This window comes from Xenopus tropicalis, chromosome 2 (assembly GCF_000004195.4).
Source record: "Xenopus tropicalis strain Nigerian chromosome 2, UCB_Xtro_10.0, whole genome shotgun sequence".
NCBI classification, from domain to species: Eukaryota; Metazoa; Chordata; class Amphibia; order Anura; family Pipidae; genus Xenopus; species Xenopus tropicalis.
In genome coordinates, this window is record NC_030678.2 from 1,729,375 (window position 1) to 1,838,385 (window position 109,011).

At 53.7% G+C, this 109,011-nt stretch overlaps 4 protein-coding genes and 2 long non-coding RNA genes across 6 annotated transcripts in view; 3 read left to right on the forward strand and 3 right to left on the reverse strand.

Moving 5' to 3' along the window:
* The window catches only part of vtcn1 (V-set domain containing T cell activation inhibitor 1), a 10,409-nt gene extending 3,094 nt beyond the window's left edge, over window positions 1-7,315 (reverse strand). Inside the window, exons 1-2 of the mRNA NM_001008188.1 lie at window positions 7,199-7,315; window positions 962-1,026 (exon numbers count right to left, since the gene is read on the reverse strand). Of these exons, the coding sequence (NP_001008189.1) occupies window positions 962-1,026; window positions 7,199-7,230 (97 nt within the window). The 5' untranslated portion in view covers window positions 7,231-7,315. The remainder of the gene's footprint in view (window positions 1-961; window positions 1,027-7,198) is intronic.
* Window positions 7,316-24,622: 17,307 nt separating this feature from the next.
* LOC101735289 (V-set domain-containing T-cell activation inhibitor 1) lies at window positions 24,623-39,735 on the reverse strand. The gene is made up of 6 exons (XM_031896343.1): window positions 39,649-39,735; window positions 33,010-33,071; window positions 31,807-32,154; window positions 29,062-29,322; window positions 26,948-27,110; window positions 24,623-25,559 (listed from the first exon to the last, which is right to left on the reverse strand). Exons 1-5 carry the CDS (start codon window positions 39,717-39,719, stop codon window positions 26,974-26,976), a joined length of 879 nt encoding a protein of 292 aa, XP_031752203.1. The 5' UTR covers window positions 39,720-39,735; the 3' UTR covers window positions 24,623-25,559; window positions 26,948-26,973.
* Window positions 39,736-47,505: 7,770 nt separating this feature from the next.
* LOC116408659 lies at window positions 47,506-49,466 on the forward strand. The gene is made up of 3 exons (XR_004221126.1): window positions 47,506-47,772; window positions 47,940-48,042; window positions 48,857-49,466. It is a non-coding gene; the product is annotated as an uncharacterized LOC116408659 (long non-coding RNA).
* An 8,952-nt stretch (window positions 49,467-58,418) lies between these two features.
* On the forward strand, window positions 58,419-85,887 carry fstl1 (follistatin like 1). The gene is given in 11 exon segments (NM_001045756.1): window positions 58,419-58,444; window positions 58,536-58,586; window positions 78,464-78,568; window positions 78,654-78,783; window positions 80,143-80,175; window positions 80,404-80,534; window positions 81,660-81,775; window positions 81,881-81,993; window positions 83,673-83,783; window positions 84,076-84,137; window positions 84,354-85,887. Coding segments are annotated over 11 exon segments (900 nt in total). The 5' UTR covers window positions 58,419-58,441; the 3' UTR covers window positions 84,399-85,887.
* On the reverse strand, window positions 82,116-83,150 carry LOC116408736. The gene is made up of 3 exons (XR_004221188.1): window positions 82,514-83,150; window positions 82,322-82,477; window positions 82,116-82,265 (listed from the first exon to the last, which is right to left on the reverse strand). It is a non-coding gene; the product is annotated as an uncharacterized LOC116408736 (long non-coding RNA).
* A 14,267-nt stretch (window positions 85,888-100,154) lies between the features above and the next one.
* On the forward strand, window positions 100,155-107,202 carry lrrc58 (leucine rich repeat containing 58). The gene is given in 4 exon segments (NM_001171538.1): window positions 100,155-100,621; window positions 103,688-103,816; window positions 103,899-104,176; window positions 106,291-107,202. Coding segments are annotated over 4 exon segments (1,053 nt in total). The 5' UTR covers window positions 100,155-100,169; the 3' UTR covers window positions 106,485-107,202.
* Window positions 107,203-109,011: the final 1,809 nt, after the last annotated feature.

A 109,011-nucleotide genomic window follows, 5' to 3' on the forward strand; every position in this document is an offset into this window, starting at 1 on the left:
AGAGAGTATAGAGTTTGGGGGGGCAAAGTGGAATAGATTATGGGGTTTGGGGGGGAATAGGAGAGAGTATGGAGTTTGGGGGGCAAAGTGGAAAAATTATGGAGTTTGGGGGAGAATAGGAAAGATTATGGAGGTTGGGGGGCAAAGTGGAATAGATTATGGGGTTTGGGGGGGAATAGGAAAGATTATGGAGTTTGGGGGGGCAAAGTGGAATAGATTATGGGGTTTGGGGGGGAATAGGAGAGAGTATAGAGTTTGGGAGGCAAAGTGGAATAGATTATTGGGTTTGGGGGGGCAAAGTGGAATAGATTATTGGGTTTGGGGGAGAATAGGAGAGAGTATAGAGTTTGGGAGGCAAAGTGGAATAGATTATTGGGTTTGGGGGAGAATAGGAAAGATTATGGAGTTTGGGGGGGCAAAGTGGAATAGATTATGGGGTTTGGGGGGGAATAGGAGAGAGTATGGAGTTTGGGGGGCAAAGTGGAATAGATTATGGGGTTTGGGGGGGAATAGGAGAGAGTATAGAGTTTGGGAGGCAAAGTGGAATAGATTATTGGGTTTGGGGGGGAATAGGAGAGAGTATGGAGTTTGGGGGGGCAAAGTGGAATAGATTATTGGGTTTGGGGGAGAATAGGAGAGAGTATAGAGTTTGGGAGGCAAAGTGGAATAGATTATTGGGTTTGGGGGAGAATAGGAAAGATTATGGAGTTTGGGGGGGCAAAGTGGAATAGATTATGGGGTTTGGGGGGGAATAGGAGAGAGTATGGAGGTTGGGGGGCAAAGTGGAATAGATTATGGGGTTTGGGGGGGAATAGGAGAGAGTATGGAGGTTGGGGGGCAAAGTGGAATAGATTATTGGGTTTGGGGGAGAATAGGAGAGAGTATGGCCCACTTCATTCAATACAAAGTGCCATCTGTGCCACACGGCTACAGGGTTTCCTCCCCTCCCGACTGCACCCACCTGCGATGCCAATGCCAATAATGAGAGCGATTAGCAGCACCAGGATAACGATGATGGCGATCATGCTGAAATGGAGAGCAGAGTTAGTGCCCAGTTACTGGGATGGAGCTGGAAGTGGGAAGAGAAACTGATCATTAGAATCGCTGGGTTGGCACAAAGCCTGTGCCCAATGGACCAGAGTAACCAGTTTGTGCCCAGTAGGCATTACAGATAGGGGTACATCGGCTCCTTGGGCATTGGGTGAGACGCTCTGTGTGCCCATTCCTTGCACTTGGCACCTTCAGTGATTAGTGAGGTCCAGTGACATAAATACAGCGTATGGCAAGGACTACTTACACTTTAATTTGAAGCTGTTGGGTAAGTTCTGGTTCCCTACAAGCCATAAATATTCTGCACATACCAAAGGCCCAAATGTCACCCCCGTGCCCCATAGAAACAGTGCCAGTAACCATGGGGGGGAATAGATTATGGGGTTTGGGGGGGAATAGGAGAGAGTATGGAGGTTGAGGGGCAAAGTGGAATAGATTATTGGGTTTGGGGGGGAATAGGAGAGAGTATGGAGGTTGAGGGGCAAAGTGGAATAGATTATGGGGTTTGGGGGGGAATAGGAGAGAGTATGGAGGTCGGGGGGTGGAATGGGACTGATTATAAAGCCAGTGTCCTGGGTTTCTGAAACTGACCAACTGCACAGAAGTATTACAGTAACATCCTGGCCAGACATGAACCCCAACTGTGTCCCGTCCCCCCTCTATACCCTGCAGTTATTAAATAGGTGCCCACTGGTGCCAATATGCAGTAATGATGCCAATTAGGCCAATTAATAATTATGAAATTACTGGTTAATGATTAAGCAGAGGCTGTACCGCCTGGGGGAGGGGGCAACTGGCCAGACTCGCACCCACCCCACCTACAGGGACTCGGTGCCCACCTACAGGGACTCAGTGCCCACCAACAGGGAGTCAGTGCCCACCAACAGGGAGTCAGTGCCCACCTACAGGGACTCGGTGCCCACCTACAGGGACTCAGTGCCCACCTACAGGGACTCAGTGCCCACCTACAGGGACTTGATGCCCACCTACAGGGAGTCAGTGCCCACCTACAGGGACTCAGTGCCCACCTACAGGGACTCGATGCCCACCTACAGGGAGTCAGTGCCCACCTACAGGGACTCAATGCCCACCTACAGGGACTCAGTGCCCACCTACAGGGACTCGGTGCCCACCTACAGGGAGTCAGTGCCCACCTACAGGGACTCAGTGCCCACCTACAGGGACTCAGTGCCCACCTACAGGGACTCAGTGCCCACCTACAGGGACTCGGTGCCCACCTACAGGGACTCAGTGCCCACCTACAGGGACTTGATGCCCACCTACAGGGAGTCAGTGCCCACCTACAGGGACTCAGTGCCCACCTACAGGGACTCAGTGCCCACCTACAGGGACTCAGTGCCCACCTACAGGGACTCGATGCCCACCTACAGGGAGTCAGTGCCCACCTACAGGGACTCGGTGCCCACCTACAGGGACTCAGTGCCCACCTACAGGGACTCGGTGCCCACCTACAGGGAGTCAGTGCCCACCTACAGGGACTCGGTGCCCACCTACAGGGACTCAGTGCCCACCAACAGGGAGTCGGTGCCCACCTACAGGGAGTCAGTGCCCACCTACAAGGAGTCAGTGCCCACCTACAGGGACTCGGTGCCCACCTACAGGGACTCTGTGCCCACCTACAGGGAGTCGGTGCCCACCTACAGGGAGTCGGTGCCCACCTACAGGGAGTCCGTGCCCACCTACAGGGAGTCCGTGCCCACCTACAGGGAGTCAGTGCCCGCCTACAGGGACTCGGTGCCCACCTACAGGGAGTCAGTGCCCACCTACAGGGAGACAGTGCCCATCTACAGGGACTCGGTGCCCACCTACAGGGAGTCAGTGCCCACCTACAGGGAATCGGTGCCCACCTACAGGGAGACAGTGCCCACCTGCAGGGACTCGTGCCCACCTACAGGGAGTCAGTGCCCACCTACAGGGAGTCAGTGCCCACCTACAGGAACTCGGTGCCCACCTACAGGGAGACAGTGCCCATCTACAGGGACTCGGTGCCCACCTACAGGGAGTCAGTGCCCACCTACAGGGAGTCAGTGCCCACCTACAGGGAGTCAGTGCCCACCTACAGGGACTCAGTGCCCACCAACAGGGAGTCAGTGCCCACCTACAGGGAGTCAGTACCCACCTACAGGGAGTCAGTGCCCACCTACAGGGAGTCAGTGCCCACGTACAGGGACTCGGTGCCCACCTACAGGGAGTCAGTGCCCACCTACAGGGACTCAGTGCCCACCAACAGGGAGTCAGTGCCCACCTACAGGGAGTCAGTACCCACCTACAGGGAGTCAGTGCCCACATACAGGGACTCGGTGCCCACCTACAGGGAGTCAGTGCCCACCTACAGGGAGTCGGTGCCCACCTACAGGGAGTCAGTGCCCACCTACAGGGACTCAGTGCCCACCTACAGGGACTCAGTGCCCACCTACAGGGAGTCAGTGCCCACCTACAGGGAGTCAGTGCCCACCTACAGGGACTCAGTGCCCACCTACAGGGACTCAGTGCCCACCAACAGGGAGTCAGTGCCCACCTACAGGGAGTCAGTACCCACCTACAGGGAGTCAGTGCCCACATACAGGGACTCGGTGCCCACCTACAGGGAGTCAGTGCCCACCTACAGGGAGTCAGTGCCCACCTACAGGGACTCGGTGCCCACCTACAGGGAGTCAGTGCCCACCTACAGAGACTCGGTGCCCACCTACAGGGACTCGGTGCCCACCTACAGGGAGTCAGTGCCCACCTACAGGGAGTCAGTGCCCACCTACAGGGACTCAGTGCTCACCTACAGGGAGTCAGTGCCCACCTACAGGGAGTCAGTGCCCACCTACAGGGAGTCAGTGCCCACCTACAGGGACTCAGTGCCCACCTACAGGGAGTCAGTGCCCACCTACAGGGAGTCAGTGCCCACCTACAGGGAGTCAGTGCCCACCTACAGGGACTCAGTGCCCACCTACAGGGACTCAGGGCCCACCTACAGGGAGTCAGTGCCCACCTACAGGGAGTCAGTACCCACGTACAGGGAGTCAGTGCCCACCTACAGGGACTCAGTGCCCACCTACAAGGAGTCAGTGCCCACCTACAGGGACTCAGTGCTCACCTACAGGGAGTCAGTGCCCACCTACAGGGAGTCAGTGCCCACCTACAAGGAGTCAGTGCCCACCTACAGGGACTCAGTGCTCACCTACAGGGAGTCAGTGCCCACCTACAGGGAGTCAGTGCCCACATACAGGGAGCCAGTGCCCACCTACAGGGACTCAGTGCCCACCTACAGGGAGTCAGTGCCCACCTACAGGGAGTCAGTGCCCACATACAGGGAGTCAGTGCCCACCTACAGGGAGTCAGTGCCCACATACAGGGAGTCAGTGCCCACCTACAGGGAGTCAGTGCCCACATACAGGGAGCCAGTGCCCACCTACAGGGAGTCAGTGCCCACATACAGGGAGTCAGTGCCCACCTACAGGGAGTCAGTGCCCACATACAGGGAGCCAGTGCCCACCTACAGGGACTCGGTGCCCACCTACAGGGAGTCAGTGCCCACCTACAGGGAGTCAGTGCCCACCTACAGGGACTCAGTGCCCACCTACAGGGGGTCAGTGCCCACCTACAGGGACTCAGTGCTCACCTACAGGGAGTCAGTGCCCACCTACAGGGAGTCGGTGCCCACCTACAGGGAGTCAGTGCCCACCTACAGGGACTCAGTGCCCACCTACAGGGAGTCAGTGCCCACATACAGGGAGCCAGTGCCCACCTACAGGGACTCAGTGCCCGCCTACAAGGAGTCAGTACCCACCTACAGGGAGTCAGTGCCCGCCTACAGGGACTCAGTGCCCACCTACAGGGACTCAGTGCCCACCAACAGGGACTCAGTGCCCACCTACAGGGACTCAGTGCCCACCTACAGGGAGTCAGTGCCCACCTACAGGGACTCAGTGCCCACCAACAGGGACTCAGTGCCCACCTACAGGGACTCAGTGCCCACCAACAGGGACTCAGTGCCCACCTACAGGGACTCAGTGCCCGCCTACAAGGAGTCAGTACCCGCCTACAGGGAGTCAGTACCCGCCTACAGGGACTCGGTGCCCACCTACAGGGACTCAGTGCCCACCTACAGGGACTCAGTGCCCACCTACAGTCGGTGCCAGAGAGAAGGTCCCAGTGCCTATGGGGGGGTTCCGCTAAATGTCTAGCTGGGGGGCAAGTTGCTGGGTCACATGACTGGTATATAAGTAAATTCCACAGCAGTGACGGGGCCACGGGGCCCAACTCTTCCCACAGAACCAGAATTTCTGGCTTTCCCAGTAGCTGTGAATTGTCCCAGTCACCCATTGGGCCCCATTGTACCGAGGCGCCAGGGGGGGGCCCAGGGTTTTATAGACATTTTATAACTTCTCCTCCTCCCATAAAAGGTTTCAGTGATCTGTCACTTTCTATTTATTCCCCCTGTCGCCCTGAGCCCGGCCCTTAGTTACCGTGTTTGTCTCTGTAAATACCAACCTCGCTCCTTCCTTCCAACAATGGGTTCTAATGTAAACAGCCATTGTGATTGGGCGAGGGGCCCGGGGCCCGACTCAGTGGGACCTTAATATAACTCAGAGGGGAGGGGCCAAGGGATTGGGTCTCTCTTTGTATTGGGTGAAATAGAGGCTTTGGGAAATCAGTAGGTGGGGGGGCTATAAGCACAGATATACCCTGCACCCCACAGATATACCCAGCACCCCACAGTTATACCCAGCACCCCACAGATATACCCAGAGCCCCACAGATATACCCTGCACCCCACAGATATACCCAGCACCCCACAGATATACCCTGCACCCCACAGATATACCCAGCACCCCACGGATATACCCAGCACCCCACAGATATACCCACCATGGTACAGATATACCCAGCACCCCACAGATATACCCACCATGGTACAGATATATCCAGCACCCCACAAATATACCCACCATGGTACAGATATACCCAGCACCCCACAGATATACCCTGCACCCCACAGATATACCCAGCACCCCACGGATATACCCAGCACCCCACAGATATACCCAGCACCCCACAGATATACCCAGCACCCCACGGATATACCCAGCACCCCACAGATATACCCAGCACCCCACAGATATACCCAGCACCCCACAGATATACCCACCATGGTACAGATATATCCAGCACCCCACAAATATACCCACCATGGTACAGATATACCCAGCACCCCACAGATATACCCTGCACCCCACAGATATACCCAGCACCCCACGGATATACCCAGCACCCCACAGATATACCCAGCACCCCACAGATATACCCACCATGGTACAGATATATCCAGCACCCCACAAATATACCCACCATGGTACAGATATACCCAGCACCCCACAGATATACCCAGCACCCCACAGATATACCCAGCACCCCACAGATATACCCACCATGGTACAGATATACCCAGCACCCCACAGATATATCCAGCACCCCACAGTTATACCCAGCACCCCACAGATATACTCAGCACCCCACAGATATACCCAGCACCCCACAGATATATCCAGCACCCCACAGTTATACCCAGCACCCCACAGATATACCCAGCACCCCACAGATATACCCAGCACCCCACAGATATACCCAGCACCCCACAGATATACCCAGCACCCCACAGTTATACCCAGCACCCCACAGATATACCCAGCACCCCACAGTTATACCCAGCACCCCACAGTTATACCCAGCACCCCACAGATATACCCAGCACCCACAGTTATACCCAGCACCCACAGATATACCCAGCACCCCACAGTTATACCCAGCACCCCACAGATATACCCAGCACCCCACAGATATACCCAGCACCCCACAGTTATACCCAGCACCCCACAGTTATACCCAGCACCCCACAGATATACCAGCACCCCACAGTTATACCCAGCACCCCACAGTTATACCCAGCACCCCACAGTTATACCCAGCACCCCACAGATATACCCAGCACCCCACAGTTATACCCAGCACCCCACAGATATACCCAGCACCCCACAGTTATACCCAGCACCCCACAGATATACCCAGCACCCCACAGTTATACCCCATGCACTATATACAGTTGCCCCCATTCCCCCCACTGCCCCCCGGTACTCACATGCGGAAGATCACCTTGCCAATACCCGCCATGTTGCCCACTGGCCCTGGCACCCAGACGGGGGGCTCAGTTTGGGCTCTGGGGTCCCCTCATGTGCTGGTTACACTGTAACGTTCTCCCTGCCCCGAGCTCTAATACTGGGAGTGTCGTGTGAGCCCGAGATATGAGCAACCTGCCCAACCTGAACCCTCCCAGGGGTGGGACATCTGGGCTACTGCCCCTGGGGCAACCGGCACAGCTGGCTCTGTATCCAATACCTACTGCTGGGGGGGCCCTCCTGGGTGCAGGGGGTCAGTGAGTAATGCAGGGGGGTCAGTGAGTAACGCAGGGGGTCAGTGAGTAACGCAGGGGGGTCAGTGAGTAACGCAGGGGGTCAGTGAGTAACGCAGGGGGTCAGTGAGTAACGCAGGGGGGTCAGTGAGTAATGCAGGGGGGTCAGTGAGTAATGCAGGGGGTCAGTGAGTAATGCAGGGGGGTCAGTGAGTAATGCAGGGGGTCAGTGAGTAATGCAGGGGGGTCAGTGAGTAATGCAGGGGGTCAGTGAGTAACGCAGGGGGGTCAGTGAGTAATGCAGGGGGTCAGTGAGTAATGCAGGGGGGTCAGTGAGTAATGCAGGGGGTCAGTGAGTAATGCAGGGGGGTCAGTGAGTAATGCAGGGGGGTCAGTGAGTAATGCAGGGGGGTCAGTGAGTAACGCAGGGGGGTCAGTGAGTAACGCAGGGGGTCAGTGAGTAATGCAGGGGGGTCAGTGAGTAATGCAGGGGGTCAGTGAGTAACGCAGGGGGGTCAGTGAGTAATGCAGGGGGGTCAGTGAGTAATGCAGGGGGTCAGTGAGTAACGCAGGGGTCAGTGAGTAATGCAGGGGGGTCAGTGAGTAATGCAGGGGGGTCAGTGAGTAATGCAGGGGGGTCAGTGAGTAATGCAGGGGGTCAGTGAGTAACGCAGGGGGTCAGTGAGTAATGCAGGGGGGTCAGTGAGTAATGCAGGGGGGTCAGTGAGTAATGCAGGGGGGTCAGTGAGTAATGCAGGGGGTCAGTGAGTAATACAGGGGGGTCAGTGAGTAACGCAGGGGGGTCAGTGAGTAATGCAGGGGGTCAGTGAGTAATGCAGGGGGGTCAGTGAGTAATGCAGGGGGGTCAGTGAGTAATGCAGGGGGGTCAGTGAGTAATGCAGGGGGTCAGTGAGTAATACGGGGGGGTCAGTGAGTAATGCGGGGGGGGGGCAAGTGAGTAATGCTGGGGGGTCAGTGAGTAATGCAGGGGGGTCAGTGAGTAATGCAGGGGGGTCAGTGAGTAATGCAGGGGGTCAGTGAGTAATGCAGGGGGTCAGTGAGTAATGCAGGGGGTCAGTGAGTAATGCAGGGGGGTCAGTGAGTAATGCAGGGGGTCAGTGAGTAATGCAGGGGGTCAGTGAGTAACGCAGGGGGTCAGTGAGTAATGCAGGGGGGTCAGTGAGTAATGCAGGGGGTCAGTGAGTAACGCAGGGGGTCAGTGAGTAACGCAGGGGGTCAGTGAGTAACGCAGGGGGTCAGTGAGTAATGCAGGGGGGTCAGTGAGTAATGCAGGGGGGTCAGTGAGTAATACGGGGGGGTCAGTGAGTAATGCGGGGGGGGGCAAGTGAGTAATGCAGGGGGGTCAGTGAGTAATGCAGGGGGGTCAGTGAGTAATGCAGGGGGGTCAGTGAGTAATGCAGGGGGGTCAGTGAGTAATACGGGGGGGTCAGTGAGTAATGCGGGGGGGGGCAAGTGAGTAATGCAGGGGGGTCAGTGAGTAATGCAGGGGGTCAGTGAGTAATACGGGGGGGTCAGTGAGTAATGCGGGGGGGGGTCAGTGAGTAATGCAGGGGGGTCAGTGAGTAATGCAGGGGGTCAGTGAGTAATGCAGGGGGGGGGTCAGTGAGTAATGCAGGGGGTCAGTGAGTAATGCAGGGGGTCAGTGAGTAACGCAGGGGGTCAGTGAGTAATGCAGGGGGGTCAGTGAGTAATGCAGGGGGGTCAGTGAGTAATGCAGGGGGTCAGTGAGTAATACGGGGGGGGTCAGTGAGTAATGCGGGGGGGGGCAAGTGAGTAATGCTGGGGGGTCAGTGAGTAATGCAGGGGGGTCAGTGAGTAATGCAGGGGGGTCAGTGAGTAATGCAGGGGGTCAGTGAGTAATGCAGGGGGTCAGTGAGTAACGCAGGGGGTCAGTGAGTAATGCAGGGGGGTCAGTGAGTAATGCAGGGGATCAGTGAGTAACGCAGGGGGTCAGTGAGTAACGCAGGGGGTCAGTGAGTAACGCAGGGGGTCAGTGAGTAATGCAGGGGGGTCAGTGAGTAACGCAGGGGGTCAGTGAGTAACGCAGGGGGTCAGTGAGTAACGCAGGGGGTCAGTGAGTAATGCAGGGGGGTCAGTGAGTAATGCAGGGGGGTCAGTGAGTAATGCAGGGGGGTCAGTGAGTAATGCAGGGGGTCAGTGAGTAATGCAGGGGGGTCAGTGAGTAATGCAGGGGGGTCAGTGAGTAATGCAGGGGGGTCAGTGAGTAATGCAGGGGGGTCAGTGAGTAATGCAGGGGGTCAGTGAGTAATGCAGGGGGTCAGTGAGTAATGCAGGGGGGGGTCAGTGAGTAATGCAGGGGGTCAGTGAGTAATGCAGGGGGGTCAGTGAGTAATGCAGGGGGTCAGTGAGTAATGCAGGGGTCAGTGAGTAACGCAGGGGGTCAGTGAGTAACGCAGGGGGTCAGTGAGTAACGCAGGGGGGTCAGTGAGTAATGCAGGGGGTCAGTGAGTAATGCAGGGGGGGTCAGTGAGTAATGCAGGGGGTCAGTGAGTAATGCAGGGGGGTCAGTGAGTAATGCAGGGGGTCAGTGAGTAATGCAGGGGGGTCAGTGAGTATGCAGGGGGTCAGTGAGTAATGCAGGGGGGTCAGTGAGTAATGCAGGGGGGTCAGTGAGTAATGCAGGGGGGTCAGTGAGTAATGCAGGAGGTCAGTGAGTAATGCAGGGGGGTCAGTGAGTAATGCAGGGGGTCAGTGAGTAATGCAGGGGGTCAGTGAGTAATGCAGGGGGGTCAGTGAGTAATGCAGGGGGTCAGTGAGTAATGCAGGGGGTCAGTGAGTAATGCAGGGGGGGGTTCAGTGAGTAATGCAGGGGGGTCAGTGAGTAATGCAGGGGGTCAGTGAGTAACGCAGGGGGTCAGTGAGTAATGCAGGGGGGTCAGTGAGTAATGCAGGGGGTCAGTGAGTAATGCAGGGGGGGTCAGTGAGTAATGCAGGGGGTCAGTGAGTAATGCAGGGGGGTCAGTGAGTAATGCAGGGGGGTCAGTGAGTAATGCAGGGGGTCAGTGAGTAATGCAGGGGGGTCAGTGAGTAATGCAGGGGGGTCAGTGAGTAATGCAGGGGGGTCAGTGAGTAATGCAGGGGGGTCAGTGAGTAATGCAGGGGGTCAGTGAGTAATGCAGGGGGTGAGTGAGTAATGCAGGGGGGGGTCAGTGAGTAATGCAGGGGGTCAGTGAGTAATGCAGGGGGGTCAGTGAGTAATGCAGGGGGTCAGTGAGTAACGCAGGGGGTCAGTGAGTAACGCAGGGGGGTCAGTGAGTAATGCAGGGGGTCAGTGAGTAATGCAGGGGGGGTCAGTGAGTAATGCAGGGGGGTCAGTGAGTAATGCAGGGGGTCAGTGAGTAATGCAGGGGGGGTCAGTGAGTAATGCAGGGGGTCAGTGAGTAATGCAGGGGGGTCAGTGAGTAATGCAGGGGGGTCAGTGAGTAATGCAGGGGGGTCAGTGAGTAATGCAGGAGGTCAGTGAGTAATGCAGGGGGGTCAGTGAGTAATGCAAGGGGGGTCAGTGAGTAATGGCAGGGGGTCAGTGAGTAATGCAGGGGGTCAGTGAGTAATGCAGGGGGTCAGTGAGTAATGCAGGGGGTCAGTGAGTAATGCAGGGGGGGTCAGTGAGTAATGCAGGGGGGGTCAGTGAGTAATGCAGGGGGGTCAGTGAGTAACGCAGGGGGTCAGTGAGTAATGCAGGGGGTCAGTGAGTAATGCAGGGGGTCAGTGAGTAATGCAGGGGGGTCAGTGAGTAATGCAGGGGGGTCAGTGAGTAATGCAGGGGGGTCAGTGAGTAATGCAGGGGGTCAGTGAGTAATGCAGGGGGGTCAGTGAGTAATGCAGGGGGTCAGTGAGTAATGCAGGGGTCAGTGAGTAATGCGGGGGGGTTCAAGTGAGTAATGCAGGGGGTCAGTGAGTAATGCAGGGGGGTCAGTGAGTAATGCAGGGGGGTCAGTGAGTAATGCAGGGGGTCAGTGAGTAATGCAGGGGGTCAGTGAGTAATGCAGGGGGGTCAGTGAGTAATGCAGGGGGGTCAGTGAGTAATGCAGGGGGTCAGTGAGTAATGCAGGGGGTCAGTGAGTAATACAGGGGGGTCAGTGAGTAATGCAGGGGGGTCAGTGAGTAACGCAGGGGTCAGTGAGTAATGCAGGGGGGTCAGTGAGTAACGCAGGGGGTCAGTGAGTAATGCAGGGGGGTCAGTGAGTAATGCAGGGGGGTCAGTGAGTAATGCAGGGGGTCAGTGAGTAATGCAGGGGGTCAGTGAGTAATGCAGGGGGGTCAGTGAGTAACGCAGGGGGTCAGTGAGTAATGCAGGGGGGTCAGTGAGTAATGCAGGGGGTCAGTGAGTAATGCAGGGGGGGTCAGTGAGTAATACAGGGGGTGTCAGTGAGTAATGCAGGGGGGTCAGTGAGTAATGCAGGGGGTCAGTGAGTAATACAGGGGGGGGCAGTGAGTAATGCAGGGGGTCAGTGAGTAATGCAGGGGGGTCAGTGAGTAATGCAGGGGGGGTCAGTGAGTAATGCAGGGGGGTCAGTGAGTAATGCAGGGGGGTCAGTGAGTAATGCAGGGGGTCAGTGAGTAATGCAGGGGGGGTCAGTGAGTAATGCAGGGGGGTCAGTGAGTAATGCAGGGGGGTCAGTGAGTAATGCAGGGGGGTCAGTGAGTAATGCAGGGGGGTCAGTGAGTAATGCAGGGGGGTCAGTGAGTAATGCAGGGGGGTCAGTGAGTAATGCAGGGGGGCAGTGAGTAATGCAGGGGGGTCAGTGAGTAATGCAGGGGGGTCAGTGAGTAATGCAGGGGGGTCAGTGAGTAATGCAGGGGGGTCAGTGAGTAATGCAGGGGGGTCAGTGAGTAATGCAGGGGGGTCAGTGAGTAATGCAGGGGGTCAGTGAGTAACGCAGGGGGTCAGTGAGTAACGCAGGGGGGTCAGTGAGTAATGCAGGGGGGTCAGTGAGTAATGCAGGGGGGTCAGTGAGTAATGCAGGGGGGTCAGTGAGTAATGCAGGGGGGTCAGTGAGTAATGCAGGGGGGTCAGTGAGTAATGCAGGGGGTCAGTGAGTAATGCAGGGGGGTCAGTGAGTAATGCAGGGGGGTCAGTGAGTAATGCAGGGGGTTCAGTGAGTAATGCAGGGGGTCAGTGAGTAACGCAGGGGGTCAGTGAGTAACGCAGGGGGGTCAGTGAGTAACGCAGGGGGGTCAGTGAGTAACGCAGGGGGGTCAGTGAGTAATGCAGGGGGGTCAGTGAGTAATGCAGGGGGGGTCAGTGAGTAATGCAGGGGGGTCAGTGAGTAATGCAGGGGGTCAGTGAGTAATGCAGGGGGGTCAGTGAGTAATGCAGGGGGGTCAGTGAGTAATGCAGGGGGGTCAGTGAGTAATGCAGGGGGGTCAGTGAGTAATGCAGGGGGTCAGTGAGTAATGCAGGGGCCCCTCCTGGCTGCCTATGGTTACAATAGTTGGGGCCCATAAGTGCAAGGACATGGTTCCATTATAAAGTGGCTGAGGGGGGGGGGGGCTGTCAGGTGTATCTAGGGGAGCCAATAGGGCTTCTCCCCAAACCTCCCCCTAACTGGCTTGTGGGCTGAGTAACCCCTGAAGGGGCAGCCCTGCGGCTGGGGAACCCCTGGGGTACGGTGAGTAAATGTGACTGTGACACGAGGGGACAAGGAAAGGGGCAGAGGGTGGGGTCTCCCCTGTAATGGGGCCCCTGGGCTGTAATTGTGGGGTCTCCCCTTTAATGGGGCCCCTGGGCTGTAATTGTGGGGTCTCCCCTGTAATGGGGCCCCTGGGCTGTAATTGTGGGGTCTCCCCTGTAATGGGGCCCCTGGGCTGTAATTGTGGGGTCTCCCCTGTAATGGGGCCCCTGGGCTGTAATTGTGGGGTCTCCCCTGTAATGGGGCCCCTGGGCTGTAATTGTGGGGTCTCCCCTGTAATGGGGCCCCTGGGCTGTAATTGTGGGGTCTCCCCTGTAATGGGGCCCCTGGGCTGTAATTGTGGGGTCTCCCCTGTAATGGGGCCCCTGGGCTGTAATTGTGGGGTCTCCCCTGTAATGGGGCCCCTGGGCTGTAATTGTGGGGTCTCCCCTGTAATGGGGCCCCTGGGCTGTAATTGTGGGGTCTCCCCTGTAATGGGGCCCCTGGGCTGTAATTGTGGGGTCTCCCCTGTAATGGGGCCCCTGGGCTGTAATTGTGGGGTCTCCCCTGTAATGGGGCCCCTGGGCTGTAATTGTGGGGCCCCTGGGCTGTAATTGTAGGGTCTCCCCTGTAATGGGGCCCCTGGGCTGTAATTGTAGGGTCTCCCCTGTAATGGGGCCCCTGGGCTGTAATTGTGGGGTCTCCCCAGGAATGGGGCCCCTGGGCTGTAATTGTGGGGTCTCCCCTGTAATGGGGCCCCTGGGCTGTAATTGTGGGGTCTCCCCTGTAATGGGGCCCCTGGGCTGTAATTGTGGGGCCCCTGGGCTGTAATTGTAGGGTCTCCCCTGTAATGGGGCCCCTGGGCTGTAATTGTAGGGTCTCCCCTGTAATGGGGCCCCTGGGCTGTAATTGTGGGGTCTCCCCAGGAATGGGGCCCCTGGGCTGTAATTGTGGGGTCTCCCCTGTAATGGGGCCCCTGGGCTGTAATTGTGGGGTCTCCCCTGTAATGGGGCCCCTGGGCTGTAATTGTGGGGTCTCCCCTGTAATGGGGCCCCTGGGCTGTAATTGTGGGGCCCCTGGGCTGTAATTGTGGGGTCTCCCCTGTAATGGGGCCCCTGGGCTGTAATTGTGGGGTCCCTGGGCTGTAATTGTGGGGCCCCTGGGCTATAATTGTGGGGCCCCTGGCTGGGATCCTGCTGAGTTCCTTGCCCTGGGGCTGCTCTGATCCGTGGGGCCCTCGGGCTGCTGGGTAATTGCTGGAACAGTTGCCCAACAGGTTCTACAGGTACCAGGCCCAGTAATTACTGTTACATCTGCCCGAGCCCTTCCCCTCTGTTCCCTTCAGGCTCTCCCAAGTGCCAGCCTACTGCCAACACATTCCCAAGTGCCAGCCTACTGCCAACACATTCCCAAGTGCCAGCCTACTGCCAACACATTCCCAAGTGCCAGCCTAGTGCCAACACATTCCCAAGTGCCAGCCTAGTGCCAACACATTCCCAAGTGCCAGCCTGGTGCCAACACATTCCCAAGTGCCAGCCTAGTGCCAACACATTCCCAAGTGCCAGCCTAGTGCCAACACATTCCCAAGTGCCAGCCTGGTGCCAACACATTCCCAAGTGCCAGCCTAGTGCCAACACATTCCCAAGTGCCAGCCTAGTGCCAACACATTCCCAAGTGCCAGCCTAGTGCCAACACATTCCCAAGTGCCAGCCTAGTGCCAACACATTCCCAAGTGCCAGCCTGGTGCCAACACATTCCCAAGTGCCAGCCTAGTGCCAACACATTCCCAAGTGCCAGCCTAGTGCCAACACATTCCCAAGTGCCAGCCTGGTGCCAACACATTCCCAAGTGCCAGCCTAGTGCCAACACATTCCCAAGTGCCAGCCTAGTGCCAACACATTCCCAAGTGCCAGCCTAGTGCCAACACATTCCCAAGTGCCAGCCTAGTGCCAACACATTCCCAAGTGCCAGCCTGGTGCCAACACATTCCCTGCTGCCAGCCTAGTGCCAACACATTCCCAAGTGCCAGCCTAGTGCCAACACATTCCCAAGTGCCAGCCTGGTGCCAACACATTCCCTGCTGCCAGCCTAGTGCCAACACATTCCCAGCTGCCAGCCTGGTGCCAACACATTCCCAAGTGCCAGCCTAGTGCCAACACATTCCCAGCTGCCAGCCTAGTGCCAACACATTCCCAAGTGCCAGCCTACCCTAGTGCCAACACATTCCCTGCTGCCAGCCTAGTGCCAACACATTCCCAGCTGCCAGCCTAGTGCCAACACATTCCCAAGTGCCAGCCTAGTGCCAACACATTCCCAAGTGCCAGCCTGGTGCCAACACATTCCCAAGTGCCAGCCTAGTGCCAACACATTCCCAGCTGCCAGCCTGGTGCCAACACATTCCCAAGTGCCAGCCTAGTGCCAACACATTCCCAGCTGCCAGCCTTGTGCCAACACATTCCCAAGTGCCAGCCTAGTGCCAACACATTCCCAGCTGCCAGCCTAGTGCCAACACATTCCCAGCTGCCAGCCTGGTGCCAACACATTCCCAAGTGCCAGCCTAGTGCCAACACATTCCCAGCTGCCAGCCTAGTGCCAACACATTCCCAAGTGCCAGCCTAGTGCCAACACATTCCCAGCTGCCAGCCTAGTGCCAACACATTCCCAAGTGCCAGCCTGGTGCCAACACATTCCCAAGTGCCAGCCTAGTGCCAACACATTCCCAGCTGCCAGCCTGGTGCCAACACATTCCCAAGTGCCAGCCTAGTGCCAACACATTCCCAGCTGCCAGCCTAGTGCCAACACATTCCCAAGTGCCAGCCTACTGCCAACACATTCCCAAGTGCCAGCCTAGTGCCAACACATTCCCAAGTGCCAGCCTAGTGCCAACACATTCCCAAGTGCCAGCCTGGTGCCAACACATTCCCAAGTGCCAGCCTAGTGCCAACACATTCCCAGCTGCCAGCCTAGTGCCAACACATTCCCAAGTGCCAGCCTAGTGCCAACACATTCCCAAGTGCCAGCCTGGTGCCAACACATTCCCTGCTGCCAGCCTAGTGCCAACACATTCCCAAGTGCCAGCCTAGTGCCAACACATTCCCAAGTGCCAGCCTGGTGCCAACACATTCCCAAGTGCCAGCCTGGTGCCAACACATTCCCAAGTGCCAGCCTAGTGCCAACACATTCCCAGCTGCCAGCCTGGTGCCAACACATTCCCAAGTGCCAGCCTGGTGCCAACACATTCCCAGCTGCCAGCCTAGTGCCAACACATTCCCAAGTGCCAGCCTGGTGCCAACACATTCCCAAGTGCCAGCCTAGTGCCAACACATTCCCAGCTGCCAGCCTAGTGCCAACACATTCCCTGCTGCCAGCCTAGTGCCAACACATTCCCAAGTGCCAGCCTAGTGCCAACACATTCCCAAGTGCCAGCCTGGTGCCAACACATTCCCAAGTGCCAGCCTAGTGCCAACACATTCCCAGCTGCCAGCCTGGTGCCAACACATTCCCAAGTGCCAGCCTAGTGCCAACACATTCCCAGCTGCCAGCCTAGTGCCAACACATTCCCAAGTGCCAGCCTACCCTAGGGCCAACACATTCCCTGCTGCCAGCCTAGTGCCAACACATTCCCAGCTGCCAGCCTAGTGCCAACACATTCCCAAGTGCCAGCCTAGTGCCAACACATTCCCAAGTGCCAGCCTGGTGCCAACACATTCCCAAGTGCCAGCCTAGTGCCAACACATTCCCAGCTGCCAGCCTGGTGCCCAACACATTCCCAAGTGCCAGCCTAGTGCCAACACATTCCCAGCTGCCAGCCTAGTGCCAACACATTCCCAAGTGCCAGCCTAGTGCCAACACATTCCCAGCTGCCAGCCTAGTGCCAACACATTCCCAGCTGCCAGCCTGGTGCCAACACATTCCCAAGTGCCAGCCTAGTGCCAACACATTCCCAGCTGCCAGCCTGGTGCCAACACATTCCCAAGTGCCAGCCTAGTGCCAACACATTCCCAGCTGCCAGCCTAGTGCCAACACATTCCCAAGTGCCAGCCTGGTGCCAACACATTCCCAAGTGCCAGCCTAGTGCCAACACATTCCCAGCTGCCAGCCTGGTGCCAACACATTCCCAAGTGCCAGCCTAGTGCCAACACATTCCCAGCTGCCAGCCTAGTGCCAACACATTCCCAAGTGCCAGCCTACTGCCAACACATTCCCAAGTGCCAGCCTAGTGCCAACACATTCCCAAGTGCCAGCCTAGTGCCAACACATTCCCAAGTGCCAGCCTGGTGCCAACACATTCCCAAGTGCCAGCCTAGTGCCAACACATTCCCAGCTACCAGCCTAGTGCCAACACATTCCCAAGTGCCAGCCTAGTGCCAACACATTCCCAAGTGCCAGCCTGGTGCCAACACATTCCCTGCTGCCAGCCTAGTGCCAACACATTCCCAAGTGCCAGCCTAGTGCCAACACATTCCCAAGTGCCAGCCTGGTGCCAACACATTCCCAAGTGCCAGCCTGGTGCCAACACATTCCCAAGTGCCAGCCTAGTGCCAACACATTCCCAGCTGCCAGCCTGGGTGCCAACACATTCCCAAGTGCCAGCCTAGTGCCAACACATTCCCAGCTGCCAGCCTAGTGCCAACACATTCCCAAGTGCCAGCCTACCCTAGTGCCAACACATTCCCTGCTGCCAGCCTAGTGCCAACACATTCCCAGCTGCCAGCCTAGTGCCAACACATTCCCAAGTGCCAGCCTAGTGCCAACACATTCCCAAGTGCCAGCCTGGTGCCAACACATTCCCAAGTGCCAGCCTAGTGCCAACACATTCCCAGCTGCCAGCCTGGTGCCAACACATTCCCAAGTGCCAGCCTAGTGCCAACACATTCCCAGCTGCCAGCCTAGTGCCAACACATTCCCAAGTGCCAGCCTAGTGCCAACACATTCCCAGCTGCCAGCCTAGTGCCAACACATTCCCAGCTGCCAGCCTGGTGCCAACACATTCCCAAGTGCCAGCCTAGTGCCAACACATTCCCAGCTGCCAGCCTGGTGCCAACACATTCCCAAGTGCCAGCCTACCCTAGTGCCAACACATTCCCTGCTGCCAGCCTAGTGCCAACACATTCCCTGCTGCCAACTGAGGCTTCTAACTGCCCAGGAACTTGATGGAATGGCGACTGCTCTGAAGCAGCTCAGTGATTGGGCAGTAAGTGGGAGACTCACCCCACGGGGCCCATTGAGAGAGAGACATTCCCAGAGCCAGTCAGGCCTGATGGGGGGCCCCCGGTTACTGTAACGCTCATTACTGATAGGGAGAGGCGGAAACGTTAGGCTGCAGTTCAGTATATACAGTGGGGCATTTCTAGCCCTATTCATTGTTAGTGTTTAGTTCTCCTTTAAAGGCTTGGGAATCCTGACACCTTGTGGCCAACTGCAGAACTGCCTGGGAAACACTTTGACCTGGAAAGGCCAAGCCCTCCCTGAGCCAAACCTTTACCCTACGACATGACTAAGGCTCCTGTTATTAAAGGGGAACTAAAGTCTAAAATAGAAAATCATTAGAAATGCTGTATTGTGTATCCTGAACATAAACATAAACATTATGAACTTACTGCCCAAGCCCAGGGGCTGAGAAGCCTAATTAAACTAATGATTTATGCTTTCAAAGATGTCCACAGGGGGCCGCCATCTTGTTACTTTGTTATACCATCTTTTCAAGATTTAGGGCTTGCACATGCTCAGTGGGCTCTGGGCGGCTGTTGGGAGGCGGAGCTTAGGGAACATAGTAAATTATCAAAACAGCACGTCAGGTAATATCTGCCATAGAAGCTGATTAATAATAAGAATCACAATATGCAGCCTGCACTGGTTCCTGTGTTGCCCTGTAATGTAATGTGGGGTTTAGAGTTTTTGTTTAATGAAACATTTCCCCGCCCCCCAGGGCCAGCGGCTACATTACTATGCACAGTATTCCCCCAATGAGAATCCCAGCTGATGTGAGTAAATCCGGCTCCCTGTTCTCTGTTCCTGCAATTGGAGTTGGGAGCAATAAGCACAGTTTCCCAGCACTGAACAAGTCTGTCCCTTTATCCCCATGTCTGATTCCTGTGCCATATAATGACGGGAAAATGCCATCATTATCTCTATATGTAAGGTACCAGCAAGGGGCCGGACACAGGGAATCAGCATTCTCATTGGTCACTTCTTCTGCATTTATAATGAAGTTTTTGGCAGTAGAATTCTCATTGGGGAATTTCCTTGCATCTATAATTATGTTTTTGGCAGCTTCTATAGCAACACTAGGGGGCGCCGTGGGGCAGTATCATGGCTGGTTTAAGCATTTGGATGATTAAAGGGGATATAAACCCAGTCACAGAGCTGTGCCGCCGGTGAATGAGCCGAATAACCAGACGCGGATTCTTCTCATAGCGAATCACAGCCGTTACCTGAGCCCAACAGGAAGTTTGTGTTTGTGTAAAAGGGTTTAAAGGGGAAGTTCAACTGTAAATAGACTTTTAAAGGTGATCTAAGCCAAAAATGAATTGCTGTGAACTTACTAGGGCTCCTCCCTGAACTTTTCCAATTTACATGAATTATCGATTTTTAGTGGCTTCTGCGATATTGGCAGTTTTAGGCTACTATTATCTAATATCAGGCATTTGGGCTTTTGATGTGTTTATAACAAGGAATAAAGGACAACACTCCCATTACAGATACAGAATTTGGTGCAGGTCCAACCCCCCCCCCCGGGGCAACTCGCCCGGACAGAATATATAGAGGAAATCTCTAGACTGCAGTCAATATGCCCCGGTGAGACTGGCACTGCCCATTCCAGCACAACATCAGACTCTCTATTTTATATATATATATATATTTATTTTATGTTTATGTACAGTATATATATATACCCTGCCCCTCAGATAGGTAACGGAAGGAAAATACAGTAATGGTACCGTAAGGAACATGGGGCACAGACAGGTGGGCACAGGCAGGTGGGGCACAGGCAGGTGGGGCACAGGCAGGTGGGCACAGGCAGGTGGGCACAGGCAGGTGGAGCACAGGCAGGTGGGCACAGGCAGGTGGAGCACAGGCAGGTGGGGCACAGGCAGGTGGAGCACAGGCAGGTGGGCACAGGCAGGTGGGCACAGGCAGGTGGGCACAGGCAGGTGGGCACAGGCAGGTGGGCACAGGCAGGTGGGGCACAGGCAGGTGGGGCACAGGCAGGTGGGCACAGGCAGGTGGAGCACAGGCAGGTGGAGCACAGGCAGGTGGGGCACAGGCAGGTGGAGCACAGGCAGGTGGGGCACAGGCAGGTGGGCACAGGCAGGGCAGATATTTAGCTGCCACTCCCAGTAGATAGATAAGGAGATGGGGTTTATAATAAGAATGATAAGGTTTCCATACTGTATATAGAAATAACTGTAGAGAAGACTCAGAGCAGAGTAATATCCATGAGCTGAATAAACAGACCCCTGCCATGGTGATCAGTGCCATCAGGGCAGGTACAGGTGGTACTTGGGCAGATGCCCACAGAGACACCTCATTCTACAGTGACACCTACCTGCCGGCTCTGCACAGATCCTTCCTTGCTATATATTTGTAGTAAATAAGCCCTTACTTACTTACGGTGGCCTGTTGGGGTCACATATTAATATTTTCCTGAGGTCCCAGTGGGCCTATGAGTAGAACCAGGTACATTTGCTGGTTCAGATGAGAATACAGGTCCATTCCCATTGCATTCGGCCCATGCAGGTCACAGGACTTGTATAATAGGAATTGCCCCCTGGGGGGGGGGGGCAGGTAATTCTTCTGTAATCTCAGTCCAGTGGGTTTGAGTTTCCGGTAATGAACCCGGCGCTGGGGCAAATATGGGGGGAGATTCCCAGAAAGGAGAGAAGGAGGCAGAGAAAGAGCCGCAGGGAACATTAAGGAGAGAGGGGCCCTGGGGCCCAGACTGTGACTGGCAGAGAGAGAGTCTGGGCTGAAGAGCTAACACCCATAAATTGTAAATGGTCCCAGCGGCAATCAGTGTCTCCCATGGTGGCAGGATAAGCGGTACTGGTACTGGTACTGGGCCCAGGCTGAGCCAGAGGAGTTTCCCAGGGAACCTGAAACAAACACAGAACCATCAGCAGTTTGGTACCAGGCCCAGATGTGGGCAAGTGCCGTCTGTCTGATTAACCCCTGATTCCTATGTGATTAACCCCCTCTGCTACAGGGACTGGGTGTGACTGAACTTGGGCATGGAATGACTGCCTGGCAAAGGGAGTAGGTGGCACCTCTTAATACTTCTACCCCTTGTGCCCAGGTACCCACAGTAACATTCCCACGGGTACTCTGTCTGGGTTATGGGGTTCCCTACCAAGAGAGGGGGAATGGGTGATACATTGGAGGTGGGGAGGAAAGGGGATCTCACCATCAGCATAGGAAGGGGTTCCTTACTGTAAGGGCAGTCAGGTTATGGGGTTCCCTACCAAGAGAGGGGGAATGAGTGATACATTGGAGGTGGGGAGGAAAGGGGATCTCACCATCAGCATAGGAAGGGGTTCCTTACTGTAAGGGCAGTCAGGTTATGGGGTTCCCTACCCAGAGAGGGGGAATGAGTGATACATTGGGGGTGGGGAGGAAAGGAGATCTCACCATCACTGGGCTGTAATTGTGGGGTCTCCCCTGTAATGGGGCCCCTGGGCTGTAATTGTGGGGTCTCCCCTGTAATGGGGCCCCTGGACTGTAATTGTGGGGTCTCCCCTGTAATGGGGCCCCTGGGCTGTAATTGTGGGGTCTCCCCTGTAATGGGGCCCCTGGGCTGTAATTGTGGGGTCTCCTCTGTAATGGGGCCCCTGGGCTGTAATTGTGGGGTTTCCCCAGGAATGGGGCCCCTGGGCTGTAATTGTGGGGTCTCCCATGTAATGGGGCCCCTGGACTGTAATTGTGGGGTCTCCCCTGTAATGGGGCCCCTGGGCTGTAATTGTGGGGTCTCCCCTGTAATGGGGCCCCTGGGCTGTAATTGTGGGGTCTCCCCTGTAATGGGGCCCCTGGGCTGTAATTGTGGGGCCCCTGGCTGGGATCCTGCTGAGTTCCTTGCCCTGGGGCTGCTCTGATCCGTGGGGCCCTCGGGCTGCTGGGTAATTGCTGCAACTCAGTTGCCCAACAGGTTCCTCAGGTACCAGGCCCAGTAATTACTGTTACATCTGCCCGAGCCCTTCCCCTCTGTTCCCTCCAGCCTCTCACCCATTCCCAAGTGCCAGCCTGGTGCCAACACATTCCCAAGTGCCAGCCTGGTGCCAACACATTCCCAAGTGCCAGCCTAGTGCCAACACATTCCCAAGTGCCAGCCTAGTGCCAACACATTCCCAAGTGCCAGCCTAGTGCCAACACATTCCCAAGTGCCAGCCTACTGCCAACACATTCCCAAGTGCCAGCCTAGTGCCAACACATTCCCAAGTGCCAGCCTAGTGCCAACACATTCCCAAGTGCCAGCCTAGTGCCAACACATTCCCAAGTGCCAGCCTAGTGCCAACACATTCCCAAGTGCCAGCCTACTGCCAACACATTCCCAAGTGCCAGCCTACTGCCAACACATTCCCAAGTGCCAGCCTGGTGCCAACACATTCCCAAGTGCCAGCCTGGTGCCAACACATTCCCAAGTGCCAGCCTAGTGCCAACACATTCCCAAGTGCCAGCCTACTGCCAACACATTCCCAAGTGCCAGCCTGGTGCCAACACATTCCCAGGTGCCAGCCTAGTGCCAACACATTCCCAAGTGCCAGCCTAGTGCCAACACATTCCCAAGTGCCAGCCTACTGCCAACACATTCCCAAGTGCCAGCCTGGTGCCAACACATTCCCAAGTGCCAGCCTAGTGCCAACACATTCCCTGCTGCCAACTGAGGCTTCTAACTGCCCAGGAACTTGATGGAATGGCGACTGCTCTGAAGCAGCTCAGTGATTGGGCAGTAAGTGGGAGACTCACCCCACGGGGCCCATTCAGTGAGAGACATTCCCAGAGCCAGTCAGACCTGATGGGGGGCCCCCGGTTACTGTAACGCTCATTACTGATAGGGAGAGGCGGAAACGTTAGGCTGCAGTTCAGTATATACAATATGGCATTTCTACCCTATTCATTGTTAGTGTTTAGTTCTCCTTTAAAGGCTTGGGAATCCTGACACCTTGTGGCCAACTGCAGAACTGCCTGGGAAACACTCTGACCTGGAAAGGCCAAGCCCTCCCTGAGCCAAACCTTTACCCTATGACATGACTAAGGCTCCTGTTATTAAAGGGGAACTAAAGTCTAAAATAGAAAATCATTAGAAATGCTGTATTGTGTATACTAAACATAAACATAAACATTATGAACTTACTGCCCACGCCCAGGGGCTGAGAAGCCTAATTACAGTAATGATTTATGCTTTCAAAGTTGCCCACAGGGGGCCGCCATCTTGTTACTTTGTTATACCATCTTCTATAAGATCTGGCTCCTGCACATGCTCAGTGGGCTCTGGGCTGCTGTTGGGAGGCGGAGCTTAGGGAACATAGTAAATTATCAAAACAACAGCACAAAGCCAGCGGCTGCATTACTATGCACAGTATTCCCCCAATGAGAATCCCAGCTGATGTGAGTAAATCCGGCTCCCTGTTCTCTGTTCCTGCAATTGGAGTTGGGAGCAATAAGCACAGTTTCCCAGCACTGAACAAGTCTGTCCCTTTATCCCCATGTCTGATTCCTGTGCCATATAATGACGGGAAAATGCCATCATTATCTCTATATGTAAGGTACCAGCAAGGGGCCTGACACAGGGAATCAGCATTCTCATTGGTCACTTCATTTATAATGAAGTTTTTGGTCAGTAGAATTCTCATTGGGGAATTTTCTTGCATCTATAATTATGTTTTTGGCAGCTTCTATAGCAACACTAGGGGGCGCCGTGGGGCAGCATCATGGCTGGTTTAAGCATTTGGATGATTAAAGGGGATATAAACCCAGTCACAGAGCTGTTCCAGCGCCCGGCTGTGCCGCCGGTGAATGAGCCGAATAACCAGACGCGGATTCTTCTCATAGCGAATCACAGCCGTTACCTGAGCCCAACAGGAAGTTTGTGTTTGTGTAAAAGGGTTTAAAGGGGAAGTTCAACTGTAAATAGACTTTTAAAGGTGATCTAAGCCAAAAATGAATTGCTGTGAACTTACTAGGGCTCCTCCCTGAACTTTTCCAATTTACATGAATTATCGATTTTTAGTGGCTTCTGCGATATTGGCAGTTTAAGGCTACTATTATCTAATATCAGGCATTTGGGCTTTTGATGTGTTTATAACAAGGAATAAAGGACAACACTCCCATTACAGATACAGAATTTGGTGCAGGTCCAACCCCCCCCCCCGGGGCAACTCGCCCGGACAGAATATATAGAGGAAATCTCTAGACTGCAGTCAATATGCCCCGGTGAGACTGGCACTGCCCATTCCAGCACAACATCAGACTCTCTATTTTATATATATATATATTTATTTATTTTATGTTTATGTACAGTATATATATATACCCTGCCCCTCAGATAGGTAACGGAAGGAAAATACAGTAATGGTACCGTAAGGAACATGGGGCACAGACAGGTGGGCACAGGCAGGTGGGGCACAGGCAGGTGGGGCACAGGCAGGTGGGCACAGGCAGGGCAGATATTTAGCTGCCACTCCCAGTAGATAGATAAGGAGATGGGGTTTATAATAAGAATGATAAGGTTTCCATACTGTATATAGAAATAACTGTAGAGAAGACTCAGAGCAGAGTAATATCCATGAGCTGAATAAACAGACCCCTGCCATGGTGATCAGTGCCATCAGGGCAGGTACAGGTGGTACTTGGGCAGATGCCCACAGAGACACCTCATTCTACAGTGACACCTACCTGCCGGCTCTGCACAGATCCTTCCTTGCTATATATTTGTAGTAAATAAGCCCTTACTTACTTACGGTGGCCTGTTGGGGTCACATATTAATATTTTCCTGAGGTCCCAGTGGGCCTATGAGTAGAACCAGGTACATTTGCTGGTTCAGATGAGAATACAGGTCCATTCCCATTGCATTCGGCCCATGCAGGTCACAGGACTTGTATAATAGGAATTGCCCCCTGGGGGGGGGGGGGGCAGGTAATTCTTCTGTAATCTCAGTCCAGTGGGTTTGAGTTCCGGTAATGAACCCGGCGCTGGGGCAAATATGGGGGGAGATTCCCAGAAAGGAGAGAAGGAGGCAGAGAAAGAGCCGCAGGGAACATTAAGGAGAGAGGGGCCCTGGGGCCCAGACTGTGACTGGCAGAGAGAGAGTCTGGGCTGAAGAGCTAACACCCATAAATTGTAAATGGTCCCAGCGGCAATCAGTGTCTCCCATGGTGGCAGGATAAGCGGTACTGGTACTGGTACTGGGCCCAGGCTGAGCCAGAGGAGTTTCCCAGGGAACCTGAAACAAACACAGAACCATCAGCAGTTTGGTACCAGGCCCAGATGTGGGCAAGTGCCGTCTGTCTGATTAACCCCTGATTCCTATGTGATTAACCCCCTCTGCTACAGGGACTGGGTGTGACTGAACTTGGGCATGGAATGGCTGCCTGGCAAAGGGAGTAGGTGGCACCTCTTAATACTTCTACCCCTTGTGCCCAGGTACCCACAGTAACATTCCCACGGGTACTCTGTCTGGGTTATGGGGTTCCCTACCAAGAGAGGGGGAATGGGTGATACATTGGAGGTGGGGAGGAAAGGGGATCTCACCATCAGCATAGGAAGGGGTTCCTTACTGTAAGGGCAGTCAGGTTATGGGGTTCCCTACCAAGAGAGGGGGAATGAGTGATACATTGGAGGTGGGGAGGAAAGGGGATCTCACCATCAGCATAGGAAGGGGTTCCTTACTGTAAGGGCAGTCAGGTTATGGGGTTCCCTACCCAGAGAGGGGGAATGAGTGATACATTGGGGGTGGGGAGGAAAGGAGATCTCACCATCAGCATAGGAAGGGGTTCCTTACTGTAAGGGCAGTCAGGTTATGGGGTTCCCTACCCAGAGAGGGGGAATGAGTGATACATTGGGGGTGGGGAGGAAAGGGGATCTCACCATCAGTATAGGAAGGGGTTCCTTACTGTAAGGGCAGTCAGGTTATGGGGTTCCCTACCCAGAGAGGGGGAATGGGTGATACATTGGGGGTGGGGAGGAAAGGGGATCTCACCATCAGCATAGGAAGGGGTTCCTTACTGTAAGGGCAGTCAGGTTATGGGGTTCCCTACCCAGAGAGGGGGAATGAGTGATACATTGGGGGTGGGGAGGAAAGGGGATCTCACCATCAGCATAGGAAGGGGTTCCTTACTGTAAGGGCAGTCAGGTTATGGGGTTCCCTACCAAGAGAGGGGGAATGAGTGATACATTGGGGGTGGGGAGGAAAGGAGATCTCACCATCAGCATAGGAAGGGGTTCCTTACTGTAAGGGCAGTCAGGTTATGGGGTTCCCTACCCAGAGAGGGGGAATGAGTGATACATTGGGGGTGGGGAGGAAAGGGGATCTCACCATCAGTATAGGAAGGGGTTCCTTACTGTAAGGGCAGTCAGGTTATGGGGTTCCCTACCCAGAGAGGGGGAATGAGTGATACATTGGGGGGGGGGGGGAGGAAAGGGGATCTCACCATCAGCATAGGAAGGGGTTCCTTACTGTAAGGGCAGTCAGGTTATGGGGTTCCCTACCAAGAGAGGGGGAATGAGTGATACATTGGGGGTGGGGAGGAAAGGGGATCTCACCATCAGCATAGGAAGGGGTTCCTTACTGTAAGGGCAGTCAGGGTATGGGGATGGTTAATCTGCACTTACCCAGCCAAGGGTGGCACTTGCCCTGGTTACCTAGCGGCTGTGAGACCCCACACACACAGGAGGAGGGCACAGAGACAAACTAGAGGTGCTGAGCATGAAGCCCCAGAGCACGGAGGGTCGGGAATTAAAACCTGCAGTGAGCTCTCAGTTCGGATGCCGGTACCTGTAGGATACAAGTTACACGGGGGCAGAACAGTCAGTGCCTGGGGCTAAGCAAACAGGGCAGATAGGGGGGCAAATTAGAGATGAGTTTTACCCGGCTGGGGAGGTTCCCAGTCTCTCCCATAAAATACAAAAACAGAAATCCTGTACTGTATATACTGTACCCACTGTACTTACTGTACTTACTGTACCCACTGTACTTACTGTACTTACTGTACCAGAGGTGCAGCCCCCCCCTATAACAGGAACGACCCAGGGTTTTACATTTGCCCCCAGCAGCCCCCCATCTTAGATCTTGTTAGGCCGTCTCTTTAGTGTCAGTGGCACTGCACATGCTCAGTAGGTTCTGGGCTGCTGGGGAGGAGCTAAGCTTAGGGGGCGGGAAATCATCAAGCAGGAAGTGAGGTCACAACTGCTACAGGGCTGATTATGAATGAATTCTGATGCAGACTGCACTGGTTTCTATGCTATTTATCTGCCCCACTGGGCCCCAGATTTGTGTAATAATATTTATATGCAATACAGATAGGGGCTCACATACACTGCAATAAATATATATAGAAATATACGGATATTAAGCGCCATGAGATACAGGGGAAAGGGGTTCCTCACCCACAGAGCTTACTATCTAAGTTCTACAATATATATTTTAACTGCCTGCTCATACGGAGCATTGATCTCTGCCCCCATAATGGCGCATGGGGCAGTGGGACAAATAATCAGGGGACTGGGCAAGTAGCAGCCATTTGGGCTCCTTGGCTTGTGATATGAGCCGGCTCATTGGGTGGGAGGCCGGGACACTGGGGGAGCCGCTGCCCCTAACAACTTGCCCCCCTAGGGCTGGAGCTTTGTGCCACCTTTCTTATTTACTATTATATCGGCCTTTGGGTAGGGGGCGGGCAAATGGGCGGAGTGGGTGAGAAAATGGGCGGAGTCTGGGTGGGTCTGGCCTTATAAGGGGTAATCCGTGAAAAGAACTCAATTGCATTTACTGCCCCAGGGCAGAATGCCCCCCCCTAGGTTCTAGAAGTTTCTGGAGAGACCAATGTAGCCTTATAATAATAATAACTCTCTTAAACAGGATGGGCCTTCCCTATATGGAAGAGACCTGCGGAGCCCCAGTGGCCCTGCAGGTGCCCCCGCTGACTGCGCCCTCCCCAGGGGCCCCCCTAACCCCCCTCGCAGGGCCCCTCACCCAACGTCCTCCCCCGAACGCATCAGGGGCAGGGGTAGCACCGGCAAGGGTCGGGTCTGGGCCGCAGGGGCCAATTTTTCCCGGTGTCCCAGTTGCCCAGTCTGACCCTGCTGGTTTATCCCAACTCCTTTAGAGACTGGGCAGGGTAAATGCACTGGGTCAGCTCGGCACCACTATGGGGGCAGTCAGGATAGATACCCCAGTCCTCAGGTTGATACCCCTAGCGTGAGAGTCCTACAGCCGACTGTGGAACAGGGTGAGATACTGCCTGCCTCCTATGTCTTACCCATGGCCCTAAGCTGGGGCAACAGTGCCTGTATGGGAGGTACTTCCAGCTACTTTCCTTGGTGGAGCCGAGACTGCTCTTGCTTCTTTCCCTCTCTGTCTCACTCTCCTAGAGACTGCTCCACAAGAGTAACTGTCTAACTGGTCCTCGTTCACAGGGTCCCTGTCCCTGACTTCACTAGAGTAGGTAATGACTCTGGGGCAATAAGCCTTTACTGGGGCCTTGTCCTGCTCCCAGGCTCACTGACCTGTTCCTGAGACACAGAGGCAGCCAAAGAGGAGGCCACGCCCTCCGGCTAAACACTATATTGGGGTGCAAGGGGTGTGGTCAACTAAATAAACCATTAAGGCATAAGTGTAAATGATAAACTAGAGAAATAAGGGAGAAGGAGGGGTTAAAGCCATAGGGGCAGATTAACCCTATGCGTCCCTACAATATATAAATATAATAATGATGTTTCCCATCACTCACCGATGATAATGGCTCTCGCCGTCGCCACCGCCAGGCCGGTCCGTATCTCACAGCGGTACCAGATGTTCTGTTGGGCCTCACGCAGCTCTGTGCTCACATTCACCATACGGCCGTGTGTGGGTTGGTAACTGGTGTTGGTAAAGTCCTGGAGGGGGGGCCCGAAGGAAGCCCCCCAGGAGACCCTGGGTAACGGGTACCAGTTGGGAGACTCACACCGTAGGCGCTCACTTGGGATTTGGGTGACAGTCACGTCACTGTATCCTGTTTGGGAGAGAGGAATCTCATTGGTGTTTATGTACAATATATGGGGCAATGGGGTTTGGGGGGCGAGGGACCCCGAGCAGGAAGATTTGTAATAGAAATAACGTGTAATTGTGTATAGTGGCCACCAGGTGGCGCTTGTTTTGGTAGGTGATCTGTTCGTCTTTGATACTAGGGGGAGGGATTCCCAGGGGGGACATAGCAGTCACTTGGCTAGTGCGGCATTACATGACATTGGGGTTAAATTTGTAAACCCAGCCATGATGCTGCCCCACTGCGCCCCCTAGTGTTGCTGTAGGAGCTGCCAAAAACATAATTATAGATGCAAGAAAATTCACCAATGAGAATTCTACTCATTATAAATGCAGGAGAAGTGACCAATGAGAATGCTGATTCCCTGTGTCAGGCCCCTTGCTGGTACCTTACATATAGAGATAATGATGGCATTTTCCCGTCATTATATGGCACAGGAATCAGACATGGGGATAAAGGGACAGACTTGTTCAGTGCTGGGAAACTGTGCTTATTGCTCCCAACTCCAATTGCAGGAACAGAGAACAGGGAGCCGGATTTACTCACATCAGCTGGGATTCTCATTGGGGGATTTCTTGCATTTTAATGGGGGAAAGTTTCATTATTCTGGGATTTGTACTCCAGCAACAACATTCCATGGATACAAAGGACAAGTTAGGGCATTCAAGGACTAATGGGGCCAATCTCTGCCCACCAATGCCTTATAGTCGCCCTGGCAGCTGCATTAAGATCTCTTTTACCCACGTATACCCTGTATATTACCCACGTATACCCTGTATATTACCCACGTATACCCTGTATATTACCCACGTATACCCTGTATATTACCCACGTATACCCTGTATATTACCCACGTATACCCTGTATATTACCCACGTATACCCTGTATATTACCCACGTATACCCTGTATATTACCCACGTATACCCTGTATATCACTCACGTATACCCTGTATATTACCCACGTATACCCTGTATATTACCCACGTATACCCTGTATATCACTCACGTATACCCTGTATATTACCCACGTATACCCTGTACATTACCCACGTATACCCTGTACATTACTCACGTATACCCTGTACATTACCCACGTATACCCTGTATATTACCCACGTATACCCTGTATATTACCCACGTATACCCTGTATATCACTCACGTATACCCTGTATATCACTCACGTATACCCTGTATATTACCCACGTATACCCTGTATATTACTCACGTATACCCTGTACATTACCCACGTATACCCTGTACATTACCCACGTATACCCTGTATATTACCCACGTATACCCTGTATATTACCCACGTATACCCTGTATATTACCCACGTATACCCTGTATATTACCCACGTATACCCTGTATATTACCCACGTATACCCTGTATATTACCCACTTATACCCTGTATATTACCCACGTATACCCTTTATATCACTCACGTATACCCTGTATATTACCCACGTATACCCTGTATATTACCCACGTATACCCTGTATATCACTCACGTATACCCTGTACATTACCCACGTATACCCTGTACATTACCCACGTATACCCTGTATATTACTCACGTATACCCTGTACATTACCCACGTATACCCTGTATATTACCCACGTATACCCTGTATATTACCCACGTATACCCTGTATATCACTCACGTATACCCTGTATATCACTCACGTATACCCTGTATATTACCCACGTATACCCTGTATATCACTCACGTATACCCTGTATATTACCCACGTATACCCTGTATATTACCCACGTATACCCTGTATATCACTCACGTATACCCTGTATATTACCCACGTATACCCTGTACATTACCCACGTATACCCTGTATATTACTCACGTATACCCTGTACATTACCCACGTATACCCTGTATATTACCCACGTATACCCTGTATATTACCCACGTATACCCTGTATATCACTCACGTATACCCTGTATATCACTCACGTATACCCTGTATATTACCCACGTATACCCTGTATATTACCCACGTATACCCTGTATATCACTCACGTATACCCTGTACATTACCCACGTATACCCTGTACATTACCCACGTATACCCTGTATATTACTCACGTATACCCTGTACATTACCCACGTATACCCTGTATATTACCCACGTATACCCTGTATATCACTCACGTATACCCTGTATATTACCCACGTATACCCTGTACATTACCCACGTATACCCTGTATATTACTCACGTATACCCTGTACATTACCCACGTATACCCTGTATATTACTCACGTATACCCTGTATATTACCCACGTATACCCTGTATATTACCCACGTATACCCTGTATATTACCCACGTATACCCTGTATATTACATGACATAGAGCATACACCTGGCTATAGAGATAAGGATGGATCTCCCCCTGACACTGCTCTCTCACTCACTGAGTGCACTCACCTCCCACCTTGAGTATCAGTGTGCCCATCCCGTTGCCCCTGGAGTTGGAGATGATGCACCTATAGGTGCCGCTGTCAGACAGTTGCGCCTGGCTGAGCTTTAGGGAGGCATTACCTGCCCTCACCTGGCTGAGGAAGAGGGAGGTGCGGCCCCTGAAGGCTGGGTCCTGATTGGTCAGGTCATTGTTCCCATTCTGGTACCTATGCACCACCCCAGTCGCGCCCACCTTCTCCCACACAATCTCATAGTCCTGCGATTCTTCATGGGTAAAACTGCAGCTCAGTATCACGTCCTCCATCATCTTCATCACTACGTAGCGCCCAGTGGTGACGCTGATTGGCTCTATATCTGCAATAAGGGCATTTAGTTTCAATTAACTTTTGCTTTTCTGAGACAGTTTGCAATTGGTCTTCCTTTTTTATTATTTGTGGGGTTTTTTGTTCAGCGGCTCTCCAGTTTAGAATTTCCACAGATATCTGGTTGCTAAGGTCTTTTTTTATCCTAGCAACCAGGCTGTGATTTGAGTGAGAGAGACAGGAATATGAATAGGGGGGGGGGGGGCTGAATAGAAAGATAAGGAATAAAGAGTAACAATAACAATAAAACTGGAGCCTCACAGAGCAATAGGGTTTGGCTGCCGGGGTCAGTGACCCCCATTTGAAAGCTGCAAAGAGTCAGAACAGGGAGGCAAATAATTAAAAAACTATAAGAAATAAATAATGAAGACCAACTGAAAACTGAAGGAGCCCCCCCCCCTTGAAACAAGAGTTGTGCCTGACACCAAACTTGCCCTTGACAAACATGTGAGAAGAGTCTGGGAATCCCCATGCCCACCCCCTGCACCCATGCCCACCCCCTGCACCCATGCCCACCCCCTGCACCTATGCCCACCCCTTCCCCCATGCCCACCCCCTGCACCCATGCCCACCCCCTGCACCTATGCCCACCCCTTCCCCCGTGCCCACCCCCTGCACCCATGCCCACCCCCTGCACCCATGCCCACCCCCTGCCCCTATGCCCACCCCTTCCCCCGTGCCCACCCCCTGCACCCAAGGGCACAGGGAAGCCATGCTGCTGATTGGCACAGGGGTCTGAGGGGAGACAGGAGGGCTCCTATGGAAGAAGGGATTGGCAAGGTTTATATGGGCATAGTGACCCGTTACTGGTAATGCCCCCCCCCCCCCGGCTGTGGCACTTACGTACCTGCATTTTCTGTTAAAGCCACAGACAGAGCCGTCACCAATATAATCACCAGCGCGGCTGATCTGGAACCAACAGGAGAAATTATTATTATTACCAAGTATTTATACAGTATATACAGCCCCATACAGAGGGGAATGTGCTTGTACCGATTCCATACAGAGAAAGAACCCTGCTCAAGAGCTTGCAATCTAAATCCATTGACAAACAGCAGGACCTCAGTACTGACCCAGAAGCTGCCAATTAACTACTGTAAATTTCCAGCCAACCAGAAGCCACAAGTTCTGCCAATCAGTCTGGGAAACCACGAGGGACATGGGGGGGCCTTAATGTGCCAATTAGACAATTCCCCTAAACGTAGAGCGGAACCCGCAGACTTGAGCTTTACATTAAAGGAAGATCAGCAGATTGAGGAGAGAGATTATATCGCTGATACAGTGAGAGATGCCAACATGTGGCCTATTGAGTACAGCAAAGATGGGAAAACAAGTTGAAATGAAGTTGGAGAAGCTCCGCCCTACATAGAGGGAGCAAAGCATGATGGGATTGATGGGAGATAATAAGGAAGTCCATGGCACCCCTGTGCCCCATTACTCATCTATACCCCTTACTCTGCCCCTCCTGGGGTAATAAATGTTCTTTTTCTTCCCTTCGTTCCCTTGTAAAAACAAACCAATTAAATAACTGGCCACTCCCTTCTGCCCGGGGCAATAAAGGGCAGCTCTGCGGTTGGTCAGGGAAGGGTTTTACTTTTTCTGCACTTTAGACCCTAAGGTTCCTAGTAACATAGTAACCCTTAACTGCCCCCCCCCTTATATATTTATATATAGTGACCCCCCCTTAACTGCCCCCCCCTTATATATTTATATATAGTGACCCCCCCTTAACTGCCCCCCCCCCCAGTGTAACCAATCCCAACTGGGCCAGCCTTTCCCCATAACTGAGCCCATTCCCTTTATCAGCTTAGTTCGCTCTTCCCTGTACTTTCTCTATTTCATTACTGCCCCCCCTTATATATTTATATATAGTGACCCCCCCCTTAACTGCCCCCCCCCCCCCCCAGTGTAACCAATCCCAACTGGGCCAGCCTTTCCCCATAACTGAGCCCATTCCCTTTATCAGCTTAGTCGCTCTTCCCTGTACTTTCTCTATTTCATTACTGCCCCCCCTTATATATTTATATATAGTGACCCCCCCCTTAACTGCCCCCCCCCCCCCCCAGTGTAACCAATCCCAACTGGGCCAGCCTTTCCCCATAACTGAGCCCATTCCCTTTATCAGCTTAGTCGCTCTTCCCTGTACTTTCTCTATTTCATTACTGCCCCCCCTTATATATTTATATATAGTGACCCCCCCCCTTAACTGCCCCCCCCCCCCCCAGTGTAACCAATCCCAACTGGGCCAGCCTTTCCCCATAACTGAGCCCATTCCCTTTATCAGCTTAGTCGCTCTTCCCTGTACTTTCTCTATTTCATTACTGCCCCCCCTTATATATTTATATATAGTGACCCCCCTTAACTGCCCCCCCCCCCCCCCCCCCAGTGTAACCAATCCCAACTGGGCCAGCCTTTCCCCATAACTGAGCCCATTCCCTTTATCAGCTTAGTCGCTCTTCCCTGTACTTTCTCTATTTCATTACTGCCCCCCCCTTATATATTTATATATAGTGCCCCCCCCTTAACTGCCCCCCCCCCAGTGTAACCAATCCCAACTGGGCCAGCCTTTCCCCATAACTGAGCCCATTCCCTTTATCAGCTTAGTCGCTCTTCCCTGTACTTTCTCTATTTCATTACTGCCCCCCCCTTATATATTTATATATAGTGACCCCCCTTAACTGCCCCCCCCCCCCCAGTGTAACCAATCCAACTGGGCCAGCCTTTCCCCATAACTGAGCCCATTCCCTTTATCAGCTTAGTCGCTCTTCCCTGTACTTTCTCTATTTCATTACTGCCCCCCCCTTATATATTTATATATAGTGACCCCCCCTTAACTGCCCCCCCCCCAGTGTAACCAATCCCAACTGGGCCAGCCTTTCCCCATAACTGAGCCCATTCCCTTTATCAGCTTAGTCGCTCTTCCCTGTACTTTCTCTATTTCATTACTGCCCCCCCCTTATATATTTATATATAGTGACCCCCCCCCTTAACTGCCCCCCCCCCCAGTGTAACCAATCCCAACTGGGCCAGCCTTTCCCCATAACTGAGCCCATTCCCTTTATCAGCTTAGTCGCTCTTCCCTGTACTTTCTCTATTTCATTACTGCCCCCCCTTATATATTTATATATAGTGACCCCCCCCTTAACTGCCCCTTCCCCAGTGTAACCAATCCCAACTGGGCCAGCCTTTCCCCATAACTGAGCCCATTCCCTTTATCAGCTTAGTCGCTCTTCCCTGTACTTTCTCTATTTCATTACTGCCCCCCCCTTATATATTTATATATAGTGACCCCCCCTTAACTGCCCCCCCCCCAGTGTAACCAATCCCAACTGGGCCAGCCTTTCCCCATAACTGAGCCCATTCCCTTTATCAGCTTAGTCGCTCTTCCCTGTACTTTCTCTATTTCATTACTGCCCCCCCTTATATATTTATATATAGTGACCCCCCCTTAACTGCCCCTTCCCCAGTGTAACCAATCCCAACTGGGCCAGCCTTTCCCCATAACTGAGCCCATTCCCTTTATCAGCTTAGTCGCTCTTCCCTGTACTTTCTCTATTTCATTACTGCCCCCCCCCTTATATATTTATATATAGTGACCCCCCCCCTTAACTGCCCCCCCCCCAGTGTAACCAATCCCAACTGGGCCAGCCTTTCCCCATAACTGAGCCCATTCCCTTTATCAGCTTAGTCGCTCTTCCCTGTACTTTCTCTATTTCATTACTGCCCCCCCCTTATATATTTATATATAGTGACCCCCCCTTAACTGCCCCCCCCCCCCAGTGTAACCAATCCCAACTGGGCCAGCCTTTCCCCATAACTGAGCCCATTCCCTTTATCAGCTTAGTCGCTCTTCCCTGTACTTTCTCTATTTCATTACTGCCCCCCCTTATATATTTATATATAGTGACCCCCCCCTTAACTGCCCCCCCCCCCCCCCCCCCAGTGTAACCAATCCCAACTGGGCCAGCCTTTCCCCATAACTGAGCCCATTCCCTTTATCAGCTTAGTCGCTCTTCCCTGTACTTTCTCTATTTCATTACTGCCCCCCTTATATATTTATATATAGTGACCCCCCCCCTTAACTGCCCCCTCCCCCAGTGTAACCAATCCCAACTGGGCCAGCCTTTCCCCATAACTGAGCCCATTCCCTTTATCAGCTTAGTCGCTCTTCCCTGTACTTTCTCTATTTCATTACTGCCCCCCCTTATATATTTATATATAGTGACCCCCCCTTAACTGCCCCTTCCCCAGTGTAACCAATCCCAACTGGGCCAGCCTTTCCCCATAACTGAGCCCATTCCCTTTATCAGCTTAGTCGCTCTTCCCTGTACTTTCTCTATTTCATTACTGCCCCCCCTTATATATTTATATATAGTGACCCCCCCTTAACTGCCCCCCCCCCCCCCCCCAGTGTAACCAATCCCAACTGGGCCAGCCTTTCCCCATAACTGAGCCCATTCCCTTTATCAGCTTAGTCGCTCTTCCCTGTACTTTCTCTATTTCATTACTGCCCCCCCCCTTATATATTTATATATAGTGCCCCCCCTTAACTGCCCCCCCCCCCAGTGTAACCAATCCCAACTGGGCCAGCCTTTCCCCATAACTGAGCCCATTCCCTTTATCAGCTTAGTCGCTCTTCCCTGTACTTTCTCTATTTCATTACTGCCCCCCCCTTATATATTTATATATAGTGACCCCCCCTTAACTGCCCCCCCCCCCCCAGTGTAACCAATCCCAACTGGGCCAGCCTTTCCCCATAACTGAGCCCATTGCCTTTATAAGCTTAGTCGCTCTTCCCTGTACTTTCTCTATTTCATTACTGCCCCCCTTATATATTTATATATAGTGACCCCCCCCTTAACTGCCCCCCCCCCCCCCCCCAGTGTAACCAATCCCAACTGGGCCAGCCTTTCCCCATAACTGAGCCCATTCCCTTTATCAGCTTAGTCGCTCTTCCCTGTACTTTCTCTATTTCATTACTGCCCCCCCTTATATATTTATATATAGTGACCCCCCCTTAACTGCCCCTTCCCCAGTGTAACCAATCCCAACTGGGCCAGCCTTTCCCCATAACTGAGCCCATTCCCTTTATCAGCTTAGTCGCTCTTCCCTGTACTTTCTCTATTTCATTACTGCCCCCCCCTTATATATTTATATATAGTGACCCCCCCCTTAACTGCCCCCCCCCCCCCCCCCAGTGTAACCAATCCCAACTGGGCCAGCCTTTCCCCATAACTGAGCCCATTCCCTTTATCAGCTTAGTCGCTCTTCCCTGTACTTTCTCTATTTCATTACTGCCCCCCCCCCTTATATATTTATATATAGTGCCCCCCCTTAACTGCCCCCCCCCCCAGTGTAACCAATCCCAACTGGGCCAGCCTTTCCCCATAACTGAGCCCATTCCCTTTATCAGCTTAGTCGCTCTTCCCTGTACTTTCTCTATTTCATTACTGCCCCCCTTATATATTTATATATAGTGACCCCCCCTTAACTGCCCCCCCCCCCCAGTGTAACCAATCCCAACTGGGCCAGCCTTTCCCCATAACTGAGGCCCATTCCCTTTATCAGCTTAGTCGCTCTTCCCTGTACTTTCTCTATTTCATTACTGCCCCCCCTTATATATTTTTATATAGTGACCCCCCCTTAACTGCCCCCCCCCCCCAGTGTAACCAATCCCAACTGGGCCAGCCTTTCCCCATAACTGAGCCCATTCCCTTTATCAGCTTAGTCGCTCTTCCCTGTACTTTCTCTATTTCATTACTGCCCCCCCTTATATATTTATATATAGTGACCCCCCCTTAACTGCCCTTCCCCAGTGTAACCAATCCCAACTGGGCCAGCCTTTCCCCATAACTGAGCCCATTCCCTTTATCAGCTTAGTCGCTCTTCCCTGTACTTTCTCTATTTCATTACTGTCCCCCCTTATATATTTATATATAGTGCCCCCCCCCTTAACTGCCCCTTCCCCAGTGTAACCAATCCCAACTGGGCCAGCCTTTCCCCATAACTGAGCCCATTCCCTTTATCAGCTTAGTCGCTCTTCCCTGTACTTTCTCTATTTCATTACTGTCCCCCCTTATATATTTATATATAGTGCCCCCCCCCTTAACTGCCCCTTCCCCAGTGTAACCAATCCCAACTGGGCCAGCCTTTCCCCATAACTGAGCCCATTCCCTTTATCAGCTTAGTCGCTCTTCCCTGTACTTTCTCTATTTCATTACTGTCCCCCCTTATATATTTATATATAGTGCCCCCCCCCTTAACTGCCCCTTCCCCAGTGTAACCAATCCCAACTGGGCCAGCCTTTCCCCATAACTGAGCCCATTCCCTTTATCAGCTTAGTCGCTCTTCCCTGTACTTTCTCTATTTCATTACTGCCCCCCCTTATATATTTATATATAGTGACCCCCCCCCCTTAACTCCCCCCCCCCCCCAGTGTAACCAATCCCAACTGGGCCAGCCTTTCCCCATAACTGAGCCCATTCCCTTTATCAGCTTAGTCGCTCTTCCCTGTACTTTCTCTATTTCATTACAGTAAGTACAGGGGTACAGTAAGTACAGGGGGGTACAGTAAGTACAGGGGTACAGTAAGTACAGGGGGGTACAGTAAGTACAGGGGGTACAGTAAGTACAGTCGGTACAGGGGGTACAGTAAGTACAGGGGGTACAATAAGTACAGGGGGTACAGGGGTACAGTAAATACAGGGGGTACAGTAATTATAGTCAGTACAGGGGTACAGTAAGTACAGGTGTACGGTAAGTACAGGGGGTACAGAAAGTACAGGGGGTACAGTAAGTACAGGGGGTACAGAAAGTATACTCAGTACAGGGGTACTGTCAGTACAGGGGGTACAGTAAGTACAGGGGGTACAGAAAGTATACTCAGTACAGGGGTACAGTCAGTACAGGGGGTACAGTAATTATAGTCAGTACAGGGGTACAGTAAGTACAGGTGTACGGTAAGTACAGTGGGTACAGAAAGTACAGGGGGTACAGTAAGTACAGGGGGTACAGAAAGTATAGTCAGTACAGGGGGTACAGTAAGAACAGGGGGTACAGAAAGTATAGTCAGTACAGGGGGTACAGTAAGAACAGGGGTACAGTAAGTACAGGGGGTACAGAAAGTATAGTCAGTACAGGGGTACAGTACGTACAGGGGGGTACAGTAAGTACAGGGGGTACAGTAAGTACAGGGGGTACAGTAAGTACAGGGGTAACTGGGCATCCCCTTCTCACAGACTGGAAATTATTGGGGTTCAAATCTTATTTATTTCTCTCTTTAAAATGTTACTTTACTGTTACACCAATAAGAGACAGAGGGAGAGAGGGAGACACTCAGTTTGCCAGGAGGGAAGTGGGTAACACTGACTTTGGGGGTGCGGGGGGGGGGGGAATCTGTGCCCTCAGCCTCTAAGGAATCACCCCAAACCCCAAAACCCTTACAGGCTGCCCTGGCACCGGGCACATACCCGCCGGGGGTACTTACAGGAGAGAGATCACACACGGTCTCTGAGAGAGAATGCTGATTTGTGAGCGTCGCTCAATGAGTGCCTGCATCTTGCCAAGTGCCTCCCGAGGCAAAGTGACACAGGGACCAGGAAGCAGCTGCACCAATTAACCCCAAGCTTTACTTTCACTTTGGGGCAATAAACACACCTGGCAGCTGAGCTCATTGTTCCCCTGATCTGCAATTGGTTCAGCCCCTCCTCCCCCCCCCCCCCCCCCCCCCCACTGTATATAACTGGATGTTTCCCTCTGTATTATAACTATGATTATACAGTTTATATGTTGTGTCTGAATGGAAAGTTAAGTCTTAAAGAGACAGTGCGCCCTTATTAATATCAATGAACAGGACTGGCACTGAACATACTTAAGGGGGTTATGTAATAAAGGCCAATCAGTAAAGGAGCAGTAACCCATAGCAACCAATCAGCAGGTAGAATTTACTGGTCACCAAGCAAACATTTGCTTTGGGTTGCTATGGGTTACTGCTAGTGGGAAATAAAGTGCCTTTTATCACATATGGGGGTCATTGCCCATGTTTCATAAATGTGGATTTTTTTATTTCCTGCAACAGGACTGAAAATAAAAACAACTCGTTAGTGAATGAATAACAATTATTATTATTATTATTTATATTGGCCCCTGTGTGCCCCCTGCCGTCACTGTATCTATGGGCTTTGTGCATTGAGCCGGGCCCCGGTGTCACTGCCCCTGAACTGCCCCTTGGCTCCGGCGGCCACTCACTGTCCCTCTGTCACTTCCTGTCAGTTTGTCACTCACCTGGGGGCTCAGCCCCCCCTCACTGTTATATCTGTGTCACCGGAGCGACAATGGCACCTGTGGGTCTCCTCCTGGGCATCCTCTCAGGTACTGTACCCAGAATACTCATGTATTATAAGGGATAATGTGCCCCCTACTGTAAATGATAAGGATATTAGCAGTCACTGAGGGGTTCTGTGCCCATATAAAGGCACAAGGCTGCAGGCTGAGTTATACAGGGAACTCTGAGTATCACTCATGTATTATAAGGGGTAATGTACCCCCTACTGTAAATGATAAGGATATTAGCAGTCACTGAGGGGTTCTGTGCCCCCCATATAAAGGCACAAGGCTGCAGGCTGAGTTATACAGGGAACTCTGAGTATCACTCATGTATTATAAGGGATAATGTACCCCCTACTGTAAATGATAAGGATATTAGCAGTCACTGAGGGGTTCTGTGCCCCCCATATAAAGGCACAAGGCTGCAGGCTGAGTTATACAGGGAACTCTGAGTATCACTCATGTATTATAAGGGATAATGTACCCCCTACTGTAAATGATAAGGATATTAGCAGTCACTGAGGGGTTCTGTGCCCATATAAAGGCACAAGGCTGCAGGCTGAGTTATACAGGGAACTCTGAGTATCACTCATGTATTATAAGGGATAATGTACCCCCTACTGTAAATGATAAGGATATTAGCAGTCACTGAGGGGTTCTGTGCCCATATAAAGGCATATAAAGGAGTTATACAGGGAACTCTGAGTATTACAGTTGCACAAACACCTCTGTATCTCGGTACAAAAACCCACAAGAACAATAAAATGAAGAGAGCAGGAAATACAGGAGGTCGTTGGGTTTCCGGGGCCTGTGAGTGAGTGCTGGTTGTTGCACAGGTACCTGCGCCCGAGGCTGAAATGACATGTGACTTTCCCATTGGCTGTAAGGTTTAGGTATCGTTTATCATAAACAAAAACATATGTGACATATAAATAATATATATGAAACCCCTTTATGTGAAAAGCAAATCTGTATACGGGGGGTTTGGGTGCTTCTCATGGTACCAGGAGCCTTAGCAACAAAGCTTTTAAAGGCCTTTGAGTTAAACCTTTAGTATGGTATAGAGTGTCCTATTCTGAGACAATTTGCAGTTGGTCATTTTGTTATCTGTAGTTTTAGTTATTTCACTTTATGTTCAGCAGCTCTGTAGTTTGGAATTTCAGCAGCTATCTGGTTGCTAGGGTTCAAATGACCTTAGTAACCAGGGAGTGGTTTAAATGAGAGACTGGCATATGAAAAGGGGAGGGGCCTAAATAGAAAGAAAAGGTATAGAATGTACCAATAACAATAAAATTGTAGCCTCACAGAGCAATAGGGTTTGGCTGCCGGGGTCAGCGACCCCCTTCTAAAACCTGGAAAGAGTCAGAAGAAGAAGGTGAATATTTAAAAACATATACATATACTAGAAAGGGAATTTGAGAACAAACTTCATGTTGGGTTAGTCACTGAATGAAATCTGATTGGCTGTTGTTGGCTCCGCCCACTTTTTCTAACCTTGGACCCACAGTTATATAGTAAAAACCACTGAGCAAAGTTTGGGGACCCTGGTTTTAATAGTGTCTGAATGGCAGCAACTTAAATTTCTCCACTGCCAGTCAACAAGTGACGTCTGATTGGCGGTTGGTGGCCCCACCCACTTTTCAAAACTAAAACTGCAGTCCCCTAGTGACCAAGTGTAAAGAATTTGGGGCCCCCGGTGTTATTACTGTGAGACTGGCAGCAGGTTGGGTTTCCCCCAAGTCAATAGGTAAAATCTGATTGGCTGTTGGTGGCTCCGCCCACTTTTTCTAACCTTGAACTACAGTTACCTGGTGCCTAACCCTGCAAAGTTTGGGGCCCCGGTGTTATTACTGTGAGACTGGCAGCAGGTTGGATTTCTGCCAAGTCAGTAGGTAAAATCTGATTGGCTGTTCACAGCTCCGCCCACTTTTGGGCATCCAGCAATCATCATATTTTCATTCAGGCTGAGCCAATGACTGTGTGATTCAAGTTTGGGGGGTGTGGCCTCAAAGCTGTAAGTGCGGCAGCAGTTTCATTAAAGTCAATGGGTAAAATTTGATTGGCTGTTGTTGGCCCCTCCCACTTTGGGGGTCATCCAATAAATGTTGCTTTTTCATTTGGGGTGACCCCAGGATTATGTTATTCAAGTTTGGGGGGTGCAGCTTCAAAGCTGTAAGTGTGGGAGCAGTTTTAGAATCTTCCCTGTCACAGTCAATGGGAAAATTGAGGGGTTCGGAGCGGCGCCACAAAAAGATGGGGGGCGGGATCCCTTAGATACACAAAGGCACCCTGCTCCGCTATAGGGCGAGGAAGTGTGGGGAGTCTGGGGGTTGTACCCCTAAACCTGTAGGGGGGTATCCCTTAGATACACACAGGCACCCTGCTCCGCTATAGGGCGAGGAAGTGTGGGGAGTCTGGGTGCTGTACCCCTAAACCTGTAGGGGGAGGAGCGTTTAGATACACTCAGGCACCCTGCTCCCCTATAGGGCGAGGAAGTGTGGGGAGTCTGGGGGTTGTACCCCTAAACCTGTAGGGGGAGGAGCGTTTAGATACACACAGGCACCCTGCTCCCCTATAGGGCGAGGAAGTGTGGGGAGTCTGGGTGCTGTACCCCTAAACCTGTAGGGGGAGGGGCATTTAGATACACACAGGCACCCTGCTCCCCTATAGGGCGAGGAAGTGTGGGGAGTCTGGGTGCTGTACCCCTAAACCTGTAGGGGGAGATCGCTTAGATACACACAGGCACCCTGCTCCCCTATAGGGCGAGGAAGTGTGGGGAGTCTGGGGGTTGTACCCCTAAACCTGTAGGGGGAGGAGCGTTTACATACACACAGGCACCCTGCTCCCCTATAGGGCGAGGAAGTGTGGGGAGTCTGGGTGCTGTACCCCTAAACCTGTAGGGGGAGGAGCGTTTAGACAATGGGGGGCGCTAACAATAAGAAGAATCAGGGGAAGTCGGGGGACAGTCTGTCGGGGTTCAACCAACATAATAATTGAAAAGTTGCTTCGGATTGGCCATTCTCTAACATACTAATAGTTAATTTAAAGTTGAACCCCCACTTTTAAAGCAGTTTTCTCTGCTGTTGGTTTCGACTCCATACCCCCCCTAGTGGCAGAAGGGAGGATTCATTACTATAAATGGTGAGTTTGGTAAGAAAATAAATATTAATATAAGGAAATAAACCCTGCAGCCCAGTAATGTCAGTGGGTTACAGCATTAACACTGTCTTTAAAGGGCAAGTATAATAGTTACAGGGGGACCTGAGGCATGTGGGGCGTTGGTGCAGCCCCGGAACCTGCATTTATTATCATTATCCGCTCTCTGGGCCCAGGGAACCCCACAGCGACAGCAGGAAATACATTCACCTTCCAGTATTTACACTCTGGGACCGATCTACTAAACAGCGGGAAGGGGGGACAATTGCTTTTTATTTGCAAGTTTATTTGGTATAAAATGTCTGTTTCTCAGCAACTTTTCAGTTGGTCTTTGTTTTTATAGTAATTATTTGCCTTTCTCTTCTGCCTCTTTCCAACATTCAAATGGGGGGCAATGACTTTGGAAACCAAACGTGAGTCAGAGACCACTGCCCATTGCCCCCCAAGAGGGGAAATAACCCCTAACTGCTCCCATAATGGCCTAAGGGAATATTAAATGGTGGGAAATAGATCAGTAAATTATGTGACTGTTATTTTGGCAACTTTTGTACCTCTGTGAGCTGATTGGTTACTCTGTGAATCCCACAGGGGCAGTTGCAGTTGGGGTGGTGCAGGAGCCCCCAAGCCTCTCCCTGTCGGTGGGTGAGACGGCGCTCATGGCCTGTACCATACAAGGTGCCCCCAGTAACTGGATCCAATTTATTTACTGGAAACTGAATGGTTCTGATGCCCCATTGCAGAATGACTCCAGGATCAGCATCACTCGGGGCCCCGGGGGCCACACCAGCTCCCTCCTCATCCTCTCAGTGAGGCCCAAGGACAGTGGGACGTATGTGTGTGAGGCGCTGGGATTGGCCCAAGGGAAACAAGTGTTATACTCAGGGACTGGGACCCCCCTGCTTATCAGCAATGGTGAGACCCCTTACTTATCCACTAAACATATTATTATTATTATTATTTATTTATAAAGCGCCAACATACCCCGCAGCGCTGTACAAAAGGTGGGTTACATACATTGGGCATACAGAGTAACATATAAAGCAATCAGTTACCGATACAAGAGGTGAAGGGAGCCCTGCCCAAAAGAGCTTACACTCTACAAGGAGTAACATATAAAGCAATCAGTAACCGATACAGGAGGGGAAGGGAGCCCTGCCCAAAAGAGCTTACACTCTACAAGGAGTAACATATAAAGCAATCAGTAACCGATACAGGAGGGAAAGAGAGCCCTGCCCAAAAGAGCTTACACTCTACAAGGAGTAACATATAAAGCAATCAATAACCGATACAGGAGGGGAAGAGAGCCCTGCCCCAAAGAGCTTACACTCTACAAGGAGTAACATATAAAGCAATCAATAACCGATACAGGAGGGGAAGAGAGCCCTGCCCCAAAGAGCTTACACTCTACAAGGAGTAACATATAAAGCAATCAGTAACCGATACAGGAGGGGAAGGGAGCCCTGCCCAAAAGAGCTTACACTCTACAAGGAGTAACATATAAAGCAATCAATAACCGATACAGGAGGGGAAGAGAGCCCTGTCCCAAAGAGCTTACACTCTACAAGGAGTAACATATAAAGCAATCAGTAACCGATACAGGAGGAGAAGGGAGCCCTGCCCAAAAGAGCTTACACTCTACAAGGAGTAACATATAAAGCAATCAGTAACCGATACAGGAGGGGAAGAGAGCCCTGCCCAAAGGAGCTTACACTCTAGGAAAAAGGGTTGAGACACAAGGTGTGGGATAGAAGAAACCATAGAAGGGGCAGTTGGGCTCGGCCGGCCAATGACACACAAGGAGATTAACCCATTCCTAGCGGCAATTTGCATTCTCCCCAGTAGGGGAGCCTTTGAGATCAGTCGCCACTAGAGGAGATTAAACATAGGGCGACTTGTCTCCTCGTCTGTCATTGGATAAAGCCGCCTTAGATGGGCCGTGACCCAGGAAAACAATGGTTCTACCCTGAGAGTTATGTGGGGAGGGGAGTGAGTTCTGTTACCCCCAAGGGGCAGATCTCCGGCACATCCAGGGTTGGACTAGGGGGTAAAGGGCTACCACCAGTGCTACCACCTCAGGGGCCCTACACCCCCACCGGTATTTTCCCAGTGTGCCGGCAGCCCAGTCCGACTCTGGACACATCAGGGGTATATACAGTAAGGGCTGATGAGTTAAGCAGCACTGCACCCCCACCCAAAAGACCTGCAGACCAAGAGTAACTGGATTCTTGGGTAATGGCGATGTAGGGACCCATAGGGTTAAGAGCCCCTATGGCTTTAAAGGAGACATATACTGTAGGGTAAACCAAAACCCCCTAACCCTGTAGGCAATTATGAATAATACCCGGTGCTGGTTTCCCTTTGGGCTAAACATTAACCCTATCTGTAACAATGGCCCCTTTATTGGAGCTCCCTATAGATCCTCTCAGGTCCCTGTCTGGGTTTCACATGAGGGGTGGGCGTGTCCTAACGGTCCCTGCCAGAAGCACAGTAGGAGGGGGAGAGCCAATCACAAATGAGGGGTGGGCGTGGCCTAACGGTCCCTGCCAGAAGCACAGTAGGAGGGGGAGAGCCAATCACAAATGAGGGGTGGGCGTGGCCTAACGGTCCCTGCCAGAAGCACAGTAGGAGGGGGAGAGCCAATCACAAATGAGGGGTGGGCGTGGCCTAACGGTCCCTGCCAGAAGCACAGTAGGAGGGGGAGAGCCAATCACAAATGAGGGGTGGGCGTGGCCTAACGGTCCCTGCCAGAAGCACAGTAGGAGGGGGAGAGCCAATCACAAATGAGGGGTGGGTGTGGCCTAACGGTCCCTGCCAGAAGCACAGTAGGAGGGGGAGAGCCAATCACAAATGAGGGGTGGGTGTGGCCTAACGGTCCCTGCCAGAAGCACAGTCCCCTTTAAATCCCTACAGGTTCAGTTCCCTTAGTTGCTGGGCCGACGGGGATGTACCCAAGTAAGTTAATTTGCATATGGATGCTATTGGCTAGCAAGTAGGGTGACGAGTAGGGGGAGTGTCAGCCTGTATTGCCCCCTACGTGTGGGACTCTATGATGTACAGCCCCTTCCTCCTTGTCTTTGGGGAACCTGTAGTGGGGAAATCACTTATTAGTCAAGATGTGCCCCCCAATCCCTATATAATCCATATCAGCTACAGAAATCCATAACTACTGGGACCCCCTGGGCAAACAGGACAGGGAGGAGCAGCCACTGGGGCAGGGAAAGTCGTAGAGGGCAGTTACATTTGTGAAAATGGCAAATACCCAGCAGCTTTACAGAGGCAGCTTTACAGAGGCAGCTTTACAGAGGCAGCTTTACAGAGGCAACTTTACAGAGGCAGATTTACAGAGGCAGCTTTACAGAGGCAGCTTTACAGAGGCAGCTTTACAGAGGCAACTTTACAGAGGCAGATTTACAGAGGCAGCTTTACAGGGCAGCTTTACAGAGGCAGCTTTAGGCTTACAGAGGCAGCTTTACAGAGGCAGCTTTACAGAGGCAGCTTTACAGAGGCAGATTTACAGAGGCAGCTTTACAGAGGCAGCTTTACAGAGGCAGCTTTACAGAGGCAGATTTACAGAGGCAGCTTTACAGAGGCAGATTTACAGAGGCAGCTTTACAGAGGCAGATTTACAGAGGCAGATTTACAGAGGCAGCTTTACAGAGGCAGCTTTACAGAGGCAGATTTACAGAGGCAGATTTACAGAGGCAGCTTTACAGAGGCAGCTTTACAGAGGCAGATTTACAGAGGCAGCTTTACAGAGGCAGGAACAAGTCTCCTACAGCTTTTATACCTGAGACTCAGGTACAAACATAGGAACAGGCTTTGCACTAACAGTTTGTGTGTTTATTCCCAGTGGCCCCTGTATTGCACCTAAGGGAGGAGCCCGGGGGGCAACTGGTGTGTGAGGCCCAGAGGTTTTACCCCCCGGAGCTGAACATTTCCTGGAACTTCTCAGCAGGGGCAAATCCAGCCCAAGAGACCCGGAATGAGACCCTGAAGGAGAACCCGGATGGAACCTACACCAAGACTTCCATTGTGACTATTACTGAGGGGCTGTGGGGCACCGAGGTGATCTGCCAAGTGCATCACATGACTCTCCCCAGGCCCCTCCCACTGCGCCTGTATCTCCCCAGTAAGTAAGGGAGGTGCCCCGCCAAGTGCAACACATGACTCTCCCCAGGCCCCTCCCACTGCCAAGTAAAACATAAGTCACTCTCAAGGCCCCTCCCACAGCGCCTGGATCTCCCCAGTAGGTACAGGAAGAAGCCATGTTTGTAGTAATGTCAGTTCTCCCCACAGGCCCCAGGGTGCAGCTGTACCATTGGTTGTTCCCAGTTCGGGTGATTCTGGCTGCCGCTCTGATCATCGGCTTCTGTGTCGCTCACTTTGCCTGTAGATAGAGGTAAGTTTCCCTGTGGCCCCACGAAATGACACTGGGTCCTGGTACCGACCCCATGGCATTAAAGGGGAACTAAACCCTGCGGCACAGCGCGGCTCAACCAAACGTTACTCAGTTGTTGCCGGACTACAAATCCCAGAATAATGTAACATATAATGAAGGGTGAGGCATGCTGGGAGCTGTAGTCCAGCAACATCAGGGTTGGATTCTTAAAGCAATATTGCCCAATAAAACTTTCCCCCAATGAGAATCCCAGCTGATGTGAGTAAATCCGGCTCCCTGTTCTCTGTTCCTGCAATTGGAGTTGGGAGCAATAAGCACAGTTTCCCAGCACTGAACAAGTCTGTCCCTTTATCCCCATGTCTGATTCCTGTGCCATATAATGACGGGAAAATGCCATCATTATCTCTATATGTAAGGTACCAGCAAGGGGCCTGACACAGGGAATCAGCATTCTCATTGGTCACTTCTTCTGCATTTATAATGAAGTTTTTGGTCAGTAGAATTCTCATTGGGGAATTTCCTTGCATCTATAATTATGGTTTTCGGCAACTTCTATAGCAACACTAGGGGGCGCCGTGGGGCAGTATCATGGCTGGGTTTATATCCCCTTTAAGCTGCAGTAGCAGAGACCAAACCAATAGGCCCTAGTGCAGGGGTGCCCAGCACCCCAATGTATTGTATAGTGCTTGTTTGTATTTTGACACTATATGGTAAAAGTGTATTTAGGCCGACAGTGGGCTCTGTATGGGGGGGACTCTGTATGGGGGGGGCTCTGTATGGGTGGGACTCTCACCCACTGTTCCCTGTGTTCCAGGTCTCTGTCCCTCTGTGTTTCCTGCCCCGTCTGATGCCCCCGGGGTCCCTCTGCTTAGCAAGATACCTGCACTTACCCCTGCACCCCAACAGCTCCTCACAGGGTGGGCATCTCTGTACCCAGTACTTACCCCCTGCACCCTGACAGCTCCTCACAGGGTGGGCATCTCTGTACCCAGTACTTACCCCCTGCACCCTGACAGCTCCTCACAGGGTGGGCATCTCTGTACCCAGTACTTACCCCCTGCACCCTGACAGCTCCTCACAGGGTGGGCATCTCTGTGCCCAGTACTTACCCCCTGCACCCTGACAGCTCCTCACAGGGTGGGCATCTCTGTGCCCAGTACTTACCCCCTGCACCCTGACAGCTCCTCACAGGGTGGGCATCTCTGTACCCAGTACTTACCCCCTGCACCCTGACAGCTCCTCACAGGGTGGGCATCTCTGTACCCAGTACTTACCCCCTGCACCCTGACAGCTCCTCACAGGGTGGGCATCTCTGTACCCAGTACTTACCCCCTGCACCCTGACAGCTCCTCACAGGGTGGGCATCTCTGTACCCAGTACTTACCCCCTGCACCCTGACAGCTCCTCACAGGGTGGGCATCTCTGTGCCCCAGTACTTACCCCCTGCACCCCAACAGCTCCTGACAGGGTGGGCATCTCTGTGCCCAGTACTTACCCCCTGCACCCTGACAGCTCCTCACAGGGTGGGCATCTCTGTACCCAGTACTTACCCCCTGCACCCTGACAGCTCCTCACAGGGTGGGCATCTCTGTACCCAGTACTTACCCCCTGCACCCTGACAGCTCCTCACAGGGTGGGCATCTCTGTACCCAGTACTTACCCCCTGCACCCCAACAGCTCCTCACAGGGTGGGCATCTCTGTACCCAGTACTTACCCCCTGCACCCCGACAGCTCCTCACAGGGTGGGCATCTCTGTACCCAGTACTTACATAGTAACATAGTAACATAGTAACATAGTAAGTTGGGTTGAAAAAAGACATACGTCCATCAAGTTCAACTTACCCCCTGCACCCCAACAGCTCCTGACAGGGTGGGCATCTCTGTACCCAGTACTTACCCCCTGCACCCCAACAGCTCCTGACAGGGTGGGCATCTCTGTACCCAGTACTTACCCCCTGCACCCCAACAGCTCCTGACAGGGTGGGCATCTCTGTACCCAGTACTTACCCCCTGCACCCCGACAGCTCCTCACAGGGTGGGCATCTCTGTACCCAGTACTTACCCCCTGCACCCCAACAGCTCCTCACAGGGTGGGCATCTCTGTACCCAGTACTTACCCCCTGCACCCTGACAGCTCCTCACAGGGTGGGCATCTCTGTACCCAGTACTTACCCCCTGCACCCCAACAGCTCCTGACAGGGTGGGCATCTCTGTACCCAGTACTTACCCCCTGCACCCTGACAGCTCCTCACAGGGTGGGCATCTCTGTGCCCAGTACTTACCCCCTGCACCCTGACAGCTCCTCACAGGGTGGGCATCTCTGTACCCAGTACTTACCCCCTGCACCCTGACAGCTCCTCACAGGGTGGGCATCTCTGTACCCAGTACTTACCCCCTGCACCCTGACAGCTCCTCACAGGGTGGGCATCTCTGTACCCAGTACTTACCCCCTGCACCCCAACAGCTCCTGACAGGGTGGGCATCTCTGTACCCAGTACTTACCCCCTGCACCCTGACAGCTCCTCACAGGGTGGGCATCTCTGTACCCAGTACTTACCCCCTGCACCCTGACAGCTCCTCACAGGGTGGGCATCTCTGTGCCCAGTACTTACCCCCTGTTGTTCTGTACAATAAACAAGTCACTTGGCACAGAACTGTGTATTGGCATTTGTTCTCATAGCAACGGTAACTACGGCCATGGTGTTGGATGGTATTTGTGGCAGTGTGTATATGGCAAATAGCATTGGGGATACATATGGGCCTTGTGGCACCCTGTAGGGAATGAGCTGTGACCTTTGTGACCTGCCTGGCAAGGATTGGACCCAGTTGTGCCCGGTACCTTCTGCACCACAGAATCTCTGTATATGTTCTATTAGGGGAGTGGCAAACATGTCATTTAGTTGCCTGCAATTAATCCTTGTAACCATGGGCAACAAGATGCCCCTTGTTTCCTTCCCACTGGCTAAAATGCAAATCGCAGGAGGGGAAACACTCGCTGGGGAATCAGCCATGAAGAACCAATTCTCACCCTGTGTTACAGGTCTCTGCCCCCCTGTGTTCCATGCCCCCTATAATACCCCAGTGTCCGATCTCCCCCCAGTACTTACCCAGGTACAGAGCTCTGATTCTCTGTACTTCCTGCTCCTGGGCTGCTCTCTTTCCCATGGTCAGGCAGGAACCTCCCCCTGGGTAAGTGAATCCAATCTCCCCCCAGTACTTACCCAGGTACAGAGCTCTGATTCTCTGTACTTCCTGCTCCTGGGCTGCTCTCTTTCCCATGGTCAGGCAGGAACCTCCCCCCCTGGGTAAGTGAATCCAATCTCCCCCCAGTACTTACCCAGGTACAGAGCTCTGATTCTCTGTACTTCCTGCTCCTGGGCTGCTCTCTTTCCCATGGTCAGGCAGGAACCTCTCCCCTGGGTAAGTGAATCCAATCTCCCCCCAGTACTTACCCAGGTACAGAGCTCTGATTCTCTGTACTTCCTGCTCCTGGGCTGCTCTCTTTCCCATGGTCAGGCAGGAACCTCCCCCTGGGTAAGTGAATCCAATCTCCCCCCAGTACTTACCCAGGTACAGAGCTCTGATTCTCTGTACTTCCTGCTCCTGGGCTGCTCTCTTTCCCATGGTCAGACAGGAACCCCCCCCCCCCCTGGGTAAGTGAATCCAATCTCCCCCCAGTACTTACCCAGGTACAGAGCTCTGATTCTCTGTACTTCCTGCTCCTGGGCTGCTCTCTTTCCCATGGTCAGGCAGGAACCTCTCCCCTGGGTAAGTGAATCCAATCTCCCCCCAGTACTTACCCAGGTACAGAGCTCTGATTCTCTGTACTTCCTGCTCCTGGGCTGCTCTCTTTCCCATGGTCAGGCAGGAACCTCCCCCTGGGTAAGTGAATCCAATCTCCCCCCAGTACTTACCCAGGTACATAGCTCTGATTCTCTGTACTTCCTGCTCCTGGGCTGCTCTCTTTCCCATGGTCAGACAGGAACCTCCCCCTGGGTAAGTGAATCCAATCTCCCCCCAGTACTTACCCAGGTACAGAGCTCTGATTCTCTGTACTTCCTGCTCCTGGGCTGCTCTCTTTCCCATGGTCAGGCAGGAACCTCCCCCTGGGTAAGTGAATCCAATCTCCCCCCAGTACTTACCCAGGTACAGAGCTCTGATTCTCTATACTTCCTGCTCCTGGGCTGCTCTCTTTCCCATGGTCAGGCAGGAACCTCCCCCTGGGTAAGTGAATCCAATCTCCCCCCAGTACTTACCCAGGTACAGAGCTCTGATTCTCTATACTTCCTGCTCCTGGGCTGCTCTCTTTCCCATGGTCAGACAGGAACCCCCCCCCCCCCCCCCCCGGGTAAGTGAATCCAATCTCCCCCCAGGCTGTGGGGCAGTTTTAATCTGCCCCTCTTTGCTGCACCCAGGGATACTGTGGAAACGTTGGTGCAGACACAATAAAGTGCTTGGGATTTGTTGCTGTGAGGGATGGGGGGGGGACAGGTAAGTTACAGTAAGTGCCCAGTACATGAGGGAAGGGCTTTGTATCTTATGGTGCTAGGGAACTTATTTTTCATACACAGCTGACTTCCTGCTGGTTTTGTCATTACTAAATGTAGCCATGATGCCGGCATGTTCGAAGCCCCCCGACCTCCACAAATTGTACCAAGGAGGGGGGGACCTACTGTACTTACTGTACCCTTTGCCTTCCCAACACTGTAATATACAGGCATTTGCCCCCCCCCCATAATGATAACACAACAGAGCCCATTGTCCTGCCCCCCCTGCGTCACATTCCCCCAACTGCACACAGGGGTGGGGGCCCCAAACTGAGGTCTTTATTGATTTCATGTGTTTTACCCCCCCCCCGGCGTCCGTGTTCCTCTGAGTCAGACCTGGACCGGCCCTGATTGTAATTTGGGGTCCTGCCAACAAATACACAGACGCTTCCCTCTCCCCAGACAGGAGGGGCGGGGGGCACAGTAACCCTCTCATGCCCGGACACTGGGGAAAGGGTATCTTGCTTTGTAACCCACAGAAACTTGAGCTTTAACCTTAGAATATAGAACCCGGAATATTCCTGGGGCAACACAATGGGCACAGGGGGGCAGTACCAACTGGCAGGGAACAGGGGTATTGAGAGAATGGGGGAAACACAGAATGGAATCAGAAATGAAATGGACAGATCTCTCCCCAGTACTGGGCGCAGTGACCTGCAGGGCGGCGCTATAGAGCTGTGTGATAGGAGTGGATTCCAGTGGCCCCTGTAAGTCATGTGAGGCTCTCAGTGGCCCCTGTACTTTCTGTCAGACACTTAGGGGCCACAGCGATTAGTGTGATGCCCTTGGGGGGGGTCACTCTAGTTATGGGGTGCCCATAGGGGGGGATATGGGCCCTGTGAGGCTTTAGACCCAATAACAAAGTCACATTTAGATGCCAAAGAATCACAGTTGATTCAAATGCCCAAATGTTGTAAATACTGCCCCTTCCTTACAATGGCCGCCGGCAGGTTTGGGGCCACATTGGTCAGAGTTTCACCGGTTTTACCCTTTGTGAAGCCCCCCAGCAGGGTCGGGCAGCAAGTGGCTGGGGGCACCAGTTGGCCACCATTGTGCTCCCATGGATACAGGGATGGATATCAGTTACAGGGAGAGGGGGGAAATGGCTGGGGCAGTTAGGGCAGTTGGGGCAGAAGACATAAAAGTAAAGAGAGGACTGATTTGCTGATGCACCGCCATGTTGGCATCACCAAGGGGCAATAGTGGGGGGAAAGGGCACCTAAGTATATGGGCATAGGTGTCTTAGAGCTACCGGTGTAGGAAAGGTAGTGCCATTGGGCACCATGAATAGCAATACAGGTACCGGGGTGGTTGGCTGAGGATTATGGGTAATGCCACCTTTAGTAACTGGGGGAGATGCAATGTTCCTGCGTTGAACTGGGTGCTCTGTGGCACGTGCCCTTGGCTGTAGCAGGGTGCCCCTGTCTGTATTTATAGTGCCCACGGGGGGGCTACAGCTTTAATAATAACAGCATTGAGGGGCAGTGAGCGACTCCAGCACAATGACTGGGTGGGGGTCCGAGTGAGGTCATTGCACAAATACACAAACACACACCCTCACCATTGTACCCAGACTGCCCCCGCCAGGGACTGGGCTATGTCACTGTATGGACTAGTTCCCCTTTAAACGCAGCCCCAGTGCTGGGCTAGTGGGGGCCCCTGGGGGCGACTCCGCATTCCTTCGCCCCCATTACATCAGTCCCCCCGGCACAGACAGATGTGCAATTGGCAGCTGGACGTGTTTATTGGCGCATTACTCGCAGTACAATCTCAATCCCCCAAGCTGATTGGTTCTCCCTGCTGTGTCCCCGCTAAGGGCCCCGCCCTGCGGCTCCAACGGGGGACATGTAAGTGCAAAGCTGAGTGGCTGAAATAGAGGCTGCTAATGAAATAGGCTCCGCAGGGGCGGGGTGCAAGTCACATGATGAACAGGAAGTGATCTCTTATTGGACTGCCCCGGAGAGGAAGTGAAAGAGGGCCCCTGAGGAGTAGAAAGCGCTACTAGAAATACTGCAGAGCCATTAATGCTACTGGCTGGTACATCAATTTGCAGTTGGTCTTCCTTTTGTAGGTTTTGGGTTCTTTTAAAGTTTTGTTTTCCATTTTGGATTTAAAAAAAAAACCCTGTGGTTGCTATGCTCAGGCCCCATAGCAACCAGTCATTCATTTGTATGTTAGTAGAACAAAAATAATACACTTGGCCATACATCAATCTGCTTGATGGTTTCTGGGAGCACTGACCCTAGCAACCAGGGAACAGTTGCTACAAGGGTTATAGTATGTTCTAAAGTTGGGGCACTGGGGCAGGTAATAAACTGACTGACTAGTGTTACAGTGTCAGCGAGAAAGTGCCCACCCACGGGGTATGTGTTACACCCACAGGGCAAATCAGCAGCGTCACTATCCCATGCCCCCCCCCACCAAAATACCTTTGGGGTCCTCTATAAATACGTCACTGGTGCAAATGGCTAGGGGTATAACTGGGGCTAGGGGTATAACTGGGGCTAGGGGTATAACTGGGGCTAGGGGTATAACTGGGGCTAGGGGGTATAACTGGGGCTAGGGGTATAACTGGGGCTAGGGGTATAACTGGGCTAGGGGGTATAACTGGGGCTAGGGGGTATAACTGGGGCTAGGGGGTATAACTGGGGCTAGGGGTATAACTGGGGCTAGGGGTATAACTGGGGCTAGGGGTATAACTGGGGGCTAGGGTATAACTGGGGCTAGGGGTATAACTGGGGCTAGGGGTATAACTGGGGCTAGGGGTATAACTGGGGCTAGGGGTATAACTGGGGCTAGGGGTATAACTGGAGCTAGGGGGTATAACTGGAGCTAGGGGTATAACTGGGGCTAGGGGTATAACTGGGGCAGGGGGTATAACTGGGGCTAGGGGGTATAACTGGGGCTAGGGGTATAACTGGGGCTAGGGGTATAACTGGGCCTAGGGGTATAACTGGGGCTAGGGGGTATAACTGGGGCTAGGGGGTATAACTGGGCCTAGGGGGTATAACTGGGCTAGGGGTATAACTGGGGCTAGGGGTATAACTGGGGCTAGGGTATAACTGGGGCTAGGGGGTATAACTGGGGCTAGGGGTATAACTGGGGCTAGGGGGTATAACTGGGGCTAGGGGTATAACTGGGGCTAGGGGTATAACTGGGGCTAGGGGTATAACTGGGGCTAGGGGTTATAACTGGGGCTAGGGGTATAACTGGGGCTAGGGGTATAACTGGGGCTAGGGGTATAACTGGGGCTAGGGGTATAACTGGGGCTAGGGGTATAACTGGGGCTAGGGGTATAACTGGGGCTAGGGGTATAACTGGGGCTAGGGGGTATAACTGGGGCTAGGGGTATAACTGGGGCTAGGGGTATAACTGGGGGCAGGGGGTATAACTGGGGCTAGGGGTATAACTGGGGCTAGGGGTATAACTGGGGCTAGGGGGTATAACTGGGGCTAGGGGGTATAACTGGGGCTAGGGGTATAACTGGGGCTAGGGGTCTAGGGGTATAACTGGGGCTAGGGGGTATAACTGGGGCTAGGGGTATAACTGGGCCTAGGGGTATAACTGGGGCTAGGGGGTATAACTGGGGCTAGGGGTATAACTGGGGCTAGGGGTATAACTGGGGTGGGAAGAGTTGCCCCTGAGTCTCAGTTTGTCACTTTTGCAAGGAAACCAGAGGGGCAACTGTCGGAGCCCAAGGGCCACAAGTGATTGGGACAAAAGGAAGGGGGAGGGGTTATATGCAAATACATAAGGGGAAGCAGGAGAGAGGGGCAGATAGATGTAGGGGAGCAGGAGAGAGGGGCAGATAGATGTAGGGGAACAGGAGAGAGGGGCAGATAGATGTAGGAGAGAGGGGCAGATAGTTGCAGGGGAACAGGAGAGAGGGGCAGATAGCTGTAGGGGAGCAGGAGAGAGGGGCAGATAGCTGTAGGGGAACAGGAGAGAGGGGCAGATAGATGTAGGGGAGCAGGAGAGAGGGGCAGATAGATGTAGGAGAGAGGGGCAGATAGTTGCAGGGGAACAGGAGAGAGGGCAGATAGCTGTAGGGGAGCAGGAGAGAGGGGCAGATAGCTGTAGGGGAACAGGAGAGAGGGGCAGATAGATGTAGGGGAGCAGGAGAGAGGGGCAGATAGATGTAGGAGAGAGGGGCAGATAGTTGCAGGGGAACAGGAGAGAGGGGCAGATAGCTGTAGGGGAGCAGGAGAGAGGGGCAGATAGCTGTAGGGGAACAGGAGAGAGGGGCAGATAGCTGTAGGGGAGCAGGAGAGAGGGGCAGATAGCTGTAGGGGAACAGGAGAGAGGGGCAGATAGATGTAGGGGAGCAGGAGAGAGGGGCAGATAGCTGTAGGGGAACAGGAGAGAGGGGCAGATAGATGTAGGGGAGCAGGAGAGAGGGGCAGATAGCTGTAGGGGAACAGGAGAGAGGGGCAGATAGCTGTAGGGGAGCAGGAGAGAGGGGCAGATAGCTGTAGGGGAACAGGAGAGAGGGGCAGATAGATGTAGGGGAACAGGAGAGAGGGGCAGATAGCTGTAGGGGAACAGGAGAGAGGGGCAGATAGCTGTAGGGGAGCAGGAGAGAGGGGCAGATAGCTGAAGGGGAGCAGGAGAGAGGGGCAGATAGCTGTAGGGGAACAGGAGAGAGGGGCAGATAGCTGTAGGGGAACAGGAGAGAGGGGCAGATAGCTGTAGGGGAACAGGAGAGAGGGGCAGATAGCTGTAGGGGAACAGGAGAGAGGGGCAGATAGCTGTAGGGGAACAGGAGAGAGGGGCAGATAGATGTAGGAGAGAGGGGCAGATAGTTGCAGGGGAACAGGAGAGAAGGGCAGATAGATGTAGGAGAGAGGGGCAGATAGTTGCAGGGGAACAGGAGAGAGGGGCAGATAGTTGCAGGGGAACAGGAGAGAGGGGCAGATAGATGTAGGGGAACAGGAGAGAGGGGCAGATAGTTGTAGGGGAGCAGGAGAGAGGGGCAGATAGATGTAGGGGAACAGGAGAGAGGGGCAGATAGTTGTAGGGGAGCAGGAGGGAGGGGCAGATAGATGTAGGGGAACAGGAGAGAGGGGCAGATAGTTGCAGGGGAACAGGAGAGAGGGGCAGATAGTTGTAGGGGAGCAGGAGAGAGGGGCAGATAGATGTAGGGGAACAGGAGAGAGGGGCAGATAGTTGTAGGGGAGCAGGAGGGAGGGGCAGATAGATGTAGGGGAACAGGAGAGAGGGGCAGATAGTTGTAGGGGAGCAGGAGAGAGGGGCAGATAGATGTAGGGGAACAGGAGAGAGGGGCAGATAGTTGCAGGGGAACAGGAGAGAGGGGCAGATAGCTGTAGGGGAACAGGAGAGAGGGGCAGATAGATGTAGGAGAGAGGGGCAGATAGTTGCAGGGGAACAGGAGAGAGGGGCAGATAGTTGTAGGGGAGCAGGAGAGAGGGGCAGATAGATGTAGGAGAGAGGGGCAAATAGTTGTAGGGGAGCAGGAGAGAGGGGCAGATAGATGTAGGAGAGAGGGGCAAATAGTTGTAGGGGAGCAGGAGAGAGGGGCAGATAGATGTAGCAGAGAGGGGCAGATAGTTGTAGGGGAGCAGGAGAGGGGGGCAGATAGATGTAGCAGAGAGGGGCAGATAGTTGTAGGGGAGCAGGATACGGGGGCAGATAGATGTTGGAGAGAGGGGGCAAATAGTTGCCGATCGGGGGGCAGGGACAGAGTGGGGGGAGGCGGGAGAGGAGGGAGGGGAGGGAGGGGACGGGGGGGGGCAGGGGGAGGGACGGAGGAATTTAGGATCCAGTTTCAGCACCAGATCTCGGGGAGAATAGAATCAGAAGGGAAAGGGAAGAGATCGGATCTACTGACACTATGGTGAGTCCGGAGCCCCTTCTGCCGTCTGTACCCCCTTGTGCCCCCCTGAGCCGCCGGCCCCCCAGCACTAACGGTCTGTTCTTCCCCCCAGCACCTGAGCTGCCTCCCCCTACTGGCCCTGCTGGCCCTCTGCTCCGCTCTGGTAAGTACTGGGGGGACTGGGATGGAACTGGGGGGGCTGGGATGGAACTGGGGGGACTGGGATGGAACTGGGGGGACTGGGATGGAACTGGGGGGGCGCTGAATTGGACTATTTACTTGCTGGGATGTACTGGTATTGCCCCCCCCTTCCCTGGCTCTGCATTCCTTACAGTTAACCCCTCTCTGCCCTGGGGCTGTGCTGCGCGATATACTGGCATTTAACCCCCTCTCCTGTACATGCAGGATCTCGGTCCATGTTTTAACCGCTTCCCTTCCCGGTATAAAGCCTAATGCAGAATCATTATGGGTTCTGTATCAACAGAATCTTCCAGTTCTGGTTACTGTGCCCCCTGTGGGCCCCCCAGTACTGTGCCCCAGGATACAGGCCCCCCAGTAATTTGCCCCAGGATACAGGCCCCCCAGTACTGTGCCCCAGGATACAGGCCCCCCAGTACTGTGCCCCAGGATACAAGGCCCCCAGTACTGTGCCCCAGGATACAGGCCCCCAGTAATGTGCCCCAGGATACAGGCCCCCCAGTAATTTGCCCCAGGATACAGGCCCCCCAGTACTGTGCCCCAGGATACAAGGCCCCCCAGTACTGTGCCCCAGGATACAGGCCCCCTAGTAATGTGCTCCCTGTGGGCCCCCCAGTAATGTGCCCCCTGTGGCCCCCCCAGTAATGTGCCCCAGGATACAGGCCCGCCAGTAATGTGCCCCCTGTGGCCCCCCCAGTAATGTGCCCCAGGATACAGGCCCCCTAGTAATATGCCCCCTGTGGGCCCCCCAGTAATGTGCCCCAGCATACAGGCCCTCCAGTAATGTGCCCCCTGTGGGCCCCCCAGTAATGTGCCCCCTGTGGGCCCCCCAGTAATGTGCCCCCTGTGGGCCCCCCAGTAATGTGCCCCAGGATACAGGCCCTGAATCTGTCTGTTACCCTCCAATCCTGGCACCATGCCCACCCTGTACCACTTCTGTCTGTAGCCACAACCCCTCTGGGTATTGCCCATGGGGCAGTTTGGGGGGGGCAGAATGGGGGGCAGCAGACCATTAATCTCTCTGAACAGAGACAGGAATGTTATTGTCATGTTGGCCCCAGAAACTCTCAGATCTGCCCCTGCCCCCTATACACTGGCCCCACAGCTGCCCCAGGTCTGGGGGCCCCATTATGTCTGTATAGTAGGAGACAGAGGGCGGGGGGGAGGGATGGCTGGGGTTCCCCCCATCCGGATGGCACTAGGCCTGGTTATGTGGTTCAGCAGACACAACATTTGGCTTGGCCCCCAACATCAGGAGGGCCCCCAACATCAGGAGGGCCCCCAACATCAGGAGGGCCCCCAACATCAGGAGGGCTCCCAACATCAGAGGGCCCCCAACATCAGGAGGGCCCCATGCAGGAAAAAATGGAACATCAGGAATTCCCAGTCTGTGGCCCCCAGTTGGCTAAACCAGCAGGGGGGGCTGCCTTCATATTTGGGCGTGAGGTGGCCAATGTGGCAACTAACGGATTAAATAGGAGGTAATAGCAAGCCTGGGTGCTATTGGTTGTTACTGGGGGCCCTACTGCCACCCGGGGGGGGGCTGGTTATTGCATGGCTGGGGTACACACAGTGTTTAATATTTAATCAGATGCCCCGGGCCCCCCATGGGTGCAGTCCCACTGCCTTATAGTCTCAGCCTGGGGGTGATAGTGGGACTCCTGAGCCAGATGTGGCCCACTAAATGCCTGATTAACCCTTCGGCTGCAGGATGGGGCCCCAGGACCCTGTCTTGGAATTGCGGCCTGAGCTCTGAGACCCCCCAGGCGCTTGTTAAGGCAGTGAGATCATTACACAGACACAAAGGGGGGGTTACAGTTTGGAAAGTGGCTGTAAGAAAACATACAATCCAGACCCACAGTTTCCTTAAGTGCCACCCCCCCCCTTCCTGGAATGAGCCGAGCCGGTAGGAATTAACTCATGAAGTCCTGGCCTATTCGGCTTCTCTAATTATTTACAGGATTTATACGAATTTCGGGACATGTCCCCCCCCCCCCAAATATTTACTCTTTGCCTTTAGTATTGGGCTGATTTATTCTTTGTCCCCCAAATAGTTAATTCAGTTATAGGCTCTTGTAGGAGGTCTGTGGTTTAGTTAATGGTTTGTTGTGTCTGGGGGTCTTACCTGTTGCCTTTAACAACCCCAGTAATGTTACAGTATTGTTTAGATGCCATGTTTTGGGGTGAAATGTGCAGCCTTGTGCCTTTATATGGGGGGCACAGAACCCCTCAGTGACTGCTAATATCCTTATCATTTACAGTAGGGGGTACATTATCCCTTATAATACATGAGTGATACTCAGAGTTCCCTGTATAACTCAGCCTGCAGCCTTGTGCCTTTATATGGGGGGCACAGAACCCCTCAGTGACTGCTAATATCCTTATCATTTACAGTAGGGGGTACATTATCCCTTATAATACATGAGTGATACTCAGAGTTCCCTGTATAACTCAGCCTGCAGCCTTGTGCCTTTATATGGGGGGCACAGAACCCCTCAGTGACTGCTAATATCCTTATCATTTACAGTAGGGGGTACATTATCCCTTATAATACATGAGTGATACTCAGAGTTCCCTGTATAACTCAGCCTGCAGCCTTGTGCCTTTATATGGGGGGCACAGAACCCCTCAGTGACTGCTAATATCCTTATCATTTACAGTAGGGGGTACATTATCCCGTATAATACATGAGTGATACAGTAATGGAATAACAGGGTAATGCTGATACCAGTAGTGCAATGCAGCAATAACAGTTGTTAGATTGCAAGCTCTGCAGCCCAGGGCTGTACCATTTACTGTAATGAAGCCTTGTGCTAAAAGGGTGTTTCTGGGTTTTTGGCCGCACAAAGATCTCTATTCCCAGGGCGACTGGGGGTTCAGACCATTTCAGGGCTCCTCCCAGTGAGTCACTATCTGGCCGGGCAGTTGGTGGGTGCGGTAGGGATGTAACACCCTGTAGATGTCATTCCTGGGGGCACCTGGGGGGGCTCCGTCATCCCCCCGGGCACCCCGTCTCCCAGTACTGCTGCCACCCAAGAAGTAACTTCATTTCTGTTGACTTTATTGCGCCCCACTTTGTCTCCCAAGCCCCCCACTCTTTCTGCCTATGTGTGCTCCTGTGTGGGGCTCCTTATATTCAGGGGCCTGGGGCAGTTGCCCCATTTGCCTCCCTAAGGTAAGCTCTGGGGGTCAGTGTATGGGCCGATTGGCAGATACGGAGATGATTGTACAATTAAACCCCCTTTGGGTTCAGGTGAAGTTGGTGAATTTGTGGGTCTTTCAGGAATGAGGTGATGCCCATTGTGCCCCCAGATTGGCACTTACTTGCAGCAATGCCCCCAACTGTTTGCTTATTGGGGGCTTATTGCCCACACAGGCCCTGATACAGAGGAAGGGGGTAACTGTCACAATTCAACTCCCGGGCACCTTACAGCCAGTGGGCAGGGCCCCCCCGGGCCCCCCAATGTGTGAGTTCTGTCACGTGGCACTTCCCTATGGCAGCTGCTGTTTGTGGAGTAAACATGGCATTGGGGGGTTAGAGAAGGGGGGGGGGGGACAACAAGGGAAACTTGTGTAACAAGTAAAGAGTGCCAGGTGGGCTTCTGGGGGGCCACAAACACAGCTGCTCTGTCCCCTCCTCTATGTTTGTACAGTGGCTGCTACTGAGCCCACATGTGGCCCCCAGTCCCCTCCCCATGGCTAGCGGGGCGGGGGGGGGGGGGGCTACAGATCTGATCTGCACTGTACATGGGGGGATTGGGGTGAGACATGGGGTAACTAAGTGTCTTCTTGACACTTACCCTGCTCTAATGCCCCTGCCCCTTCCATGAACTGCCCCAGCAACTGAAAGAACGAGGGCCTGTTTGCTAGTAACAGAGCAGTGAGTAGGGGCAGATTGCTAGTAACAGAGCAGTGAGTAGGGGCAGATTGCTAGTAACAGAGCAGTGAGTAGGGGCAGATTGCTAGTAACAGAGCAGTGAGTAGGGGCAGATTGCTAGTAACAGAGCAGTGAGTAGGGGCAGATTGCTAGTAACAGAGCAGTGAGTAGGGGCAGAGCAGTGAGTAGGGGCAGAGCAGTGAGTAGGGGCAGATTGCTAGTAACAGAGCAGTGAGTAGGGGCAGAGCAGTGAGTAGGGGCAGATTGCTAGTAACAGAGCAGTGAGTAGGGGCAGATTGCTAGTAACAGAGCAGTGAGTAGGGGCAGAGCAGTGAGTAGGGGCAGATTGCTAGTAACAGAGCAGTGAGTAGGGGCAGAGCAGTGAGTAGGGGCAGATTGCTAGTAACAGAGCAGTGAGTAGGGGCAGATTGCTAGTAACAGAGCAGTGAGTAGGGGCAGATTGCTAGTAACAGAGCAGTGAGTAGGGGCAGAGCAGTGAGTAGGGGCAGAGCAGTGAGTAGGGGCAGATTGCTAGTAACAGAGCAGTGAGTAGGGGCAGATTGCTAGTAACAGAGCAGTGAGTAGGGGCAGATTGCTAGTAACAGAGCAGTGAGTAGGGGCAGAGCAGTGAGTAGGGGCAGAGCAGTGAGTAGGGGCAGAGCAGTGAGTAGGGGCAGAGCAGTGAGTAGGGGCAGAGCAGTGAGTAGGGGCAGAGCAGAGTAATATTATAGTCAGGGAGTAATAATACCAATTCAGGGCCACACACACAGTGTTACCCCAATACCCAACACATATTCAGGGGCGTATTATTGCCCCAAATCTCAGTACAGATACAGGGGGCCATATATTGTTACCCCAATACAGATTAAGCAGTACCCACTGTAACCCCAATAACCCCTGCACAGCTTTTGGGGGCAAATACTGTAGGACCAATACCCTGTAAAGATTTAGGGGGTACACTCTGTAACCCAGTGCCTGATACAGTATGTTGGGGGCTCACACATTAGTTAGGGTGTCCAGCAGCTGTTGGTCGGGTTCCTCCCCTCCCTGGGCGAGTGTTTTGGCTACAGCGATGCCCAGTCACATTGTGCCACACAGACAGAATGGCCAACATCTGCCCCACGCCAGGGTTTCCTCTCATTGTGTCATATCTTGGCCACAAGCCTCTCCAGCCGGCAGTGCTGTAATGGAAAGGAGACTTCCAAATAAAGGGTAACTGGTCCCACCCTGAGCCTTGGGAGTTGTTCTGGCCTTGAGTGCATCCCTGGAAACCCAGCCATAAAGCAAGGCAGGACTGCTGTGTTACTTGGTGAAGTGATGCTATTGGTTAGCAGGATTATGGGAATATCAGGCAGTTTCCTTGGGGTTGTTTGGGGGAATTAGCAGGATTAAAGGGGAAGTTGCAGTGTGTAATTGTAGGGCCCATATAATGTGTAATTGTGGGGCCCCCGGGGAACAGCTGCGAGGGGGTGGGGTTGGCTTTGCCTTGTAATTAAATCCATTTATCTCCTTCTCCAGGTACAGGGGGGACAGGTAGGGACAGGTAGGGACAGGCCTGCCATTATTGGCATTCTCACCCCCCCCCCATGGCTTCTGTAACCCATTGTGTGCCAGACCTGCCAGCTGGGGGCGTGGTTCCTTGTTACACTGCTGTTTCCTGTCTGTCCTACTTGCCCTTTATATCTGGGCCCTTTCCCCTGAATTCAATCAAAGCGTTAGGGGCCGGGTGGGTCTCATGGGGGGCAGAATGGGCCAATAATCTTATTATTGTTGGACCGAACTGAGCGATTGCAGAACAATTTTATGTGGTTCTTGTCCCCACTGACCGGACCCTCGGTGCTGGTGTCGGGGGGGGGGGTGTTTAGTGAGTGAGGCAGGGCTGCCAGATTTATTTTTCCAAACCACCCAAAGTCAGTTTTAAAACCAGCCCAAAACTGGCCAAAAGCCTCTTTGAAAGTAGCCCAACAATAGCCCAATACACGCAATGAGAAAGAAATTCTAAAAAATAAAAGTATATTTGGGAAAACTTGCCTTATTAAAGTGTATAATCACTCCCCAAGCCCTGTGCCCCCTCCCCAGTTACTGGGATGGCTGATAATTCCCTCTGTGCCCAGTTACTGGGATGGCTGATAATTCCCTCTGGGCCCAGTTACTGGGATGGCTGGTAATTCCCTCTGTGCCCAGTTACTGGGATGGCTGGTAATTCCCTCTGGGCCCAGTTACTGGGATGGCTGATAATTCCCTCTGTGCCCAGTTACTGGGATGGCTGGTAATTCCCTCTGTGCCCAGTTACTGGGATGGCTGATAATTCCCTCTGTGCCCAGTTACTGGGATGGCTGGTAATTCCCTCTGGGCCCAGTTACTGGGATGGCTGATAATTCCCTCTGTGCCCAGTTACTGGGATGGCTGATAATTCCCTCTGGGCCCAGTTACTGGGATGGCTGATAATTCCCTCTGTGCCCAGTTACTGGGATGGCTGATAATTCCCTCTGTGCCCAGTTACTGGGATGGCCGGTAATTCCCTCTGTGCCCAGTTACTGGGATGGCTGATAATTCCCTCTGGGCCCAGTTACTGGATGGCTGATAATTCCCTCTGGGCCCAGTTACTGGGATGGCTGATAATTCCCTCTGTGCCCAGTTACTGGGATGGCTGATAATTCCCTCTGTGCCCAGTTACTGGGATGGCTGGTAATTCCCTCTGTGCCCAGTTACTGGGATGGCTGATAATTCCCTCTGGGCCCAGTTACTGGGATGGCTGATAATTCCCTCTGGGCCCAGTTACTGGGATGGCTGATAATTCCCTCTGTGCCCAGTTACTGGGATGGCTGATAATTCCCTCTGGGCCCAGTTACTGGGATGGCTGATAATTCCCTCTGTGCCCAGTTACTGGGATGGCTGATAATTCCCTCTGGGCCCAGTTACTGGGATGGCTGATAATTCCCTCTGGGCCCAGTTACTGGGATGGCTGGTAATTCCCTCTGTGCCCAGTTACTGGGATGGCTGATAATTCCCTCTGGGCCCAGTTACTGGGATGGCTGATAATTCCCTCTGGGCCCAGTTACTGGGATGGCTGATAATTCCCTCTGTGCCCAGTTACTGGGATGGCTGATAATTCCCTCTGTGCCCAGTTACTGGAATGGCTGATAATTCCCTCTGGGCCCAGTTACTGGGATGGCTGGTAATTCCCTCTGGGCCCAGTTACTGGATGGCTGGTAATTCCCTCTGTGCCCAGTTACTGGATGGCTGGTAATTCCCCTCTGTGCCCAGTTACTGGGATGGCTGATAATTCCCTCTGTGCCCAGTTACTGGGATGGCTGATAATTTCCCTCTGGGCCCAGTTACTGGGATGGCTGGTAATTCCTCTGTGCCCCAGTTACTGGATGGCTGGTAATTCCCTCTGGGCCCAGTTACTGGGATGGCTGGTAATTCCCCTCTGTGCCCAGTTACTGGATGGCTGATAATTCCCTCTGGGCCCATGTGCTGTATTCCTCTGTGCCATATGGTGGCTGGTAATTCCCTCTGTGGCCCAGTTACTGGGATGGCTGATAATTCCCTCTGTGCCCAGTTACTGGGATGGCTGATAATTCCCTCTGGGCCCAGTTACTGGGATGGGCTGATAATTCCCTCTGTGCCCAGTTACTGGGATGGCTGATAATTCCCTCTGGGCCCAGTTACTGGGATGGGCTGATAATTCCCTCTGTGCCCAGTTACTGGGATGGCTGATAATTCCCTCTGTGCCCAGTTACTGGGATGGCTGATAATTCCCTCTGGGCCCAGTTACTGGGATGGCTGATAATTCCCTCTGTGCCCAGTTACTGGGATGGCTGATAATTCCCTCTGGGCCCAGTTACTGGGATGGCTGGTAATTCCCTCTGGGCCCAGTTACTGGGATGGCTGATAATTCCCTCTGGGCCCAGTTACTGGGATGGCTGATAATTCCCTCTGGGCCCAGTTACTGGGATGGCTAATAATTCCCCCTGTGCCCAGTTACTGGGATGGCTGGTAATTCCCTCTGGGCCCAGTTACTGGGATGGCTGGTAATTCCCTCTGTGCCCAGTTACTGGGATGGCTGATAATTCCCTCTGGGCCCAGTTACTGGGATGGCTGATAATTCCCTCTGTGCCCAGTTACTGGGATGGCTGGTAATTCCCTCTGTGCCCAGTTACTGGGATGGCTGGTAATTCCCTCTGTGCCCAGTTACTGGGATGGCTGATAATTCCCTCTGGGCCCAGTTACTGGGATGGCTGATAATTCCCTCTGGGCCCAGTCCTGCTGGGAAGTCACTACAGAAATGGATTCAGAATGTTGCATTAACCCCAGACATGATATACATATGGGTGTGTTGTACTACAACTCCCAGCAGCCCCAAGAGATCCTGAGAGTTATAGCTTAAGGATCAACTGCAGAAAGTAACAAATGGCAGCCCCCCCACATCACAGAAGAAAATAATGTTACAATCTCATAAATACCCTATAGAGCAGGGAGCAGGAGCCACTGTCTATACTGTCCCATTGCATGCTGGGTATTGTAGTTTTATATTAATCCTAGCTGTAGGCTAATTGTTAGATACAAACTACATTACCCAGCATGCAGTGGGACAGGCACGTCAGGTTTACTAGGGGGAAAAACCCGCCAAGGCTCCAAAAAATAGCCCATATCTGTACCTTGGCTTTGGGTTTGTACTTGGGAAACCCGCCTGGTGTTTAAATTAGGAACCCAATGTGGCGGGAAACCTGCCAACCCGTGAGTGTGAGTGTGTGTGTGTGAGTGTGAGAGAGTGAGAGTGAGTGAGAGTGAGTGAGTGAGTGAGTGAGTGAGTGAGTGAGTGAGTGTGAGTGAGTGAGTGTGAGTGAGTGAGTGAGTGTGAGTGTGTGTGTGAGTGAGTGTGTGTGAGTGTGAGAGAGTGAGAGAGAGTGAGTGAGAGTGTGTGAGTGAGTGTGTGAGTGAGAGTGTGTGAGTGAGAGTGTGTGAGTGAGAGTGTGTGAGTGAGAGTGTGTGAGTGAGTGAGAGTGAGTGTGAGTGAGTGTGAGTGAGTGAGAGTGAGTGAGAGTGAGTGAGAGTGTGTGAGTGAGTGTGTGAGTGAGAGTGAGTGAGAGTGAGTGAGTGTGTGAGTGAGAGTGAGAGAGTGAGTGTGAGTGAGTGTGAGTGAGTGAGAGTGAGTGAGAGTGAGTGAGAGTGTGTGAGTGAGTGTGTGAGTGAGAGTGAGTGAGAGTGAGTGAGAGTGTGTGAGTGAGTGTGTGAGTGAGTGTGTGAGTGAGAGTGTGTGAGTGAGAGTGTGTGAGTGAGTGAGAGTGTGTGAGAGTGTGTGAGTGAGTGTGAGTGTGTGTGTGTGTGAGTGAGTGTGAGAGTGAGTGAGAGTGAGTGAGAGTGAGTGAGAGTGAGTGAGAGTGAGTGAGTGAGAGTGAGTGAGAGTGAGTGAGTGAGTGTGAGTGTGTGTGTGTGTGAGTGAGTGTGAGAGTGAGTGACACCCCCGTTAGGCTGTTGACATTATAAAGAATTTTATGTTTATAGAAAATTCTTTCCAAAGAAGATTCTCTCACTATTACTGTGTCCCCTCCCCCAGTACTGACATCATCCCATACGCACGGAACGATTCACTCTGGTACTGAAAGGGTTACCGGCCTGCAGGGGCTCATGGGATTCCTTATTTACTTGAACAGTTTTTTCCCAAGAATGAGACCCCCCCACCCAGTTTATCTCTTGCCTCAGACTCTCAATCCCAGCATTCCAGCGGGAAAGCAAATCTGAGGCACCCAGGCTCCCCCTCCCAGTGGTACCTCCCATGGCCCCTCCCAGTGGTACCTCCCATGGCCCCTCCCAGCGGTACCTCCCATGGCCCCTCCCTATCAGCCCCCGGTGTATGAGCGCCCAGACGGGTCTCAGTGTGCGGAGGGGACGCGGCGGAGGGGACGCCAGGTTATTAGTGCGCTTCCCAGGCCGATACCCAAGGGATTCTGGGAAATGTGAGCACCGGCCTAGGGCCCCGCCTGCACTTTAGCTTCTTCCTTATCCGCGGCGAGCCGCTCACTGGCAACAGGGTCACACTACCGGGCCACTCATATCCCATGATCTCCCAGAATGCCTCGCTGCTGGGCCAGTACAGTATGATACCCAGAATGCCTCGCTGCTGGGCCAGTACAGTTTGATACCCAGAATGCCTCGCTGCTGGGCCAGTACAGTTTGATACCCAGAATGCCTCGCTGCTGGGCCAGTACAGTATGATACCCAGAATGCCTCGCTGCTGGGCCAGTACAGTAAGTTACCCAGAATGCCTCGCTGCTGGGCCAGTACAGTATGATACCCAGAATGCCTCGCTGCTGGGCCAGTACAGTTTGATACCCAGAATGCCTCGCTGCTGGGCCAGTACAGTAAGTTACCCAGAATGCCTCGCTGCTGGGCCAGTACAGTATGGTACCCAGAATGCCTCGCTGCTGGGCCAGTACAGTTTGATACCCAGAATGCCTTGCTGCTGGGCCAGTACAGTATGGTACCCAGAATGCCTCGCTGCTGGCCAGTACAGTTTGATACCCAGAATGCCTCGCTGCCGGGCCAGTACAGTATGATACCCAGAATGCCTCGCTGCTGGGCCAGTACAGTTTGATACCCAGAATGCCTTGCTGCTGGGCCAGTACAGTATGATACCCAGAATGCCTCGCTGCTGGGCCAGTACAGTAAGTTACCCAGAATGCCTCGCTGCTGGGCCAGTACAGTATGGTACCCAGAATGCCTCGCTGCTGGGCCAGTACAGTTTGATACCCAGAATGCCTCGCTGCTGGGCCAGTACAGTATGATACCCAGAATGCCTCGCTGCTGGGCCAGTACAGTTTGATACCCAGAATGCCTCGCTGCTGGGCCAGTACAGTTTGATACCCAGAATGCCTCGCTGCTGGGCCAGTACAGTATGATACCCAGAATGCCTCGCTGCTGGGCCAGTACAGTATGATACCCAGAATGCCTCGCTGCTGGGCCAGTGCAGTATGATACCCAGAATGCCTTGCTGCTGGGCCAGTGCAGTATGGTACCCAGAATGCCTTGCTGCTGGGCCAGTACAGTTTGATACCCAGAATGCCTCGCTGCTGGGCCAGTACAGTTTGATACCCAGAATGCCTCGCTGCTGGGCCAGTACAGTTTGATACCCAGAATGCCTCGCTGCTGGGCCAGTACAGTATGATACCCAGAATGCCTCGCTGCTGGGCCAGTACAGTTTGATACCCAGAATGCCTCGCTGCTGGACCAGTACAGTATTGTACCCAGAATGCCTCGCTGCTGGACCAGTACAGTATTGTACCCAGAATGCCTCGCTGCTGGGCCAGTGCAGTAAGTTACCCAGAATGCCTCGCTGCCGGGCCAGTACAGTACAGTACAGTAAGTTACCCAGAATGCCTTGCTGCCGGGCCAGTGCAGTAAGTTACCCAGAATGCCGTACTTGTATGGCCGTAGGAGGAGGTTACAGGGCCCATATAATGTTCTGGGTCAGAGCCCGACCATCTGGGAAGGCCTATAAGGTTTTAACCTTTTGCTGCATTTCCCCCTGGGGAGACAGGGAACATATGGGGGGCAGCTGGTTACCATAGAAACTGGCTGAGGAATTATGGGAAGGGAGGAGTTCTACAGTACTGTGACTGGGGGGGTATATGTAAGAGTTAGGGAGTAATATAGTCAGGGAGTTATATACCCCTATACTAGTAGTTTGGGGGCTGTATGGGGGGGGGGGTCTCAGCTCTGAGCTGTAAGCACTGAGGGCCCGCTCTGTAGGGGGCAGGGGGGGGGCACAGGGCTTCAGAGTAAGCAGAAGGGCTGGGGGGCAATTGTAGGAAATGAGAGAGATGCTGGGGCTAGAGCAGGAGTCAGTGGCTCAGTGGGAATTCTGGGAGTTGTAGTTCAGGCAGAGCTGGGAGCCACAGAGTAGGAGGCAGAATCGGGGCCGAGTGGGTCAGGGATGTTCCTTGTATTGTATCTGACTCTCTCCCCCTCCTGCTGCCCCTTTAAGGTCTGGGGGGGGGGGGGGCTGCAGTAACTTGGCAGCCTGTGATTGGCCAGTTCTAGGGTGAGCTGAGCACACTGATTGGCCCACGTCCCATGTAACCAGCTGTGAGTTTGCATCTGGAATCCATTACAGTCTGGGAAATGGGAATGCCCCGCCCTTAACCCCTCACTTCCCGGCTCTTAAAGGAACAGCGCTCTCTCACGGAACCCACATTGGGCTGATTGTGTCGAGAAAGTCATTTCTTTATTCCCTGTTCTGTGGCTTTTCCATGTTACTCCCCACTGGTTACTATGGCAACAACACTCGCAAACATTGTGCAGCTACAGGGGAACCCAACTATGCTCCAGTAAAGAAGGGGTTCAGCAGGAACAGCCCCCTAAGTTTGCTCATAAATATCAATAGATTGCAAGCTCTGTGGGACAGGCATAGTGAATACATAACTGTGCTGAACAGAAAGAATGCTAGCGCTCTGACATGCACTGGATTCCTGACCCATATGGAACAGATCAGGGAGAGCAAGAGGCGGGTCCTCTCTCACCCCAAGCCCCTCCCACCCAACCTCATTCTCATTCCTTACAGGGGGGCAATATTACTTCTTAGCACTGGGGAATTCACCCTCCTGCTGGGTTTGGTTGTAACAGGCCTTGTACCAGGGGATTCTGGGTAACGCCGGGCTTGTCTCTCAGGAGCTAGCAATGAATTCTGGGTAACGCCGGGCTCGTCTCTCAGGAGCTAGCAATGAATTCTGGGTAACGCCGGGCTTGTCTCTCAGGAACTAGCGAGGGATTCTGGGTAACGCCGGGCTTGTCTCTCAGGAACTAGCGAGGGATTCTGGGTAACGCCGGGCTCGTCTCTCAGGAGCTAGCAATGAATTCTGGGTAACGCCGGGCTTGTCTCTCAGGAGCTAGCAATGAATTCTGGGTAACGCCGGGCTCGTCTCTCAGGAGCTAGCAATGAATTCTGGTAACGCCGGGCTTGTCTCTCAGGAACTAGCGAGGGATTCTGGGTAACGCCGGGCTTGTCTCTCAGGAACTAGCGAGGGATTCTGGGTAACGCGGGCTCGTCTCTCAGGAGCTAGCAATGAATTCTGGGTAACGCCGGGCTTGTCTCTCAGGAACTAGCGAGGGATTCTGGGTAACGCCGGGCTTGTCTCTCAGGAGTTAGCAATGAATTCTGGGTAACGCCGGGCTTGTCTCTCAGGAACTAGCAAGGGATTCTGGGTAACGCCGGGCTTGTCTCTCAGGAGCCAGCGAGGGATTCTGGGTAACGCCGGGCTTGTCTCTCAGGAGCTAGCAATGAATTCTGGGTAACGCCGGGCTCGTCTCTCAGGAGCTAGCAATGAATTCTGGGTAACGCCGGGCTCGTCTCTCAGGAGCTAGCAATGAATTCTGGGTAACGCCGGGCTTGTCTCTCAGGAACTAGCGAGGGATTCTGGGTAACGCCGGGCTCGTCTCTCAGGAACTAGCGAGGGATTCTGGGTAACGCCGGGCTTGTCTCTCAGGAACTAGCGAGGGATTCTGGGTAACGCCGGGCTTGTCTCTCAGGAGCTAGCAATGAATTCTGGGTAACGCCGGGCTCGTCTCTCAGGAGCTAGCAATGAATTCTGGGTAACGCCGGGCTTGTCTCTCAGGAACTAGCGAGGGATTCTGGGTAACGCCGGGCTCGTCTCTCAGGAACTAGCGAGGGATTCTGGGTAACGCCGGGCTTGTCTCTCAGGAGCTAGCAATGAATTCTGGGTAACGCCGGGCTCGTCTCTCAGGAGCTAGCAATGAATTCTGGGTAACGCCGGGCTTGTCTCTCAGGAGCCAGCGAGGGATTCTGGGTAACGCCGGGCTCGTCTCTCAGGAACTAGCGAGGGATTCTGGGTAACGCCGGGCTTGTCTCTCAGGAACTAGCGAGGGATTCTGGGTAACGCCGGGCTCGTCTCTCAGGAGCTAGCAATGAATTCTGGGTAACGCCGGGCTCGTCTCTCAGGAACTAGCGAGGGATTCTGGGTAACGCCGGGCTCGTCTCTCAGGAGCTAGCAATGAATTCTGGGTAACGCCGGGCTTGTCTCTCAGGAACTAGCGAGGGATTCTGGGTAACGCCGGGCTTGTCTCTCAGGAGTTAGCAATGAATTCTGGGTAACGCCGGGCTCGTCTCTCAGGAACTAGCAAGGGATTCTGGGTAACGCCGGGCTCGTCGCTCAGGAACTAGCGAGGGATTCTGGGTAACGCCGGGCTCGTCTCTCAGGAACTAGCAAGGGATTCTGGGTAACGCCGGGCTTGTCTCTCAGGAGCTAGCAATGAATTCTGGGTAACGCCGGGCTTGTCTCTCAGGAACTAGCAATGAATTCTGGGTAACGCCGGGCTCGTCTCTCAGGAACTAGCGAGGGATTCTGGGTAACGCCGGGCTCGTCTCTCAGGAACTAGCAAGGGATTCTGGGTAACGCCGGGCTCGTCTCTCAGGAACTAGCGAGGGATTCTGGGTAACGCCGGGCTCGTCTCTCAGGAACTAGCGAGGGATTCTGGGTAACGCCGGGCTTGTCTCTCAGGAACTAGCGAGGGATTCTGGGTAACGCCGGGCTCGTCTCTCAGGAACTAGCAAGGGATTCTGGGTAACGCCGGGCTCGTCTCTCAGGAACTAGCGAGGGATTCTGGGTAACGCCGGGCTCGTCTCTCAGGAACTAGCGAGGGATTCTGGGTAACGCCGGGCTCGTCTCTCAGGAACTAGCAAGGGATTCTGGGTAACGCCGGGCTTGTCTCTCAGGAGCTAGCAATGAATTCTGGGTAACGCCGGGCTCGTCTCTCAGGAACTAGCGAGGGATTCTGGGTAACGCCGGGCTCGTCTCTCAGGAGCTAGCAATGAATTCTGGGTAACGCCGGGCTTGTCTCTCAGGAACTAGCGAGGGATTCTGGGTAACGCCGGGCTTGTCTCTCAGGAGTTAGCAATGAATTCTGGGTAACGCCGGGCTCGTCTCTCAGGAACTAGCAAGGGATTCTGGGTAACGCCGGGCTCGTCGCTCAGGAACTAGCGAGGGATTCTGGGTAACGCCGGGCTCGTCTCTCAGGAACTAGCAAGGGATTCTGGGTAACGCCGGGCTTGTCTCTCAGGAGCTAGCAATGAATTCTGGGTAACGCCGGGCTTGTCTCTCAGGAACTAGCAATGAATTCTGGGTAACGCCGGGCTCGTCTCTCAGGAACTAGCGAGGGATTCTGGGTAACGCCGGGCTCGTCTCTCAGGAACTAGCAAGGGATTCTGGGTAACGCCGGGCTCGTCTCTCAGGAACTAGCGAGGGATTCTGGGTAACGCCGGGCTCGTCTCTCAGGAACTAGCAAGGGATTCTGGGTAACGCCGGGCTCGTCTCTCAGGAACTAGCAAGGGATTCTGGGTAACGCCGGGCTTGTCTCTCAGGAGCTAGCAATGAATTCTGGGTAACGCCGGGCTTGTCTCTCAGGAACTAGCAATGAATTCTGGGTAACGCCGGGCTTGTCTCTCAGGAACTAGCGAGGGATTCTGGGTAACGCCGGGCTCGTCTCTCAGGAACTAGCAAGGGATTCTGGGTAACGCCGGGCTCGTCTCTCAGGAACTAGCGAGGGATTCTGGGTAACGCCGGGCTCGTCTCTCAGGAACTAGCAAGGGATTCTGGGTAACGCCGGGCTTGTCTCTCAGGAGCTAGCAATGAATTCTGGGTAACGCCGGGCTTGTCTCTCAGGAACTAGCAATGAATTCTGGGTAACGCCGGGCTCGTCTCTCAGGAACTAGCGAGGGATTCTGGGTAACGCCGGGCTCGTCTCTCAGGAACTAGCAAGGGATTCTGGGTAACGCCGGGCTTGTCTCTCAGGAGCTAGCAATGAATTCTGGGTAACGCCGGGCTCGTCTCTCAGGAACTAGCGAGGGATTCTGGGTAACGCCGGGCTCGTCTCTCAGGAACTAGCAAGGGATTCTGGGTAACGCCGGGCTTGTCTCTCAGGAACTAGCGAGGGATTCTGGGTAACGCCGGGCTCGTCTCTCAGGAACTAGCGAGGGATTCTGGGTAACGCCGGGCTCGTCTCTCAGGAGCTAGCAATGAATTTTGGGTAACGCCGGGCTTGTCTCTCAGGAACTAGCGAGGGATTCTGGGTAACGCCGGGCTCGTCTCTCAGGAACTAGCAAGGGATTCTGGGTAACGCCGGGCTTGTCTCTCAGGAGCTAGCAATGAATTCTGGGTAACGCCGGGCTTGTCTCTCAGGAACTAGCAATGAATTCTGGGTAACGCCGGGCTCGTCTCTCAGGAACTAGCGAGGGATTCTGGGTAACGCCGGGCTCGTCTCTCAGGAACTAGTGAGGGATTCTGGGTAACGCCGGGCTTGTCTCTTAGGAACTAGCGAGGGATTCTGGGTAACGCCGGGCTTGTCTCTCAGGAACTAGCGAGGGATTCTGGGTAACGCCGGGCTTGTCTCTCAGGAACTAGCGAGGGATTCTGGGTAACGCCGGGCTCGTCTCTCAGGAGCTAGCAATGAATTCTGGGTAACGCCGGGCTCGTCTCTCAGGAACTAGCGAGGGATTCTGGGTAACGCCGGGCTCGTCTCTCAGGAACTAGCGAGGGATTCTGGGTAACGCCGGGCTTGTCTCTCAGGAACTAGCGAGGGATTCTGGGTAACGCCGGGCTTGTCTCTCAGGAGTTAGCAATGAATTCTGGGTAACGCCGGGCTCGTCTCTCAGGAACTAGCAAGGGATTCTGGGTAACGCCGGGCTCGTCGCTCAGGAACTAGCGAGGGATTCTGGGTAACGCCGGGCTCGTCTCTCAGGAACTAGCAAGGGATTCTGGGTAACGCCGGGCTTGTCTCTCAGGAGCTAGCAATGAATTCTGGGTAACGCCGGGCTTGTCTCTCAGGAACTAGCAATGAATTCTGGGTAACGCCGGGCTCGTCTCTCAGGAACTAGCGAGGGATTCTGGGTAACGCCGGGCTCGTCTCTCAGGAACTAGCAAGGGATTCTGGGTAACGCCGGGCTCGTCTCTCAGGAACTAGCGAGGGATTCTGGGTAACGCCGGGCTCGTCTCTCAGGAACTAGCGAGGGATTCTGGGTAACGCCGGGCTTGTCTCTCAGGAACTAGCGAGGGATTCTGGGTAACGCCGGGCTCGTCTCTCAGGAACTAGCAAGGGATTCTGGGTAACGCCGGGCTCGTCTCTCAGGAACTAGCGAGGGATTCTGGGTAACGCCGGGCTCGTCTCTCAGGAACTAGCGAGGGATTCTGGGTAACGCCGGGCTCGTCTCTCAGGAACTAGCAAGGGATTCTGGGTAACGCCGGGCTTGTCTCTCAGGAGCTAGCAATGAATTCTGGGTAACGCCGGGCTCGTCTCTCAGGAACTAGCGAGGGATTCTGGGTAACGCCGGGCTCGTCTCTCAGGAGCTAGCAATGAATTCTGGGTAACGCCGGGCTTGTCTCTCAGGAACTAGCGAGGGATTCTGGGTAACGCCGGGCTTGTCTCTCAGGAGTTAGCAATGAATTCTGGGTAACGCCGGGCTCGTCTCTCAGGAACTAGCAAGGGATTCTGGGTAACGCCGGGCTCGTCGCTCAGGAACTAGCGAGGGATTCTGGGTAACGCCGGGCTCGTCTCTCAGGAACTAGCAAGGGATTCTGGGTAACGCCGGGCTCGTCTCTCAGGAGCTAGCAATGAATTCTGGGTAACGCCGGGCTTGTCTCTCAGGAACTAGCAATGAATTCTGGGTAACGCCGGGCTCGTCTCTCAGGAACTAGCGAGGGATTCTGGGTAACGCCGGGCTCGTCTCTCAGGAACTAGCAAGGGATTCTGGGTAACGCCGGGCTCGTCTCTCAGGAACTAGCGAGGGATTCTGGGTAACGCCGGGCTCGTCTCTCAGGAACTAGCAAGGGATTCTGGGTAACGCCGGGCTCGTCTCTCAGGAACTAGCAAGGGATTCTGGGTAACGCCGGGCTTGTCTCTCAGGAGCTAGCAATGAATTCTGGGTAACGCCGGGCTTGTCTCTCAGGAACTAGCAATGAATTCTGGGTAACGCCGGGCTTGTCTCTCAGGAACTAGCGAGGGATTCTGGGTAACGCCGGGCTCGTCTCTCAGGAACTAGCAAGGGATTCTGGGTAACGCCGGGCTCGTCTCTCAGGAACTAGCGAGGGATTCTGGGTAACGCCGGGCTCGTCTCTCAGGAACTAGCAAGGGATTCTGGGTAACGCCGGGCTTGTCTCTCAGGAGCTAGCAATGAATTCTGGGTAACGCCGGGCTTGTCTCTCAGGAACTAGCAATGAATTCTGGGTAACGCCGGGCTCGTCTCTCAGGAACTAGCGAGGGATTCTGGGGTAACGCCGGGCTCGTCTCTCAGGAACTAGCAAGGGATTCTGGGTAACGCCGGGCTTGTCTCTCAGGAGCTAGCAATGAATTCTGGGTAACGCCGGGCTCGTCTCTCAGGAACTAGCGAGGGATTCTGGGTAACGCCGGGCTCGTCTCTCAGGAACTAGCAAGGGATTCTGGGTAACGCTGGGCTTGTCTCTCAGGAACTAGCGAGGGATTCTGGGTAACGCCGGGCTCGTCTCTCAGGAACTAGCGAGGGATTCTGGGTAACGCCGGGCTCGTCTCTCAGGAGCTAGCAATGAATTTTGGGTAACGCCGGGCTTGTCTCTCAGGAACTAGCGAGGGATTCTGGGTAACGCCGGGCTCGTCTCTCAGGAACTAGCAAGGGATTCTGGGTAACGCCGGGCTTGTCTCTCAGGAGCTAGCAATGAATTCTGGGTAACGCCGGGCTTGTCTCTCAGGAACTAGCAATGAATTCTGGGTAACGCCGGGCTCGTCTCTCAGGAACTAGCGAGGGATTCTGGGTAACGCCGGGCTCGTCTCTCAGGAACTAGTGAGGGATTCTGGGTAACGCCGGGCTTGTCTCTTAGGAACTAGCGAGGGATTCTGGGTAACGCCGGGCTTGTCTCTCAGGAACTAGCGAGGGATTCTGGGTAACGCCGGGCTTGTCTCTCAGGAACTAGCGAGGGATTCTGGGTAACGCCGGGCTCGTCTCTCAGGAGCTAGCAATGAATTCTGGGTAACGCCGGGCTCGTCTCTCAGGAACTAGCGAGGGATTCTGGGTAACGCCGGGCTCGTCTCTCAGGAACTAGCGAGGGATTCTGGGTAACGCCGGGCTCGTCTCTCAGGAGCTAGCAATGAATTCTGGGTAACGCCGGGCTTGTCTCTCAGGAACTAGCGAGGGATTCTGGGTAACGCCGGGCTCGTCTCTCAGGAACTAGCGAGGGATTCTGGGTAACGCCGGGCTTGTCTCTCAGGAGCTAGCAATGAATTCTGGGTAACACCGGGCTCGTCTCTCAGGAGCTAGCAATGAATTCTGGGTAACGCCGGGCTTGTCTCTCAGGAGCCAGCGAGGGATTCTGGGTAACGCCGGGCTCGTCTCTCAGGAACTAGCGAGGGATTCTGGGTAACGCCGGGCTCGTCTCTCAGGAACTAGCGAGGGATTCTGGGTAACGCCGGGCTTGTCTCTCAGGAGCCAGCGAGGGATTCTGGCTAATTGGAATTTTGTATGGAATTTGTTTGTGCAAAGAGCTTGCAATCCAATGGCCATAGGGAACATGGCTGCCAGAGTGAGTGAGTGAGTGAGTGAGTGAGTGAGTGGGTGGGTGGGTGAGTGAGTGGGGGGGGGGGGGAAACCCAGTTATTCATAAGTAACTAAGCCCCGGGTTGCTGGGGCCTTTGCACTTGGTCTTGTTTCTCAGACCTTGGGCCCCTGCTGTTGGGCCCCGTACACACGAGTGCAAGCTCATTGCAACAAACTCCCGGTGTTTCATCATGTGCTTCCTTATGTGCAGTCTGGGCACTCACTGCCCCCTCCTGGCCGCTCATGGTACTGCCCCAGGCAGGTTGTACAGAGCTTAATGGCTCACATTACAGTGTAACACTGAGTTATTTGGGTCAGTTCCCCTTTATTATGACAAGGAATGGACCTGCCTTTCCACTAACCCGGGATTGTGTCTCTGTTGTTCCAGGAGGAGCCCAAGAGCAAATCCAAGGTTTGTGCCAACGTGTTCTGTGGGGCAGGAAGGGAATGTGCCGTGACGGAGAAGGGGGACCCCACCTGCCTGTGTATTGAGGTGAGATATTGGGCTCAGGGAAGGGGAACTCCCACTCTGGGGGGCAGGTTATAGGGCAATTTTAACTGATATCTCCCCCCCCCAGAAATGTAAATCACACAAAAGGCCAGTTTGTGGCAGTAATGGCAAAACCTACCTGAACCACTGCGAGCTGCACCGCGACGCCTGCCTCACCGGCTCCAAGATCCAGGTTGACTACGATGGGCACTGCAAGGGTAAGTAAGGCCATCAGCCCCTGAGAGGGCAAATTGGAGGCAGTGGAGGAAAAGGGGGGTCAGTAGGGCAAGATGGAGACAGTAGGACAAGATGGAGACAGTAGGGCAAGATGGAGACAGTAGGGCAAGATGGAGACAGTAGGGCAAGATGGAGACAGTAGGGCAAGATGGGGACAGTAGGGCAAGATGGGGACAGTAGGGCAAGATGGAGACAGTAGGGCAAGATGGAGACAGTAGGGCAAGATGGGGACAGTAGGGCACGATGGAAAGAGTAGGTTAAGATGGGGACAGTAGGACAAGATGGAGACAGTAGGGCACGATGGAAAGAGTAGGTTAAGATGGGGACAGTAGGACAAGATGGAGACAGTAGGACAAGATGGAGACAGTAGGACAAGATGGGGACAGTAGGACAAGATGGAGACAGTAGGGCAAGATGGAGACAGTAGGGCAAGATGGAGACAGTAGGGCAAGATGGAGACAGTAGGGTAAGATGGGGACAGTAGGACAAGACGGAGACAGTAGGGCAAGATGGAGACAGTAGGACAAGATGGAGACAGTAGGACAAGATGGAGACAGTAGGGCAAGATGGGGACAGTAGGGCAAGATGGGGACAGTAGGGCAAGATGGAAAGAGTAGGTTAAGATGGGGACAGTAGGACAAGATGGAGACAGTAGGGCAAGATGGAGACAGTAGGGCAAGATGGAGACAGTAGGGCAAGATGGAGACAGTAGGGTAAGATGGGGACAGTAGGACAAGACGGAGACAGTAGGGCAAGATGGAGACAGTAGGACAAGATGGAGACAGTAGGACAAGATGGAGACAGTAGGGCAAGATGGGGACAGTAGGGCAAGATGGGGACAGTAGGGCAAGATGGAAAGAGTAGGTTAAGATGGGGACAGTAGGACAAGATGGAGACAGTAGGGCAAGATGGAGACAGTAGGGCAAGATGGAGACAGTAGGGCAAGATGGAGACAGTAGGGCAAGATGGAGAGTATTTTAGGGCAATGTTGCCCCTTCAGGCCCAGCTCCAGGAACCCAGTTTAGTACCAGAGTTTGAACAGCAAAAGTAGAACCCACAAAATCTGTTTTTAAACTGGGCTTTGGTTGAAATTGCTGGACTCAGTGGCAGAACTATAGAGGAAACCGACCCCACAGTCACAGGGGGCAGGTCAGAGGGGCTTCCTCTATAGAGCGCAAGCTCTTGGAGAATGTGGGGCCCGAGTGGGATCGTTGTGCTACAGACTGATTGGGTATAGTGACATTGGGTGGGTAGGACTAGGGGGGCCTGGAGGGTCAGTGGGGGGCACAGAGGGCCCGTTCTGTTTGAGTAATGACACTTTTTGTTCTGTTCCGGTGCAGAGAAGACGTCGGACACCCCCGCGGCAGTTCCAGGTAGGAGAATGTTCTGTTCTTTTCCCTTTGCCAGTAGCAAAAATGCCCCCCGCCCAGTTACCCTGGCGCCAGTACCCGAGGAACGGCAGAGGCACCAGTATAACTGGGCATGATGGGATGTTTGCTGTGTTTGGGTCACTGTGGGGGGCTGGCCCCCTGGTCTGTACATATTTATATATATATATAATGATTCATTGGCTCTTCCTTGTGCCCCCCGGCCCCCCGCAGTTGCCTGTTACCAGTCGGACCGGGACGAGATGCGCCGGCGAGTGATCCAATGGCTGCAGACTGAGATCATCCCCGACGGTTGGTTCTCCAAGGGCAACGACTACAGCGAGATCCTCGACAGGTACTTCAAGGTAAAGCAACGCCCACTTATTGTACTGGGGGGAGGGGTCAGAGGGAGAGGGGAGGTGGCCTGACCAGGAGGGGGCGGGTGTGGGTGAATTGGTGCCTGTGTGGGGGGGATGAGTGTGAGTATTGGCTTTGAGTGTGAGTATTGGCTGTGAGTGTGAGTATTGGCTGTGAGTGTGTATATTGGCTGTGAGTGTAGGTGTGTGTATTGGTTGTGAGTGTGAGTATTGGCTGTGAGTGTAGGTGTGTGTATTGGCTGTGAGTGTGAGTATTGGCTGTGAGTGTGAGTATTGGCTGTGAGTGTGAGTATTGGCTGTGAGTGTTAGTATTGGCTGTGAGTGTGAGTATTGGCTGTGAGTGTGAGTATTGGCTGTGAGTGTAGGTGTGTGTATTGGCTGTGAGTGTGAGTATTGGCTGTGAGTGTGAGTATTGGCTGTGAGTGTGAGTATTGGCTGTGAGTGTGAGTATTGGCTGTGAGTGTGAGTAGGAGTGCTGTTATTGTGTGAATCTGGCAAGCAATTCTATTGGTTGGCCCCATAACAGGGGCAGTTGCATATAGAGTGTGGCCCTTCAGTTCCCACCTGTGGCCCCATGATGGCAGCACCGAGCAATAGATTCCTACTGGGATCCCATTTATAATAATAAAGGTGACAGTTTTCCCCCCAGAAATAACAAACTGCCCATGTAACAAACCAGGGGCCACATGTCGGAGCGTGAGTGCCATCCATCTTGCCCCCCCTCCCGACTGGCGCATCTCCCTGATGGGGTTAATGGCTGCTTTGCGCGCAGCGGCGCCCCCGGTGGGGACAGGATGGGGAGAAGGAGCCGCTGACAGGAAGATAAATGAGCCGGGAATCCCATTTGGTACCACAGGGAGGCAGTTGCCATGGTGACAAGGCTGCACGGATGGTTCTGCCACCTGAGTGTAACTGCTGCTAATGAGACCCCCCAGGGGCCCCCGCGGAGTGATGGGGGCGAGACAGCTGCAGTGACTTCTGGGAGTCTCAGCCCCAAATCTACCCAAATAGAACGATTAGCAATGAAAAGAGCTCATAAAAGACCAATTGCAGGGTGTTTGGATCGTTCCGTGTGACCCCCCCCCACACTCACGTCTCCCCCCCCCCTCACAGAAATTCGATGATGGCGACTCCCGGCTGGATTCGGCGGAGCTGCAGAGCTTCCTGGAGCAGAGCCAGAGCACCAACATCACCACCTACAAGGACGAGGAGACCAACAGGATGCTGAAGTGAGTGTGGGGGCGGGGCCTTGGGGGTGTGGCCTTTATAATAACCCTGCCCCCCGGGGTGCTTGCAGCAGTAGTAGTTACAGTGCCCCGTGTTCTGCCTGACAGGAGTCTGTGTGTGGAGGCTCTCATTGAACTCTCCGATGAGAACGCAGACTGGAAGCTGAGTAAAAACGAGTTCCTCAAGTGCCTGAACCCCGACTTCCAGCCCCCCGAGAAAAGTAAGTACCCAGTGCCCCTGCCAGTCACTTACCTGCCCCTCCCATTCTCTAGTCACTTACCTGCCCCTCCCATTCTCTAGTCACTTACCTGCCCCTCCCATTCTCTAGTCACTTACCTGCCCCTCCCATTCTCTAGTCACTTACCTGCCCCTCCCATTCTCTAGTCACTTACCTGCACCTCTGCCCCTCCCATTCTCTAGTCACCTACCTGCACCTCTGTCCCTCCCATTCTCTAGTCACTTACCTGCCCCTCCCATTCTCTAGTCACTTACCTGCCCCTCCCATTCTCTAGTCACTTACCTGCCCCTCCCATTCTCTAGTCACTTACCTGCACCTCTGCCCCTCCCATTCTCTAGTCACCTACCTGCACCTCTGTCCCTCCCATTCTGTAGTTACTTACCTGCCCCTCCCATTCTCTAGTCACTTACCTGCCCCTCCCATTCTCTAGTCACTTACCTGCCCCTCCCATTCTCTAGTCACTTACCTGCACATCTGCCCCTCCCATTCTCTAGTCACCTACCTGCACCTCTGCCCCTCCCATTCTCTAGTCACCTACCTGCACCTCTGTCCCTCCCATTCTCTAGTCACTTACCTGCCCCTCCCATTCTCTAGTCACCTACCTGCACCTCTGCCCCTCCCATTCTCTAGTCACTTACCTGCACCTGTGCCCCTCCCATTCTCTAGTCACCTACCTGCACCTCTGCCCCTCCCATTCTCTAGTCACTTACCTGCACCTGTGCCCCTCCCATTCTCTAGTCACCTACCTGCACCTCTGCCCCTCCCATTCTCTAGTCACCTACCTGCACCTCTGTCCCTCCCATTCTCTAGTCACTTACCTGCCCCTCCCATTCTCTAGTCACCTACCTGCACCTCTGCCCCTCCCATTCTCTAGTCACTTACCTGCACCTGTGCCCCTCCCATTCTCTAGTCACCTACCTGCACCTCTGCCCCTCCCATTCTCTAGTCACTTACCTGCACCTCTGCCCCTCCCATTCTCTAGTCACCTACCTGCACCTCTGCCCCTCCCATTCTCTAGTCACTTACCTGCACCTGTGCCCCTCCCATTCTCTAGCCACTTACCTGCACCTCTGCCCCTCCCATTCTCTAGTCACTTACCTGCACCTCTGCCCCTCCCATTCTCTAGCCACTTACCTGCACCTCTGCCCCTCCCATTCTCTAGTCACTTACCTGCACCTCTGCCCCTCCCATTCTCTAGCCACTTACCTGCACCTCTGCCCCTCCCATTCTCTAGCCACTTACCTGCACCTCTGCCCCTCCCATTCTCTAGTCACTTACCTGCACCTCTGCCCCTCCCATTCTCTAGCCACTTACCTGCACCTCTGCCCCTCCCATTCTCTAGTCACTTACCTGCACCTCTGCCCCTCCCATTCTCTAGCCACTTACCTGCACCTCTGCCCCTCCCATTCTCTAGCTACTTACCTGCACCTCTGCCCCTCCCATTCTCTAGTCACTTACCTGCACCTCTCCTTCCTTCCCGTCACTTACCTGCACTGTTACCCTCCCTTTGTGCCTCTCTCCCCGGCCCCCTACCCTCTCTCCTTCCCTACACCCCCCCCGCACCACCCACCCCTACCCGCTGTTTTGCCCCGATGCCCCGACCCACAGTAAGTGCTGATGGTGCTGTTGAGACTGGACCTGACCTCCCTTCCCTGTGACAGAGTGCGCGCTGGAGGATGAGACGTACGAGGACGGCGCCGAGACCCAAGTGCAGTGCAACCGCTGTGTGTGCGCCTGTGGGAACTGGGTCTGCACCGCCATGGCGTGTGAAGGTACCGCCCCCCCTCCCCTGTGGCCCCTAAATTATACCCAGGATTCGCCCCCTTTTTCAGCAGGATTTGGATTTGCCCGACTCCAAGTGCCCGGCCGAACCAAATCCTTCAAATCACATGACTTTTAGTCACACGGAAGCTGAAAATGGTTTTGACCCCTTTGTAGCCTAATGTGCATATTGGCTGAACCCCAAATAGTGTATTGGTTGCACCCCGACTCCTATAGAGAGAAGGGGGACGGGCGGCAGCCCCTGCGGCTGCACAACTCTCACGGCTGCTCTGTGCTTTGCAGGGAAGGACGGGGATCACGGGGACGACATGGGCCGATACGTTGAGGAGATCAGGAAGCAACAGGTGAGGGGTTGGCGGGTCGGTACCCCCCATACTCAGGGGCGCAGTGTCGCTTAGCAACCCGAGTCTCCCTGGTGAGGGGCACCAGGCTTTGCCCACAGCGCCAGCTAGTGGAACTACTGAGCCCATACAGCCTCCCTGGCCACACGCGCTGGGGTTCTGATCCGTCCTCTGTACCGTGTAACTGATTTGTGCCCTTTGTGCCCCCCCCCCCTATAGGAAACAGTGGAAAACTCCAAGACCGGCAGCAGCAAAGACGCCTAAAGCCAAGAAGCGGATTCCATTGGCTGCCGGGGGGGCCGCCCAGGGGCCACAGCAGAATTATATTAATATGCATCAAAGAAAAATAATTCCGATTTTAGGGCATAGGTGCAACACGAGGGGGGGAGGGGCTTGTGGGGGAGCTTTACCCCCCCAAACCCAAAAAATCATGATCCCTGCGCAATAAGGCACTCATCTGTTGTGTTACCGGGTGTCTCTCCAGTCAGGGGCCTCTGTGATTGGCCGATTATTCATACCAACAAAATCTAGTGATTGGGAGAGAAATCCCTTCCCAGGATGCCCCTGGCCTAGACCGGACTTGCTGAGTGCCTTATTGCTTGTGAGTAGCACCTCTGTATTGGTGCAAATAGTGCCCCCCCCCCAAATACTTTCACTTTTAATTTACCCCCCGAGGGACGGTGTAAGGGATGCAGGTAGCCAGGGGTTAATCGACTGGCCGGGCACCTTCCCCTGAGTTTGTTGTTAGACCGGGCCCCGGGGCCCCTACTCTGGGCTTCTAACAAACCATCTTCTCCCAGTTGAACCATGAACTTGTTGCCCCCAGAAGTGTAGGTCGTTCGGGGGGTGCCACTTGGTTTGGAGCAGAAAGGACCACAATGACCCACTTTGTAAGCCCCGCCCCCAAGGGACGTGTTAAGGTGCTATTGTTTCTGTAACACAGTCGGTCAAGCCCGGATTGTACCTTTCCATTTATACTTTGTCTTCCCGGTAGTGATTACGTGTGTAATTGTAGGCGTAGTTTTTATATTATTTTTTTAATCTCCGTGGCCACTTGTCCTTTAAAGGACTACTGCACTCGGGGGGGGGGGGGGGGGTTACTGCTATTTGTAGGTCCGTGCAGCCTGGGTATCAGCAACCCAAATACTAGGGACGGGGAATGGTTCCCACACACACAAAAAAGCAAAGTATCTGCCTGCGGGGTATGTAAATCTGTCCAGGAGGGAGGGGCTTAAAGGATCCGCCCATGAGGAACTTGCATTTTTCCATTCTGGCATATCTAACTGCCCACGGGGAATTGTTATGATTGGTGCTTTGTTTGTGTGCCCCCTGGGGGCAGTGAAATTACTTGAAATAAACGTTGGCAGATATTTCTGGGTGCGTTGAATTAGGGGGTACAGTACCAGATCCGATTGCTGTGTGGGGGGCGGGGCATAGAGTGCTGATATACTGTAATTATGATAAATCCCCTTAGATAGTAATAAGTGGCCCCCTGTGTAGGTAGAAATTACCCCCCTCCCCCAGTGCGATTGGACCCCCTATGTTTCACTGATTTGATGCTGTGCCATAGCAGAACCAGGCTCCTCCTCCTTGGGGGTGGGGCTTATGCACATTGTAGCCTATCAGAGCCGCTGATTTCCCCCCTCTCAGTATTCAGAGCTTCCTTCCCGCGTATATTTCACCGCCATATTTGTTTTTATATTTGTATATTGTTTTTTATTCTATAACGACCAAATAAAAATAAATTAAAAGACTTGCGGGGGTGTCATTGTCTCGCTCGGCCCTCCAGCTGCTGATTTATCATAGGACTGGGGGAACAGTAGCAAGGTGCTATTACTGGGGGCACAGGGTGACCAATCGGCTCACCTGTTTGGGCAGAACTTACCCCCCTAATTCAGCTTCAGGCGAGAAACCCCCCCGCACCCCAAAATGTCCCCAACTTACTGCTTATGGTACAAACCAATCTGATAGGCTGGAAATGTAATTCCTATGAAAGATCTGCCTCTGAGGAGCTGAGATTTCCCAGCATTCCAGAGCATGAAACACGGTGCTGCGGATTGGTCGGTTGTCTGTCACATCTCTGATGCCTGATTGGCTGCAGGGATGATTTAACAGGAAGGCCAGCAGAAAGTAACAATTCCATTGGATGAGAAAATCTTGGTATAAGGGGACACTACAGTCACCTCTCTGCTGATTGGTTGATTGTGACTGGTTTCTCTGCCCCCCAAATCTGCCGCTCCCCCATAACTCAAAATAGGGGACAACAGATACAGGCGGTTATTGGTCCCAAATACTATTCTGCATGATAAGGGGAATATGAAGGGACAGGGGTTTTAGGGGTGTGGGAGGGAAGTATTGGGGTACAAATAACAAGTTGACTCCACCTGTGGTGCAATTAAAGAGAGAATCGGTATGAAATTGAGAAAGTTACCCAGGAGCCATTATACTTGTGGGATCTGCTGTATAAATCAACCCCCCCGAATTACTTCCAACAGGAAGTGACCTCACAAGTTGCATGGCCCCACAGAGAGGGGCGGTACTAAGGAACTAATCCTCAGGGCGAGTAAAGATGGCCGCACAGGGTCAGATACGCCAACAGGAAGTGACCTCACAAGTTTTGTGGCCCTACAGAGAGGGGCGGTACTAAGGAACTAATCCTCAGGGCGAGTAAAGATGGCCGCACAGGGTCAGATACGCCAACAGGAAGTGACCTCACAAGTTTTATGGCCCTACAGAGAGGGGCGGTACTAAGGAACTAATCCTCAGGGTGAGTAAAGATGGCCGCACAGGGTGAGATACGCCAACAGGAAGTGACCTCACAAGTTTTGTGGCCCCACAGAGAGGGGCGGTACTAAGGAACTAATCCTCAGGGTGAGTAAAGATGGCCGCACAGGGTCAGATACGCCAACAGGAAGTGACCTCACAAGTTTTGTGGCCCCACAGAGAGGGGCGGTACTAAGGAACTAATCCTCAGGGCGAGTAAAGATGGCCGCACAGGGTGAGATACGCCAACAGGAAGTGACCTCACAAGTTTTGTGGCCCCACAGAGAGGGGCGGTACTAAGGAACTAATCCTCAGGGCGAGTAAAGATGGCCGCACAGGGTGAGATACGCCAACAGGAAGTGACCTCACAAGTTTTGTGGCCCCACAGAGAGGGGCGGTACTAAGGAACTAATCCTCAGGGCGAGTAAAGATGGCCGCACAGGGTGAGATACGCCAACAGGAAGTGACCTCACAAGTTTTGTGGCCCTACAGAGAAGGGCGGTACTAAGGAACTAATCCTCAGGGCGAGTAAAGATGGCCGCACAGGGTGAGATACGCCAACAGGAAGTGACCTCACAAGTTTTGTGGCCCTACAGAGAGGGGCGGTACTAAGGAACTAATCCTCAGGGCGAGTAAAGATGGCCGCACAGGGTGAGATACGCCAACAGGAAGTGACCTCACAAGTTTTGTGGCCCTACAGAGAGGGGTGGTGCTAAGGAACTAATCCTCAGGGCGAGTAAAGATGGCCGCACAGGGTGAGATACCCAACAGGAAGTGACCTCACAAGTTTTGTGGCCCCACAGAGAGGGGCGGTACTAAGGAACTAATCCTCAGGGTGAGTAAAGATGGCCGCACAGGGTGAGATACGCCAACAGGAAGTGACCTCACAAGTTTTGTGGCCCTACAGAGAGGGGCGGTACTAAGGAACTAATCCTCAGGGTGAGTAAAGATGGCCGCACAGGGTGAGATACGCCAACAGGAAGTGACCTCACAAGTTTTGTGGCCCTACAGAGAGGGGCGGTACTAAGGAACTAATCCTCAGGGTGAGTAAAGATGGCCGCACAGGGTGAGATACGCCAACAGGAAGTGACCTCACAAGTTTTGTGGCCCCACAGAGAGGGGCGGTACTAAGGAACTAATCCTCAGGGCGAGTAAAGATGGCCGCACAGGGTGAGATACGCCAACAGGAAGTGACCTCACAAGTTTTGTGGCCCCACAGAGAGGGGCGGTACTAAGGAACTAATCCTCAGGGTGAGTAAAGATGGCCGCACAGGGTGAGATACCCAACAGGAAGTGACCTCACAAGTTTTGTGGCCCCACAGAGAGGGGCGGTACTAAGGAACTAATCCTCAGGGTGAGTAAAGATGGCCGCACAGGGTGAGATACGCCAACAGGAAGTGACCTCACAAGTTTTGTGGCCCCACAGAGAGGGGCGGTACTAAGGAACTAATCCTCAGGGTGAGTAAAGATGGCCGCACAGGGTGAGATACGCCAACAGGAAGTGACCTCACAAGTTTTGTGGCCCCACAGAGAGGGGCGGTACTAAGGAACTAATCCTCAGGGCGAGTAAAGATGGCCGCACAGGGTGAGATACGCCAACAGGAAGTGACCTCACAAGTTTTGTGGCCCCACAGAGAGGGGCGGTACTAAGGAACTAATCCTCAGGGTGAGTAAAGATGGCCGCACAGGGTGAGATACCCAACAGGAAGTGACCTCACAAGTTTTGTGGCCCCACAGAGAGGGGCGGTACTAAGGAACTAATCCTCAGGGTGAGTAAAGATGGCCGCACAGGGTGAGATACGCCAACAGGAAGTGACCTCACAAGTTTTGTGGCCCCACAGAGAGGGGCGGTACTAAGGAACTAATCCTCAGGGCGAGTAAAGATGGCCGCACAGGGTGAGATACCCAACAGGAAGTGACCTCACAAGTTTTGTGGCCCCACAGAGAAGGGGCGGTACTAAGGAACTAATGCTCAGGGCGAGTAAAGATGGCCGCACAGGGTGAGATACGCCAACAGGAAGTGACCTCACAAGTTTTGTGGCCCCACAGAGAGGGGCGGTACTAAGGAACTAATCCTCAGGGCGAGTAAAGATGGCCGCACAGGGTGAGATACGCCAACAGGAAGTGACCTCACAAGTTTTGTGGCCCCACAGAGAGGGGCGGTACTAAGGAACTAATCCTCAGGGTGAGTAAAGATGGCCGCACAGGGTGAGATACGCCAACAGGAAGTGACCTCACAAGTTTTGTGGCCCCACAGAGAAGGGCGGTACTAAGGAACTAATCCTCAGGGTGAGTAAAGATGGCCGCACAGGGTGAGATACGCCCATTTATCGGGGTCACCAAACGAGTGGATCTTCTCCTGTTCCCCCCTAAAGTGGACGATATTTAGTCGTTTGGCCCCAGTACCAACAAGCCGATCCCCGATCTGACAGAAAATCAAACCAATTTCAGGGCAGATATTGGGCGGGGGGGGGGGGGCCATAGTCGGGCAGAGAAGCCGCTGAATCGCAAGTGTGTTGGCGCCGTTACTATGGAACATCCGTAGGGTCTGGTTACTAGGGGAGTAAAGTAACGGATCAGTACCAGGTGATTTACTGGCCCAATAGGAACGTGGCACTGATTAAGGCTGTGACTGACTGTGAGGGGGGAGGGGACTCTATGGATTAAACACCGCCTCTCAAGGTTTGGGGCCATTAACCCTTTTCTCCCTTTACTTCACACGGCAGTGGGCACCACAGGGTTAACCCGTGAAGGACAGGAAGTGAGCTAATAACTCCCCGCCTCCCCCATTCTATATCCTGTCCTCCATGAAGGATTTGACTCCCCCAGGGATCGTTACTGTTATGTTCCCTGAAGCTCCGCCCTCTCGTGAGTCTCTATGGGGATCGTGGCTTTCCGTTGCCTCAGGGCTGTAAGAGGCGGAGCTTTGGGGCCCATTGGCGCTGAGTCAGGTTGGTAGCGTCGCTCTATGGCAGGGGTGGCCAATACGTCGATCGCGGTCCACCTGTCAACCCCCCGTGGATTTCTGTTGGACTGTGACAAAGCCGGGGGATGCGGAAGTGCGGCGTGTGTCTTGGGGGAGGAGTCATCGGTCGATCGCCGATGGAAAAGGTCTGGCCACCCCCCCTCTATGGTAACAAACCACTGACGCCACCACCACTAGCCACTTTCTAACTAGCCACACCCGGCCCGCTGAGCTGCGTCCATTTATATACCTGGGCCCGCCTCTGACATCACACAGGGGACAGGGCGGGGCCAGGTGCTGCCGGAGGGGAAAGAGGGGCACAGATTGGCTGTGGGCATATTAGCTGTGCGTGTTGGTCGGAACCTGTCGACCCTCGGGTTGGCCCGCACATCACTGCTCCCGCCCCCTAGATCTGTACCACCCCTGGGCCCTTCGGGGCCTCGTCACAAACCCGACCCGTTTGTAGTTCTTTCCAACTGAGCCACGAGTTCTACAAGTGGGCGGGTCTGCGGCATCTTCAGGATCTGGTCCGGACGGGCTGGGGTTATTCTGGTTACACCCTACACTTGTTTATTGTTATAGGAACCAGCACCACAGGCTGACCGACCCATACCGTCCCATACCGACCCATACTGACCCATACTGACCCATAGTGACCCATACCGACCCATACTGACCCATACCCACCCATACCGACCTATAGTGACCCATACCGACCTATAGTGACCTATACCGACCCATAGTAACCCATACCGACCCATAGTAACCCATACCGACCCATACCGACCTATAGTGACCCATACCGACCCATACTGACCTATAGTGACCCATACCGACCTATAGTGACCCATACCAACCCATACCGACCTATAGTGACCCATACCAACCCATACCAACCCATACCGACCCATAGTGACCCATACCGACCCATACTGACCCATACCGACCCATAGTGACCCATACCGACCCATACCGACCCATAGTGACCCATAGTGACCTATACCGACCTATAGTGACCCATACCGACCCATAGTGACCCATAGTGACCCATACCGACATGGGAGAGAGGAAACCTCAAGAAGGGAGAGTGTTTGGCTCCAAGTCTGTTAAAGGGGAAGGAAACTCAGTAGCTTTATCAGAAAGGTCTATGTAAATACAGCCATAAGCACTCACAGAAACGCTGCACTGAGTCCTCTATCAACAGAAACACGGGATTACTTGTCTCCTTTTGTCTCACCTGTTCTTCTGTGTCAGACTTCCTGCTCTCAGAAATATCCTTCATTCCTGGGGCAGGAGCCTGCTCAGTTGGCTCCTCTCTCCCCCTCCCCTGTCTGCTGTAATCTGAGCTACCAGCACCCAGAGCTGCAACACGGAAGCTACTGAGACCGAGCTAAAATGGCAGCTGCTATCTTACACAAACAGAGAGAGTTCTTAGGGCTGTAGGAGAAACAATAGGTTAGCTGAAAGCAGTTCTAATGTGTAGCGCTGGCTGAAAGCTCAGACTCAGGCACACTTTACTGCTGCGCTGCAAGTTGGAGTGATATCCCCCCCCCCTCCCCACCAGCAGCCGATCAGCAGAACAATGGGAAGGGAGCAAGATAGCAGCTCCCAGTAGGTATCAGAATAGCACTCAATAGTAAGAAATCCAAGTCCGGCTTGGGACTCCTCCAGTTACATGGGAGTAGGAGAAACAATAGGTTAGCTGAAAGCAGTTCTAATGTGTAGCGCTGGCTGAAAGCTCAGACTCAGGCACACTTTACTGCTGCGCTGCAAGTTGGAGTGATATCCCCCCCCCCTCCCCACCAGCAGCCGATCAGCAGAACAATGGGAAGGGAGCAAGATAGCAGCTCCCAGTAGGTATCAGAATAGCACTCAATAGTAAGAAATCCAAGTCCGGCTTGGGACTCCTCCAGTTACATGGGAGTAGGAGAAACAATAGGTTAGCTGAAAGCAGTTCTAATGTGTAGCGCTGGCTGAAAGCTCAGACTCAGGCCACACTTTACTGCTGCGCTGCAAGTTGGAGTGATATCCCCCCCCCCCTCACCCCCAGCAGCCGATCAGCAGAACAATGGGAAGGGAGCAAGATAGCAGCTCCCAGTAGGTATCAGAATAGCACTCAATAGTAAGAAATCCAAGTCCGGCTTGGGACTCCTCCAGTTACATGGGAGTAGGAGAAACAATAGGTTAGCTGAAAGCAGTTCTAATGTGTAGCGCTGGCTGAAAGCTCAGACTCAGGCACACTTTACTGCTGCGCTGCAAGTTGGAGTGATATCCCCCCCCCCTCACCCCCAGCAGCCGATCAGCAGAACAATGGGAAGGGAGCAAGATAGCAGCTCCCAGTAGGTATCAGAATAGCACTCAATAGTAAGAAATCCAAGTCCGGCTTGGGACTCCTCCAGTTACATGGGAGTAGGAGAAACAATAGGTTAGCTGAAAGCAGTTCTAATGTGTAGCGCTGACTCCTTCTGGCAACCAAGAAAGGCGAAACCAGTCTGTAGTTGGGAATCTGATCAGCTATTATCCCGGCTTTTGCGTTGAAAACCCAGTGGGTCGGCATTAGCCTATAGGATAAACCCATGGAAATGGGACTTTTCAAAGAGCCTAAAGGAATTTGTTCCCAGAATCCTGTTTTGACTTATTGGGAACATGACCGTAGCGCTGCTTAGTCAGCAATGCCCATGATATCTGATCAGTGGATCCCGGGGTCAGTGGGTTTGTGCAGCAAGCGGCGCGGCTTTATGGCAGGTTGGGGGGCAGAGGTCGGCGCCGTTGGGTTCTGTAGGAACCAGATAAACCCGCTATCAGGGCAGTAATGGGGCTACAATTGGGCCCCGGGGCCCCTCTCCCCTACTGATCCCGGCAGCTGAGCTGAACTTCCCCTTTAATAAACAATTCGGGATGCGCCCGAAACCCATTTGGGAGAGCGACAGTTTGGGCTAAAAGACCATTTTCAACCGAATACCCCAGACTTACGGGGTTCTGCCCCGTCTCCCCATCTTATCATATAGATACAGACACCGCCCTGCCTGAGCCCCCCTCTATATTCCGCTCGGGGCCCCGGGGCCCTGACTCACATGGATCCAAACGGAACAGTCCAGGAACCCACCAACACCAGTATCTCATGGTTTAACCTATTGGCCTGGAATCTGCCCCCCCCCCCCCCCCACATACCTACCTACCTACCAACACCAGTATCTCATGGTTTAACCTATTGGCCTGGAATCTGCCCCCCCCACAATACCTACCTACCAACATCAGTATCTCATGGTCTTTAACCTATTGGCCTGGAATCTGCCCCCCCCCACAACATACCTACCTACTAACCTACCAACACCCAGTAATCTCATGGTTTAGACCTATTGGCCTGGAATCTGCCCCCCCCCACAATACCTAGCCTACCTACCTAGCCAACACCAAGTATCTCATGGTTTTAACCTATTGCCTGAATCTGCCCCCCCCCACAGTACCTACCTACCTTACCACACCACCGTATCATCATGGTTTAACACTATTGGCCTGGGAATCTGCCCCCCCCCCCATACCTACCTACCTACCAACACCCGTACTCATGTTTAACCCATTGGCCTGGAAAATCTGCCCCCCCCCCACATACCTACCTACCTACCAACACCAGTATCTCATTGGTTTAACCTATTGGCCTGGAAATCTGCCCCCCCCCCCACATACCTACCTACCTACCAAACACCAGTATACTCATGGTTTAACCTATTGGCCTGGAATCTGCCCCCCCCCACATACCTACCTACCTACCACACCAAGTATCTCATGGTTTAACCCATTGGCCTGGAATCTGCCCCCCCCCCCACATACCTACCTACCTACCAACACCAGTATCTCATGGTTTAACCTATTGGCCTGGAATCTGCCCCCCCCCCACATACCTACCTACCTACCAACACCAGTATCTCATGGTTTAACCTATTGGCCTGGAAATCTGCCCCCCCCCCCCCACATACCTACCTACCTACCAACACCAGTATCTCATGGTTTAACCTATTGGCCTGGAATCTGCCCCCCCCACATACCTACCTACCTACCAACACCAGTATCTCATGGTTTAACCTATTGGCCTGGAATCTGCCCCCCCCCCCACATACCTACCTACCTACCAACACCAGTATCTCATGGTTTAACCTATTGGCCTGGAATCTGCCCCCCCCCCCACATACCTACCTACCTACCAACACCAGTATCTCATGGTTTAACCCATTGGCCTGGAATCTGCCCCCCCCCCACATACCTACCTACCTACCAACACCAGCATCTCATGGTTTAACCCATTAGTCTGGAATCTGCCCCCCCCCACATAGCCCTACCTACCTACCAACTCCAGTATCTCATGGTTTAACCCATTGGCCTGGAATCTGCCCCCCCCCCACATACCTACCTACCTACCAACACCAGTATCTCATGGTTTACCCATTGGTCTGGAATCTGCCCCCCCACATACCTACCTACCAACTCCAGTATCTCATGGTTTAACCCATTGGCCTGGAATCTGCCCCCCCCACATACCTACCTACCTACCAACACCAGCATCTCATGGTTTTAACCCATTGGCCTGGAATCTGCCCCCCCACATACCTACCTACCAACACCAGCATCTCATGGTTTAACCCATTAGTCTGGAATCTGCCCCCCCCCACATACCTACCTACCTACCAACTCCAGTATCTCATGGTTTAACCCATTGGCCTGGAATCTGCCCCCCACATACCTACCTACCTACCAACACCAGTATCTCATGGTTTAACCCATTGGTCTGGAATCTGCCCCCCCCCACATACCTACCTACCTACCAACTCCAGTATCTCATGGTTTAACCATTGGCCTGGAATCGCCCCCCCCCCACATCCTACCTACCTACCAACACCAGCATCTCATGTTTAACCCATTGGCCTGGAATCTGCCCCCCACATACCTACCTACCTACCAACACCAGCATCTCATGGTTTAACCCATTGGTCTGGAATCTGCCCCCCCCCACATACCTACCTACCTACCAACACCAGCATCTCATGGTTTAACCCATTGGTCTGGAATCTGCCCCCCCCCCCCCCCACATACCTACCTACCTACCAACACCAGTATCTCATGGTTTAAACCCATTGGTCTGGAATCTGCCCCCCCCCCACATACCTACCTACCTACCAACACCAGCATCTCATGGTTTAACCCATTGGTCTGGAATCTGCCCCCCCCCCACATACCTACCTACCTACCAACACCAGCATCTCATGGTTTAACCCATTGGTCTGAAATCTGCCCCCCCCACATACCTACCTACCAACACCAGCATCTCATGGTTTAACCCATTAGTCTGGAATCTGCCCCCCCCCCCCACATACCTACCTACCTACCAACTCCAGTATCTCATGGTTTAACCCATTGGCCTGGAATCTGCCCCCCCCCCCACATACCTACCTACCTACCTAACCAACACCAGTATCTCATGGTTTAACCCATTGGTCTGGAATCTGCCCCCCCCCCACATACCTACCTACCTACCAACACCAGCATCTCATGGTTTAACCCATTGGTCTGGAATCTGCCCCCCCCCACATACCTACCTACCTACCAACACCTAGCATCTCATGGTTTAACCCATTGGCCTGAAATCTGCCCCCCCACATACCTACCTACCTACCTACAACACCAGCATCTCATGGTTTAACCCATTAGTCTGGAATCTGCCCCCCCCACATTACCTACCTACCTACCAACTCCAGTATCTCATGGTTTAAACCCATTGGCCTGGAATCTGCCCCCCCCCCCACATACCTACCTACCTACCTACCAAACACCAGTATCTCATGGTTTAACCCATTGGTTCTGGAATCTGCCCCCCCCCCACATACCTACCTACCTACCAACTCCAGTATCTCATGGTTTAACCCATTGGCCTGGAATCTGCCCCCCCCCCACATACCTACCTACCTACCAACACCAGTATCTCATGGTTTAACCCATTGGTCTGGAATCTGCCCCCCCCACATACCTACCTACCTACCTACCAACACCAGTATCTCATGGTTTAACCCATTGGTCTGGAATCTGCCCCCCCCCACATACCTACCTACCTACCAACACCAGTATCTCATGGTTTAACCCATTGGTCTGGAATCTGCCCCCCCCCACATACCTACCTACCTACCTACCAACACCAGTATCTCATGGTTTAACCTATTGGCCTGGAATCTGCCCCCCCCCACATACCTACCTACCTACCAACACCAGTATCTCATGGTTTAACCTATTGGCCTGGAATCTGCCCCCCCCCACATACCTACCTACCTACCAACACCAGTATCTCATGGTTTAACCTATTGGCCTGGAATCTGCCCCCCCCCCACATACCTACCTACCTACCAACACCAGTATCTCATGGTTTAACCTATTGGCCTGGAATCTGCCCCCCCCCCACATACCTACCTACCTACCAACACCAGTATCTCATGGTTTAACCTATTGGCCTGGAATCTGCCCCCCCCCCCCACATACCTACCTACCTACCAACACCAGTATCTCATGGTTTAACCTATTGGCCTGGAATCTGCCCCCCCCCCCACATACCTACCTACCTACCAACACCAGTATCTCATGGGTTTAACCTATTGGCCTGGAATCTGCCCCCCCCCCCCACATACCTACCTACCTACCAACACCAGTATCTCATGGTTTAACCTATTGGCCTGGAATCTGCCCCCCCCCCCCACATACCTACCTACTACCAACACCAGTATCTCATGGTTTAACCTATTGGCCTGGAATCTGCCCCCCCCCCCACATACCTACCTACCTACCAACACCAGTATCTCATGGTTTAACCTATTGGCCTGGAATCTGCCCCCCCCACATACCTACCTACCTACCAACACCAGTATCTCATGGTTTAAACCCATTGGCCTGGAATCTGCCCCCCCCAGATACCTACCTACCAACACCAGCATCTCATGGTTTAACCCATTGGCCTGGAATCTGCCCCCCCCCCACATACCTACCTACCTACCAACACCAGCATCTCATGGTTTAACCCATTAGTCTGGAATCTGCCCCCCCACATACCTACCTACCTACCTACCAACTCCAGTATCTCATGGTTTAACCCATTGGCCTGGAATCTGCCCCCCCCCACATACCTACCTACCTACCCAACACCAGTATCTCATGGTTTAACCCATTGGTCTGGAATCTGCCCCCCCCACATACCTACCTACCAACTCCAGTATCTCATGGTTTAACCCATTGGCCTGGAATCTGCCCCCCCCACATACCTACCTACCTACCAACACCAGCATCTCATGGTTTAACCCATTGGCCTGGAATCTGCCCCCCCACATACCTACCTACCAACACCAGCATCTCATGGTTTAACCCATTAGTCTGGAATCTGCCCCCCCCCCACATACCTACCTACCTACCAACTCCAGTATCTCATGGTTTAACCCATTGGCCTGGAATCTGCCCCCCCCACATACCTACCTACCTACCAACACCAGTATCTCATGGTTTAACCCATTGGTCTGGAATCTGCCCCCCCCCCCCACATACCTACCTACCTACCAACTCCAGTATCTCATGGTTTAACCCATTGGCCTGGAATCTGCCCCCCCCCCCACATACCTACCTACCTACCAACACCAGCATCTCATGGTTTAACCCATTGGCCTGGAATCTGCCCCCCCCCCACATACCTACCTACCTACCAACACCAGCATCTCATGGTTTAACCCATTGGTCTGGAATCTGCCCCCCCCCCCCCCCCCCACATACCTACCTACCTACCAACACCAGTATCTCATGGTTTAACCCATTGGTCTGGAATCTGCCCCCCCCCCACATACCTACCTACCTACCAACACCAGCATCTCATGGTTTAACCCATTGGTCTGGAATCTGCCCCCCCCACATACCTACCTACCTACCAACACCAGCATCTCATGGTTTAACCCATTGGTCTGAAATCTGCCCCCCCACATACCTACCTACCAACACCAGCATCTCATGGTTTAACCCATTAGTCTGGAATCTGCCCCCCCCCCCCCCACATACCTACCTACCTACCAACTCCAGTATCTCATGGTTTAACCCATTGGCCTGGAATCTGCCCCCCCCCCCACATACCTACCTACCTACCTACCTACCAACACCAGTATCTCATGGTTTAACCCATTGGTCTGGAATCTGCCCCCCCCCCCCCACATACCTACCTACCTACCAACACCAGCATCTCATGGTTTAACCCATTGGTCTGGAATCTGCCCCCCCCCACATACCTACCTACCTACCAACACCAGCATCTCATGGTTTAACCCATTGGCCTGAAATCTGCCCCCCCACATACCTACCTACCTACCTACCAACACCAGCATCTCATGGTTTAACCCATTAGTCTGGAATCTGCCCCCCCCACATACCTACCTACCTACCAACTCCAGTATCTCATGGTTTAACCCATTGGCCTGGAATCTGCCCCCCCCCCACATACCTACCTACCTACCTACCAACACCAGTATCTCATGGTTTAACCCATTGGTCTGGAATCTGCCCCCCCCCACATACCTACCTACCTACCAACTCCAGTATCTCATGGTTTAACCCATTGGCCTGGAATCTGCCCCCCCCCCACATACCTACCTACCTACCAACACCAGTATCTCATGGTTTAACCCATTGGTCTGGAATCTGCCCCCCCCCACATACCTACCTACCTACCTACCAACACCAGTATCTCATGGTTTAACCCATTGGTCTGGAATCTGCCCCCCCCCACATACCTACCTACCTACCAACACCAGTATCTCATGGTTTAACCCATTGGTCTGGAATCTGCCCCCCAGGCCTCCAGCTGCCCCACCCCAGGTACCTACCTACAGCATTAACCCATTACTGTACAGTCTGTGTCCCGGACACGCAATTGAAACAAAAGGGTCTCTACTTACTATAAGTGACCCCCAACCCTTCCCATTAACCCCTCATTGCCCGAGCGCAGGACTCACAAACATCTATAAGAAATGGGGTTCGGGCAGTTTCATAATAATCAACATAATCCTTTCTCTCTGCGGGGGGGGGGGGGGGGTGTTGTTACTCTGAGGTCCCCCGGCTGCACCCCGAGTTGCTCCCATACTGGGGGGTACTTATGCCTTTATCACTTCCGGTCACTGACTCTGTAGGGCAGATACAGGCCAAAATAAACGGACCCCCCCCCCCCAACTCCTTATGTGCCCCCCAGGGGGCGGCGCTATCCCAGCACGTAGGCATCCCCCCCCATCAGAATGGTACGGTCCGAACAGTCGCTACTTTGTATCCCAGCTCGGCCCCGCCCCCAGAGACTAAAGCCCCGCCCATATACCGGCCCCTCCCTCAGAGACCGCCCAAGTGTTATAAAGAGTAACGCCCTCCCCCGTGATGTCACTAGCCCCGCCCTATCCCCGCCCAGCTGTGCATGCAGGTTCCGTGGCGCCGCAGGGCTGGGGGCGGGGCAGGGGCGGGGCGGGCTGGCGGATCCAGTTCCGGGGCGGGGCTGAGGCTCCTGGGTGGGAGTTGCATAAGACAGAGGGGTTATTGCTACAGGAGCAGCGCTGGGGCCGCAGGGGGAGATTCCTTGCTGAGGGAGAGGGGCCCCGGCTGGGGCAATTATACGAGCAACTGCCCCCGGAGAGAAGCTGTAACAGGGACTTTAGGGGTAGTTCTGCCCCCTCCCTGGGCAGTTGGGTTGGTGCTGCCCCTTAGAGTTCTTGGTACCAGAACTGGAGTTTGGGGCAGAAGGAAGGGTAAGTTTTGCCTCTACGTGGGTCCCAGGGCAAATTGGCATAGGTTCTACCCCTCCCTGGGTAACGGGGCACATTGGCATAGGTTCTACCCCTCCCCGGGTACCGGGGCAAATTGGCATAGGTTCTACCCCTCCCCGGGTACCAGGGCACATTGGCATAGGTTCTACCCCTCCCTGGGTACCGGGGCACATTGGCATAGGTTCTACCCCTCCCCGGGTACCAGGGCACATTGGCATAGGTTCTACCCCTCCCCGGGTAACAGGGCACATTGGCATAGGTTCTACCCCTCCCCGGGTAACAGGGCACATTGGCATAGGTTCTACCCCTCCCTGGGTACCTTGGCATAGGTTCTACCCTTCTCTGGGTACCAGGGCACATTGGCATAGGTTCTACCCCTCCCTGGGTACCAGGGCACATTGGAAGTTTGTGTAGGCTCTGCTCTCCTGGGGCATCAGGGCAGATCTTGGAAGGAGCACCCTTTGGGCAAGCATTGGGTAGGGCTGCCCCTCAGCCATGGAGGGCCCCGAGGTCACTGATGGGGACAATGTACTGAACTTGACCCACCTGGGTCTGGAGAACCTCAACTTGGAGCTGGTGAGTGAGAACAAAAGGAAGGATGTCCAGCAGCTGCTTCTGCCCCACAACCGCCTGGTGGTCCTACCCCCCCATGTCAACTCCTTCACCCACCTGCACCTCTTGGACATCAGCAACAACAACATGGCCTACATCGGGGAGGAGATCCTGGGGCTGACCAAGCTGAAGACCCTTCTGGCCAAGAACAACCGCCTGGACGAGTTCTCCTTCCCCAAAGAGCTGGGGGGCCTGAGGCTGGAGGTGCTCAACCTGAGTGGGAACCGCTTTGAGGAGATCCCTGACCAGTTCCTGCAGATCCAGACCCTGAAGAGCCTCTCGCTGGGTGGGAACCGGCTGAAGAGCATCCCGGCCGAGATAGAGAACCTGATCAGGTAGGTGAGGGAGGTGGGTGGAGCCTCATGTACTGGGGCCCCCACATTTACCTTGGGGCTCCCCAGCAGGGTTTCTGCCTTGGGGACCAAAATCCAAGTACCTCAGCCTGGTTACAGGGGCCCATGGGGTAAAGTGGGGCTGATTGGCACATGTGGGTTATTGCATCACATTCAGGCTTTCTGGTTGCTGTGGTTAGTGACCATAGCAACCTGGTTCTGTAATATAGAAGTCCCTGGTCAGTTACTCACTGTACAATAACCCCCAGCCCACAAGCCCCCTGCTGTGTTACTCATTAGGGCAACGTGCTCAGTCACCGAGATGCCACGTGCGTAGCGCTGCTTAGTCAGCAATGCCCATGATATCTGATCAGTGGATCCCGGGGTCAGTGGGTTTGTGCAGCAAGCGGCGCGGCTTTATGGCAGGTTGGGGGGCAGAGGTCGGCGCCGCCGGGGGGGTAAAACCAGATAAACCGTTATCAGGGCAGTGGCTACAATCGGGCCCCGGGGCCCTCTCCTGGGGCAACTGAGCGTCGGTTCCGCTTGGCCTTGAGTTCTTTTGCCCTTTGAATCGTTTATTCCAGGAACAGAATTTATTATCTGCCGACCCACCTGCCCCGCGCCAGGGTACAAGGTCTGAATGGCGGGCACCGTGCCACGGGGCACCATAGCGATGCCGGAATATCTCAAATATTTAATCCCATGATCCTTTGCAGATTTCCTGACTGTAAATGCCCCCCTGTGACAGTATGGGGTCTCCTAGGGGGCAGCACTGAGCTCCCCAGAGGGTATATAGGGTATCTATGGGGGCCTTTGCCCCCACCCCCAATAAGTCATAGCTATGGTTCCCCTGGAAAGGTGAATTCACCAATCAGGAGGCTTGGGCTGAGAAGGGTTAAAGCTGCCCAATCGGTGAGTGTGAGGCCCCTGTGGCCCCCGCAGTGCTATTAAAGGGCCATAAATCACTTCTAGTTGATTAACAGGAGGGTCCGGCCTTTTATTCCAAGGAATTTATAGAGGGGCCCCGTCCCAGGCAGATGGGCCAGTGATAAAGAGCCCCTTCATGCCCCCCCAGAATAAAGAGGCCCCGGGGGGGGGGGAGCACAGAGAGGCCAGTGTGAGTGCAGTTGGCTCAGCTTGTGGCCCCTGCCGGCTGCTACAGATGGAATGGGCCCCCTGGGCTCCCACAAACCTGACTGGGGGGGGGCTCATAACTTAACCCTTTGTTATGCAGCACGTCCCTCTGTACCCAGTTGGAAGGGGACCATTAACCCTCTGTAATCCAGGACTTGGGTCTGTGCCCAAATGGGAGGGAGGGGGCTCCCCGCTTTAGCCCTTTATTAGCCTGCCCCCCCCCCCCCTTGCCACTTCCTTTTATTCCCCAGATTTTATTGCCCCTTGTCTCTGTTCTGGGGTAACAAACAGAAGCAGCGCAGGGGTGAGGGCATTCCATTGGGAGTGGGGGCCGCGGGGAGGGGCTCCTGTGTGTGTGTTTGGGCCGAGGCGCTGGTGCTGTTCTGTCCCACAATCCCACGCTAAGTCTGTACAAAGTTCATGGGAAAGTTGCCAACAGGGGCCCACGTGCTCCATCAGCTGCCTCTGCCCCCACGCTGTGTGCGTAAGGATTTCACCCCCTCTATCCTGCCAGTGTGTGGGGCCACTCTCTCCTAGGTTTGAAAGCCTTTTCCAGTAGTGCCCCCCTCTGGGCATTTGCTGACCCTGTTCCCCTTTGATCCCTTCTGGGGATTGGCTCTCTGTGCCCCTATGGCTCCTGTCTGGGGATTGGCTCTCTGTGCCCCTATGGCTCCTGTCTGGGGATTGGCTCTCTGTGCCCCTATGGCTCCTGTCTGGGGATTGGCTCCCTGTGCCCCTATGGCTCCTGTCTGGGGATTGGCTCCCTGTGCCCCTATGGCTCCTGTCTGGGGATTGGCTCCCTGTGCCCCTATGGCTCCTGTCTGGGGATTGGCTCTCTGTGCCCCTATGGCTCCTGTCTGGGGATTGGCTGTCTGTGCCCCTATGGCTCCTGTCTGGGGATTGGCTGTCTGTGCCCCTATGGCTCCTGTCTGGGGATTGGCTGTCTGTGCCCCTATGGCTCCTGTCTGGGGATTGGCTGTCTGTGCCCCTATGGCTCCTGTCTGGGGATTGGCTCCCTGTGCCCCTATGGCTCCTGTCTGGGGATTGGCTCCCTGTGCCCCTATGGCTCCTGTCTGGGGATTGGCTCTCTGTGCCCCTATGGCTCCTGTCTGGGGATTGGCTCTCTGTGCCCCTATGGCTCCTGTCTGGGGATTGGCTCTCTGTGCCCCTATGGCTCCTGTCTGGGGATTGGCTGTCTGTGCCCCTATGGCTCCTGTCTGGGGATTGGCTGTCTGTGCCCCTATGGCTCCTGTCAGGGGATTGGCTGTCTGTGCCCCTATGGCTCCTGTCTGGGGGGGGGTCATATCAAACCTGCGCAGTCAGCTGTTGGCCACGTTTGTTATTCACACAGAACTTTGCCCCCCGGGGGGGGCAGATCCCCGGCCGTGAAGCATAACAAATGGCTGGAATTCTACCCCCGGGAATGTACATAGCAAACACTGATAAGGGCACTCTGGGGGGGGGGTGTCTCTTGCACTCTCGCACAGCCGGATGTCTCTCACACTGTCTCACACACACCTAGTGCATTGGGAAAGGTCAGGGGGGCTCGGGGCCCAAAACCACTGTAAGCATTATGGGTAATGTGCTAGAGCCCCCCGAATCTGTTCAGTCAGTGAAACCCCCCCATTCCCCCTGGTCCATGTGCTGTGAGGTCAGTGGCCTAATTAGGAGCCAATATAAGGGGCACTAACGAGGGGTGTATCCATATGTATCTGTCTGTCTGACCCCTGGGGGGCGTGGCTAGCCCCATATCCTGTCAGCCAATCACTGGGGGACTGTATATAAATGGGACCAATATAATGCGCAAATTGAACAGTAGATCTGTATTTTGATTGGCTCTAGCTGTGCCGGGAGTTTCGATAGGTTTAGAGGCTGAATTCTGCTTTATTTTGATTGGCTCGAGCCCTTGGTAACTGTCCCCGCCTTGTTTTGCAGCCTGGAATTCCTGTACCTGGGAGGAAACTTCATCAGCTCCATCCCCCCCGAACTGGCCAACCTGCCCTACCTGAGCTACTTGGTGCTGTGTGACAACCGGATCCAGAGCGTCCCCCCCCAACTGGCCCAGTAAGTGCCCAACTGTGTGTCTCTCATATCCAGGGGCCCCAGGATCTCTACTTACCCCCCCCCCCCCGTATGTGTATTTTAGGGTTCACTCCCTGCGCTCCCTCAGTTTGCACAACAACCTCCTGACTTACCTGCCCCGAGAGATTCTCAGCCTGGTGCAACTGCAGGAACTGAGTCTGCGCGGGAACCCCCTGGTGGTGCGCTTTGTGCGAGACCTGACCTACACCCCCCCCACCCTGCTGGAACTGGCCGGCCGCACCGTCAAGAGCCGCGGGATCCCCTACTGCCCCCAGGAGCTGCCCGAAAACCTGCTCATGTACCTGGACCTGGCCAGCAAGTGCCCCAATCCCAAGTGTGGGGGTAAGTGGCTTTACAGTATGTATAACTGTCTGTCTGCATTAGGTACTGGTCCTGGGTTGCTCTCTTTCCCATGGTCAGACAGGAACCCCCCCCCCCCTGGGTAAGTGAATCCAATCGCCCCCAGTACTTACCCAGGTACAGAGCTCTGATTCTCTGTACTTCCTGCTCTTGGGCTGCTCTCTTTCCCATGGTCAGACAGGAACCCCCCCCCCCCCCCCCGGTAAGTGAATCCAATCTCCCCCCAGTACTTACCCAGGTACAGAGCTCTGATTCTCTGTACTTCCTGCTCCTGGGCTGCTCTCTTTCCCATGGTCAGGCAGGAACCTCCCCCTGGGTAAGTGAATCCAATCTCCCCCCAGTACTTACCCAGGTACAGAGCTCTGATTCTCTGTATTTCCTGCTCCTGGGCTGCTCTCTTTCCCATGGTCAGGCAGGAACCTCCCCTGGGTAAGTGAATCCAATCTGCCCCCAGTACTTACCCAGGTACAGAGCTCTGATTCTCTGTACTTCCTGCTCCTGGGCTGCTCTCTTTCCCATGGTCAGGCAGGAACCTCCCCCTGGGTAAGTGAATCCAATCTCCCCCCAGTACTTACCCAGGTACAGAGCTCTGATTCTCTGTATTTCCTGCTCCTGGGCTGCTCTCTTTCCCATGGTCAGGCAGGAACCCCCCCCCCTGGGGAAGTGAATCCAATCTCCCCCCAGTACTTACCCAGGTACAGAGCTCTGATTCTCTGTACTTCCTGCTCCTGGGCTGCTCTCTTTCCCATGGTCAGGCAGGAACCCCCCCTGGGTAAGTGAATCCAATCTGCCCCCAGTACTTACCCAGGTACAGAGCTCTGATTCTCTGTACTTCCTGCTCCTGGGCTGCTCTCTTTCCCATGGTCAGGCAGGAACCCCCCCCTGGGTAAGTGAATCCAATCTGCCCCCAGTACTTACTCAGGTACAGAGCTCTGATTCTCTGTATTTCCTGCTCCTGGACTGCTCTCTTTCCCATGGTCAGGCAGGAACCCCCCCCCCCCCCCCTGGGTAAGTGAATCCAATCTCCCCCAGTACTTACCCAGGTACAGAGCTCTGATTCTCTGTACTTCCTGCTCCTGGGCTGCTCTCTTTCCCATGGTCAGGCAGGAACCTCCCCCTGGGTAAGTGAATCCAATCTCCCCACAGTACTTACCCAGGTACAGAGCTCTGATTCTCTGTACTTCCTGCCCCCGGGCTGCTCTCTTTCCCATGGTCAGGCAGGAACCTCCCCCTGGGTAAGTGAATCCAATCTCCCCCAGTACTTACCCAGGTACAGAGCTCTGATTCTCTGTACTTCCTGCTCCTGGGCTGCTCTCTTTCCCATGGTCAGACAGGAACCTCCCCCTGGGTAAGTGAATCCAATCTCCCCCCAGTACTTACCCAGGTACAGAGCTCTGATTCTCTGTACTTCCTGCTCCTGGGCTGCTCTCTTTCCCATGGTCAGGCAGGAACCTCCCCCTGGGTAAGTGAATCCAATCTCCCCCAGTACTTACCCAGGTACAGAGCTCTGATTCTCTGTACTTCCTGCTCCTGGGCTGCTCTCTTTCCCATGGTCAGGCAGGAACCTCCCCCTGGGTAAGTGAATCCAATCTCCCCCCAGTACTTACCCAGGTACAGAGCTCTGATTCTCTGTACTTCCTGCTCCTGGGCTGCTCTCTTTCCCATGGTCAGGCAGGAACCTCTCCCTGGGTAAGTGAATCCAATCTCCCCCCAGTACTTACCCAGGTACAGAGCTCTGATTCTCTGTACTTCCTGCTCCTGGGCTGCTCTCTTTCCCATGGTCAGGCAGGAACCTCCCCCTGGGTAAGTGAATCCAATCTCCCCCCAGTACTTACCCAGATACAGAGCTCTGATTCTCTGTACTTCCTGCTCCTGGGCTGCTCTCTTTCCCATGGTCAGGCAGGAACCCCCCCCTGGGTAAGTGAATCCAATCTCCCCCCAGTACTTACCCAGGTACAGAGCTCTGATTCTCTGTACTTCCTGCTCCTGGGCTGCTCTCTTTCCCATGGTCAGGCAGGAACCCCCCCCTGGGTAAGTGAATCCAATCTGCCCCCAGTACTTACCCCGGTACTTACCTGATTCTCTCTCACCCCCAGGTGTATATTTCGATTGCTGTGTGCGCCAGATCAAGTTTGTGGATTTCTGCGGGAAGTACCGCCTCCCACTCATGCACTACCTGTGCTCCCCGGAATGCTCCTCCCCCTGTGGCTCCACCTCCCAGAGTGAGTCGGACTCCGAGGATGAGGCCAACGCCGCCGCCCGCAGGATGCAGAAGGTGCTTCTGGGATAAGCGACTGCGGCCGGAGACGGGACGGTTCTGTTACTTTCTCTCTGGGCTCAGGGGACACACATGGGATCTGCCTTCCCATTGGCTCGTTCCCTGGCTGTGGGACCCAATGAGATTCCTTCATTGACGTGTTTTGGCCAATCAGAGCCATTGTGCTGCCCTCTGTGAAGGGTTTGGGCAAATCGCTGAACTGTTCCCATTGGCTCTCAGTGTGGCTCCTCCTACTGTGGCTCTGATTTTAAAGTCACATGATCCCCCCCCCCCCCAGTCTCTGTTGAACTTTGGGGGTCTCTCCCCTGTGTGCCTTATTACTGTACATAGTGTATATAGACCACGAGGGGTCTCGGTGCTGCCCCCCAATGTGCTGGGAGTTGCACCCCAACATTTACTGACGCACAGACATTATGGGGCCACTGAGCCAGACGGGGCCCCCCAGCAGGGGGCATTTTATTGGGGGGCACTTTGTGACATTTGTCTTTAATAAGCTACAGCCGAATGCCCAGCACCGCGCCCAGCCGGGCACTGACGCCTCCGCTTGGCATTGGCACCCACTGTTTTATTCATTATTCTGATAACGGGCATTAATGATGGCGCTGATCCAGCCCTTCGGGCGCAAGGTCCGTAATGACCCCCCGTATCGGACTATCGGTGCCCCTCGTGCCAGTGTCCCGGTGCCTCCGATTCTTTGTTCTTTAATAAAATAAATAAATCCGATTGCAAATTCTGCAAAGTCTGATTACTTGCCCTTTAAACCTCCTACGGGTGAAATTGGGGTTCATGTGCCAATGAGAGGCTGAAGGAGGGGTGTGTAAGGGAGGTGGTACAGTCCGGGTGCCCAACTGGGCACATTCTCACTCACGGGGTTGCCCGTACTGCCCCAGGTTGCCCATACTGCCCCAGGTTATCTGTACCCAAGGTTGCCCATACTGCCCCGGGTTGCCCATACTGCCCCAGGTTACCCATACTGCCCCAGGTTGCCTATACCCAAGGTTGCCCATACTGCCCCGGGTTGCCCATACTGCCCCGGGCCGGGTTGCCCATACTGCCCCAGGTTACCCATACTGCCCCAGGTTGCCTGTACCCAAGGTTGCCCATACTGCCCCGGGTTGCCCATACTGCCCTGGGCTGGGTTGCCCATATTGCCCCAGGTTGCCCATACTGCCCCGGGTTGCCCATACTGCCCAAGGTTGCCCATACTGCCCCGGGTTGCCCATACTGCCCTGGGCCGGGTTGCCCATATTGCCCCAGGTTGCCCATACTGCCCCGGGTTGCCCATACTGTCCCGGGTTGCCCATACTGTCCCGGGTTGCCCATACTGCCCCGGGTTGCCCATACTGCCCCGGGTTGCCCATACTGTCCCGGGTTGCCCATACTGCCCCGGGTTGCCCATACTGCCCCGGGTTGCCCATACTGCCCTGGGTTGCCCATACTGCCCCGGGTTACCCATAATGCCCCAGGTTACCCATTCTGTCCCGGGTTACCCAGCTTATCTCCTATTTTCTGGTTTCGCCCTTGGCCCAGGCATGCTGGGAGTTGTAGTTAAGAGATGGGGTGGTTGCCATGGGTTACTACCCAGGTGTATATTTCCCCGTATATAGCTGAATGGGAAGGGGTTGTACTTCTCTTGGCCACCGGATGGCACCGTTGTGTATTTCTATGCAGTGATTGCCTGAGGGCCCCCAGTCTGCATTGTCTGTTAAAGGGGAAGCAAACCCGCATTTATATTCCCTGCTGGTGTCTGGCCGGGCAGGAACCTACCTGTGTAATTATATACCTGTGTATCTGGTCAGCTAAGAATTCTGGGACTTGTAGTTCTGGGTGCCATTGGGCTACAGGCTGGCACAGTTTATATCCAGTAATAACTGTCTCACCCAGGGGTATTAACCTCTTATTGCCTGTCCCTCTCCACTGTCTGCATGGAATTGGGGGGCTCTCTGTTGGTCACAGTGGGGCAATTAGAACAGGTCACTTGTATAATATTACTGCCCCAGTGACCATGTTAGCAGGAGTCAGTGGGGCAGGTAAGTGACCCGGGCACAGGAGTCAGTGGGCAGGTAAGTGACCCGGGCACAGGAGTCAGTGGGCAGGTAAGTGACCCGGGCACAGGAGTCAGTGGGCAGGTAAGTGACCCGGGCACAGGAGTCAGTGGGGCAGGTAAGTGACCCGGGCACAGCAGTCAGTGGGGCAGGTAAGTGACCCGGGCACAGGAGTCAGTGGGGCAGGTAAGTGACCCGGGCACAGCAGTCAGTGGGGCAGGTAAGTGACCCCAGTTAGAAGGAGTCAGTGGGGCAGGTAAGTGACCCGGGCACAGCAGTCAGTGGGGCAGGTAAGTGATCCGGGCACAGGAGTCAGTGGGGCAGGTAAGTGACCCGGGCACAGGAGTCAGTGGGGCAGGTAAGTGATCCGGGCACAGGAGTCAGTGGGGCAGGTAAGTGACCCGGGCACAGGAGTCAGTGGGGCAGGTAAGTGACCCGGGCACAGGAGTCAGTGGGGCAGGTAAGTGACCCGGGCACAGGAGTCAGTGGGGCAG

What these genes read in the sequence shown, in the direction of transcription:
- LOC101735289 (XM_031896343.1), bottom strand. Translation starts at nt 39,719, where the DNA reads ATGCAGGCACTCATTGAGCGACGCTCACAAATCAGCATTCTCTCTCAG. An exon ending in CCGTGTGTGATCTCTCTCCT is followed by an intron (nt 33,072 to 39,648) that starts GTAAGTACCCCC and finishes TGTTGGTTCCAG; the next exon opens with ATCAGCCGCGCTGGTGATTA. An exon ending in GGCGAGAGCCATTATCATCG is followed by an intron (nt 27,111 to 29,061) that starts GTGAGTGATGGG and finishes TGTATCCTACAG; the next exon opens with GTACCGGCATCCGAACTGAG.